Here is a 144,179-nt window from a genome sequence, read left to right on the forward strand (position 1 = left end):
AGTGGCGTGCGCGCGCGGATGCAGCGCGTACAATCTTGCAATCGACGAAAGACTATTGTCGCATTTAAGTGTTTTCTTTTGCTTTAATTCCCCGCCGTGGTACCTAAGTGGCTATGACGTTGCGCTGCGTAGAATAATGTTGCAGGTCCTTTTTCGACCTCAGCAGCCGCACTCCAATGGAAACGGAAGGCAAAAAGGCTCGTGTACTAACGACAATTAAATTAAGTATGGCGTTTTACGTGGCAAAACCAGGATCTGATTGTGAGGCCCGCCGTAGTGGGGGACTTCAGAAATTTGGACCACCTGGGGCTCTTTAACGTGCACCTAACTCTAAGTACACGGGTGTTTTCGCATTTCGCCGCCATTGAAATGCAGCCGCCGTGGCCGGGATTTGATCCAGGCCCCGATCCCGGCCAATGTTAAAGGGACGCTATATCTTCACGCTGAATTGGTTTACAGTGATACATCTTTCTTGAAAAACTTAATTTTGTTTATTTTTTCTGTATTCTCTTTACTATTAAAAGAGACAATGAAGATCGAGTCTTAATTTTACAAATTTCGCGTCGAAACTCGAGGGCCGGTAGGTGAATGCGACGTCATATAGATTACAAAGTATTTGATTCAATTTGGGCCCTTGTGGAGCATCAAGCGGTCTTGGAACTTTCCAACTACACTATTTCGCTCTTTGTAGTCCATATTGACCGATAAAAAGCTTACTAGGACCTAGCAGGTGTCATGAAAATCCGTGACGTCACAGAATTATGGTGTGGAGACTTCATTGTATTGTCACCACTTGTCTTTTGTTATTTTGTCTTTTCTGGCTTACCTTGCCCTCCATCACGGTAAGCGGGGCGTTTTGAGGGTTCTGAAGGCCTAGCCTGACTACAGCTGAAATACACAGCTGAAATATTATTTCACTCTTGTGTCCCTTGAAATGTAGCCAAGGTGGTCGAAAACATATCGGAGAGAGCATACAAATTTACAGAAATATTCAGTGGAAGAGTTGAGATTACCACCTTTCTATTTTCATTAGCTTTTCTCCTGCTGTACATAACTTTGGTCTCAATGCATATTGTCACTGCTTCCAGTTTTCATGCTTCACCTCAGTGAGGTGCCTTCTAGGAGAACAGTCAGTGCATGGAAGGCAAATGGGGTGGGCCCCATTTCGAATAACCTTCAAATGACCTAATTGAAAGAGAAAGCATCAACGGTTGCATAAATTGAATGACACAAGTTAACGACAACGGGGGCAGCGACCACAAATTTGTTAGCCATAAATATTTGCGCTCAGATGTGACAGCCAGCGTACATAGAAGCTGTCAAGTTCATTATCTTGTAACCAGGCACATTATGATGGACATATCAGCGCACTTGTGGCACGTAGCGGCTCTAGTTTCTAGGGCAAGGCTTGTCTACACAAACACCATACATAAATTGGGGGCACTGGTAAGTGTGAGGTGACGGCACTTTTCAAAATGGTTCACAGCTAATCACCATTGCTCTTTAGAAAGCTGACGCCAATGTCGACAAACGTACTGCGACGCAAACTCAACTGCATCAGTGCTTTTGGCGCGCAGGAGGTTTTTGAATTCGTACGCAGGAATGCCCTATAACTGACTTCCTGTCGGTTGTCACGGTGGCATGGAAACATCGTTACCCCTTAGCTTCTCAGTAAGACCCACTTGACTTTAACTTTTGAAATTATTCTGGGTCACGCAAAAAGAAAAAAAAGAGCCGGCAGATTTCTCGGCGTGTGGCAATCAATCTTATGCGAAACCGCGTGCGGGCAGCCTACCAAGGTAATGAAATGGCCATAAGAACACAAAGAGGTAGGCCGTTGTTTGATGACCTACATGACACATATATCATGATATTCATGCCTGATCAATCATGCCATCATGATGTTAGTCATACACTCTTGTCATACTATGCCAATTTTGGTACATACGAAGTTCACGAAACGACCATGATAGCACCAAGACATAGGTGGCTAGCCAGCTAGCTAGACAGACAGACAGACAGACAGACAGACAGACAGACAGACAGACAGACAGACAGACAGACAGACAGACAGACAGACAGACAGACAGACAGACAGACAGACAGACAGACAGACTTAGACCCATAGCTAGAGGGCTATGGGCTAAGGGCTTTTTTTGAAGTATACACAATTGTTGTAAATTGGATGACGTAGTCTTGCCCCATGCGAGAATGCAGTAGTTAAATTTGGGCAAAAATAACGCGTTGTATATCAGTAATTTATTATTGGGTGGTAGAAGAAAACGTAATCTTGCCGAAATGCCGACAGTCTTCGAAAGTTTGGTAGTAATGTGTTTAATATACGTGTCCCAGGTCGTATGCTTGTGGAAGAATTCACCAAGTGTTTTGAAAGAGTCAACAACCTCTAAAGGTTTTTGGTCAAGCATAAGATTTTCTGTGAGAACTACAGGCGGCTCTTAGAGAGTAAAAAGGATTGCTTTACTTTTCCTTGTATTGGTTTTTAATGAATTTGTTTTACTCCATGTCAGCAGGCCTTGGAGGAAATCATTTATGTTTAACTGAAGATTTTTGATGTTGGGACCTGCAAAATAGAAGAGTCATGTCATTTGCGCAGATTTTATAAGTTGGTGTTTGGCTAATGTTAGTGACATCATTAAGATATAAATTAAACAAGAGTGGTCCAAGAATGCTTTCTTATGGAACACCAGCATTTATCGATTTCAGAGGGGACAGGTTGTCATTGATAGAAACGCACTGTTTCCTGTATTTGAAACATGATGTTAAAAGTTTTAAAGGTGCTCCTCTTATCCCACAAAGTTCAAGGTTTACTAACAATGTGCCATGGTTCAAACTGTCGAATGCTTTTGAAAGATCTACACATATTCCAATAACAAACAGTTTTTCTTCAAACGCTTTTAGAATAGCTTCTTTTTGTGTTAACAGAGCATGCTCCATCGATTGACCTTTGCGAAAACCAAAATGCAACTCACTCATCAAATTGAATTTATCTACGAAAGAAGAAATCCTAGAATGTAACAGTTTCTCCAGACCTTTAGAGAACAGCGGTAGAAGAGTGATTCGTCGGTAATTGGCGAGGTCGTCTTTATCTCCTATTTTAATATTATAATAAAGCTTAAAAATCGAATTTTTTGTGGAAAAGTTCCTGTTGAGAGGGCTAGATTGTAGATATGAATGATTACCGGTGCATATAAATCGGCTACGTATTTTACAGGTTTTACTTTTAGATTATCTATGTCCAGAGCTGCGCTTTTTCTAAGTGAACAATTGCTCCGAAAGTTTGAGATTCGCTCGTCGGGTTTAGAAAAAGGCCATTAGCGTTTCTTTTTCGACCGTACTGGTTGCATCAAAATTATGGGAGCTTTTCTCTAGGTTTAGGAAAATGTAATTAAAAAGCTTGTGCCAGTTTAGCGCCTTGCACTGATTTATCATTTAATTTTCATTCAGTAATATTTTGATTTGCATTGGAATGCTTAAAAGATCATTAATTTTTTCCACGTGGCTTGACGATTATAACTGTTTTCTAGAGAAAAAAAATATTGTGCAGGTATTCACATTTCGCATACGCAGGAACGTACTGGTTGTACTTCTTTGTTTCAGAAATAGTTGACAGTCTTCAGGGCTGTGTGTGGTTAAACATTTGTTGAGAAGCTTATTCTTCTTCTTGATTAGTTTGAGGCAGTAATTAGTTATCAAAAGTTTACGCGATCGTGCTGTCTTCCTATAAGGATAAGCGGAAATGATTCAAAGTACGCTTTCTTCAACACGCACAGAAAATTATCATGGGCTTCATCGCATGTTTTCGAGCCAGACGACAACCCAGGCAATATTTATGAGCTTATTTCTTAAATTGTCGAGTGCATATTGAATAATGTTCTGCCGTTTCTGATCTACGCAAGAAAGTTTTTTTTAGCTTGGTAGGGGAGGGGGGGGGGGGTGTTAACAAACAAAAATATTGGCAAGTGATCGCTAACATGTGAAGCAAGAGCGCCACCCACAGTGCTACTAGGATCCAGGTCTGTTGAATAAATCAATCGAAGTACTACTATTAGCGGTAATATGGGTAGGACTATCAGCAATACTATTGAATCCATTCCAATCTAACACTGAGCAAAGCTATTGAGATAGGGACACATTCAGCATATGAATATTGCTGTCGCCACCTAAAACAAGCGTTAGCTTATCTTTTATTACATAATTAAGGAACGTTTCAAGATAATTAATGAATTTCGACAGGCTCCCGCTAGGAGGAAGGTGCATTGTAGCAATGGCATAATTTTCAAATTTGACCACGAGACTTTCGTCATCATTCGATACGAAAGAAAATTGATCAAGTACATTACATTCGGAGCTTTTTTTTTTACATGTATCAACAATTGACACGAATAAGCATGATTTTTATTAAAGAGGAAACATTACGCAGCATAAAAAGTGAACAGATGTTAGGAGTACGCTGTCAAAATACTCCTCACCATAATTTATTGCAACATATGAACACATGTCGAGCAGTTGTAAAATTATACGGGTAAGATTAGGCTTATATAATAGAACTGGTCAATTCATTTTTATTCTTACTTTTTTTTTACCTTCAGCGAAGCATGAGAGAACATAGTCATGCATGAGAACATGCCGAGAGCGTAGCCTCAACGGCCCACGTGACAACACACCCCCTGCGCGGACCCGCATGGAGCGACGGGTGCATCGAATTGCGCTCCACACGCCCCCCTCTTCTACGAACGGCGCAGATGCGAAGACTCCGCATCCATCGCTGTCTCAACGTTCCGACAGTGGGCGGAGAGCAACGGTGCGGACACGAAGGACGCCTGTGCCAGACGTCTCCTTGCACTGCACTGTGAAGTTTCCGTTCTTGGAACGTATTCTACCGGCCTTTTATTCGCAATAGCAATGAAGTTTTCATACGTGCAGATAATTCTGAGCTGCTTCGCTCTTGCGGCTACTGCCCAGATACAACTGTGCCCTCATCAAGGTAAGTAAGTTTGGCATCTCCTTGGAATTTGTTTACTTTGTATGACAAGACTTCGACGTTTTTTTATTAGCCGGCGTACAGCAAATTATTAAGTGGAAGCGCCTTCCTGTTTCATTTCATGCCTTGTTTTGTGCATTCGAAGCAATAATAAAGCCACTGGTGTTGAATTTTCCTTGTTTCTGTTGCAGCACGCCATGCCTAATGTCACTTTAGAGCTGCTTTCTATTTTACGTTTTCTTTTTTTGTATTTTCTTCATTTTACTCAGTGCGTGTAATAAGACTAGAGTACTTTTTTATCTAATATTGCCTTATCATCCATCCCTTTAATCGCAGAGCACGGCTTTAGGTTTTCTGTCAGCTTGAAAGGGTTCTCCAGAGTTTTATATCTAACGATCCCAATTGCAACGAGTAAGCCACAACTGATGGTCGTGGCCCTTGTGACGCTATAGGTGCACTTCATGTATTCTGTATGAATTAGGCATGTTTTGGGAATTCTGTATCGAGTAAAGCCATGTTGGTGAAAGTTTGCTATAGTATATTTTACCTCTAATGGTTGAACTGTCTCGGGCGTGCCTAAACCGCCGTGCATAAACAGGCGTATACAACTTGAACGATATGTCACGAAGATCATTTTGCTATTTAGGGAAATACCCGTGGGAACCCTGTCGGTTTTGGCTCGTAAGTTCATTGCTTTTGCTCTCAAACGCAACAAAGCTTGTCATTTTCAAACCCTTTCTATTCTACAATATACTTACTGGTCGCAAACACATGAAGCCCCGAGATAATGAAGCCAAGAAAAACATAACATAAATTATGTGTTGCTTGAATTAAGGAGTAGAAATGGTAAGGTAAAAGGAAAAAGAAAGTGGGCGGCTAGCACCGATGGGTATGGCTCCCGCCGCCGGCAAGTTATACTTTTGTTAACTTTAATTTAACGTTAGCTAAGTTTTCTACACTTCAAATGTAACTGCAAATAACTTCTCCTTTGCTTTCATTGGCTTCATAATGTGTTAGCTTCGCATGTATTTAACTAACAGAAATTGGACTGCTCGTTTCCTCTGCTTCTCATTGATTAAAAAAACTATCGCCGCCTTTGGCACAAAAGCATTATATGATTTATCTTGCCTATATAACCATCCTCCTGCTGGTCACCTTCCTATTAGCTTGTGAAGTGTGGTAAAAGCACACGGTATGCGTTCCTATTGCGTTCCCTATCTAAAGAGGGATTGTTAAGTATGAAAGTCTTGAGCCTCTCCTGCCCTCTTTCTTTTTGGCAGTTTGGTAACATTTTCTAAAACATCAAACTTGTAGCGTCGCGCTTACAGACAGATTTTCTGCTATTCTTCAGATTTTCGTACGCTGTGAAAGAAAATTATTATCGAAAGAATTTCTTGTGCAACAATATTGAATGAATACAACCACCTTCTTGCTGTCATCGTTATATGTATGCCTCAAGTATTATTTTGTTGTTTTCATTTTTGGCAGCGTAAAATACTGATATGCCAGAGTTTGTAGCTTTTATGCGGCGCTACTTGAGGTGCAGTGCGTGCTACAGTGATCAAGTATTACCACTCACCAAATCCCACAACATTTAACAGCTGTCACATGATCGATAAAGACGCTGCAAAAGGAAATTCTTACGACTAATCGTCCAATTTGAAGAGAAAAAGAATTCCTGTAAAAGAAAGATTAATAACAACTCGGTGCGATGGCACAGAATAAACAGTACAACAAATATGAAAAACAGCAGCACATCTGCGACTGTAGGTCAGCTGCTATTGCGTTCTGCTGATGACAACACGGTCGAAAGATTCAGTTCTCCGCAAATGCAAAAATGAAAATGCTCGTTGACTTAAATTTAGGTGCAGATTATAAACATATTCGAGTGGTCGAAAATAATACGGAACCATCCGCTGCTGCAACTTTCACAGCCCCACTGTTGCATTGGACACTAAACCCCAAGAAGCAACCATACGACAACATTACAAGTTGCACCTGTATGTCATGCTTTAGTGGAACGTCTCCCTTGTTTCTAATCGGCGCACAGTACCTTACTGTCCGAGGAATTCTTCTTTCAGTTATTTGTATTGCTAGTATATTATTTAATGTGATCCGCTTATATCGCAGTAACGTCTTTCTATTTTTTTTTTCTTTTTTGTAGCAAGCCTCTCAGAGGAACTTCGAAACTGTCACGGCAGAGAGCTCAGCAGCAACGACGCATTCAACAGGGTAAATATTCTATAATAAGTACCACTCCTTAGAAAAACCATCCGTAGTTTTTTTTCTTCCTTCTTATGTCAAAAAGTTGTTTGCATCGACGCTGGTTTCGAATATAACAGTATCGAGGTTTCCTAAAACCTCTGCTTCTTTCGAGGAATACTGATAGCGGAACACGTCCCATATCAGCGTTCTTTTACAAGGAAAGGCAGTAATTTCTATACGCACCACACCTTAACAGTGGCTAATGTACTTGAGCTTTGCGCGTGAGTTCCCGGGTTCGACTGCCAGCCACGGCAGCCGAGTTTAGAAGGGCTTGTAATAAAAAAGAACAATCGTGCACCGCACATTAGGTATACGCTTAAGTAACCAATCTTGCGAAAATAATCAGGAGCCAAATCGTAACTTTCGGGACGCTTAACCTCCATCAATAACCAGCAAATTCTACCTTCGTCGCGCTACTCGCATGGTGCGAGCCAGCTGTATGAATCCCATTAGTAGGCATTTCTGTCACCAGCATCTTTTCACTAGAATTAATAGACAAATCCAACCGGGCGCGAGATATTCCATTGCGCATCAAATTGTATCAGAGGGGATTCAAATGTAGCCGGGCAATTGGAAAGTAGACGCGCTAATTTTTCGCGAGAAGTTCCGATCGTGTCATGAAAACCTCATTTAATAATTAGGCCACCATTCCACGTAGAAATTTATGTTTTAGAAACTACCACTCTCCCCATAATTTCAGAGACAATCGCTGGCACCGCAAACTCACTTTGAATAGGGCGCTCTTTGCCCCTACCTGGCCCTTGCGCCATTAAACATCAAACATTCATTAACTTTGAATATGAGTAAACATCGTTCCTGCTGCTAACTGCGCTTGATGTGAGGACTCTGCAGAATGTTCTGACTTCATTGAATGCGAAGTCATATTTTTGACCTGTGTGCGTGTGTATGTGCCTGAATTTAAATCAAATGCGTTGCTAGTGTTACGAAAGAGCCACGTAGAAATATGTTTGGAGGCATGGCCATTCTTATTTTCTTTTCACGCAGCGCCACGATTAACAGGAGCACTGTTACAAGATTCGGGCTCTATCCAGCACAACGAGGTGGCTCTGCACATGCGCTGATATTTCCCTGCTTTTACTGTAGCGGTGCCCATTTTCCGCGGTGTTTTTTTCATGTCGTGTGCAACTTTTATTGGCTGTTGTACAATGCTGAACAGTAACTTTCAACCAGCGACCTTGCGGTGACTATCATGGCCACCTCGAATGCGGCGGTGACATAGTCACCTAGCCAGCTTGATATAATCACCTACACAATGTATATTTTTTCTAGCATTGTCCTGTATATCTCCTGAAAGATTTTTTCCCTCAAACCTTCTTTAACTGCCTTGTACCGCTACATCTTCATCTGCCACATGGCGTTCTACTAGGTGTAATCATATGCAAGTGCAATGCATGATCACTTGCAAAATCACCCAGAGGCTTTTGACGGCTGTTTTTCTAATATCGTGCGATGTTTACTTTATGCAGCTGTCGGAGTTCAGCAAGAGATACGAGGAGTATTGCGCTCACAAGATGGCGCCGGATACGTCGGCTGCTGAGCTGTTCGCGCAACGATGTGCGGACAAGAACTTTAACAGCTTGGTGAGCGCATGGGCTGCCTCTTACATATTACTTATTAGGCGAATTTTATTACAAAGTATTTGTTCAGTGTGAGCGTTTCTAAGCTAATGCTTTTTCTCGCAGTTTTACCGGTGCTGGGCGGACATGCTGAGTGCAGACTATACATTGGTAAGCGTCTCGCTTCAGACCCGTTCATGTAAGCCGTATGTGTACCGTGTACTACTTGGACTAATTTTCTTACACCTCTTTGATAATAGTTCCGACGAATAGTTTTACTGTAGCAAATATATATTTGTCATTCCACTGTCCTGTGCATTCGGATCACCAAGTGTCACTGACCAAAAGACGCTAAAACGTATTTCAGTGTTACTTGCTTTAAAAACCAAAAGCAAATTGTATAGCACGTATTTTTCGAAGCAGCTTTGCAATTGCCTCGGTGCAAGTAAATTGGATGTTGCGAGGTGCTCGCGCCAGGAAACGAGCCGCTTTCCCTGCAGCAGATTTTGTCACGCATTTATTCAATACACATGTAAACGTCAGAGTGCTTTCACGCCTTGTTTTGTATCAAAGTCAAGTGCCCACATAATGTTTCTTTCGTGAGTGCACCAGACACCCTTCCCCCTCCAGCACGTATTATTGTCTCTCCGTCATTCTACCTTTAATGCTGCACGGCGAATTTCCCGCTCTGCGTGAAACGCGAAGCTGCTCGTTTCCCTCGTGATCAGCGTTTATTATTGCGCTCCAAAGAAGAGTCTTGGAGTGAACGAGAACTCTACTAATAATCTGCTGCGCAAAGTTAGGAATAAAGCGACTATGCAACGAGGAGAATCCCAAAAGAAGGCAAGTAATTGACACTGCTCTTCATTTCACAGAATTCGGCGGGAATCGACAGCACTGACTTAGCTGCATTCAAGAAGTCATTAGTAAGTTTAAGCATTTTCTCCTATCTTGATATACGCGTAAGTGTTCCTATGGAGCATGAAACCAATATTCCTCTCCAGGAATATAATTGACCTTGTGTGCTAAGCATCTATTGTTTTGGATGCGGATGATACTAGCCTTTTTTTCAGGTCACTCGATATTGTGCAACTTACAAATATGGCAAATAAAACTTTAAACTTATTGCAAAAGTGGAGCAATCTAAACTCATTAGCAATTAATGCAAATAAAACTAAGGCTGTGTTGTTTACGCCACCACAAAAACAAGTAAACTGCAATACTGTTCTTTACCTCGGCACAGAAAGGATAGAAATAGTTGATACTGTCAAAACGTTAGGTGTAATTTTTCACAAACATTTAGTTTGGGATGCACACGTTGAGCGTATTATGTCCACTTTGGCGAGAGCATGTGGAATAATCTGTCGATTACGACACATACTGCCCTCTAAGGTAAAACTAATGTTATACAACAGTCTCTTTCTTTCACATGTTAGCTATTGCAATTTAGTGTGGGGTACGACATGGCAAGCAAACATACGAAGCTTAAAAACATTACAAAAGAAAACTGTCCGACATGTTGTTAACGCACCGTTTGATGCACATACATTCGAGATATTTCGTGCTCTTAATGTGCTCCCCATTGAATATTTCTATGATTATAACCTAGTCTTAAAAATTAAAAAATACTTTCGCTGTAACAACAACGTTTTCACAAACTTGTGCAACTTAGTCAAACCAAGGGAACCGTTATATGATTTCCGAAAACAGAGCCAGTGGGCGTTACCTTTCACAAGAACAAATTATGGTTTCAGGCGATTGCAGTACCAGGTGCCGAGAATATTAAATGTGATACAGGCTTCCCATACCGAACTAAATGCTATTACGAGAAAGGCACTGAAATTTAATTTAATTAATAATGGTCAAATTTTATAAATAACATTTGCCATTTTTCTTTATATATTTTTCTTTTTTTATTCATTTTATTTTTTAGCATGGTTCCACACCTCGCTTTTCCATCGTTCCGCATTTTTTTATTTTTTTATTTTTTTTTGTTCCGCTGAACATTGCCGTTACATTGAGTTGACTTTTTGGTATTTTAAAGCGTTTCTGTACAGGTGTTCCTTGTCATTTGTGCATGATTTTTTTTCCTCCACTTTTTTCTGTATACAGATGTATGCCTACATGTACAGACGCAAATATGTATAGATGCTGGGTTGGTGTAGATGCGCATGCGAATATATGTATACAGATGTCATAAATGTTCTGCTGGGAATATCATATCTGTATAATATGAAATTGTTTTTGCACATATGTAACTGATTTTCTTTGTGAATATTCTGCAACTGTTTGTCAAAGACAGGGGACAGGAACCTCGTCAAGCTGCGATTGTGCAGCTTTTTGTTCCTGCCCTTGCATTTTCTTTTTCTGTGCAAAGGAAAATGCGAAATAAAGTTTGAAAGTTTGAAAGAAGTGTTGTAGACTGCGTGCACTAACGTTTTGTAGAAAACTAGACACGTCAGAATAAAAACAGAACTAATGGGCAGTTCATTATTGCAATACATTTTGATGTTTATATGATTTTTCAGGATTGCCAATTTCACGTCTTGGGTATAGAGGCCTAGTCAGTACATCTCACCCACACCGAAAGAAGTGAAAAGGCCAGTCACCTGTTACAATTTGTCGATTTTCACGCCTTGTCGGCAGAACTTTCAATAAAGGTCCTGTTGTACGTGTTTGTCAAGTCTTCGCAGACTATAAGGTGCCTGTGAAGACGCCACAAAATAAGAAACTTGCTCTTCGGCAGCATCAAAAAGCTGTGCTCAAATCGTGCGTCCAGAGGAAGTTTTGACATTACACTTCATCGGAAGAGCATCTTTGCCGATTGAAGCAGGCGGAATTTACGTTCAAATATTGTGGAGAAACCGGAATAGGATAGAAAAACACGACACAAGTTTTAATTTCACGCTCTAATTCTGTCCTTACAGTGGCATGTGTAAAGTGGCACCCCGTCTCTCAAAACAAAATATTTTGAAATTAAAGTCATTAAAGAACTTGCCACTGCGAGGGCTAGAACACCAGCCGGCTCTAAACGAGTAGAGGTACATAGAAAATAAAATTATGTAGTGAAAAGGAGAAAACAGACTAAGAAGGCACAAGACTAGATTCTAAAAACAGAGCCCGAGTTTTTTTGTTTTCTTTTTTTAATTCTGGTAATGACTAGATGCTGCCCATTGTAAATCGAGCAGGGACGCCTTAACTGATCCGAGGCTTTGACGTGTTTACATAGCGATTTCTTGTACAGTTTCCGGTAACGCCTGACGACAGAATTCCCTAGACGTTATCTGGATAGGCATGTGCCTGTAGGGGAAGAGCCAATAGAAAGGAAACTTTTTCTGCGTTAAAACAGACAAACAAATTAGGTAACTTTGTTCTAGTAGATGATAAGCGTACAGCTCAGGCTAATCAGATCGTACTGAGATCGTTCGCTTGTGTAAACCTAATTGTACAGAGCTCATAGTACATTTCTATCAGCAATGCATTAAAGTTTTATAGATTCTGCACATTTGCAACACACAGCGATAACACGTGAGGATGACGGTCGAGCATTTAAATCCTTGAGCTAGCATCACGACAAACGTAGAATTTTACTGTTAACAGTCTTAGAAGAAGAAACCAGAAATAGAAGAAAGAGATGTGTGCAAGCTATTCCCTCCAGAAAACGTAATTACATGGAGAAAACAATCAGAGGAGAGAAACACAGAACCTGAAACGCAAAACAAAGTGATAACCCTACAGAGAACGCGATGCCTTGTTGTAACAAGGAAGTTAAGACAATTTTGTTCGCGAGCGGCACTTTTGACGTGTCATATCTTGAAGGACATGGATCATTCGTTTGTGTGTTTCTTGGGTCCAGTCAAGCTGCTTATGGCAGCTTTTAGCCCAGGCGGACGTTTCTAGTGTGTACTAGAAGAATTAATAAAGTTGAAGTTGAAGCTGAAGTGTCGTGTGGTGCTATAGAAACTCAGCTAAGGCCTCTTTGCCACTCTCGCCAATTTGCATGCGCCCTCACGCAAAGACAAACCATTCACAGGGAAGTGTTGGCCATTGCCGTAGCTCACCGTGGTGTATCTTGGCTCCGCTTCGAGTAGCGGCGAGAAAAACAAATATCGCCGCTACATTTACCTCGCGCGTTGGCTTCTTCGGTTGCACAAATGCCAATGAGTCATGCACCATTGATCACAGGCCCAACAAAAAAGAAGCAGCCGCCCCTACATCCTTCGTGCCTGGCGTGCTTCATTGTACTCGAATTACCGCTTAGCAGCTTCAAGTTGCGTTCTCGGTAAGAACGTGTGCTCGTAGCGCCGCGCCGCATGCAGCCTTTCCAGGCTACGTCCTAGGCACCAGTATTTCGGTACAGTATTGCGGAAGTTTGAACCACGAATGTCGACTATACAGTCAAGCTCATGCCTGTATACCTAATACACGAGCGTCTGCACGTTTCTTTATACTTGTGTTAGCCGCACCTGGGGTCTGTCTTGGAGCCTTTACTCCCTCTCATATACACTATTTCTTTAAATTGAACGAACGATGACAACGAGGTAAAGCATTAAATGGCAAAGGTAGTCGTCACGAGCTCATGCGCAAATATTTCGCGGCAGCCCAGAGAGCGTTGGCTGCGCTGAACGGAACTGTCTGAAAGAAGAGTCCGAGAAAATGGCGAAATAGCCTCCGGTCGGAAAAAACAGGCAAGCGCTTCCCTACGGCTCTCAGACGGAGACTGCTCAGAATTCAGAGAACGTTTCGTCAAATAGCAGTTTTATGCCATAGCTTCTGGCAAAGCGTCCGCACAAGTTGCGTGTGCATTCGGTAGAGTGCTGCCAACTAGCGTTCGAAACTACCGTCCGTGGCCTCTGCTCCTCCATCGAAGAGTGGCGTGTTGAAGCTGCGTCGCATTAGGCGTAGTCGACGACGGGTAGTCACCCCCCTGGGCGTCTTCGGCTGCGTCACGATCATAAAGCACGCTAGTCGTCCTGGTACCTTGAAGGCACAGCAGTCATTCATTTGCAGCTTCGACTGCCGTGAACATGTGCACTTTGCCAAGGGAGCAAGTGAAACTTGCCTGATTTCCTAGAGACATAGTCTTTTAATCAGCCGAAGGTGTTTTCCTCTCAAGAAGAGGCGTCCGAAATCCCTGAAGGTAAGTTCGCAGAGTATTTTCTTGTTCGCTTATGTTGTCAATTTATAGCGATCTATTTTCATTTATCACTGCCTCGATATAGGGCCTCTAATGTGCCTTATACAAACGCCGATCATATCGATATAAAAAAAAATTGAACTTGTTCGTTTCACGAGCATTGTTTGTAATACATCATGTGGGTCATACAAGCCAAATTATTTGTTTCAACTAAGCGCGAGAAGTCAAGCTTATGGTTTTAGACAGAGAGCAGAAGCTTCCAAATCTTGGGTAGAACAGTAACTCGTCACTGGCACTAGCCAGTACACAAGTCGTTCTGCCAGAAACATCATAAATACAAGTTTGAAGAAACAGCACCCATACGAATCTTAGTAAGGCCCATATATTCTCAAGCACCTGAAGTGTTCAAGCTATGCCAGCTGTATAGCTGGGCATGTGAGAAAATCCTTCGCTCTAGGTCATTGTTGCTGTTTGACTCGTGTGTGTTGTCAAAACACAGTCGGATTACCGTTACTTTGCGTAAGAGAGCGTCGTAATGCTGTGCCTAAGGCATTGTGAGGAGGCAATTAAGTGGTCTGTATATATATATATATATATATATATATATATATATATATATATATATATATATATATATATATATATATATATATATATATATATGTGTGTGTGTGTGTGTGTGTGTGTGTGTGTGTGTGTGTGTGTGTGTGTGTGTGTGTGTGTGTGTGTGTGTGTGTGTGTGCGTGTGTGTGTGTGTGTGTGTGTGTGTGTGTGTGTGACACAACTGACGGTGGTCTACCATTTGCATTTCACATCTTGATGCGAGACTTCCTAGCATTTCGGCGTAATGCCCCACGCATTTGTCTCGCATTTACCGTTAGACACAGTGAATTTCGTACAGCCCAATGTTTGCTTTTAAGTGCTGCCTTAGTAAGCAACAAATTCAACACTGTTAATGCCGACCACCCAGGATCGTCGAGGTAGCGTGGGTTTAGCACTCTGGAGCGTCACCAGCAGGGAGGGGACGAGGCAGAGATGTGACACGATTGACGTAGTGAGTAACAAGAACATTCAAAACATCGTTACAGAGCGGTCAGCTGTTCAAGTTTCATGAGGGAGAGTGACACAATTGCTCTAGCTTTTGATGAAGGCTGAAATAAAACCCTTGGACCTTACAAAAAGTAGTGCCACCAGTCTATAGCACCTCCTCCTTTGGTCCAAGTAAAAAAAAATATTAGAAAAAAAGCTTCAAGGCCTTTCCGCCTCGCGAAGGTGGTTGATCAGCTGAGCTGTAAGCATCGTAGTAAAAAATGTTCGCAATCACCAATAGGCCGTTTTGAAAGCACAACCGGTGATACACACGGCAACTGAAGCCAAACGTTTTGTCCACGAAGTCTCGGTGGAATGGCGCATTCGCACCAGTGCAAGTATCAGCGTTCCCAGCGAGGTACCAGCGTCGTTGCGCCGCATTAAGCGCTTCGCGATCTTGGGGGCTTTCCGCTCGAGCCCTCTGCTTACGGCAAGCGTCCTCGGCACCCTCCTCGCTTGTTGGTGCCGCCCACCGCTCTCGCTCACGCTCACGTCTGCGGTCCCGAAGTTGGGCCTCGTGAGCAGCTTGTTCTTCAGCAGTACGCGCTACATGCGGCCTCTCCGTACTAGCGCACGGAACATACTATCTGCCTATTCGGTTCCTTTTGCAGGCGCGGAAATGCAGCAGATGCCGGGTTAGCTACCACCTGTCACACCAAATGACCGATGCGCACTACGGCCATTAGCGCTAAGCTGGCTAAGCTAATTAGCTGGCTAAGTCAGGAGCTGGAGTAGCTGTCAAGATAGCATTACGTTCGCGCTTCATCTTATACGCTACCAATCACCATCACATCCTTCTCGAACCACAGTCTGTCGCACACTGCACAACTGATTTGCTATGCCTGTCGAGAGTGCGTCTGGAATTTCGCATATGCACCCTTGTGCTCGTCTAATTTAGCGGCGTGATACCTGCGTCACTTCGGCGTATTCTCCGTTTCGCGGCATTCGCCTTCCTGCCGAGCCCGCCGCTTACGGGCAGTCTCTGGTGCACAATCTTCGCTGCTACTCGATGCCCGTCTCATTGCCTTTCCTCTTGAAACGCCAGGTGTCAGCACATGCTTTAGTGGTTTGCTTTGCCTCCTCTTAGAGGGCGAGGGATATTTGAGGCACGGACATCGAAAAATTTATGCGAGGGTAGACACAGCTTCGCTGCAAAAATTTTGGAGGACGCTTAAGCTTCGCCTTTAAGACTGGAACGCGATAGCATTTAAAGATCTCTGATTGCTTTTCACTCTTCCCAGCAACTGCAGCTTATGTAACATTAATGCTTTCCTGGAAACGTTGGCGGCGAACGCTATGCACGGAGGCGAGCTTTGTGGTCCTTTTTTGTTTAATGGTGTTTCAATAAACCAAGCGGGCCACGCCGCTCCTACTAAGACACAGCTCAAACGGAAGCTAGAAAACGCTATCGCATAAAAATGGGTTTGTGTTTTAGATTTCGAGTAACAAAATTATGTTTTTTTTTTTTTAAATTCAAGTTACAATCCGATGCTATCACGTGTCTAGGCTGTCTGTAAGTTGAACTTTCTGCATCTCACTTTCATAAATTCAATTAATTAAATGCCTGGTTGAACATGATTTTCTCGGCCATAGAGACCACCGCCGGTGCCAACACCGGATGTTCTGCGACACAGGGTCCTTAACGCTGTCGAGTTAAAATGGGCGCGCCCGACGCGACGCGTTGCATTAGGCGGCTGTGCGACTTCGACATGCCAATCCGTTAGTTAATGTAGAATTACTCACTTTCGGTAGTTTCGCTTTCCATTTAGGTGAACAAGCAGAAAAGAGCCTGGTTGTCTTCTTTGATTCCATTCCGATCTTATCACTGGCCGCGTCGACAACGTGTTGGCCGAGTGACCAGCAACGGCACCCCTCTATCACTTCGGGACGTGGCAGGGCATGGGTGAATGAAGTGAAATTAAGCGTGCGCTCCATTTGGGAGAGGCAAACGATGCGCGCAAGGTGCGCATCGGTTCCAGCGCGCATCTGATAGGGGCACTTCTACCAAACTAGGAGGTGCGCTGAAGTTATCGTTCGATTGCGTAGCAGAGTCTTTCTGTACATCTAGACGATCCAGGGGATTTAGACTCAAGACCCCCAGAACGCCCACGCAGAGGAGAAGGAGGGAGTGAACGCTCTGCCGACTTGCGGCTGCTTCTCGTTGCATGGCAGTCAGTTCAATTAATTTTCCAACCGCCATTGGTGCAGAAGAGGGAGAGGCATTGACGCGCACACACGCACACACAGATACTACCAGCGCCTTTCGCGCCGAGGAGGAGAAGGAGCGAATGCGCACACGAAGCTTAACCACAAGACACCTATAAAACTGGCTTCACCAACCGTCTCGCGCGCTGAAAGGAGACTTCACTGGTGATCACACGCAGACATCAGGGTGCCGGGGACGCTGTGGGGAAGGAGAGAAGAATGCGCGCACAAAGTCTTTTTGCCGTCGTGGTTCCCTTGGTGTTTTTCAACGGTTACGGGCGACTCGGCGTATTTGAAATATCGAGGCATTCGCTGTACCTTTGGGTGCGTCATCACACAGACCAGTCGTCACAACAGATATTTTGGCAAGCAGCGCATCTACTATATAAGACAGAGCACTTTTGGCTTTCATTCGAAGAACCGCATCGAACCTCTTGATGTAACTATACAATAGTCCAATGTGGCTATCAATATCACAGGGTAAATTACAAGCTGTGGACTGAAACTTACCATGCACCTATTATTTTATGAGAGTTTGGGGTGTGTAACCTGCACAACAATTCTTTTCGACACTTTCGCATGCCTTGGGTATTGTGTTTTTTCTAAATGGAACTGCAATATTTAGAAATGTGTAATTATGTCACATTCTGACAGTATAAATGATGTACTCTTGCTCTTGTCTGTACCTGCCTTCACAGCGTACCTGTTTTTGAACATGGCCCTAAGAGTTGCGGTGTGTTTGGTCTTGGTAGTTCTTGTCACCAAGTGCGCACAGGGCGCTCCTCCAAGTAAGTGATGCATTTTCTTTTCAATCTCTTGAAGTTTATGTTATCACCAGCAGCTCCTCCTAAATGTTCTGAAATATTTCGGCTGGTGTTTATGTAAACAAGGACACAAGCGTCCACGAAGCTTATTTATCTGAAACTAACTTACTGCGCAGTACATCATACCAAATTACTATTTAATATCCTACTACAGGTCAATTAAAAGAACATGGCCTAAAACATATTGTTTCCCTTTAAGAACCTAACGCATCACCCGGAAGAATTTTATTGCTTTGAATTGGATTATATATGTTCAAGTTATATTTGTTTGCGTGCTAATTAGGTGTTTTCTTTAACAGTGGACAGTGATGCACGTAGCCAGCCTTCAAAGCACGTGCCACAGCCTAATACCTTTTCGGTGTTGCGTCCATCGCCATCTGCTGACAGTACGTGTTGTCCTGAAAAGATTATGTCCTAGCTTCCTTCTTTACGGCGTAATTTACTCGCCATAATAACTGCGCCCTTCATGCAGAGAAATGGGGCCGCGCTCAGCGTTTCGCAATTAACAATGATCTGGTACTTAAATGTTTCACTGAAGCAGTGCATAGTCTGCTGAATGTACCATCCCCATTGCAAAAACCAGTATATTCCAGTGTCTTCCAGTGTGAAACCAGCGCGTTCTTTTGGCACTGGATCGCACTGGGTACACTGGCGCTCGCTGGGATTTACTGGGAGACCAGTGAGAATGCTGGATAAGAACTGTGTCACACTGTAATAGACGCTGGTTCCACTGCCATGACGCTAGGGTGCACTGGTTTGTGCTGTACAGGCGCTGGTTCGCCGTGGAAACTGCGCTGGTTGTGTTTGTGCCGCACTTGTTCCAGTACGCAAGGACGAGCGCTGCTGAATAATAAGTGCTTTACACAATTTCATTGCTTGATACTAGTCTCTTGTCCTAAATAACTCTATATCTAGGGATCATAAAACTATGTGTCGTGTCGCAGCTTGAAATGAAGGTGCTGAGTTGCCTTGTTTATTCATGCACATTTGACACTGAAGGTCACTTTCGTTTTTTTGCATTTTTCCTTTTGACGGCGCGGATAGCTGAATTCTTGAAGGAAACCCCGCAAACGCAGAGGACGCCGCGTTGTTTAGTAGTTCGCACGTAACATATGACTGGGAGTTGTGGCCGTTGGCGCAGTGTTGGGGAGTGGACATGAAATCCTGAAGTCGTTCAGACGGGCTCGATCGGCCCCCGTGTTCGAAGCCTACCGCTGATTGATATTATCACACCGATAACAATTCTGAGGCGATTCGTGCGCTTCCACGTTCCCTATTGTACTAAAAAGAGTTCTGAGGCTCAAATAAACACATTTTTGATTTCGCCAGCTACCCGCGTCGAGATCGGTCCCCACCGAAGCTTAGGCCTAACGTATCCGTCGAGTCCGTCTGCACGCTATCGGCGCGTCTAGGTTCAGGAATCAAGAAGTCTAACAAGGATAAATCACTCTATGTTTCAGATTTCACATCGGTGTTCTTAAATAAACCATTGTGTAATCTCTACAGTGCCAGCACAAAAAACGATGAGCGCCGATGTGACGCGTCATAGACACAAGTATATGTGCGGTCGCCGAAGGCTCCCAGCACTAGCCTGCGCTTCTCTGACGAAGATATATGACTAGACAGACATGTCAAATGAAAGGCATCACTGAACCAAGAAAACGTAGCATATCCCTCGCGTAAAGAACCAGAAACGGCTATCGCAATCGGCAGTAACAGCCCATACAGCGTCCAGGGTCGCCGCTTCATTTAACGCTTTTTTCGAAGTTAAAATACCAATCGCAAGTGAAAAACGGTGTTGTGGCACTTCCGCGCAGTCTATTTAATATGGACAGCACATTTTTTTTTTTTTTTTTTTTTTGTGGCACAGCTGTGAGTTTTAGCTGCTGGGCGATAGCGCATCTCCCCTGTCAGTGCGAGACGTATCTTTGCAAAACTAAAACTGCTTCTCGATTTTGACATGGCAAATTATCCTTTCATGTTTCTCTGCTGGCGTGGCGTAGCGGTAAAGTACGGGGCTTGGGATCTGTAGGTCTGACGATCGAATCCTGGTCAGAGTATTTTTATTATTGTACTGAAACGCTCTCTGTTGCTTTCTGCTTCAAAAAAATAAGTACGGTGTCCAGGGACCGCGTATTGAACGCGCCAGAGTTGCTAGTGCAGCGAGCGCCCCAGCATCCGGCTCCCGGCACTGGGCCCATAATCCGGCGCTGCACTGGACACTGGATACTCGTCTTTGCAACAGGGATTATGCCGAATTTGACAGCTTTGACGTATATATATATATACACATAAAGTAAGGAAAGATATATTGCCAGGTTCAGAAGAGGGGGCAGAGGTGCCGAACTTGGCATCTGGCAATATGGAGCATGCAGCGAGCACTTCCTTCCATCCTTCCAACGCTTGACACACCTAACCCTTCCTACAGCTCTCCGAGTGCCTTCCCACTCCCGATAGAGTAGTCTGTGAGGGTAACCGGGACTGGCCTCTGTGGACAGGGAGGTTAACAAGAGGACATGTGCGGTTGTTTACCCTCTACGGAGGAAAGATGAAGGAGCATGAAATAATGAATAAAAGAAAGATAAGGAGTAAACAAGGTACCAAATAGCAGCAGAAAACTAGAGTCAAGGATAACCAGGGTGTGCATCGTGGCACATATATCAAAATGCGCCCAAATGACCGCGACTCGTAAGAAGCACCCGATAGCTCCCACAGAATAAACCAAGTTCAACTCAAAACTGTGACTGAATTCAAGTACCTAGGAATATACGTTACCTCAATTTTAAATTGCAATAGTCCAATTAACCACATTGTCTAGGTAGCTGCAAGAAAACTCTGGTGCGTGAAAGATGCCTGCAGCACTGCACATCTGAAACCAAGTTGGTTCCTTATACATCACTTTAAAGACCCTTACTGGAATATGCTGACGTCGTTTGGGACCCGTATAACAAATCAGACATTAACGTGCTCGAAAGTGTTCAGAGAAGAGCTATAAAATTCATCTTCAACGCGTACGGCGGGCATATATCGGTTAGCAATCTCATGAAAACAAACGGCGTTCCAACACTGGAGGCGCGACCAAAAATTCATCGGCTACAAATTCTTTACAATACAATCAACAATAACACTACATTAGACTTCAACACTTACATGCAGTTTAGCAGAGCCACGCCAACCAGATGGAAACATGATAAAACAAGTGTAATGCCTCAGACAAGGACTTATGCACATCGCTTTTCCTTATTTCCCCGTTCGACAGCAGGGAGGAACGCTTTGCCACCATAGATTGTGAACTTGCCATCAATCGATTCATTCCTTACTGTTTTGAAAGACTATGTGACATAGCGTGTGCTAATATTTCCTTAATTTTCGCGACCTTCAGAATAAATAATCCAGCTCATGTTCAATATGTGTTTGCAGTTGTGCTCAGTAATTGTGAGAACTTTTTTGCGCTTAACTTTGTTCGTGCATGAGTGTTTTTACTTACATTTTATAAATTATATCTGCTGTGCTCGTTGGTGAATTCTCAAGTGTTGCCTAACTTCTGTCAACGTTGTTTGTTCTGTGTCATGAACAGTATTCATTTCATAACTTTATGTTATTGCCAGTAGTGTCTGCTTGCTTTTGCTCTACTTTCCACTTGTATCCACTCCTGCCTTGGCCGCTAATGGGAAGGCAGCAGTATTCCATAAATAAAAAAAGAACAGATGCCAACTAAAAACATTAAAAGAAAAGAAACAAAGACTTTTCGGCTCCCATACGGGGGCCTTGTTCACATCCCCATACTGTGAAGCAGTTTAAACCAGATTGCGAACAAGGCCCCCGTATGGGAGCCGGAGCGTCTTGGTTTCTTTTGTTTTAATATATTTGGTCGGTGTCTGTTTTACCCTTGGCTATGAGCAATATCACCACAAGAGTTTCGTCGAACTCTTGATTTCAGTAGAAAATTGTGTGGGCACTGTCACCCCCTAAGTAACATATGTCATTCAGTCTATCAAACCGTCACAGTGTCACACACATCATAAGTGCCAGGTACAGACACACAGTGTCACAGAATGCACAGTGTTAAGTCACATTCACAGTTAAATGACCAGTTAAGTCGCAATCCGATTCACAAGCTGGGGTCCCCTTTGCCTGTGCCTTTTTAAGGAATAAGGCCTTTTATGCAACAAAACGTTAAACTGAGATGTGAGACGCCAAAACCCCCTGTGAATGAGACACCCCCATGTCAAACAGCGGCGTAGATGGAAAGGAAAATGTGTCTTGTCGTTTGTTGCGTTATCTTCGCGTTTCATGCGGGTGTGATAGTACCCGGTAAATGCGATATCAGCCCCCCTGACAACCATCGATTACGCAGAATCCTGTAATCCTGGCGAGCACGATGACTACGACGAGGAAAAAGAAGTAACTACGTGTCAGGGCTTCAGCCAAGAAAGCGACTGCAAGATGGTGCTGGAAGCCGATGGTTGTCGACGTTGCCACTGTCCACGCGCTTGCCCATCCATCTATTGTGGTCTACGTTGCCGGCGGGTGTTGAGGTCTGGGGCCTGCCCCTACTGCGACTGCCGGAGAGGCAAACAGGTCTACGTGCTCGGAAACAAGCCCTAGCGCGCCATCTCCTAAAGCAATGTCTGTTTGCTTTGAGATAACGTATCACGTTATCCTTGGGCATTGTATTACTCACTCCGTAGGCTTGAACCGCTCAAGTTGTCATTGTGAACATTTCTTGGATGCTGTTCTGTACACGGCGGGAATAACGTTCTTTTAGTTTTATGAGATACTGATTTAGTACTATTGAACTGAAATTCTCCTGAGAAGGTGAAAATGGGTAATAATAATAAAAAAACACTAGCTCACATTTCAGATGTTCATGTCGCAAACACGTTTTCTGGAAATTGGGCTGTAATTGTGCAATGTCTCAAAAACGCGCTGTATTTTTACGTATGCCAAAGTGAGCTGAAACAGCAAGGGCGATCAGACAAGTCGTGCGTGAATGCTGTGCAAGAATTCGTATACCTTGTGCACATCGAAATATCTGTCAGGAGAATTTTACAGCGACAACTAATAAAGTTTGTTTTCCGCTGTCTTCATGTCGTCTGTTGCAGCCATCGACCTGTTCACTCATAACAAAAGCTCACAAAGAAAAGAACACATCAATTATCTCAATCAGCGAGTCGACCTTAACCGAGCAGTGCGGATATGTTATCCATGCATTCATCCTTTATCATCCTCGAAGGCGCAAACACTTTCACCATAAAATCTATCGGGTGCCACACAGAACAAAAACGTTAATGAGGCGGACAACAGCGCTGCTGTAGCTAAATATATATTAATATAAAGACTGAAATAACTATATGAAAACAGCTCTCATACATTCTCAATACAATTACAAAGAAACACAGTCCCCTTCTCGCCTGAGTTCTGTTTGTGTCAGTTACAACGGTTACAACGTTGCGCTTGGAATCGAGAATTCTATGCCGGTCGTAGAGCCCAAATGGGCACAAAATGCAATAACGCTCTTGTGATATGAATTAGATGCATGTTCATAAGTGGTAGGTATCCCAAAATTATTAGGGAAACCCCAACCACGGCGTTCCTCATAATCAGATCATGGTTATGGCACGTAAAATACCGCTTTTTTTTCGTCTCACCGCCATGAACCTGCACCAACTAACTGACATACCAGTTCTTCGTTTCACTAAAAGCATGCCTCGTACCATCATGAAGGAATGCAGGACAGGCGGTCTAAATGTGACGGTCCCGTTGTTGCTTAGAGGCACACCCTTGCCTTTAAACACGTAAAGAAAACGAAAAAGTTAACTAAGAGCCATCATCGTGTGTAAGCAACTTATGAATAAAAAATTACGACCCGCCCTATGTGCAGCTATGTTGATAGCAGTGCGTAAATTTAAGTTATACTTAGAGATTAAGATTTCTACAGGCCTAGGGTCATTTTAAAATCTAATTACCGGCGTCATTTAAAATGTGCTCAAAGGACTTGCTGCTTTTATCACCTCAGGAGACTCAGTCCCTGGTCTCAAATTCAATGTAATCGCAAGCGTCATTGTAATGTCAATAAGTTTTCTGGAAGTACCTGTTCCAATACCTAATAGCACTGATTTAAAACAACCAGACACTGGAAGACACTGGAAACACGAATACAAAATAAAAGCCTTTTCCAGCTGACACACATTCATTTGCATTGGCGAACTCACCTGTTCGAGGGTATGTAAAAGGAACATGCCCGCAGGAAGCTCTTTCATAATCGTGCTGGCAATAACTGCCGTGTTTGGTGAAAAGGTGCCACTGAACGAAAGATTTCTTATAAACTGTTTATGACAGTTTATAATCAATCAGAAGGCTATCAAAGTATAAACCTTCAGCCTCCACGGCGAAACACACCAACATCATACGCGGCCGAACGACTACGACAGGTAAAAAAGAACAGGGCTGGACCTGTAATCAAGTAGTGCGTGTTAATGAGCACGCGTTTTTATTCGGCGAGTAGTTAATTTGCTTCGTATTAGTCAAACATAATTTAATAATATTCATTACATTGCGTGATTTAAATAAAAAGAATCGAGCGAAGCATTCTCGGAAAGTGGCGAGTCTTTGATCTATATCCAATGTGACGTATGTAGTAGAATCCAGAGCAAATGAAGGGTCCGCGTAATCTGTTCTCTGTCCACACGCCTGTCGTCCCGATGCAGGCGTCTTCTTGTACTGACCCTAGCCCCGACTGCGTGGACCTTGCTTCATGTAACCTGCGTGAGAACATGAGAACCATGAGAAGACATGAGAGCCAAAAAACATCCGAGACAAGCTTTCTTTTTTTTTTTGTCTGTGTTCAAGACCGAACTGCATAGGAAGTGTCATAGGTGGGAAAGGTAAATTACACAAGCTACCTTTCGTAGCTCGTCTAAGGAATTGTTCAAGCAATGTTGTATTGGGCGCCACAGTGCAGACTGCAGATGTCGAGCTAAACTCGGCATTTTATGATACGAGGCACAAAGTTTCTATCTTAGGCCATGGTATAGCAACTAATGGAGCTGTTGATGTCAATACCTTCTGAACCACAGTGTACCTGGTTGACGATATCGTCAGGTGTCAGACCAACGATCAGACAGAATTCGAGTGCACCCTACTCCTGCCCATTCCATCGTTTATTTATTATTTATTTATGTATCTCCAATACTCCCAAGGTTCAAAGGCGTTCCACAGTAGAGGGGTAAAAAAAAAGTGCGAATAGATTCAACTTATCAAAAATCGTGGTAAAGAACAATTATATTTTTCGTATTTCAATCAGAGATGAGAATGTCGGAAGTGGCAGTCTGACGTGGATCAAATTCATGGAGGAGAAGAAATAAAAAAGGCGTCTTTCAAAACGGGGTTATCATTCTTATCAAATTTTATCAACGGGACAAGGCGGAAACATGGCGCACTGCAAGATCGGACAGTTTCAAAGCGGTCTTTGTAGACCTTACAAAGGCATTACACCAATAAGAAGAAGGAATGAAACGAGTGACTAGACTTTGAATGCGTTACAACGTGTTTACAAAAGTAAGTTCCGAACGTCAGACACCGTTAGAACACATAAGGCTTGCGGCATACAGTGCCACCGAGGGCATCATCGCAAGCCAGGTTCTGGCATCTCTAATTAGCCGAGAGATGGCGGTTCGCTGGCAGAGGAAATGGCTTTATTAGAAGTGAAGGTAGTACGGTATAGAAGGACTACAAATGAGTAGGGGAGAATGCGGGTTCGAGCATGGCAGTGGGAGCACATGGGCCAGTGCCTGTTCTCGTTATAAGTGTGAACACGTTAGTGTCGTTGCTAGAGGCCCGTTGATGCGCGACTACTGCAGAATTCTTTGGAGTATTTTCAAATTCGCCGCTTTCGTAATAAAGTAGCGTGGAAACATCCTGCCAATAAAAACTCCAAGCACTCCTCACTGCGAGGTATCTGCATGCATTAATTTTATAGAAATGGGCATGCATAACATAATTACGAAAGCACAGGGCCGAACCGAAGTGGTTCCATATGTGCACTTCAATTTCTGTTCTGTTCATTTATATGCACATGTGCACTTCAGTTTCCCTTCTGTTCTGAAATATAGCGCACTTTGGCAAATGTGAATCAATTCTGTAGCGTTAGTGAGGCATTTGTTCATCGCATCAATGCTCAGCATACCTGGTCTGCTGGCCGCAAAACGCTGCTGGGTGCATTTATGAGCCCCGGAGCGACCCATTCTTGAAGAGTTTTCTTATACATTGATATACGGGCCAGGTATGCTGAGCATTGGTGCGATGAACAGAGGCCGTAGTAATGCTGAAAAATTGATTTATATTTGCGAAAACGCAGTATATTGCAGAATAGAAAGTGAAGAGTACATCTTCGGTTCAGCCTTGTGCTTTCGCAATTATGTTATGCATGCCCATTTCTAAAAAAAAAAAAAAAAAAAGCATTCACGCATGCAGACACTCACACAGCGAGAAGTCATTGGACTTTTCCGAACCTGATGTCCGGTATATCAGCCGCCCGATTTTTTAGCACGGCACCGAGAACATGTGTTGACTGCAATAACTTAATGATATTGTTAGCATGTAGTATGCTTGATTTTGGATTATTACCTTAGGACTTTAACTGTGCATAACTAAGACTGTCTTCATTTGCGACACACAGTCCTTGCTTTCTCCATTAGCACCAATGGGCCGTGACAAGGAAGAGGCCCAAAATTCTCTTTCTAAGCCGCGAACACTACACACCTCAGTTCTTTTTTTCCATGATTCTAAGGATCTGCTTTTCCAAAAAGGGTGGATATTACATGTATCGGCGTCAAACTCTGAGATATATTCCCCGCAGGTCATTGCTCTATACCGATGCAGGAGTTGCCGTTTTATGGTAACAAGAGATGACTGGGGTTTTGGTTTAAAACGAGGAAAAGAGAAGCAATGAGAGCACGTCGATTTCTTTTTTTTTTTTTTTGCGTACTTTACGGTCAGTGAAGGATGAGTGCGCCCTTGCGACCCTACATCTGTTCTTATAACAAAAAACCTGGCTGGGTCAAGTTCAGGCTTCAGCCCCCTTCCAACCACAAAATCTTTGGTTCATTCCTGCTTGCGACCGAGTTTCCTGCGGTGGTGACTAAAACAGCAGTGCGGATGAAAGAAGAGGGAGGGTTCGCATAGCATGTGGGGGAACCCTGTGCCAATTCCTTGTAGTCCTGACACCGCAATTGAAGAACAGGGCAGTCTGATTGATTTTCACGCACGGGTCGTATCTACCCTGTCCTTTTGTGCATTGATCGTTCTTGTTCTATGCTAGCATATAGGTACAAAGAAAAAAAAAACATCTTATTCTACTTGGAATACAAAATGCACCCACACCTAATTCCTGAACCGTCATATCGCCGTGTGGCATTGTGCCCTTCCTTGAGCCCTGCTAAACAACTTTGGAATTGTATAAAGCAACAGGCTGCAATTTGGCTAACAATGAGGACTACTTTGCTCCATCAATAACAAAAAAATTAAATGTTCTTTTTTTTCCGCACTCTTCCATTCTAGCTTTTACTTCCGGTAAATAAGCAGACACTAATGTGGGAAGTTGGGTTCAGCCAGATTGCTTTTTCAACTGTTTTGAAGTACCATATGCGCGTCTTACGGTAGTCGAGGACGTCCTTATTTCTAAGAGGTTTAATTTAAACATGCGTGGAAGATGAGCTCAGGTTGACAGCAGATTACCCGCTTTTACTTTTGAGTGCGTTCGCTTGCATCGCAGCATGCGTAGGCCGAAGCTTGTAGGGTACACACATAAAGCCCACTTTCCAACCCCTTAAGCTGCGCAGTCATTGTAAACTGCTACGTACGCCAGCACATTCACCCCATATGGGTCAGGTAGGTCGCTTTTTCTGGCACGGCAATTCTCCGCTTCTCGCCACTTGTCAAGGGGGACAATCGTCCACGCACTGCCGAGAAGGGTCTCTTGACTTTTGATGTTAAAAAGCCGTGTCGCACGCTTCTCGTTCGCTCAGCGCCACTGTTGGGGTGCTGGGAGGAACTGTTTTATATAAAGGCGCTCGGGTCTCCAATGGAACACGGAGGTTGCCTCGTCATTATGCAAGCCAAGTAGCGTGTGTGTACATGGAAGTGACCGATTAGAGGGTCACGCACTCCGTTACGCATGAGCTCGCACGTCGCGTCTGGCTTCCGGGCGTAATTTCGGGAAGTTGTCCGGCCAGGTGCTCCGGCCCATCAGCACGGGCATTTGCGAAACCTCGCCTTCGGCGTGGCCCTCATGCACCCTTCGCGTATACGCCTGCTTTCTATCACGACGCGGCTGCTTGTCGAGGATGCCACCAAGTGCGGACGTGGAAAGTGCGCCCTAGGAATGCTACTCTTGCTTCAGCCCTGCGGGTCACGCAATTTGATTTTTCTCGCTACCTGTATACTTCGGAGCTGCTATTAACGGTGACTGCCCGATCAGTAAACGGCCTTGAGGCGAATGTACAGGAAGTGCCTTGTTTTTTCGTCTTTGAGCTTTCTAGAAAAAAAAAATAATTGGGCAGCATCGCCCTGAGGGCTAGCATGTAAAGCAATAACAAGGCTTAGCGCTGAGCTGAAGCTTCCTAGACGGTCTTCTAAGAATGCGCGCGGAGGCATCTTCACGGGATGCACCACGAAAAGTAACCGATGATAGTGATCTAAAGAAAAAAAAGACGCTTCATTGTGCAACCCGTGATGGAGCACGGCGAAGCGTCGTCAGGGTAGAGGGAGTGGGAAGTGAAAGATGATAGAGAAAGAGGAAGGATGTAACTGCCGCTGCGCGATCCCCTACGATAGCTCAGTTGAGCTCTAGAGCTCGAAGTCGTGAATCGCGTTCCTGTTGCGGTGGCCACATTTCGATAGAGACTAAATGCAAAAAAAAAAAGAAAGAAACGCCGGTCTCTTGCTATTTAGTCGCACCATAAAGAACCCCGAGTGACCAAAAATGATTTCGCTGTGTGGTTGCACGGCATCGCACTTCATTGGTGCACAGGTGAGACAGAAAGTGACGTTGTCAGCGTTTTTTGCTCGAACTGCACTGTCTGCACCGATCTGACCACTGTAAGCACAAACTGGGTGGTATGCCCACAGCTTCACGGCAAATAGTAGACAGGTTTAGCGGAGCGCTTCCGGTCCGCTCCGCAGATACCGGGGTATCCTAACAAATTTGCACAGAGCTGCTGAGCGCGACATTAACGGGGTCGCTCAAACGTGTGCGGCACAACGCTCATACCGGCCGCGGAACGTACAGAACGCTGCCCACGTTGCGCTGCGTTATAGTGAAGCGTTATAGCTGCGTCTGCTTGGTTTATTAGTCTTTCTTTGTTTTTCAGAGTCCATCACTGGCGTCCCTGGGTGACACGTTTGATGAATGAGCAGAATCAAACGCAGTTCATGCAGCCACGGGTGCGCATAAAATGTGAGCGGAGCGGAGCGTAAGCGATGCTCTGCTAAAACTGTCCACTAAGTTCACACAACGCGCATACCAGCAGCTTAAGGCAGAAAGCGGCCCTGGCGGTACTGCAAAGGCGCTTCGTCATTTATGTATAGAAACTTGCATCTGGCCTGTGGCAGCAGTGTGTTCAAGAATTTGGAAAGCTTTCCGTCCAGCATTCTGACGGTCAAGATAGCCTAGAAAAAAAGACAAAGAAAGCAATATATATATATATATATATATATATATATATATTTATATATATAACAGCTTTATCGAAGAGTTTTTGCTAGGTTCGAAATGGCAACGGAGAGGCCGACAGGGTACTCCCGCAAAGCTGCCCTTTCCGTCAGAGGCAGGCCAGGCCTTGAATCGTAGCAGCGTCCTCCGCCAGCCTGACAGACCAGAGCTGGCCTTCTGGGCATTCGCTGAGCAGTATAGTCTCCCACTGCTCAGTTGTTTGTACTTTAGCAAAGTAGTTTGTCGTATTATTACTTACTGTAGGCACATATTCTCGATGTGTTCAGATATAAAGAACGCGCCCCATGCGTTGAGACCATGCATATACTTTTTTTTCTGCACAATAAGATTCAATTGTCGACCACTTCATCTCTACACCCAAACTGGCGCCAGCTCGAGGGTTATATAAATTTATAATTGCAATCGCAATGAAGTGTGTGCATATTGTGAACGTTCGTACATACATAGGTCATAATACATATTTCGAAAGATCCTCTACCGCAAAACGTACCGCATTTGCAGTAGGGACACTTTCCTCTCCTCTGCCTGACGAGACATCCGTACTCCTCCGGGCAGTTCCCGATCGGCGGACATGACAGGCTGCCCACCAACGCTGCATACAGTGACAACGAGCAGTAAAACAGGGCACGTGGAATGCGGCTCATTGATTAGGCAGCAGTAAAATGAATATAGCTAATGAGTTACGCATGTGAACCACAGCAACTCTCCCAAATTGAGAAACAACTTTCCCCATGACACCTTATAGTGGAGCTTGTAACGAGTGGTGCTCGCAGAAATTATAACTTAATAATCAGTAAGTTAAAGAAAAACCCTGCCTGATGTCTGTGAGTATAATACAGAGTGCATCCTTTAATTGGCACCTTCTTACGCTGCACACTTGATCACTGTGAATCAGTTTTCGTCTAGAAATGTCACCACTTCCGCAGACGTGAAAGGGTCAATATAGAGGTTACTTTATTAGGATGAGATGTGGTTATTCTAGTATAAAAATGATAAATTGACGCTCCGCTTAATCAGAACATGTTCGCTATACTGCACCTGTTGTTAAATAGCTACAGTGAGGTTCTTTCTCGACATGTTTAAACGCACAGTATGCTGCCCCAGTTAGTTTCACAGTGAATGTTGACATTCTTGTTCTACGACCAAAGTGATCTCTGCTTAAACAAGCAGTCTGAACACACATAAATTGTGTGCTTTCTTTGGATGGCACTTTATGCAGTAGTGGCGTCAAGTTAACATGCAAAAGCGCATTTTTTCATCTTCAGGTAAATTGACATGCATACCGACATTATAATAGATGACATATTTATCCCCTAGGAAAAGTCAATAGAACATTTAAACTGAATCTGCATGCGAAAATATGGCACTTTCAAATCAAGTGAAGGTAGCGTTTACTATCTCACCAGCTTCTTGTAAAAGTTTAGGGAGTGTAATTTATAAGAACATCTAGGTGGGATAGTCGGTAAGTATTCTCGCACAGATGTTTCGGCGAAAAAAAAAGGGAACAGCAAAACAAATCCAAACAAACAGGACTCGCGCTCGTCCTGTCAATATGCCCTTGTATGGTTCCTTCTTTTTTGTGCAGAAAAGGCATGTAAGCAAGTAGGAACTGTATAGCCGGCATCAGTATTGGGGGGCACCATTCGCACAAATGGGGGCACGTAGAACTCCTTCGTAATGCGTCGGCTGTCAAGCACTCGTCATCTAGCCATCGTTACTTCCAGATGCCGTCGAGTCACTTCTAAATGCTGTCAATGAAGAACATTCAATAGAGCGAAATTTTTCGCCAGTGTACAGCCTTTATTTAACGGCGGCTAGCAGTTAGGAAATTCGAAAATCTGTCGATAGAGTCTATTCGTTATTTACACTATCGGAGAAGTTGACGCGAAGAAAAAGATATTGAGGTGATACTGACCGAATGTCCAGTTAGCCTCACGCGTAGCCTTCCGAGCATAACGCCATAACGAGGCCAATCCCGCGTGTCTTTGATGTCCGGCTTGCAAATAGGTGGCGCTGTATACAGCATGTGTATCTAGCTGCGGGCTAACTGCGTAGTTATTCAATTTGCGTGGGATCCTGCAATAGTTGTCTAGGTGCTCTCCACGTGGCTTTGGTGCAATCAGAAAGATTTTGCTGATAAACAGTTATTTTTTTTACCAGTGTTATTTTAGATCACGTCAGGGGTTCCGAAGCGTAGAAGTATCCGGAGATCATATGCCCTATTCACAGTATTTATGAGCTCGGGGTGAGTAACTGGGTGCATTAAATGAAACAATCATTGGAGTGATTGGTAGTTTCTTTTTAATTCTTAAGACACTTTGATTCGTAGAGCAGCTGCAACCAGAGCGACAGACGCCTGGGTTGTACTACACCTAAGCATCACGTTATACAAACTATAACCCACGTGACCAAAATATGACGTCTACTCACCGCATTTGCAATAGGGACACTTCCCGGTCCTCTGCAGAACGTAGCAACCATGTTCGGTGGGGCAGCGTAACCGAGGACACTCGAGGAGTTCGTCTACAATTACTGCGGACAAAATTGGCAGCAGAATAGTGCACAACAAAGGTGGATTATTAGTTACACTTGTAGCACCTTCATTCAGACGTAGTTGTCGTACTTAGCATAAAATAGGTGAGCTTTTATACTTAAAAAAATACACTGTTTGGAGCTATTGTAGCACCATTAAAAAACACAAACTGCACCGGACCGGACATCACGCTCTACCAGCCCCCGGGCTGTCTGAAGTGCACGACCCTCTTTCGTTTCTATTTGTTTTAATTGCGATAGAATGTCATCGTCCACTACCAAGCAATTTTACCAAGAACGAGTTATTTGGAATGTTACTCGGGAATAGGTTTTAAGATCACACGGCTATGAAAGAACTGCACCTGGGGCACATCAACAGGCAGTGGGGAACTAGGTTTCTTTATCTGCTGTTTATATTCTCACTGAATAAATTAATTTTGATCCCTCTATTTCATTCAAAAACCGCCTCTTATAATTTCTGTAGATTGTAGCTTTTTCAAATACGCCAAATTGGGCGTTCTAGTGCTCGTCAATCTTAAGAAAACGTCCCAAGAAATGCAATAACACTGTCGCTGATACAGTTTTCAAATGCATGGAAGTTGCGGAAACAACTGCGGTGCTACTGCAGTGCAGCGTGAAATACTAATCCTGTGCTCCGCTCGAAAATAAGAACTGCGTCATATAATTACCTAAATCTTTTCCCGCATATACATTGCAATGAAGTTTAAAGCAAGCTATTCAAGCATAACGACATTTCTAAGCCTTAAAGAAAGCTTAATCTTCTTGGTGTGCGTACAGGTAAAATAAAATCGGTGGCCGCATTACTAAGTAATATGGTGCGAAAAGAGCTGAAATACAGAAAGCATACGTTGGTCTTAATAAAGGTTTGAATTTTGGAAGTTGGCCATCGCTATCGACTACTTTGGCGACTAAATTTGGCATTTCAGGCGCCAGGGGCGGCATTTTTCGAACTTTTTCTATCATTCCTTTTTACGACGTTTCACTAGTGACAGAAATATACGCAGGTACTCACAAGGCTTCCTATGTCGTACATCACTGTCCATCGTCGCGCTGTTGATGTCCGCACAGTCGCAGTGAGCACAACCTGTGTAACGTTCTCGTACAACACGGCATCCAAACTCCGTCGGGCACTCAAAGCTCGGACACATTATCTTGGGCTCTGCGAGGAAGGAGGGCGTAGCATTAAAGGATGACGGACACTCCCACCGTACACTATGTAAGTGTAAGCAGTTTGAGAACCTGAAATATGACACACCCATATATGCAGTCGTTGGCATGAAAGCGATGACACAGGCACAAAATAAACAAATTCATTTGTGTATAGAACCCCACTTGAATAATTTTTTTCTTCGTGGCGTCATATTTCATGGCGCATGCAAAAGTTATGCCAACTTTTGATATTTCGATAAATAGGAACCAAGAAAACGACGTCCGATTGGCTACCCGGCATGTGCGAAACAAGATGACGGATTGAAAGAAAAACAGGAACGGCAAAGCCAAAATGAAAAAAAAAAAACGTGGTGGACACAGCGATACTATAAGCGCCTTCTCAGGTATGTTATTTAATTAAGAAAATGGCCAGCGCCCTCGTAGTTTATTTTTAATATAATGATTCACGCCCAGCATCCATGATCTTCGCTTTTGTGGAGTGTAGAACGTCAATTGGTGAAGTGTGCTCAGAAGAGGATGACGTTTGGCGACGAAACGGGTAAAGTGGTATGGGAAGTGATTGTCCCCTCACAGTTGCCCCTGGGATCACACCCTGGGATTATGCACGCGTTTAGTTTAGTAACTATTCATGAAAAACAAGGAATCACCTAGATATCTCACCATCACAATATAATGCAAGTTCCCCATATTCCCATGCACATTGTTTTTCTTTTTCTACTACAGCGTGACACTAGAGTATAGAACGGCGACTATTTCTCGTCGCTTTCTTTAAGCTTTTATTTTCGTTAGCACTAACACGCTGGGAATAGTGGGTGAAAAGTTTGCAACGCGTATTTTTCCTACAGAAGAATCGAATATGGACACACAATCTTTCTAAATATGCCCTTTCGAGGGATATTATAAATCAAGCGTGGCACTTACCCTACCTACTTTTACTGGTTAACCAGCTGCTCAGTTAAGGGCCCACGCCCCACAGTAGAAATGGTGAACACGGACGATGCGCCACGCTTGCGCTATTACTTCACTTAGCTCATCGTTACAACCAACCCAAGTTGCATTGTCTGAGCTGCTAGCTCAAACTAGAGTATAATGGCCCGCTCAGTGGGCGCTGAGCTACACTGATCCTGCATAAATGGTGCTTCATTAAGTGTGAAAGATTCGCCGTTTTTATTTGCACGGAATGAACTCTGTCAAAGGTCTCAGTTATTATCTTCTTACTTTTAATATTTGCACCAATGGCGTGTCCATCTAGACATTCTATAAACGAACAAACACTGGTAAGGAAAGCCTGACAAAGAGCTCACCACTCAAGGTGAGCTCTTTGCCGGCGTACAATATCCGAAACCGGTGACCCGTGAAGAACAGTGCGTAGGTGTCCGCCTTCCCTTTTTCTTGCTTCGATCCAAAATCATTGACCATTGCCTGCAGTTCTGGCGACACACTTACACGGCATTGGAACACATGTTCTCGTGCCGCGGTCAGGTTGCCGCAAGTCTTTTGTGCTGGCCGAGGGCCTGTGACATGCAAGGAGAGAGTTGGCCTTGTTTCCTTGGCGTGGCGTGCCGGGGAAACGATGGCACACTTCTGTCAGCCGCAAAAGCTAAACTATTTGCACATTTTATGACATGCAGTAAGCTACTTTTATGGTAGACTCCTTGGGTATTCATTCTTGTACAATCCGCTATGCGCAGCGTGTCTGAACTATCTGTGCACCAAGATTTAAAAATATGCATATGCCACGTATCTGGACAGAAGCTAGCTACCGTTGATGACCGTCGCTTGGAGACACTCAGAATACGTTTTGCATTCCGTCTAATTTTTTACTAGCTTTAATTATTCAATTACTCAACTTCTGAAATATTATAATTAGATGAAAAGTGTCAATGAGAAAATTGGAGAGCAATATTAAAAAACCCCGATACTGCTTTCTGTTGCTCAGTGTGCACTACATGAAAGTGTTTTGCCGAGCCTGAAAAAATACCGGCAAATACACGAAAAAATGCCACGCGTTGGGGTCTTGAGGCACATTTCGTGTATTCGCGGGTTTCTACCCTCGACAAACATCATGCATCGCCTTGACCTTCGTGACACAAAAACTGAAATGCACAGTCGAGAAGGCCGTGTCTGTATCATGCACAGTTTCTGCTACCTTGCTAAATAAAAAAAAAAGCTCAGCGTCCTTTACAAAGCGTCAATTTTGTTGGATCTGCTTTCTGTTTCGATGGGTTTGAGGTAAAGAACGCAAGAAATGCAAAATGGAAAGTTTTATCAAAGTAGTCATCTCAACAATACCGCTTGTGCCTGCTCGTATATAAGATGAAGCAACGATGTTCGTAGCGGCCGATAAAACTGGCTCCAGCGTACTTGGTGTCACAACAGATGCGTGGACCGAGCGGGCAATATATCGTGTTGTTTCCTCACCGCCACAGAACCGGAAACAATGACACGAGGTACGCCTGGCAAGACCTGATCGCTAATGGTGACCGCTCGGCGGTTGCGTGGCTGTAGGTAGACTGGGGTCGGCGATCGCGCTAGCTCTGCTGCTGCCAGTGCGCGCAGAACCTTCGTTTTCGAAGACCTATTGTGTCCGCGGCGACCGCCAGTGTCTGAAGGTGACGTAAGGACACTGCGCAGTGACGGGGGGAAAAGCAGCGCTGTTACACATCTGCCTCTTGTCTTGCTGCGCTTTTTCTCACCTTCTACAATTGGCTCTTTTTTGTTGTTCAGCAATGAATCCGCGACCCAAAGAGGGAAAAGTTATCTCCTACGTTGTGAGTTCTGTGGCAAACAAACTTTACCATTCAAGTCCCAAAAATACCGCGGCCGAGTCATTAAAGCTTTTTCATTCCTGACTGTTCTTGGCAATCGGTCCATCGCCTTCGATGAGAATATGCCTATAGCGTCTAGATTCTCCGAAATGTACTCTTACAAAGGGGTCTCACGTAAGATAATATTGCGAAGATGTGCCCAGTAGACCAGTCTTTGCGTACGACCGATGCGTTCGAGATATTAACACCGCTTCATTCAGGTCCAGAACACCATTTGTAAGAGGGGGTTTCGACTTGTAATGGCTGCTCAATGTCAATCCCTAAAGGTCAGATGTGTAAAACGCCATGGGACAACAAAAAATACAAGGATTTTGTACCGAATAGCGTAAATATTGGTTCATTTTCAATTCGCGTTACCATTTGTAATTGCCTCACGTTAAGCCACGCCTTAGCTGTCGAGGAGATTGGCGAATGGGTGCAATGGACTATAATATATAAGATAAAGGTGGAATAATATTTCTTACATATTTCTCGCAAATTCCTTTTATATGGTAATGTATTTGCTTACGCCATTTTTGCCGTATAAATGCTAAACAAAGAAGAAAAAGAGAGATAATATGATGTGTCATCAGGACGCTATTTTTCTTAACAAAGTTTGCTCTATTTCGATTGCGTTAATTGGCGCGTCGTTTTTAGACATTGAAATATTGTAACCAATAATACTGTTCCGTTCCGCTTCCAGCCTGTAACCAATAATTTCGCGTGTCAAATGTAGCACCTTGCAGCAAGAAACCCGAACCATACCAGTGCCCATTTGGAGGAAATCACAGTGAGTACTCGCAAGCGTTGCTCATATCACTGACATCGGAGATTAATCATCACCGGCGCCGTCTTATGTTTATCGCGCTGATCATTATAGTTAACGACAAAGGACGAAAGGCTGCCTATCTGAAAATGCCCATACGTAGTGGCACTTTTATGATTATGACCCCCAAAGGGGCACCTCGACAATACTGTTGTCCTAATTAAAGCCGAAAACTTCATATTTGCCGCCAGTATGTTTCGAGTGCTATATTTTATCCCGGGGAACAAGAATTCTTAAAAAAAAGTACTCCCTTCCATCATATAACGCGGCATGTCGCTGAGAATGAGAAACCTATTTCGAGGTCTATTTAACGCGTCCTTAATTTAGACTTGAGATTATAATTGATGTTACAAGAAAAGTTAGGCGGGCAGACGCGCACACGTGAAGAGGGAAACGGACAACACAAACGCCTACTATAATCTGAATGGCCGCACAGTGGCGAAAGAAGAGGGACACAATAAACTTATCTATTCATGCTCAATGATGACATCACCACCCGCGAAACATATCTGCGCAAGCTCAAGAGAAGCAGCGCCAACAGTCAGTCAGGGACACGGGCGAAATAACTGTTTAGGCATGATATTACATCTTTACGTGAGCTGACTCAGGCTGGCCAGCGCACGCACTTCTGTTGTGATTGGTACACCAAGCCTCGACCACAAGACAAGCGTATTCGTTCCTAGGTTTGAACGGAACTAAAGAGTCATCAAATTTTGGAGCGTATTTACCATCGCCACAGCTCAACGGAAGACTAGATTGTGTTCCTCCTGCTAAAGGCCCTTTATGTTCGATTAATCTCTTACTGATGAAGCCGTCTGCTTGTCCTACAAAAATGTGAACGCAGCTAAAATGAACTCTATACACTACGTCCATACGACATCCTGCTAAATTCGTGTGTTTTAAGTAATACCTGCCAGGCTTTCTTTTACGGTTCCCATGTTCTTTGTTTCTCTAAACAGTGGCGCCTAACATTCCGGAACCACTAGGTAGCCGTAAACAACATGTCAACTTTATATCTACTCCCTACTTCCTAAAGTCGGTACAAGATTCAGTGGACGTAAAAGCTACTCACGACCCTCATGTTATTATTATTGCTTCCCCCCTTAAGGTGCTCCTGTCTGCACGCTTACCCTTTCCTAACGGGAATCCCTTCCAAGTAACTAAATTTTAAGTCGTTCTCAGGTAAGTTCTATGTCTTTCGAGCATTCGTTCGAGTGCTCTTTGATTGATTCCCCGGACAGAACGTAGATAGTCGGACTTAATGATATGATTTTAGCTTTCTCAAGCTCTCACCGCCATTCGCACGCCAAGGTACGTTGCACACTTTGAAATCATCCGCGGGCAACTCCACGGCCATCAAAATGCAAATCCGAGCGGAGGTCATGACATCTATGACCGCTAATTATACTGTCGAGAAGAGCTCTCACGAAGAGTACAATGGCCCCCAGGTTGGACAGCCCGTGGGCAGTACTTTAGGAGAGATTAATGTCCGGGTCCGGTATTAATTGCGGCCCTTGAACGCGGAAGTGCTCTACGGGTCTACGAGAAGGCTTCTGCTTGAAGATGGTCTGGGAAGAAAAAGAACACAAGAAGATATATAAAAACAAGCGACGCTACATCTGTCAAGCTGTGCAAAATTGGAAGTCTAGAATTAGTCCCCAATGCCCCCCCCCCCCCCCCCCCCCTTCCCCCCTACCAGACACGCGTTATTTCTTTTTTTCTTTTACCTCTACGATAAAACGCTCGATTCGTTGCTTCCGGTAAGACTACCTGCCATTACTGCTTGTTTTGTCCCTACATTATGAATGACTGATGCAATACGGAAGAGAAGAATTTGCCCAGAGCCATAATTTTCAATGTGCTTGACCCAAGATGCGGAAGTTATGCAACTTTCGACACTATACGCAATACTTGTAGGCAGCTTTTCTCTTAGTATGTGTTCCTTTGGGAGCAGAAAGCAAACCCGGGCCTCTCGTTTCATTGTCTAAATGAATAAATTACCTCGAGCACCCAATGAAAATACATGTACTCCCGTATCCAAAAAGGTGCTGAGATTACTGCAATATAGCTAAGAAAATAAAAAAGAAAGGACCTCTACGTTTGTTGAAACTTTATATTTCCGACATCGGTCAAGTACTCTTTAATACTTTATTGCTATTCTATCGAAAAATACCGTCATTCGCACTTTCAGAATTTATGCCGATGGCCAAGTGGGCGGGTATATGAAATTTCTTGGACCTGTACTGTAAACAGTTCATGTAAACCTTCCTTCCTCTTCGCTATCTGACCGTGCGAAGGAGTAAAACAGAATAATTTTCTTCTTATAAAGTATCACGGAACCAGCACAATTCAGGTTACTCTTCATCGGTTTCTGTCACCCTTAGCCATCAACCCCGAGCGTCCTCTTCCTTATTTCGGCATCTTGCTCCGCCCTCCTTTCGGCGTGATACCTACACAATTTCTCCATCTTTATGCGTATTAGCTTACTGTGAATCCAATACACCGTGTGCGAGCCTACTGTGCTGAAGGATTTTATTACTATGTGCGAATCCCAATCACACACACGAAACAAATTACAGCTGCTCGGGCCACCTGTGTTGTATTTGCGCAGATTTGGCAAAGGAAGTAGTGTGAAGGTTGATTTTCTTACTTGGGTGGTCAAAGCGGTTCAGTGAGAGAGCCGTACTGCTGGATAGGTACCACTGCGATATCTTTTGGCCCGAAGATCTAGGGTTGGACTAAGAGCCTAAACAATATGAGCCAAGCGCGAGTGCATTGTTGATCACGCCACAGTGAGTTTCTTTGAGAACGGCATAAAAACCATAAAATGAGGAGCGACGGAGTAGCGCAGTGTTCGAAAGTGAACTTTTAGAACATCAACAGATATAATGTCGGCTCATAGATAGCTCTAAATATGACACACCTAGGATATTCTAAAATGGAATAACGACTGATATTTAACAATTTATTTTAATTAGTTGATTTCATTTTCAGTAATTTGGCTTTTGGTTGTGTGCCCCTTTGGGCGTTTGTTCTGGGCCAATCCTCCTCAATAGGTACTTCTCGCTGTGACACAAGGGCTTTAGATTTATTAAATGTGCAAGGATGCTCAAGAGCAACACAAGAGTATTGTGTTGGATCATCTGCGGAGACACTACGTTCAAATTACTTTATCTGAATTCCGCAGAATAGCAAGAGCAAATGGGACCGATCGCCTTAATTTTCCACCTTATATAGACACATGAGGTGAACAGAAATGGCCGTGGCTTACTTGTGTGTGCCGTGACGTCGAAATAAAATAAAATCATTGGCATTTTTCCTATTTGAACTTACTGAAATATGTATATAGCGTGCGTGCGTGCGTGTTTGTGTTTTGTGTGAATCGATGTCGTGTGTCATCAACATTGTTCCTTCGGTGATCATCACACATCGTTTTTGTGGTCGTCGCAGTGCTGCGTAAGGTAAAAGCGGTGATCTCTGCTGTGCAGAAACATGAACACTGGATGATAATAGACGTCGCATCAGGTGAAAATAACACAATTATTCGCACCGGCATTAAATGAGCCGCATTTAACGAACCACAACATTACAGCTCAGCTTAACGTACCTTAAAGATAGGCCTGGGATTTTCACGGTTTTTACCGCCCTTATAATTCCGCTCAAGCAAATACTCATGATCTCTTTGTCTTCGTCAGACTAACAAGATCTGTTACTATAGAAACCGTAACCCCATAAACAAGTCACTAAATGTCAGAACATAAGGTGGACGTTCTGTGAACAATTGATAGCAGTACTCTAAAAGCAGAGCCTAATCTATTTAAAGTCATTAGAGTTATCGAATATATAAGCACGGGATGTATATTAAAAATAATCTTTCTTTGCCTCTTCCTTCTACTTTTCCGCTGCTCATGTTGCTGTCTTGTACACAGCGTCGGGAGGTGGTTCAGAACGCGTATTTACATGAAGAAGCATGCCAGAGAAGAAATGCAACACTATAAATTCATTTGGACCTTTCCATCCCGTCGCATGTGCACAATATTATGTGGCACTGACCAGGAGTTGCCACATTAGCCTCTTGACAGCTGTAATTATCCGCGGACCCCTCAAAATTATTGCAGAAACTGAAGCGCTTACCTTTCTACTAACGTGCAAGTCAACAGGGGAGACAGATAGAATGAGAGAGAGAGGGAGGAAGAGGTGGTAGAGAATGGATAAAGGTATTGGTAGAACCGACGCAGTCGCGTTACGAGTGAATAACAGCACTGCCACTCTCCGCTTGCTGTTCCCATACGGAGCAGGGGAGTGGATGGAGGTAGAGGGAAAACATGACATGAGAAGACAAGAAAACGCTTCTAGTATTGACACGACAGCGGTTGGAGGCAAAGTGGAGGTACGTTACGGTAGGTTTCTGCTATTTCTCAAAAATAATTACCATGCATCTTTGTCAAGCGTTCATTTGGTGCAAGGCGTGCCGAGGCAAAGCCGCACTAAAGCACCATAGGGTCTAGGTGTCCATATACAGAATCGGTCGCACGTCAAATCAACACTTCTGTGCCCACCGCGGTAGCTCTGCGGCTATAGCATTTGCTCGAGGTTGCGGATTCAATCCCCACGGTGGCTTCCGCATTTCAACGTGTGCGAAATACAATAACGCCCGTCCACTTAGGTTTAGCAGCCCGTTAAATACCACCAGGGTGCCAAAATTATTCCGGAGTCCGCCACAACGACGTGTCTCATAATGCGATTGTGATTTTGCCACGTAAAGACCCCTATTTAAATTTAACTTTACCACTTCTCACATGATCCGATGTGCCATGCGTGGTAATGACAATGCTCAAACCTCTCAGAGATTATGAACAATGGTGGCAACAATGCTTCAAGCAGACACGACTCTCTGCGTCTTCTGTGAACTATACGTAGACAAGCAGCGGTTGTGCGCGCAAGGTAACGTTTAAAATCAACTCACCACTATTGTATTGCACCATACGCTGAAGAAATTCAACATTGGCCGGCAACATCACCGCTGCTTGTCGCCATTCAAAACAAGCAGCACAGGGAGCTTCGCTTAAATCGATTCCCACCGTTCGTGAGACCTCCATAATTTTTTTTTTATTATTCCTTTCCCGGTCTTCCTTGTATGCCCATTCTGAGCCTACCAATGTGGAAGTATTTCTGGCAATTTCAGCTTGTAAAGGTCAGCTTTCACTTACTCAAATTTAGGCCCAGCTTGTCAAAGGTAGCTTTTCCCAATATGCCTCGTTCCACCTGTCAATAATTGTCGGCAAAACTTTATGAGAGAATAAGAAAGAATCGCTCTCCCTTCGGGTTTCCGTAAATATCAAGTGACACCTCACGTACTACAGAAAACTGAAGCATCTTTCTGCACACGCTTCACCCATACGAGTTCGTGTTCTTACCCACGATATTATTTACGAAGTATAATACGCGTCTTCCCCCATATGTGTCTTAACACCAAAAATATTAAAAACAAGGCTCAAAGGTTGCACTGCTGAGATTTAAGCTGGTCGATACGTGATTAAGAAGTTCATTTGGCGTAGCGCTGCCAAGTACACGGACGCAGATGGAGAACAAGGAAGACACGCAACGTCAACTTCCAAGAACGATTTGATTACCGGGAAAGAGTGCCACTTATTGTTTGCGTTGCCAGTTGTAGAGACTGTTAAGTTTGGCATATTTCAACAATTAGCGTTCATTTTGTTACCACTGCGAGTGGACACGTGTCCTTGACGTAATGTGCGGAATGCATAAATGTCCTTCGCTCCTAGTAACAAAATCCTTGTTGAAAATTATCGCTGCCTCTCTTTTGTTCGTCCTGTGCGTCCATGTACTAGTTCCACTACACCGAAAGGTCTAACGTTGCAGACTGCCAGCGCCCCGGTCGCCGGACAAGCATAGCCGGGAAACAAAGATAAGTTTCCTTCGGTTACGTCAGTGGTGCGGCCCATTCGAATGGCCGTTCGAATGAGTGCAAAACAAACGGTCTTCATTCCACTTTCCATGCTCATTTTTTTTTTTCTAACAGGAAGCGTGTCTTAGCAGCAAAAACAGATGCAATCGAGATTCGTCCGGGCGTATTCTCTGTCGTACGCTAATTTGTAAGCCGACAGGTTTACAAAACTTAAGCCGCACGGTGATACGAGATAGTGGCTCAAGGAGTAGCGCACGGACCTCTGCCGTTGAGACGTGATTCGGAGAACGTAATGTTGCCACCAGGAGGCGCGCTCACACGCCGTGGGATAGCAATGCCGGAAATTCCTCGGAAGAGGGACAAGACTATTGGGTTGGATCATGAGACACTACGTTCCACTTACTTTATCTGTATTCCGCAGACTGTAACAAGAACAACTGGGACCGATGGGCGTAATTTTCCACTTTTTATAGACACGTGAGGCCAACAGAGATGGCCGTGGCTACTTGTGTGGGCCGTAACGTCGAGATAAAACAAAATAATTGGCCTTTTTCCTACTTCAACTTACTAAAATATGCATATACCGTGCCTGCACGCGTGCGTGCGTGCGCGCGTGCATGCGTGTTTGTGTTTTGCTTGCGTGTAAAGCTCTTGAACTCAAGGCAGAAAACTTGACTTCCGGATGTTACATGTCTGTGTTATACCCCTGACACACGGGCACTCTAAAGTCCTTTAGGTAAAGGGACATCTACCGGAAAGGCGTTCAAGTGCAGTGACACACGACAAAGGAGTATCTCCTTTACGGCAAAGTTCTTTTTCGGGAAAGGAGATCGCGCGACTACTTTTCGAGCGGAAAAGGAGTTACTCTCGCACACAGCGTGCACAACTCGTCAATAGAAGGAAACCTGCCACACAACTACGGTGCCCATAGGTATTTTTTTTACCTTGAGAAAATGTTTTAATTGTTAGCGGTAATACAATTTGTCGAATAGTGAAGATTTCCTCTAGCTATACTCTCAAACGCTCGCATAACGTCGCTAGTGCCGCCATGTTGAATTCCGGCAGTGTGGTCGTCGTTTGCTGCACGCATGTGTTGTGTTCACGTCGCGAGATGGAGACTGCACAATCAGCGCCCGCAGGAAATACCCAGAAGAAACCACAGTTGTTGGAATAATATATTGAATAAAACGCGTTACGTCTGCGCGCACAAAGGAAGGGACGACAAAGACGTGAAAAAGGACGACAGAAACGCGGGCATCACCAGAATAAACAGCACGCACAGCAAAACACCGGCTGCACATAGTTGCTGGACCAAGGTAAATGGCTGCTAACAACGCAAAAACGCGAATAAAATAAACGACTATAAGCATTATTAGCCATCAACAATGAAAAAAATATATTTTTAGGTTCTACAGTAGCTAAGTGTAATTAAATACGCAGCTTTTTAAGAATGTTGTCTCTCTTGTGGCTTTAACAGCCAGCGCTATTTTTCTTGCGGCGTTCATCTGTGGAACTACCTAAAGAAGTTCAGTGCGGTGCCGTGTGTCATCGGCGCAACTCCTTTCTGCAAAGGGTCCTTCAGAGTAGCAAATAGGGTTTACTGGAAAGGACTTTAGCTTTGCCCGTGTGTCAGGGGTATTAGCTACATAAAGTACACTAGCGTTTCGGATGCTGCTAGCTGTTATACAAGTTTCTATTAATACCCATTTATAAAGCTCCTGTCGGAGGAAACAAAACATTCCAATAGGTTCAATGCGTTATATTGAATCACACCTAGTCGGTCATGCAGTCACGTTGTTCATATTGTATTACCCAGCTTCAAGTGTCGGACCTCCATTGTGGCTGAGCTCATTTCCCAAGCGAAACAGTTCAACAAAACACATTTGACAAGCTAAGACAGAGGTACTGTACTAACCAGTGCAACGCTCGCGCTGCAGAACCGCTAACGTGAGAAACATGTTGTGCTCGACTTCAAAACAGTGGATTACGACACCGCGCGACCCGGTGGCGGGCGAATGCGAACTTGCGCTCGGGATATTTAAATTGCAGGGACAATGCGGTACACGATTATGCTTCACACAAAACGCCCCCCCCCCCCGGCTTGGCGCGAACACGCAATTGCGACACTTTGGCGTGCGAATTCACGTGCTCAGTGATAACTGTGTCAAGCGTCAGAAAGGTCAAAACACTAGGAGTGGGTGTAGGCCGTGTGGTGAGAACCGCTAGTAAATCGTTAAGCAGCCGCATTTACGTAGCAGTACCGGATCATTATTTCATGTGCATGCGTTCTCCGGAAATTGTCAAGGTGGGAACTTTCCCTTGACAGGAAATGTTATCACCCAACCTAAGACAATCTAAGTGCTTTTCTGGTAATTGTTCGCAAGTGAATACGCTTTTTTTCGAAAGCGGTACTGAACAAGAGACCAGCGCCTTTTTGGGGCGGTCACTTTACCATCTAGTCTATCCAGGTGGTTATCAGATGGCAGCGCGTGACCAAAGAATTCACCGATTGCAAGTGAAGAACCACAACATAATCAGATTACTTCTACAGAAATCCATATCGTCAAAGCAGTTCGAGGAACTCACATTGGTTTCTTTAGTGTATGCAGGTCATTTCCTGGTATGCGTTCCTTTTAGAGACATTTGTTGTAGAGTCACTCGACTGTTATTTGCGCTGAATTACATCTAGTGGTGTAAGAGCCTATGGACTAAAGAAAAATGTTTACTCATCTGACGTGGAAAGGTTGGCATTTATTTATGGCATGCTTAAAGCATTTCTTGTTAGCTTCATAATGAAATAAACGTCTTGGTAATCAGTTTTGTTTACTATCACCTTTCATATACGTGAGCGATTTGTTTGGCGTTGAGAAAGGAGATTCGGTTTACTGGTTACCGCGTAAAGTGTAGCCACAAATAGACGTGTAGTTGGGGCCATCGAAGTAGACCTTCTGCATCTATTTGATCTCAAGAGGCATACGTCTTAACACAACGGGTCGCCCTGCGGCAGTTAAGACAGTTTTCCTCTGCGAACAGTACTGTTGGTGTAGAACAGGTTTCTCATCTGAAGATCATGTCCACGTTCTCACATGTTAATAAAAGTTGGAAGACGATTCAAGTTAAAAATGAAGTCGATAAAAGACAAACCTTTCCTGAACGAGTACATGGCTGAGATAAGGGCGCTATCGCTGAGGGGACTAGGAGAAGCGTCGAATTGCAAATTTTTTGACTGCACTGGCTTCAATATCGCCCCATAGTTTTAGACTGCACTATCTCCGGGATCGGCGTACATTGTTAGAGTGCACTATTTAAGAGATGAGATAGCATTTTGACATAAGGTGACGTGTTAATTATTGATGCTGTATTAGCTGGGCTTTACATGCCAAAATTGTGATACATTTATGAGGTATGCCGTTGCGGGGAAAAAGTGTCAGTGACGTAATGGTTAAAGTATCGGGCTTTTGTGCTAAAGGCTATCTTCGAATCCCGCCACTGGACCAATTTATTTATTTATTTATTTATTTGTTTACTTATTTATTTATTTATTTATTTATTTACTTATTCATTCATTTAGTCTTCACTGCTTTGGCATAAGGGTCAGAGTGACAGAGAGAAAAAAATCTAGGTTGGCATGGTAGGGTTAAAAATGTGGGGCTTTTAGTCCAGAGCTTTAATGGCGATGGCGATGTCGCTGGCCCACCAGACCAGCGCCTGCTTCCGTTTCCGTTTCTTAACCCAGCCTGCCATCTATTCAAGATTAGGATGGCGTTGGTGTAAGGTTCCTGTCCAGGCGGCGGGTGCTTGCGCTGCAGCGTTACGTGAAATAATGTCAGGGTGCTCCCCCACCGCCCGGACCACGGAGGGGAAGAGGACGTGGGGTGGAAGACATGTAAGATGGGCTTACCACTGAATGCGATAGCAACATACTTGAATACTACACAAATGTGTAAGGCTCATAGCTGTAGTGGCAGCATGAGTTCCAGTAAACATAAGCTTATAAGCAACCTCGCGTGGTGGGGCCTGTGTCGACACATGAACCGCGAGAGAGTAGGTGCGGCCTGTGCTGACACGTTGCAAGAGAGAACTCGATGACCACGATAAGAATCGGTTAGAGCTATAGGGTGTTGACGGCGTTGTTGCGTTGCCTCGGCATCACGTTCCCGTGCTGCGGCATGCTTCCGGCGGGCACGATGTGTGCCTCCGCTTCGCGCCTTCGAACTGCAGGGTTTTGTCAACGTTGTCGCTTAGCCTCGGCTTGCTGCTCACGCAGCGCCACGTCCGGGCGCTTCCGGCGTTGAGCTGCAACGTGCGTCTCACACGCAGTGGTAAATTTTTTTTAGGCATCTGGATCAGTGGAGTGGTCTTGGTGCATAAGCAGACCCTCATTACTTCAGTGCGATTAGCCCTTCGCCGGAGCTCCTCGGATGGCATTCTGACGACACGCGCGCGCTTGGTGGCGCGATGTGCGGGAGACGGTGCTTCGCTGCCGAAAGCCAGCAACGACAAGTACTGTTGCTGCAATGACTACCACGTGTGGTAACATGATGAATCAAGCCGGCAGGGTATGCGCGCTCCACACAGGCTATGTTAGGATTGATTTTTGCAAGCGCAGACGTCTGTAGACTGAGATCTTAGTACACATCTTCTTTTGTTTATCAATCTTTACTACGGGAACACGAACACGTCTAGACATCTCTGGCGATCTAGTGGTCAGTATGTGAGGCAAAAGGAAATCATACAGCTATAGTGAGTCATGTTCTTCGGAAAACGTATAATACTAAAGAAATCAGTGTATTTGTGTGTAGTGGTCAACGACAATGGAAAATCGCACGGAGTGCTCATAGAAAGCGCCAAAAGTCGTAGCGCACTGGCTTGCGCGCGGCAACTCGTTAACAATGATTCGCCTGCTGAGGCATGCGGCTGTGGCCTGACATGGTTAGAGCATCGGCCTGCTAGGCACCATCTGTTCCAATCCTGCCACTGGACGGCTTTGTTCATGCGTATTTCTGATTTAAACTTCATAATATACTCGTATATAAATATCTGGCAGATCACGATGCCCAGTGATCACTAGGACACATACTCAGCAGCTGATATCAGCCCACATTTATGAGGTGGCCATATCTGAAGGAGCGGCCCTCGAAAGAGGCTAGAAACATACCAGATGCGAAAAAGTGGCGGTAACTCGCTAAAAAGACCTTGTGTTTGATAAGTTCTCGTCATTCGCACTAGTTCGCTGTTTCTTTTCGCCGTCGAGGCCTGCATAAATATCTTAGGTTTCAAACAGCTTATACTCAAGATTTGTACGTCTTTGTACTTCATGGGCAGTTAGGCTCTCTAATGGGTGTTACAATTCTTGCCTTCAGAACGGCTTAACTACGTTTAAGTGGCGAAAACGGGGATTGTAACGTTGAATCAGACTGCGTAAAAGGCGTCTGAGGACAGGACAAGAAAAAAAAAAAAGTTTTTGCGAGGTCGTCCACGGGTCCGTTTTGTTCCCGTTCACGTTAAGATAGTCAGTACACATAGTATCTATGTGTCGCGCGGTTGCTTTAATTGGTTAATTCTGATTAGGACTACCCAAATTACTGTACCTGCATGTTTTCGAGCTGCTTCGCAAGCGTTTATATGAAGACAGGTTACGTTTGTTGAATTATTTCGCTTGGGAAATGAGCTCAGCCACAATGGAGGCCCGACACTTGAAGCTGGGTAATATAATATGAACAACGTGACTGCATGACCGACTAGGTGTGATTCAATATAACGCATTGAAACTATTGGAATGTTTTGTTTCCTCCGACAGGAGCTTTATAAATGGGTATTAATAGAAATTTGTATAACAGCTAGCAGCATCCGAAACGCTAGTGTACTTTATGTAGCTAACACAGACATGTAACATCCGGAAGTCAAGTTTTCTGCCTTGCGTTCAAGAGCTTTACACGCAAGCAAAACACAAACACGCATGCACGCACGCACGCGTGCAGGCACGGTATATGCATATTTTAGTAAGTTGAAGTAGGAAAAAGGCCAATTATTTTGTTAAAACGTGGATAACAGCATCAGGAAATGTAGAGTAGGTGGATAACTATGACAATGCGATTTCCGTGATTATTCTCGGGGCTGCATAAATGCGGAAATGCGGGAATCGCTATTATCCGTCGTGATAACTTCGTGATACTAGTAGCAGCTCCACCATGTCATCACTATCACAAGTGATGAGATTGTTTATTGTTGTTTCTTCACTGTTATGTGCATTTGTTCTAACATTGTCACAAGGATTAAAGCCCTCCCTTATTTAATGCCTCCGGGCCTTTAAGGTGAAAATAAGTGAAATTAATGAGATAGTGACAAGATAATGACTTCAAGGACGACGTGTCCCGACGCACGTGAGAAAACGAACATAAAAAGTAAAAGCGGGTAGCCGACTCGAAGACGAAACAAAGCAGCCACATATGCCTGCACGCCATTGCTCGTGCAATCTCGTACAGCAATGTTTGTTCTAAGCGCAGACCATTTCGAACGAGATGTTCTTCGCGCTGGCTAAAAAGAAAAAAAGAAAATCATTCGAGGCTCCCTGTAAGGCAGGCGCTGAAAGATTGAGCGTGGCTGGAGGCTTAGCGTAGCACCGTGGTCGCGCGAGCACTGAAGCGAGCGCGCACTCCAACGCACGCGTCGGGCGCCACCAGAGGGCATCGCCGCGGGTCATCGGCGCATATTCAGGTTTCGAGCGCATGCCGCCTCCGACGGAGCCGAAGCGCGCGTGCTGCCTGCTACGCCGAAGCCTCGAAGGCCGCGAGAGGACCGCGAGAGCCGGGGAGCGAGAGAAATCGGGGAAAGGGAAGCTGGGCGCGCGTCGCCCGATCAGTCATGCAGTGCTCGCCGGCCATACGTGAGTCGGCGTTTTGCGCGCCAACTCGCGCATGGCCGTAAAAGCGTCAACAAAAGCATGGCGCTTACGCGCCAAACTCAGTCACGCTCTGTTGGCGCGTAATCGCCGACAAAGCGACTGCGCGTCTTTGGCGGACCGTAGGGATGGGTTATATGAAAAGCATTTGGCGCTGCGAATAAATCTCCATAGATTGCTTTGTGACATTGACTCCACGCTCCCTGAGCCGGTCTTGTGTAATAAAAAAAAGAAAAGAAGGTTAGAGCGGCACCCGACGAAACGAACACGATGGTGCAAAGTGTGAAGTAAACATTTGTGGAAGAAGAACGTACATTCCCTCCGGCACGGCTCTATGCACATGAGCCAAAAATGAGTCGCTAAAATCAAAGTGAAAGTCAACAAACAACCATCAGATTTATTCACACAAAGCCTTAACACCATTTCACGTAAATAAAAGTAAATAAAAGAAATAAAAGTAAAAAAAGTAAATAAAAGAAATCGTTAATATTTTTCTCTGGTCGCGCAAAGTGTACACTCCTACAAAACAGATAAAATGGTAATTAGGTAAAATTATACGTACGGTAAATACTTATGCAGTAATTGATTAGCTGAACTGTCCACATCATACAGCTTATCAGAAACTCTAATGTGCACCTAGAATTGGCTGAGAGTTGCGGCTTCATAGCGTCGTGCTTTTTTTTTATTTATTCTGTACCGGCCTCGGCGCCGAAATCATAATTTCGAGATATCTGAGTGAGCGTGTCATTGGTAAGTTAAGTTTTGTTACCTAAAATATAACTACTGTTTTACCAAGATAACACAATTAATCCACACCAACTCTTCATCTTGAGGCTCAGGGAAGTAGCAATGATGCTCACCTGTTGCTCTGCTCAACAATATCAATAGGTCTCTAGAACTTCTTTATGTCGTCGCTTTCCTATGGCGAATCACACCCGTGCTTCCAAATATTAGGATGCACCTGTTTTTTACCGTGAGTCAGTATGTGCGGGCAATCAGTAGTGTGTAACCGTGCTGACCGCTTTAGTTATGTATTTGTTTTTACAGCGTAGAGCGGTTTTCATGAGGCCGCGTGGGATGGCGTTGTCGCTACCTAACGTAGATGCAACGCAGTCTGTGTATAAGCCCCGAATTCCTTTGGAAACGTAATGATGAATGATTGCACAATAAACGGTACCTTGCTTAAATCTCAATCGAAGCGACAACTTACACGGGCCGTTTATTTACTTTGTTGTTGCTCTCGTCAAGTGCACCGGTCACGCGTTAGAGCTCAGCAAGGAGTTTGCATGCGGTGGCGGCAGTGAAAGCTGTGTGTTGCTTTCCTGCACCGCCCTCTGCGTGGGAGATGTCACGAAGCCGGTCTTGACTATCCCAAAAGTAGTAGAACTGCTGTTGCGTACCAGCAAAGGCACTGCAAATTCTTCCGAAGAGCGTGAGGACTCGCATATGCTGCTTCGCTGTCTTTGGTGTGTCAGTTGTCAGAATGGCATACATCTGCGTTGGATTTTCTTCCCACTTCTTTTTAATAAGTATGCGCCTAACGGTCCATCTTCATACATTTCATTTGTTGCTTTTCTTTTTCGTTTTGTAGCTACTGAAAGGGTTATTGCGATATAGTTTTTATCCATTTTCATCGAAGTCAAACAAAAAAGTCGCATGAAACTAAGCTCTTTTACGATGTCATCTAAGAACATTTTTGGATACCTTGTGTTCGGCTGAGAAATGACAAAAGCATTTTGCAGGAAAAAAGTGAAAAGTACAATTACAACAATTGTTGTTCATTCACTAAGAACACTCCTCATCTATACGTAAAAACTTCACTTCTTGCAGTTTTCGGCTGAAATGCGACACCTTCGTTTAAGTTTTTCTTCCGACAGCTGAGCTCCGCCTCAAGGCGGATATTCAGCAAACGAGGGCGGATTCCGAATCGTATCGGAAACGAGATTCTACTCCCCAGCTAGTCGAACAACAGCAGCAGCAGGTGCCGCAAACTGCACCGACCCCGCAAGGGGAGCAGTTAGTTCGCTCGGTCATATGCAGGGCCCCTCCCCTGACGGAGGAGGGAACCTTGCGGAACCAGAGTCCAGTAGCATCCTGTTGGGAATTCAACAGTCGATTAGCTCATTGCAGCTAATGGTCCAGCAGCTAGCGGAAAGTATGGTAGCGCTCACGGCAAGGGGGACGCGTATCGAAGCACATGGCGCCTGCAGGTGCTAAACAAATGCAAAGAATCAATCATGGCGAACAACTCAACTAGAGAGCTGGTCGTGTGGCAGTGGAATTGCGCTAGCTTCAGAAAGCACAAGGCTCCGCTGCTACAGTTCGTTGCTTCACAGGCGGACAAACCGCACGTCATAATCTTACAAGAAACTTTGGGTAGCGAGGCGACCCTGCCCGCCTACCAGGTCGCCTCGTCGAAATTCGAACAGGCTAAGCGCGGAGTGGCGAACCTCGTAGCAAACAAATGCTCTTTCCAGGAAAGAGACTTGAAATTAAGCAACGCGAAAGCGGAGGTAGCAGCGATCGAAATCATACCGAACGGTTGGCTGAAAAACAGCTTATTCGTAGTGAACGTGTACAGCCCGCCCTATGACAACAGAGAGTTGTTCGCATCGATAATAACGAAGGCGACCTGAATGGCCAGGAGGGCCCCGCTAATAGTGGCGGGAGATTTTAACGCGCCCCACGAAGCCTGGGGTTACGCAAGGCCAATGCCTAAGGGAGAGCGGCTATTGGAGGCAGTCACTAAGTGCTCGCTAGGGCTGGTGACGGACCCCCGCTATCCGACTCGACTAGGCACGTCGGTGGCGCGGGACACGACGCCTGACCTGACCTTCGTCAACAACGTGCGAAGGGCCGAGTGGCGCAACCTGCGCGAGAACCTCGGCAGCGACCACTACATACTGGCGGTGACGATCTCCATCAGGACGGCACCCCCGAGAGAACTTAAGGTCACCGACTGGGACGCCTTCCACAAAATAAGGAAGGAATACACAAGCCAATGCGCGGACCTAGACAGCCTCTTTAGAAGGCTCAAAGACGACGTTAGCACCGCGACGAGGGTCATCCAAACCTAACTGAATGTGGGAAGGATGGACGCGAGATTGGCACACCTATTAGAGGGAAAGAATTCCATCACGGCCAGGTGGAAAATGCGAACACTAAATCGCAGACTGCGAAAGAAAGTAGTGGCACTAACCGGGAAACCGAAGCGCACTTTTTTTTTTTATTGCGATAAAGGCTTGCCCTTAAGGCATAATTCTTGGAGCGTATATGTGTATTATATGTGTGCTGTGAGGCCTGTGTTGTAAGCGCACTCGATCGAGCTTTGCAAGCAACAGTGGAACGAGGTGTGCGCGTCGGTAGACGGACAAATGAGAGCCCGAGGCAAATGGAACCTCCTAAAGAAACTGTTAGACCACAGTCAATCCAAAAGCAATCAGAGATTGGCAATCGACAGGATTTTGCACAAGCAAAAGGAGCAGGGCAAGATGGAGAGCGAGCTCCTAAAGGAGCTGGCGGAGACGTATCTGCCACTGGGCCCGTCAGGCGACGGCTACTATCCACAATACGCCGGCGCAGAGGTCGAAGAACTCGACGCGCCCTTCACGGAATCGGAAATTTTGGAAGCCTTGCAAGGCCTCAACGGACACTCGGCGCCGGGCCCGGACGGGATCTCGAACAAGCTGTTGAGAAACCTAAACGGAAAGTCGGTCAAGAAGCTCACCGAAGAAATCAACAGAGGGTGAGAAACGGACGAGTACCAAAGGTCTGGAGAGAGGCCTCGGTCATACTAATACCGAAACGCGGTAAACCACTTGCGGGGGAGAACATGCGGGCGATATCGCTAACCTTGTGCATGGGCAAGACGATGGAACATGCCATACATAACCGAGTATCGCGGTACATAGAGAGAGAGGGCCCGTTCCCACATAACACGGTGGGCTTCAGACCGGGTCTCTCCACACAGGACGTAATGTTACTAGTCAAGAAGCATATAATCGACGGCATGACCGGAGACTACAGGGGCATACTGGCCCTGGACCTAATGAAAGCGTTCGACACGATCAAGCACAGATTTCTAATGGAAACGATCTCGGTGATGGGGTTCGACCGGAAATTCCACTCTTACATAGGCTCGATCTTACACTCTTACACTCCTACACTCTTACATAGGCACGATCAAAATAGGACAGGCGACGTCCGATTGGTACACGCTGGGCGCGAGGGGCACCCCACAAGGGGCGGTTCTCTCCCCATTATTATCAATCTAGCAATGAAAGGGCTCTCGGACCGGCTGATGAGAGTGACCAACGTCAATCACGCCCTTTTTTTAAGTTTAAGGCAAAAGTTGTAATCGCAAAATTGCATTCCAGAAGTAGTGATTCGGGACGATCTTAACCCAAACGCGAGGAATCTTTCAGCATATTTAAGGGACAGGCATCTTGAACGTGGTGCTACACTTAAGATATCGTCTGAGCGCAATAGGGTTACTACATCTTAACTATAATATTGCAATTATTGCAAATAAGTAGTCCATTTTCTTTTTTACATTTAGGACAGGTATCATCAGCATTTTTCTTGCTGATCTTGTCAGCTAAGCCGCGCAGCTTATTTGCAAGAACGGCCGGGACCACCTGGTAATGGCAGCTCTGTTTTTTGTTCTTGATTTAAGTGCGCCGCACAATAACAAACACCTTGCACTCATTTGCAAAAGCGGCTCGCACGTTATTGAAATGCACGATGGTATACCGGCTAATCACGAAAATCGGCCTCGGACCTCGTCACTTCACGTCCCTCCGACCGTTCAACTCGTCGCGGTATGCGGTCGCGTCCGGATTAGAGATCGCCCCGTGCATAATACCGGCCGCGGGGATAATAACCCGAACGCACACGCGCGTTCGAAGCGAAACACTTTGGTGCGTTGCAATTAAGCGCGCTGCTTTCCTTTCGCGATAGCGCTGGTACGCGGCGAACGTCCGTCGCTACTCCTGTAATCACGTGACCTTGCGCCGGTTTTTCCACACACCGCATAGGCAAACACGCGAGCCCACCGGCATAAAACGATGTAGTACACGGCGAGGAGCAACAAGGCCGGAGCGGACTAACAGGCAGGCTGCAAAAGCACTGTAACTTCACTACACTGCACTAGTTGCGTGCAAGGCGTAGTGAGCGCTGACCGCAGCGTTGTTGTTATAGTATTGAAAGAGTAAATCAATGTTTCGTTCGTCCTAGGAACGACATTGCCTGTTTTTCTTGCCTGTCACCGGCGTACGTCGTTTATCTTTGAGGCTCTGCTAATGTCGCATTTAGTGCCCCTATATGCGCAATCAAGTATGCCTGTAAGATTCAATGAGCGAGCCGCGCACTAAATGGGGCCCCTTCGCTGCAGGCTGCACCGCGGATGCCGCGCTCTGTTTGCCCAGGAAATTTTGCACGCAACTAATAGGCCAAGTGCAACAACATTATTTAGTGTGTATTATCCCCGCGTAGCCGCGCAGATGCTGTAGCAGATGTAGGACATGTGTGCAAGTGCATTTAGAACGCCTATCCGCGGTTCCGTTTCTTCAGCCACAGTCGGTTGTCCACGCCCGTGCTAAAGCAGACCTTGAAGGGGGCGAAGCGCGAGTTGAAAATTACGTAAGAGGCGAACGTTAGTGCAGGTGTGCACGAAACGAATCAGACTGGCCACGCTGTACTTTGGCAGGTTTATTACGTATGAAGCTTACAAAGGCAGAACATGTATTTGACTGTACGTCACCCTTGCACATGCAATTCCTTTCAAAGGTGAAGTGCAGCTGAATGCAAAACCAATAAAAGTGTTTGCGTAAAAGAAGTAACAAAGATATGTTAGCTCTCACAATGAAAGTTATATTGAGACATTCCTGTCGTTTCTCGCGAATACTGCAATCGTTACTAATGAGAAAATAAACCGTGTTTATTTTGAGCGCGTGATTCTTACCAAAATAACTAAAGTGGCTTCTCGAGCGACAAATTTAGTCACCGGGCTTTGCTGCGCTGCGTGCTTTGCCTGCCTGGGGCTGTGTATATAGCCCCGCATATTCGGGAATAGTCTTTATCATCTTTTGGCTTTTCGAAGTGTGGAATGGTACACGGAAAATTCAAATACGCGCACTGAATTAATGCTGGACGAAACGCAACCGCGCCTAACATTTATCTTACAAAATCTCCATGTTTATAAAATTCTCTTAAGGAATGCGCATTGCACATGAGAACTTTAATATCAGACGGAATGCTGATTTGCTGTCTCAACAAGCATGCCGGCACAAACTTTCTCAAGAGAAAGAGAGGGGGGTATTCGTTATGATACAAAAGCTGAGAGGTCGGCCTGAATTGATGTTCTGACCTGCTACTCGGCGTCGAGGGTAGGGGAAAGGCATATGTATATTGGTGCATGATAACATAATTAAGCATGGCAGAACAAATTAAGGAAAGTACACATCATAAACCGTCACTGCTTCAAATTCCAAGACTACATTACTCGCCTAACATTGCGATAGTTGGCCCTCTACTGACAATTCCAGCAAAGAAAACCCTTTGTATCTTTCCAATAGCTCATTCCATGGCACTGAAGTCTCACGCCACCAGCGGCCTAATGGAGACGTGCTTTTTTTTTCTTTGTTTACTAAAGCTAGTTTTCTCCCTCGTAGAAACAGTCTGTGCTTATGGCTGAGCATACGGCTAAATAAAGGCTATAAATGCGCATTTGTAGTTATTTATTGAGGCCACAACTTAAACATCGAGGGGAAACTACGACCGCAGCAAAACAGAGCTGAAAAAGAAAATAGCGTTTCCAACGTAACAATTACCCAATTGATCCTCCCGTCTGCTATGCCTCCCCCGCTTCCCTTGGCCAAGTGATTGTTCCGAGCCAGCGAAAAAAAAAATCTACGTTGCTCGTGAGAGCCATACGCGTTTCACCACGAGATAGAACAACGGCATCCGGAGTCGACGTCGCGCCTCAACCGCAAAACTCTGCACTCAAATTGATAGAGCGGATTTGCATACCTACACGCGCCGAGCGAGCGAGTTTAAATGAGATGCGCAAAAGAGGCACACGCGCGGGCAAGTAGAAAGGTTAGTCGACCATGACGGCAGCGCGGACGAAGGGAGAACGAGAATTAACGAGACCAACGCTCGCGCTGCGTGACTAATAAAGTGAAAGTGGAGCGGCGGGAGCTGGCGCGGCGAGTCTCCGCAGGCGGAATGGAGGGGAAGTCATGGAAACACAAACCGCTCGAAGCGACGGCCGCACTGAACGGGAAAATAAAAATAAAAGTGGGTGGTCGGATTGATGCACCGGAACGATTACGAGAAGAAGAACTTCCATGTAGTATAGATACTGGGTTAAACACACGACCTTGTGGTTAAGGGTGTCGATCGCGGAGCGAGGGTGTTCTTGTAGCGATCAGTAATAACGTCGTTCGACAAACTGCGGGCGTTGGTTCCGTGGTCGCAGTAAAGGTGGTGCCGTTCACCGTGAGCAAATTAAAGAAATAATTACTACTGTACGACTTCGTTGGTACGGTACTGTGATTTGGAAGTAGTGCGACAAGGAGGCTTCTTTATATGGTGAGGATGCAGAAGCTGCAGCTAAACCAGTACAGTTATTAAAAAGTAGAAATGCAATAAGGTTCTGTCGGTACATGGGATAGTGAAAACGCATGTTAATAACAATATATAAATTTTAAGAATTCTTTTATGCAGCAAGTAGGCAAAAAGAAGATACTTGATTCCACAAGAAAAGCAGTGTATGACATGTAGATATCGTAATAGTAGGAGGAGCCATTATAAAATATTTAAATATCTATACTGATGTAATTCATCGAGAGCTTCATATTTTTACATCTTATTTAATCGTATTTGGCCAACAACTAATTGAAACAGATTAAAAAGTGCATATGTTTTTCTCACATACAAGCGCCGGTGCAGTAGGCAGGACTATACGCCACATCCAACTTATTGGACGTGACGTACAGTCGACGTACAGACCTTACCCATCCCTTCCTTGCTTCCTATTTCTCTCTCTCTCTCTTTCAGGCATTGTACCCCCAAAGTCTCTTCTACAGACGCCGTGATGGCAACTTGATCGATCAAGTACTTCGCGAGAGATTCGAGGAAAACCGGGCTGCTGAGCCTACGGCTTGCAACACCATCATGGCGCGAAGCCTCAAGAACAAGAACGACAAGGAAAGGAAACGTTCCAACAAACATTCGCTCACAGGCCGGCCAAAGATTGAGGGCAGCGGCTGAGAAAACAACAAAGGGCCCATCGTCTGCGCATTCTTTGTTTTTCCAGCTTCGACTGCGATCTTCCGCCTTCGTTTATCGAACTCTCGCCGAATGCTCGCGCAAGCCTTGCATAACTTCCTCGATTCTTTCTTTTAGTCACCTACATACAGGCGCCCGAATCCTCCTCAAGGTTTCTCGTTCCCTTTTACTCGCTGCCTTTCTGGTTATCGCTTCCGATCAGGGCGGTTTACACTGGCCGTTACGTCGCGTCACGCGCTGGCCATGTCAAGGATACATTCGCGCGGCACGCCTTTGCCACCGAGATTTGGCTCGTTAATCAATCGCGAAACCTTGAAAGCGCCGCTCGTTGGAAGCGTGCCTTCGGGCTGCATATTTCCAACAGGACGCTGCCGGACACTTGAGCGCTTGTCGTATGCGCTCATGCCACAATGGGTTATCGATGAGTGCACCTGCATGCAGGAAACGCATCAGGCGTATCGTATTTACTTTCTCGTATATTTTAAGTGCGGCTAGAAGCCGGACCGCCTCACCCAATAGCTATGTGTGGCTTGAATCACACTTGTCTAGCGTAGTAATTTAGACGACTTCGCTGCCGCAATTTGTAAATATATGCCCTGGCCGACACCACAGTTAGACCGCGTATGGTTATGTCCCAGTATAGCTTGATTCGCTGTAGGACAAACACATGTGGAACATATCCAATAACTGCAGCTAAGTAGCAGCTGCGGACGTTGGTGCCGTCCGAAAGCCGGCAACTTAAGACGAGAGGTTTGCAGTGTACGCCTTATATATGGCACAGCGAAATGCAATCTCGAGTAGCTGTTTCAGATGCTGTTAATGAAAGTGTGAACACTGGACAGCCATTTTTGTTCATATAGTTATCAAAATTTCGAGAATTGAATTTGGAATTTTGTGCCAACCTTATCACCTGGTGTATTCGTCACGAGTGACGAATACAAGTAAGTGTCGCTATTTTTGTTATTGGGTGCAGGTTAAAGATTCCCTGGTGGTCAAAATTGATCCGGAGTCCTTAACTACGCTGTGCCTCCTAATTAAATCATGGTTTTCGCATTAAACCCCCCAATTCAATTATATTTAGTCATTTTTCGTTGTATTTTTGAATTCTTGTTCATATCATATCGTAAACTTCATACCTTGGAGTGTTCATAGTGATATTTACTTTGTAGCAAAGGAATTACACTTCATGCAGACATGAACGGTTGTCTGCCTAATGTGTGCAAATGTTGTTGTAGGAGATGAAAAGTATAATTTGGATGTTAAAAGTGAGCTCTTCTCTGAAACTAAGACAATTTGAATGCAGTGATGGTTATGGAGACTGTGGTACTTCAGAAAGTAACATAGACATGTGGCAAGAAATAAAGCACAAAGGTGACCGAAATTTAAATACGTCTTTTTGTTCCTCAAAAATATTTCATATAGATTTCGCTATTCGTGAGAGGTAGGTTAACGCCGCAGTGATAGTAGAGTCACTATTTCACAACCTGACTTTGTTTACATTCACGAAAGGAATCATCACGAATTTGACAGAGATAAATGTCGCTAGTTACGCGTTATCGAAGTATTTTTTAAATATCACCGAAATGAAACGTTGAACACTCTGAGCTAGACAACGCGTCGAAGCCACGCAACCGCTAGGATTACCGTGTACCGATCGCTAGTCTCCACCCATATTTTCTTGGCCCGGAGAAGTCTACCCGAGACGTGGCCGATTAAAGTTCGTAAAGAGTGCACTGACTATTATACTTTCCTAATGTTTAGAACGATATGCGCATTAAACTTGAGATACACCATTAAGGGAGAAAACAGCAAGGTATGCGTGAATTTTTTTTAGGGGCTGCTTTGTGCGTTATTCTTCAAGCAAAGCACGAATACGACAAACTTACACGACTTTCGAGATCGCGACAGAACAAGGCTGGCGCAAAGACAATAGAAGCAAAATAAACGGATGTACCTGGGTTTTCCACACATCTGTCGGAAGAAAAGTGCATAAGACCAGGACAGGAGGAAATGCTCGGCCACGGCAGAAGAATGCGATTTCTCTTTTCTCAGTCATTGTCTCCGGGCCTACCTGTCGAAAGATTCAGTGGCGTTCTTTCTTCCGCTGCAGTTTGCCAGATCGGTACTTACGATACCCGTTGGGCAATCCCTTCTTTTCGTCTTGAAGCTGACCCACATAGTATTCACAAAACACAGTCGACAAGGATACATCCACACAAATGTTGGGCCATTTGGGAAAAAGAAGAAAAGAAGACTACACCCGTTTTCCTCCTGACAGGCATGCTTCCATGAGATTCAAATCGAAGGCCCTTGAGAACTTTGTGTGCGTTCCCTTTTGCTTAGGGACACGCTCACGTTCGTCTTTTTGTTACAGCTCTTTCTCCTTTCTGATTATAATTAAATTTTTAATATGTAGTTGGTGATGAAAGAAGGACAACCTCATATGCGCGAACGAACAAAACCAAAAGGATGAGAAGCAACAGTGGGAAAAAAAAGCATAGAATAGAAGAAAGGGAATACTTATAAATCCTTGTTGCAACGTGAGAATTCTGTTTTGACGGGCACAGTACATAGCTCGAACGTGGCAAACGGTGCTTACGACGTCAATAGCAACACACTGGTCAGCATAATAGGGCACGAAGGGTAATGAAGTCGGAGCGAAAAAAAACGTATTGCGTAGAGTCTATGATAGCACAAGGGAGGTATTCTGTAAGAGACCAACTAGTGGACATATCAATTTCGTCTGCTGCTGAAGTGCTGACTGGCCTGTGGCGCCTCGCTGCTGCCAACGCGCAGCCCAGCCCAGCCAATCAGAACTTCTACAGCAGACGAAATGGACATGCCCACTAGATGGACTCTTATAGAGTGCGTCGCCTCCCTGAACTTTCTTTCGCAGCAATCCCACACACGTTGTCACCGTCTCGCGTGGTAGTCCTTTTGTTTCCCCTTGGCTCAAGCATTACCCACCGCGCGGCGCTTCTGTCGCGTTACGCATCTGGGCACGAGGTGTAGCGGGTTCGCTCCCACTTCCAGCGGTCGCACTCGGATGGAAGCGCAGCACGAGGAATGTTCGCCTACCACACATAGGGTAAACAATAAAGAGCCCCAAGTGACTGAAAGTTAGCTCTTTGGAGTGCCTCATAAGAAATCGCGGTGTTGGCACGTAATTCACCAGGAACCTTTCTCTTTAATTTCACTATTTTGCACTTCCCGCGAAACGAGTGGAAAAAATTCCACTTCATTTCAAGAGCCAGGGGCCGAATCCGTATCAGAATTTTCCGGTCCGCGTACGTCAACATGGGGCCGCCTCTTCCACGCGTGCGTCCCACTTGCACGAAGACTCACGCTGCAGCCATTAGCCTCGCGGGTCGCCCACCTTGCATGCCGCTACTGTCCTCTGCCACGTCATGCCTGCGTGTGGGCCCTCGGCTTACGTGACACGACTATGCGAGCTGCCCCAATTGAAACCCCGGCGTTTCCAGCGCTACCAGCTTATTCTGCGGTGGTATATGTTTGCTTCCGGAACGCTATAGCTGACGAAACTTTTCGGCAGAGTTCGCACTTTGCCTTAAGAGACAATGTAATTGCCATGACGGAGCCCTCCACAATCGCATAGAAGGTCATTTATGAATGAGAGACGCTGAGTCTGATGAACGGAGCGTGGGGTACTGAGTCCGGAGGTGGAGGGTGGAGGGGGGACAGGTGTCTGTATTTCGTGTCGTTGTGCATTGCCGCATGTGCAATGATTGTGTAATGGATGGCACGACGCCATGATCGTGGCTTGTGCCGGCGAGAGAAGGGTGATGGTGCACGTATTGCGCAGAACGGACGACGCCATTTTATGATTTGATGCAATGCACGATGTTGCATTGCCTTTGCCATAGAATGATAAGCGCGAACAAGCGTAGGCACGAGGACAGACTGCGTCGCTCAGCGTCAGGATGTGTAGAGTGAGTTTACAAAAACACAAGAAGACAGCTGACATTGTACGCAGAAAGAAATAGCGCTTGATTGAAAAGACAGGGAAAGCTAAGGAAAGGAAAAGGAGCGCCAAACTTTAAATCCCAGGTGGCGAAATTTGACACCGAAAGAAAACACTACGACTATCTGAATGTTTCCTACTTTTTTAATGTTTATTCAGAAGATCGATGCTAAGAGGGGGACTTGTTGGTATAACACTTTGTAAGCTGTGCAGCAAACTGAAGTGGCAAAAGAGTAAAGATAAGAGCGCCGTGCTATGGTGATCCATATTGTTTTTCTTTCGCACGCTGCCCATCGACTGCTTTCTCGTTGCTTCCTAGGTTTAAGAGAGTATGCACGGCTGTTGCTAACGCATTGCGAAAGGTGAACGAGGTAATTTTACTGTGGCCGAAGCGACAGATTGTAGCCAAAGGAACACAAACATAAAAAAAAAAGTTACGCAAGTCAGATGCAGTGGCAATCAATACTTCCCTAATAATTTTACGAGTAATGGGTCATCTAGGCGCGGGAAGAGCTGCGCAAGGTGTTACTGATCGGGAGACGACATCGGCGAGCTGAAGGCACGACGACGACCACCGGACAGCACGACGATGACTTAGCAATGATGGCGGTGGAACGATGACGATGACACGCTGGTCATTGCGATAACGATGTCGTAATGGCGAACTTGTTGGAGCCTAGGTTCATCCCTGAAGGTAGTCGAGGCAGTGTCCCTGCGCAGGTTATACTCGTACACCGTGACTGGGTCAGACGCGCACTCAAGACAAAGCCACCGAGAAGGCTCACATAAAGGTAGTTTTTCACAGAACGTTCACGTAAAAATTGGCAAAGCGTCAGCTGTGCACCGCTGTACTTATGGATAGGCTGGGCTGAGAAGGCATCAAAGTCTGGCTCGTCTGTATACATCGGTCTGATAATCGGCATTTATTACCAATGCTATGTTTTGTTTCGGCAGCTCTCTTTGTTTCACAAGTAAAACCACACGAAACACTGACGCCAAAGAAGGGGCATGAATCAAATATTCTACTTCTAGCTCACAAAGTACTTTTTTTCCTACTCATGCGTCACTTGTTGTTCACGTGCTCTGTGAGTAAGCGGAATGCCATTTCATGCCAGAAACAAAAATATTTAAATCAATCCACGCAAAAAAAGGGTTCCAAAGTGACATATTCTCTCCATCATCAAATCCACTTCTCTCATAACAACCATTACGGTTTTGGTCTTGCTCTTGAGCTGTATAAAGATGTGAAAGAAAGGTTCGCATGGACTGAAGGTAATAAATAATTCGCCAGGCCTCTCGCGATTCTCTAATGATGCTCGTCAATGGCGACTCCCCTATCCCGATCCGCGATCACACAACTCGGTCGCTGCTGAAGAAGCATTCCATTAGGCCATTACAACAGACTGGGAGGCGCATGCATTGCGAGACGTGATAGAAGGTGGATTCTTCGATGTGCTGCTTCGTGGGTCATGAAGAGTAGTGCGCTGAAGGACGCGGAGAATATGACAAAAGGGGTAAAGAAGAAGAGACACACAAAAGTGCACGATACAGTAAATGTATTTAGGAAACGTTGCGCAGTCAGCAATAGGTTCCTTTTCTATACACCTGCACAATGCCGTGGCTCGGCACCGCATATTCTGCGAGAAAACGATTCCTTCTCCGATTGCACACATTACCCAACATTTGCGCTGGAGTCTGGCTGCCAAAGCGTGACGCAATGCACTGCAGTACCACGCCGGACTTACAAACCGGGCAGCATTCCGCTACGCCGGTACAGGGTTGCCTACGCACACATACGCTTTCGCAAATGTTTGCCGGCTGGTTGCAGTGCCGTATATCCCTTCCGACCGTCACCTCTGACCCATTGGCGCCAGCGAGGGCAAAACTTCCTCGTAATAGCTGCTCACCATACTCATCTAGTTGCTCGAAGTGAGACTCTCATTTCCTTTTCGAGTGCCCCCCCCCCCCCACCCCCCGGAGGACATTTCTCGGGCCTCGTGAATGTATTGGCGCCAAAACAGACGGAGGTATACGTCTAAGGAGAACGAGGTCGCACTGCTGGCATCGAATAATATGTAGCGATCATTACACCCAGCATCGTTTAGTTAGTCGCCACAACTCGTTCTTAATCATTGAGAGTGTGGCCCGTAGCATAAACACGGCTTTGCATTAGAATCGCTAATGATTGCGCATATCATGCTCACAATACTCTGCTGCACGAACACTGCTCATGAGCGATTCCTGGCTAGTGAGACTCGTTCTTGCGGTTGTCCTTGTTCTGTCCTCGAATATGTTATAGTTTCCATGTTTCTTTGTGTCGTGTTGTTCCCGTTGCCCTTCTGCGTGTTTGCGAACGTTGTGCTTGTAGTATGGAACTGAATATATACCTCATTTGAATGTCGTCACAGATTTAGGCGTTTTGGAATCTTATACCAAGAGTTCCCGAAAGGTTAGGAATAGTGTCATTATATTTCGTTTTGTGCTCGTTGCTTCTATTATTGTCTCCGTTTTGAGCCCCGATATTGTATGAGATATCAGAGCATATGAGTATCCAACACCTCTTACAGGTACTCAGATTCCATAAAATATAGTTTTTAGCCAAAACAAAAACAGTCAAGAAGCACCGTACAAAAGCGGCTCTCTTGTATGTTTAAGAGCAGTAATTCTTTCTAAAGGTACATAAGTGCTATTTCAGAGAAAGGTGAAAATTCTCTGTAATCGTGCGCATGTATCATTGAGCTACGTTTTGTGTAATGTTTAACGTAAGCAAATGTACTGTTAAAGTGATAATGCTTTTTAGGTGCATGAAAGCGTTCACAGTTTGTGCGCTCTAGCTGAATTAAAGAAAATATTACCGAGAATGTCAAGGTTGGAACCATCATCTCGGTAACACGTACACCCATTGTCAACAGCGTACATATACCGCGGCATCGGAGAAAACGGTCAATTTCTGAGTAGTTTGTCACCGTAAACAGTAAACCGGAATAAGGACATGTTCGCAAAAACCAGGACTACATGAAAGTACACATACCGGCCTACCTACTCAGACCACGGAAATATACAGCTTTGTTTTCTTTCAGTTGCCTTGGTCCGTAAGCTCTTTCTTTAGACTGTACTTTACGCCCATAAAGCTACCTGCCTTTTCTTTCACTTTGATTTGCAATGCGAAATGTTAAATGAACTATCCGAGTATCCTCATTGCTGTGTTGAACATTGTATGTACATGTCCTGCTCATGCGTGGATTTTTTTTTTAGAATTGAACTACAGACGTACCCTATTGTTTCTAAAATTTGAGTACTGAAGTGTCAACAACTATTTCAGGGGTTTCAGGTTTATTCGTAGCTTTGTTTTTATGATTTACGATATTTGCAGCACGTCAGGTTCAAGTATCCATTTCATGCATGTTTATACTATGCCTGCAGTGCATTTCGAAAAAAAAAATATTAAGAAACGCAAGCCCTGTTTCTTTCTCACAAGTACATAAATAAGCGTTATAACCTACCTCTTTTATTAAAGAATAATGACCTTGAAATCAATTCTTTTTCATTTTTATGTCGGTGCTCAGCCACAGCAAGACAAAACTGCGGGAATTCAGAAAAGAGCACTTGCTTTGAAGAAGTTTTTCGAGGACACCAACATTTTCGGGAACTACTAACTTTCGGTTGAATATAATAAGATAAATGAGTGATATGGGCGTTGTTCTATGTTCTATTGATCTATGTTGCGATCGTGATTTCTACGCTGTGTGTGCTTGTGTTCTGTGCTTGCAGTGTAATTACATGTGTTGTGCGCCTGGCTGTTCAAACAAAATATGTCTTTAATGTGCAAATGTGTACTGAACTCGTGCACAAAACTTTGCGATTCACGCACTGTTAGACCGTATAGTTTTTATTCGTCTGGGGTTCTAGAGAGCACCATATTTTGTGTCATTATTCTCCCTTTCTGCGCACATTTGTTTCCTTTGCGAAGTGGCAGGGAGTAGCCAGACCCACCATAATGGCGCCGAACTCTCCTGGTATTCATTTCAATAATAAAAAAAAAACCTTGATTTGTGAACACTGCAGGAAGTAAAATTGAACACGTCCTCCTACATTTAACGTTCGTGACCTCCTAAGACATGGAAACTAGCTTAAACTTGCGAGATTTATAACGTACGGAAGGATAAAGAAAGGACACCGCTCATTGGTACAATGCAGAGTTCACAGAAACGCGCAAAGAATCGAAGAAGGAGGTGCTAAATAAGCCTGAACGACATTGGCCTTTAGATATATATATATGAACGGCGGTGCTACTCGATTGGCGCACTTTGTAGTACTCTTTCATTAACTTTTCTGCTGTCGCGGCTAAAGGTAGTCTATTCTTAAAGCTGAGCATCAGCGATCTCTAAATGAATTGTGAACGTGGCTCCGAGACCATATCTCCACACACAATATCATATCAAGTGCAGATAGCTTGGAGCACAGCCTACCACTCCCTGTGACGGAAGAGAGGGGGGATCAAGGCCCTAACTTTCCTAATAAAAACTAGAACACCATTTTGCGAAAAGCATACCGCGAACAAGGGGCATCATTTTTGGAATATTCAGGCTGCCTGGCTGTTTATTATAGACTTTAAATAAATACTCCATACCTTAATATGCAAGTACGTCACGTTGTCACTTCGCCTGCTCTTGTCTTACGGTGTAAAGAAAGTCCTATTTCAAAGAAAAAGATGAATCGTGACAGCTGATAGCAGCAAGACTGTCGTTTCTAAACCAGTAGCAGTATTGTAAATACACCAAGGAAACCCACGATTACGAAACAGTAACAAATAAATTACTCTAGCTATTGCAAGAGACTATCATTCCGCTCCGCAGGGATTTTGACGTAAATGTTCTGCGGAAACCCGCAAGGTGGTGAGAAGTAATTAATAAATAGAAAATCAGACATCAACCCAGTCATACCAATTGCTACAAAGGAAACCTATGCGGGTTGCGCGAAAGGAAAGTCTCGCATTTGAAGAAAAATTCGTCCTGGTCCGGGACTCGAACACGGGAGCACCGGCTTTCCGGGGTAGCCGCACTACCATCTAAGCTAACCGGGCGGCTAGCAGATGGCAGGGCGAAGTCGAACTTATCGACAACTCGAAGCAAAATGAAGAGTTTTGACACAATAGTTCAGCGGAAACCCGCAAGGTGGAGAAAAATAATTAATAAATAATTGATCATTTTTTATTCATCTTGGACGCTTTTCTTTCGAGGAACCCGTTGCCTTTGCTTCGAGTTGTTGATAAGTTCGACTTCGCTCTGCCATCTGCTGGCCGCCTGGTTAGCTCAGATGGTAGTGCGGCTACCCTGGAAAGGCGGTGGTCCCGTGTTCGAGTCCCGGACCGGGACGAATTTTTCTTCAACCGCGAGGCTTTCCTTTCGAGCAACCCGTATGGGTTTCCTTTGTCGCAATTGCTACGATTTGGTGACTGTCTCCTTTTCACTTTATTATCTCCGCAGGGGTTACGAAAACTCCCGTTTTAGATAGCGTTAATTCTCTCCCTCTCTCGCTCTCTCTCTCTCTGGAAAGGCTGAGTCAAGAGCAGTTTTCTCCTACAACAACAGCACTGCATGCAACAGAAGAAGCGAAGGTGACAGGTCATAAGACTCACGCCTCTATATACAGCTCCACGCGTGACAAAAAGACGGAATATATCCTTCAAGAACGAACGCGGGCAGCATGTGGGCAGCTTGCGCACGCTTAGTGCACGACCGTCACGTTTTTTTCTTCTCCTCGCTGGGCACTTTCCTAGCGTCACGCACGCACTCGTCCGATCTCGTTGCCTCACATTCAGAGTGTAAAGAAAAAGAAAAACCGGGCCGCCGCACGGCTCATAAACTGTACTCACATCTTTGGCGCCACTGTGGAAGCTTCCAAAGCCCGCTTGACCTTTCGCTTGTTCCGGTGACGCCCGCAATGAGGTCAGGTATTCCCCGCCGACCTTCTTCGAATGCGGCGCATTCTTTGGGGGTAGGGGGGGGGGGGGTGGAATCGGGCACGATAGGCGGCCCTATTGAGCCACGAGTGCCATCGCTGCTGTGGAGTTCTTCGCAGAGAGGATTGAGCGATATTCGTTGCACTAATGAAATGCTATGCAACGCGCACGTATACCTATATAAAAGGCGTACACGCCTAACAACGTCGTACCGCAACGTTCTCAGTATGGACGAAGCCTACAATTTTTCAGAAAAGAGATGGACGAAAAAAAAATGACGTTTACCAGACACATGCGGTTTGCGACCTGACACAAAAGGAATATGGACGGAACGATAAGGAAAGGAAAACCGCTCATTAGGACAGTGCGGACTTCACAGAAACGCGCACAGCATCGAAGAAGGAGGCGCTAAATAAGCCTGCACGAAATTGTCCTATCTATAATCAGAGAGAATGCCAGCGAAATGTTGATTACAGGCCCCAATCTCATAATTTTTTTCAGCACATTGTAGAACAGGTGCATGGAAGCCTTTGTGTGCATTGTTTTGTTAAAACACACTATTAGGTGGAGCTGTCGAAAAAGGCGCAAGGAAACACATGCTATTCCCGTGCACCAAATTATTGTAGCGTTTTCTTTTCGCCAGTAGCCGCTTTCAACTTTGAAAGCAGCTTATTCGATTAATCTCGTTCAGTAGAGGCTGTTCGTTTCCGTGTTTCTTTCGTTCATGCTTCAGTTGTTCACAATTATGTTAACAATCTAGTTCTCAGTACCGCGCTTTCACTTGTATTCTTTCTTCTAGTTCTTCCTGTCTCAATTGCACTATCGACACAGTGACCTTAAACCAGATCTTTCAAGCTTTATTGAAGTAGAACTGCACTATCCGAGCACCGAAGGGAAGTTCCGAGGTGAACAATTCCAAAGCTCATAACTACCTTTGGAATCCTCGGAAGTTTGGCGTTTACTTCTACACATGGTTGAAAATAACGGAAAATTATCTTGTAATGTCATGCTGTTTCCAATGGAAGTGGAAAAAAAAAGATATCGAAATGTTCCTCCCCACCGGAAAAAGTAATGGCTATCCGTGCTCTTTAAGATGGACATGAAAATCAATTTGTTCGGAGCCAATGTACACGAGGTCAGTGTAGAGAATAAATGAGGTAGCCGGCAAAAGCCGCGGCAGCACAACGTGCAGCTGTCGGGAAGCGCACACCAGAAAACCCGCGGGGCTTCTTGTCCCAGGAACCTCGGTCAAGAGCGTCTCACTTTTTCCTCTCGACGGGACCTGCACACTTTTTTTTTTCTACAAGAATTCCAACTTTGCAGCGCCGCCTTTCCAGCCGCTAACGCTGTGAGCGGCAAGAAAATGGAAGCCCCAGTCGTCGGCCTTGCCTTGTCAGCACCTGAATAAAGCGATAGAGTGTCCTCGCTATTTCCGATAGAGTGTCCTGCCTGCGCGTTAATGTTTGTACAAAAACTTACTCTGCGATAAAAGCTTCGTGTTCTGTCTTCGGAAACGTCCTCGCACTTGCTGCTTGCTTTTTGTTCTGTGCGCTACAGTTTTTAATGAAGTGTGGTTCTCTGCCCTTTCTTGTGCTTGCTTTCTCTCTCTCTCTCACTCTTTCTCTCATTGCTTCACGTCGGGTACATCGAAAAAGTTTAGCCGTCATAAACGCTTGGTCTCTCTTGCAGGCGACCGCTCAATCTCTGATACTTAAATATCTGCTGTCCACATTCTGTGGCATAATTGTCGCTGTTCCTACATCTTTTCGCATATTCTAATGTTCAATTCATTTGTTTGCAGTTTCGCGGTGTAGTCGTCGTTGCGCCAGAAACACAGAGATCGAATGTAAGCGTCGTGTCTGAATCATCAGTTGCAGGTATACTTTTATATACAGATGAAATTATGAAATTGTACGGTGCCGCTTGCTGCCTTTCTGCATTGGTAGCCACGAGTAAATAGGCATTCATCATAGGGCAAACCTGCTTGCTTTCACTGACGGCTCGAGTAGTGAGGGTGGGTATGCCATGCCTTTGTCGTCCCCACGTCATGGTCACCCCATAGCTTCAGGCCTTCTGAATAATCATATGCGTAAATTGCTGAAGTGTATATATAGCATTTGAAATATTACACAATTATTGTAAAAACGCGGTAGCGTAGGCAATATTTGCAATGAGCTGAACAGAAACAAGTCTACTTCATGCGCAGAAACATTTAACAACAAGAAAGATAAAATGCTGACATCTATAAAAAAAAAAAAAAAAACATCTGTTACGAGCGAATTTAATGCGTGTGAGGCTTCTTAGGATAGTATCTTATGACCTTTGTCTGTCACTTATTTTGAATTTCCGTGATTTTTTCGCGCAAACAAGTCTTTATTTCCACTTCCTGAACGATATAAACAACTTTCGGCCTTGCTTCTGCAGCGGCCGTCACGTGAACGTGTCGTCTGTTTCCGGACAGTAAACACTTACTTTTCAAAATTATGACTGCGCCTTCACCTAATTTTTTAACAGGATCTTCTGCGCGACTTTAATTTACTATTTTTCTATTCATTCGTTTGTCTATTAGGGTAGAGAACGAAGTAAAATGGGGGAACCTCTCGTGCCGCTATATATAGGCTGGCTAGAAAAAGAAGAAATAAAATATACGGTTATACATCAGTATGGATTTACACTTCCGTGCTACCAATGGTACATTGTTATCAGGCATCTGTTCCCACATGAACCAAATGCACCATAAATGAGCAACATATGTGAGTTAACTACATCTACCTAAAGTGCAATCAAGCCTTGCATAGAAAGAAAGCTACGTTTTTCTAACGGATTGAAGGAGACCATTGAAATTCGATCAAGAAAAATAAACACACACAAAAAAGCGCAAGAGCGACAGGTTAACAACCACCCTAACAACAAATACGACTCTGTCGTGCGTAACCCATGACGAGAAAACAGTTTACTCGCAACTACATTGTAACATTTCGGGTATCCACCAATTGCATATTGCGCCTGAGTGTACTCGTTACCAACGCGGTCAAGAAAATTATACGTGACTAAGGCGTAATCCGAATGATAATTAAGACATTTACCTCACCCTGCGCCCACAGCTTTTTCCTGCTGGTATAAGCGCCGCTTTCCCACACGATTCTCTGACGGGGCATGTACGCTACGGTCGAGCACGTTGCCAGACAAAAAAAAAATGCGTGTTTCGTCACGCCCGGGAACCGCGACAACCTTACGCGCTTTGACGCGCTAACTACCCGTGCAGGTCGAGTGATAAGCGGTGCTATTCCCGATGTGCACGAGTGGAGGCGAATGGCCGCTGCGGACGTGGAGGCAGGCGTGCGCGTAGGGGCAGTCATTACTTTTCGGAACCGGACGTTTCCTCGTTTTTCTCGCTTCCGGAATAGACCGCTTCTGCTTTCCGCGGTAGGAAACGCGTGAACTCTGTGATCCGTGGCTACGACCCGGATGTGAACGACCATCTGCGTCACGGGCGCGCTAGCATTACGAGTTCATAGAAAGTGATGAGAGCCTTGAGCTGGCATTTATAGTGTCGTGAACTGGGACGGACATGACGTAGCAGGGCTCGTCCTGTCATTGAAAAGCGGGTGCAGTACCGTAGTCTCCTGCTAAAATTACGAAAGGGCAATCTGATGCTGTAGACGTTGAACAACAATGAAAATAATGGGTAGTAAATCATTTTTCTTTTCTTGTATGTGGAAGGACATGGTTAAGAAAATAAACTGCAGCTTCTTTCGGTTTCAAATCTGAGGAATGCTAGTTGCACAGCTTACATCATTCTGCGTAATAATTTTCACTGCATAAATAAGGGCATTGACAGTTCTTAGTGTCTGTGCCGATGGGCTTGGAAACCCGCCGTGGTAGCGTAGTGCCTTTGCCATTGCGCTATTACGCCCGAGGGCTCTGGATCAAATCCCGGCCAAGCGCGAAATTCAAGAATGCCCAAGTACCATGCATTGGGTGCACGTTAAAGAACTCCAGGTAGTCGAACTCAGTCGGGAGTCCCCCACTACGGCGTGCCTCACAATCTTGTCATGATTCTGCCACTTACAAATCCCAGAAATTAATTAATTTTATGATTGGATTGACTTTATTAGTGACACTCCACATGGGGGTGACTCTTAGATATGCTTATTTTCTTTTTTTAATGTTTGAGAGCCTATAAGATCATGCAATTGAGAAGGTATATAAGGCTAATTATTGGCAGACGGAGAATTGCCGATGACAACATCGGGATAGAACAAGGTTGCTCCAACCCAGAAGGAGGAGTTTTAGGCAAATGTATGTGTAACTCAACCTTCCCCTGGTTACTGAAGCACCCTACTATTTGCGCGCGTAGCCTAGTGTAACATCTTTATCTACTATTTAATTACGAATATTTATCTACAAAATTGGTCCTGGGCCCTAAAGAATAAGGCCGTTCAAAAACTGCCCTTCCAATTTTGCAGTCAGCCCTCCAGATTAGTCAAGAAATGTTTAGGCCACCCGCAATTCGCCTGTCTGTCACGTGACGTCAAAAAACGGTGATAGTTCCCAATCTAATGTGACGTGTACCCACTGATTATGCATGAATAGACCGAATAAAAGAAAAAAATAATTATTTTTGATTCGGCGGCTTTTCGCCATTAGCCCGCTGCTATTGGTCAAAAGTTTACGGGGTGCGCCCACTTCGCCTGTGTGTCACGCGATGTCACAAAACCACGAAAATTCAGCGCGTGAAAGTGCTGTGTGTGCGGTAAAGATGCATTAGTATGGCGAGGAAAAACTTAATTTCATTCTGAATAATCGGAAACTGCCCAGTTCCGAAAGGAATAGAATATGGATGCCCGTTGATCGCTCAGGTACTGGCCATTCGTACCTGTCCGAATGCGTGGATTTATTGGGGTAGAGTAAACATTTTGCGTGGCAGTATAACGTTACCGAGAACTTTAGGCAAGTATGTGACATCGCTCTGACAACTCTGTTGATGATCCGTTTTAGCGGCATTCTTAACGTTCCATTGCACGCCACCGCGATTTTCAACCAGCCACAGCCAACTAAGTAAGGGGAAGCGGACCAATCATATACACCGGCATCACCCTCCTCATCGGGTTATCTATTTTCACCTTGCTGCCTCGGCGACATCGTAACCCTCTGCACTTAATCAAGTCCCTCGCCTTTTTTCAGAAATCAGATAAGAAAAACTGCTCAGTGTAGGTAAATTTATTTGTTTTGAAAGCAAACATAAGTGAACTTCTATATGCGAGTTAAGCGTTTGATTGGACTGTTCAGACACTACTGCGGGTCACCGCCCGATGCTTGCATCAGCAGATACGTAAATTTGACGTCAGGAGATCGGAATAAAAATAGATTGGAGTATTTTTACGTTATAGGGCCCCTCCTTAATAAAGAATGTGACACATTCGATGCCCCGTTCACGGGACAATGAAGGTTGGGCTTCTTACAGACAGAGTTCTCTCACGGCACGTTGGAATCACAAAGAGGTAGACGCATCCGGGTATTCAATAGAACGTACGACCAATCAGATCGCATACAAGTAGTATTGGGCAGTTTCAAAGCGTTGGCTGTTTCTAATTTATTGAAGTGTAGTGCAACCACTTGCATGTCCTAAACATTTTGCTTTCCATGGAATAAGAGAGCCTAAACTTTCGGTTTCAGACTTTGCTTAGCACCTTTAGTTTACTCTTTCAACTTCAGGAATTACTGACATACTTGAACAACCATCACAAAAGGGACTGGGTGAAGGAAACGGCAAGGTCGAGACTAACTGGCTCGTGTGGCCAACTCTACCGTGAAACAGAAATAAAATCCAGGGCATGCCTTCAAGTTGGCACGCGACAGCGCACCTTCATGAACGATTTCAGGAAATCCGCGCATGTACTGTGCTTTCTGTCATCATTGCATTGACTGATCCGTTTTCTGTGACTTCTTGCTTAGAAAAGTCAGAATAAGGTTAACTTTCCTTTAATTTTGATCAGGGCGGCGGAAATTTGGGGTAGAAAATGTTTGTGTGCCTTTTATCTTTCACACATTCACCTAGACATTCCGTAATCAGCCTGTCAGATCTCAGGCTAGGCTACCCTTGCGTTGCGACCTAATTCCTAGAGCAGCACCCAACTCCACCAGTCTACTACTTTCCGCGTCACAAATGAGTGCCTGAAAACGTCACGCTCCTGCAGCAGTACACGGCATATACGACTTGGAGTTCTTGAGCCGTGATGCAAATAAGAACTACAATAAGAAATGTAGCGTTCCGAAAATTTCGGCTTTATGGAACTGTCCTCTGGGCAGCATAGCAGCGTTGAAAGTTGCATAACAAGACACGGCGGAGTGTCAGAAGAAGAGCGAACCCACGCGCGTGGTGTTGAACATTTGACGGCTTCCACAGCGACGTGTCTGCAGTTGAGTTTTCTCACTTACACTCTCATTCTTGCGCTATACTCAACAGCACTATCAGCATCTGCTAGCATTCGGGGAGAGTGGGTGCAGCACCCAGCGCAACTTCATGGACACAAGAAACCAGCAAGCAAAGATGAGGACTTCGCGCCACGTGTTCGCCATCACCGTTTAGCTCCGCATACCGCGCGGGACCCGTCTGCAAATGGGGCAACGGCCAAAAATATGGTCGGGCCGGCTCCACGGTTCGACGTCTACATCGCGTTCCTTAAGGTGCCAGCTGCGCTCGGACACCTGCGCAGAGTCTGCCTAAATGCGTCCTATCACCTTTCCTGCATGACCCGTCTCAGACCAGGCAGCCTCTCTTTCCCGTCATTATCGGCACGCTGTTCGTGAGAGGGTACTTGCGAGTGTATGCTTGCCACCTCCGCTATCTCCCGAAGCTTCTTCAAACGTGCCGAACCCATCACGCGCGGAAGTTACGTTCGCTGTATTCTCGTGTGCGGATCCCCGATTAAAGAAAGGCCTCGGGCAGAAAGAACTTGTTGACGCATCCACTTGCCTTGTCGGACATGCGTGCAAATGGTAATAACGTTTACACTGTCCTAAATTGTCCCTGTGGCCGCTCGACTTGGCACACTGCTTGAGTGAGTTTACAATGATGAGCACATTTTTTTAGCGTTTTTTTTCCTCTTCTAACAAACTGCCACCCTCAAGTAGAAAAATGAATGGCGGCTTTTAATTCAGAGGACTTCCTTGAGTAATTGAGAATGCGCTTGGGCTGAACGCGTGTGTATGTGTGCGTAGCTTAGTACAAGCTGATAGCTGCGTCCTGACGAAAAGAAAAGAAGGCTGTACAACAAAACGAGGTACTTGTAGGACGTTCATATTATGATTTAGAGCGCCCAATATTTTACCAGAAAGGCTAGCTTTCGTTCTCCTAGCGTTTGATACCACGTCACCAAATTTATATAATTGACCCAATTCAACAGCGAGCTTATATTTGACCAGTGCTGACCCTGTTTAGCGCCCGAGGGACACGTGTATGGTATACGGCAAAATAAAAAAAATAACGTAATTACATTAGTCCAACTTATAAATATTTTTGGTGCACAATATCGAATCAAATTCTGGACTATAAACCCAAATTTCGTACAACCGGCTGCGAGAGATGCAGCAGTAGGTGGTTCTGCATTAAGTTAAACCGCCTCCTCTTCTTTAAGGGCCACTGAACCTGTATAAAGAAGCAATTTTACCATTATGCCCAAACTGTAATGCAACTTAACAGGCAGGAAATCAAGACAGTGACCATGTGAGCAGCAACAGAACGCCATAGGCATTGGGTCACTGAGGAGGTTCGCTTCACGGTTTGTTTGCGGACATAGCAAGAAGTGGCCTCCGGTCAAAGCAAATAATTAGAGGTCCGCTGAACGTGTTAAATCAGTGTCTTCGACGCAAGAGTATACCAGCAGCGCCTTCCGAGGCCTGGCTCACTCCAATATAGTTCCACGCTAAATTATTTTGCAGAGCATGACACCTATTCTCTCACTTTCTACAAATTTTCCTCATTATGATCATCGAACTTCTTCATAAAGCCAAGATACCCTGGCAGCGATCACCAAGGCGGAGCCCGCGATACGTTGCGTCAAACGTACCGCATTGTACTGTGCGACACAAAAAGCTAAGTGCCTTTTAATTTCCGTGATACCGCTCTGCTTCGCACAGAATATCCGTGATTTCCATCTCGCTAAAGCAGTATGGGCCATATTTTGCATTTGTTAAAACAATTATGCGGTTTCACGTGCCAGAACCACTTTGTGATTATGAGGCACGCCGTAGCGGAGGACTCCGGAAATTCAGACCACCTGGGGTTCTTGAACGTGCACCCAAATCTAAGCACCACGGGTGTTACCTCATTTTGCCCCCATCGAAATGCGGCCACCGTGGCCGGGATTCGATCCCGCGACCTCGTGCTCAGCAGCTCAACACCCTAGCCACTGAGCAACTACGGCCGGTATTTTGAATTTGTGTACAATGTACTTACTGCATGTTATCTTATTTCTCGCAGGATGTAGATACCTTGCAAGCACATGCGTCGGCACTATGTCGAGTTATCGAGACCATTGTGTTTTTGAAGTCGGTTGCGCGCACATTGGGATTTATCATCATCATCATCATCATCATCATCAGCAGCAGCAGCAGCAGCAGCAGCAGCAGCAGCAGCAGCAGCAGCAGCAGCAGCAGCATCATCATCAGCCTGGTTATGCCCACTGCAGGGCAAAGGCCTCTCCCATACTTCTCCAACTACCCCGGTCATGTACTAATTGTGGCCATGTTGTCCCTATCCGTATATAGGTAACCGTATATATATATATATATATATATATATATATATATACATATATATACATATACGGTTACCTATTTAAGAGACAGAGCTAACGTAAGAATGAAGACCAGTCACTACACATCTGTGTTGCTGCGAGACAGACGGCTACTACATCGCCAATCCAAAACTGGTTTGTCCCGAACGACCGTTTGTCTGCTTCACACTCTCGCGGAGAGCGCATTTTTTCGAGAGGATATGTCGCTCAAACACTGAAAAAAAAAAAAGAAGACAGGCCATCGCTCTTGTTTGTTGTCAGTGAGCAGGAGTTTCACTCGAGTGAATGTAGAATGCGTGTCATTTTTCACCGTAAAAACACAAGCGAGAGGGTCTCCGAATTTAGGTTCTTTCAGCACGTTACTTTTGACCTCATATCCTACGAACCATGTCGGCACGCCCGGTCGAAGATTAGGGTGAAGGGAGGTTCGTGGGAGATGGCTTCATCCCACACCCTCTACTATATAAACTGATGGAGAATTAGTTTGATAATGAGAATTTTACGACTTACTACGGAACTCCAGTATCTCGAGGCAACAATTTCTGCGATTAGAATGGTCTTTTTCCCCTCCGTATATAGTAATCGTGGACTACCGCTAAACAAAACTTTATTTTCGTATGAAAGCTTGTCTTCAAATCTCTGAAAAAAAAAAAAAAAGAAAGACGGTAGACTGACGTCTGACGCACACGTAGCGGAATGAGGCTCGTTTCAATATAAAGCAATGTATCTTTGGACAAGTTGATTTTCGTACACGCTCAAAGTGTTGCGTCTAAATGGTGCCCTCCAAGAAAGGAAATCCTGGTGGGAGTAAAGTAATCTACCTGCAAAAACACAGCAAAATGAAGAAGTTGACAGGCTTGCTATACCCACATTTGCTGTTGGCCGCCATGCAACGAGCGGCTCTGGCGCCTGACGATCAAGGAGACTTCATATGCACTGCACGTCTCATTCGCTCCACAGTGACGACGCTTTTGAAAGCGCATAATAGACCGGTTTTGCCAAGTGCAGGGCGCAAGCGCGACGGTGCGGTCGTCCCAGCATTGACCCTAGTCCTGGCTGGTTTTTCGCGGTATTTGAGCTCAAGGCGACGTTGAGGGTAATGGCTAATTACTGCGTCATTGCGCATTTTCCCCGTGAATCTCGCGGTAAGGGAGGGGGGGGGGGGGGGAGGGAGGGCAGATGCCTCTGCTGAATTCCTGACCAGTTGTAACTTTTTATCCTCACATCGCTGCATTTTGATATCGAAGGTTTAGCATGTTTCTCTTGGTGCAACCGCAATGCACTTTCTGCCGCGGCTGGTATTCAACTCTCGACGAACTGCTGTTATTAGGAGCATTCCTTGCGGCAGTGTAGTGAAACTGGTCTTGAAAGCGGTCTATTAGTATAGCACGTTATTCATAGTCCTGTCACTCGGAGACATCGCACGTTTAATATCTATCTTGTTATAATTGTGGCCTTTCTCTTTAATACATAACATTTAGGTGTCGTTGGCGCCTTGAGGTGGTGGCAGCTGCTCTTTTTCATATATCACAGATATGTCCGAAAAATGAAGTAGCAGGCATGCGCGGAACAATTAACACAGAGGTAAAACGAATGAAAAAGTCAGAGAGTGACTCGACGTAAATGCAGTAATAACAGCTTATCACTAAAACCACATGTTGGAACATAATGTCATTTCGCCGAAACGCATAAAAGAGAAGTAAAAAAATCTGGTCACATATTATTCTCGCTTGTAATTTATTGGGGTTAGTTTTTGATGTATCGAGTAAAGTTTTGAACAAGAGGAAGCATGAGGGTGAGATAAAAAAAAACAGAAAAAGTGTCAGAAAAAAAAAGGAAGCATTCCTTATTGATTGCTTTGGCTGTTAACTCATTTACTGCGGCAGTAGCTTTCTACCACAGTAAACACGACCATCTTATTTAAATTTCCTACTACTTCCTCAAGTAATTGGATTCATTCACTGCTAGGAACTGGACCGAAAGACACGGGTTATAACGCGCTTTATAGGAGGAAGGGGTGAGGTTATATAAAAGGACATATTAATAAAAAAAGGAAATATATCATATAATATTTATAACACTAACATAACTATGAGATATTACAGAAAGAATAGTTTTGATAGTATGAATTCTTCACTTGTTCTTTGTAATGTACGCGTCTTCGTTTCTGTGGAAATAGTATTACATGATGTGTAATTCTAATTATACACATGGACATATTTTACCCCTCTCAAGAGAGAGAGAGAGACAAAGGAGAGGAAAGACAGGGAGGTTAGCCAGTGTAAGTCCCGGCTGGCTACCCTGTGCTGGGGAAAGGGGTAAAGGGAATAAAAGGAGAAAGAAGAAGAGGAAAAAAAAATGGAAAAACAAAGAAAATTGACACAGTAACGCGAAACTACGCGCTACAACGTTCAGAGGCGGTCACACAATTGGCATGTCCTTAAAAACTTCAACAAAGCCCTTAAGGCCTTGAGTGCCGAAGCCCGTCTGGACCAGTGTCCTAGAGCTTTTTCCTCTGTAAAGGGGCGATTGTCCAGTTTTGCGAGAGCGGTCACGAGCACTTTTCTTCGCACTGCGTAACGGGGACAGTCACAAAGGAGGTGTTCAATCGTCTCCTCGCAGCCGCAGGTGTCACAAGTAGGGCTGTCGGCCATTCCAATGCGGAATGAATAGGAGTTTGTGAATGCCACGCCGAGCCACAGGCGGCACAGAAGTGTTGCTTCCGCTCGTGGCAACCCTGGTGGTAGGCGGAGTTGCAGACGTGGATCCAATTTGTGGAGACGTGCATTAGTGAATGCACTGGTGTTCCACAGATTCTGTGTAAGCTCGCGGGCGAGGGAGCGAAGACTTGTGGCTGCATCTGTTCTTGACAGCGGTATGGGTGTAATCTGGGCACCATCATGAGCCGACCGGGCAGCGTCATCCGCACTGTCATTTCCTGAAATTCCACAGTGACCCGGTATCCACTGGTAGATGATGTTGTGTCCCTTGTTGATTGCGTGATGGTGGAGTAGTCGGATGTCTGCGACTAGTTGCTCATTTGGTCCATGGTTGAAAGGGGACATCAGACACTGAAGAGCTGCCTTTGAGTCACATAAGATGGACCATGAATGTGATGATTTGTGAACAATAAACTCCAGAGCAGCACGGATAGCTGCGAGTTCTGCAGCCGTCGATGATGTGATGTGAGATGTCTTGAACTTGAGGGTAACGCACTCTGCGGGAATCACCACGGCTCCAGCTGAACTATTAGAGGATACAGAACCGTCTGTGTAAACGTGGATGCGTCCTCTGTGCTGTTCATGTAGCATTGAAAGCACGGTTTGTTTGAGGGCGAAAGTTGACATCTCCGTTTTCCTTTTAATACCGGGAATAACAAGAAGAGCCTGGAGTGGATGGAGGCACCACAGCGGTTGAGATGGTCGTGCTGCAGGCGTGAAGTTCAACGGTAAAGTTCCATGGTTGGCGGCAATAATCTTGCTAAACGCTGAACGAGGTCGAGCGGCAGGAAGGGAGGCGAGATGATGCGATGGAAGTCGGGCGAAGTGCCTGATATGCATCCTTAAGGTGTCGACTTGAAGATACGTGTTGATGGGGTGGTCATGCGCGATGGCTATTGTTGCTGCCGTGGACGCACATCTGGGAAGACCAAGGCAAATTCGCAGAGCTTGAGCTTGTACAGATTGGAGGGCACGGAGGTTGGTCTTGCCGGTCCCACATAGTACAGGTAAGCTATAGCGCAGGAGACCAAGGAACAGTGCGTTATAGAGTTGGAGCATCGCACTCACAGACGCACCCCATGACTTTCCCGCAAGAAATCTGAGCAAGTGGGTTATCATGACTAATTTCCTTTTTAGGTAGGAGACATGAGTACTCCAGGAAAGGTCTCGATCGATTATCACTCCTAGAAAGCGGTGCGTCTTCTCGTAGGCAATTGGCTGTCCATTAATTCTGATAACGTACGGTTTCATTGCTTTACGCGTGAAAGCGACTATAGAGCACTTCTCGCAGGACAGCTCCAGACCTCGTGCTCGAAGATAACCTGATGTTACTGTGGCCGCTTTTTGAAGTCTGGCGCGCACCTGAGGACGCGTCGCTCCTGATGACCAAATGCATATATCGTCTGCATAGATCGACACATGGACGGATTCCGGAAGGGTGTGAACCAGGTCGATGAGCACCAGGTTAAATAGAGTGGGGCTCAAGACTCCGCCTTGTGGTACGCCTCGGTAGGTGTTGCGTTGTGATGACGCACCGTCCTCTGTTTGCACAAAGAATGACCTGTCCTTCAAGAAGCTGGATATCCACCGAAATACAAGGCCGCCGAGGCCGACATCACCCAAGGCGTCCAGGATGGCTTGATGGGTTACGTTGTCATATGCGCCTTTAACATCCAGGAACATCGCCGCTGACAGTCTCCTGAGGCTTTTTTCGTGCTGAACAGACGAGACAAGATCTATGACGTTGTCTATAGAAGAGCGTCCGCGTCGAAAGCCTGCCATAGCGTCAGGATATAACTTGTAATGTTCTAGATACCACTCTAGACGCGTCAGCACCATCCTCTCCATCACCTTTCCTAGACAACTGGCCAGAGCAATGGGACGATAAGACGCCACGTCTAGGGGTGATTTACCTGGCTTGAGCAAAGGCACAAGGCGGCTAGACTTCCATGCAGCTGGAACTTCTCCTTCACACCATGAATTATTGTACACGTCTAGAAGTGCATGCCGGGCTGTGTGACCGAGGTTTCCAAGAGCTGCGTATGTCACCCCGTCAGGCCCAGGCGACGAGGAACGTCTGCACGCTGCCAACGCCGCCTGCAACTCCTCGATGGAAAACAAATTGTCCATACGAGAATCTCGCGAGATTGGAACATCACGGGGATCACGTGCAGCGAACGATGGCGGTAGACCAGCAACCTTGAAACAAAAGTCCTCCGCTACGTCGATCTCTCTGCGACCTTGATAGAGAGCCAGGCATTTGAAGGGGTGGCGTTGTTGCGGTGATGTTCGAAGACCACGCACTGTTCTCCAAATATGTGAGAGGGGTTTATGCGGATCAAGGGTATCACAGAAGGTTTTCCATCTTAGAGACTGCAGGGAGTTGATCCGACGCTGGATCTTCTTCTGTATGCGTCTCGCCTCCCTTAGGTCGTAGATGGACTTGGTGCGCCTGTACCTTCTTTCCGCGCGACGGCGGATTGCTCGAAGCCGCTCCAATTCTGCTTCGAATTCAGAAAATTTAGGAACAGGCCTAAAAGATCTTGTGGCTTCTTGAGCAGCGGCGTTAATTAGCTTCTCGATGTTGCCAGGCAGACAATCCTGGATCTCTTGGCTATTCTTCTCCATGAGCAACGTGTATTTAGGCCAGTCGATGTGATGAAGAACCGTAGTAGAGTGTGACTTGCGTATGCCGTCGATTTTAACATATGTTGGAACGTGGTCACTACCATGCGTTTCGTTGTCCGTGAACCATTTCACACTGGCACTGAGGCATCTTGAAACAAAAGTCAAGTCCAGGCAGCTGCTGTATGTCAATCCCCGCAGAAAGGTGGGACTGCCATCATTTAGGCAGCAGAGCTCATGATCCGACGCGAAGGATAGTACACGTCTTCCTCGACAGTCCATCTTTAAGCTTCCCCATAGCGGATGATGCGCATTGAAGTCGCCGGTAATAACCCATGGTCCAGGTGTCGCTGTTAAAATTGTACTTAGCCTTGCGCTGTCAAATCGACTCGAAGGTGAAATGTAGGCACCTATGAGCGTGAGTGCGACGTTCTTGCATTTTACAGTCAAACACACATACTGATTGTCGTCATCAGGTGCCACTGGGTGTAAAACATATGTGAAATCGCATCTGATATAAACGATGACTTTGCTGCGGTCGGTACAGGTGGCAGACATCAAAGCTTCATATCCTGATAGGCGGATGGCGCTCTCAACGTTTGGTTCACAAAGGACGATTATTGGAAATTTGTTCTTAAAAACAAACGGACGAAAGTCCGAAATGCGCGATTTAATGCCTCTGACATTCCAATGGAAGATAGACGCTTCCTTGACTTCTCTAAGGAACGAATGTAGGGGAGCAGCCATGGTGCTTCTCAAGACCGGACAGTACCGGATACAGGGCATCCAGTATTTGAAGTGCGCCTCGAGCCGCCGGAGTGTGTATGGCGGCCAGTAGTGCTCGTAGCGTGTTCATAAGGGCCCTTATCATGGTGACAACTTGTTTGTCGTTGTCTTGGTTGCTGCCAGAAGGTGAAGCGTGATTCGGCGAGCGTGCTACATCTTGTCGCTACGCTGGTGGATGTAGCTGTGGCAATGGCGGCCACTCCTCGCTTGAGGCAATGATATTGGAGACTTTCTGCTGAGGAATCTCATTGCTGCTATTGCTAGTTGTATGCGTAAGTTTCTGGACTGTCAGTGGACGCGGTGCATCCTTAGCAATAGCAGTGGGTTTCCTAGATCTTTGACGACGTGAGCGTCGACGTCGCACCTTAGCGGCAGCCTCCCTGTGCGACGAACCATCCCTGACCATTTGCCTCAAGACTTTCGCCTCATTTTTCACATGTGGGCAATTCTTCGAAGTTGCATCGTGAGAGCCCTGACAATTGGCGCACTTTTGGTTTTCTGCACGACAGGCGTCGGAGCTGTGCGACCCAGAGCACCGTGAGCACACGGCAGCGTTTGTGCAAACCGCACTAACGTGCCCTATCCTTTGACATTTCCTGCACTGAAGCGGCTTTGGCACAAAAGGCCGTACAACGTGTCGGAAGTGACCGACCTTGACGTGGGACGGTAGGCTGTCTCCTTTGAAAGTTAACTTGACACACTGCGAGTTTCCCAGGCGACGGGCTTGCAATATGGCAATTCCCTCTGTCGCCGGCTTGATGAGTATATGCAGGTCAGCATCGCTTATGGAATTATCTACGTCATACACAACGCCGGCCGTAGAGTCGTGATGGTCTTGTTTATAGCAGCGTACGTTGATGCTATCCAGCACCTTAACGTTGCTCAGAATGTCTAGCGCGCTGCGGTTTGTGACATCTATAGCGAGGATGTTCTTACGGGCGTTGATCCTTATATCTTTGATCTGACCCGGAACAAGTGCCTCGAGCGATACAGATGTGGCTTGGCGGTTGATCCGGTTTAGATTGTCGCTAGCAGCCACAGGCACATATAAAATGGTGAGGTCTGATGGCTTTCGCGTCGGGATCACAGTTGCCTTACTTGAGGAAGGAGACGTCCTGACGAGTCTTCTCTTTGCTTTGTGCTTCGCTACGGGCACGAAGTCGCTGTCATCCGAGGTTTCATCACTGGTTCCTGAGTAGATCACAGTGTCCTCGCTGTAGGTGTCACTCGGGCGACTAGACCGCTTTCTCGGTGCGGTCGCTGTTGACGTACAAGGACCAGGAACCTCTCCAGGCGACTCCACGTCCATCGCCGTAGTTAAGGGAGTGGCGTCTCCCACAAAGTAGCTTCAAATTCTCAGAGACAAAAAGGCAGCGTTCCACACAGGACACTTCCTTACCCCTCTCAAGACTCCATCTGTGTATGGGAGCTATATTGATTTAAGATTCATAGACCTTTTCTTTGCCGCAGTATGTCGAAAAACGTAAACCTTTTCTTAAGGCTGTTCCAAATTTGACTACTTAAATATGTTTGATCCAGATAACCTTCGTACGTTAGGTTTATTTCCATTTGTTTTGTCTAAAACAGGCACGTTTTTTTTAATTTTCACTGTTCAGTAGGACAACGTCTAATTCTACCTGCCCAACGTGAATGCAGCATGTCATTTGAGAAGACCTTGAAACTGGGTTTCTGACACAATTCTAAATCCAGATGATTTTTTTGTAAATCAGTGTTGCTCTAATAAAGGCTGTATTCTTTTTTAAGCCTGATGACTTGTGTTGAAAGTGCTGCATGGATATTAATCCACTTTGAGGCATAAATTCTTCCTGCAACTTATATCACGAGCGAAATGACGCAGTGCCACATACGAGGTTTGAGCAACTTCATTTTCTCTGTACATTTGCAATATTGCTATGTAGGACACTTAGGGGCTGTAAATATTGTCAGCTGTACTGTGTAAACAATCTGGTGTTGCCGCTGCGTCGGCGCTGTTGGCAATAACGTCGACGACGATTCAATTTTTCACTCTCCATAACGTAACGTGTTATTTTTTCTTGAGTTTCCCGTTATTATTGTGCAACTACCCATTAAATTCTGTTTTATTATAGTCAAATATTGTCCGCTCGCTCTGTAATTCTATTGGATATATTTTACTTTGTGAAAATTTCTTGTTCACTGACCTCTCGCGTTCAAAAGCATTCAATTTGTCTCTTGCACAGTTTTTAACACCACATGACTGCATGTTAGCGCATTTCTTACACTGCATTTTTTGTATATGTATTCACATATGCATTCTAATTATTGTATAATCTTTGAGTGTACTCTCCCCCTTTACACAATGCCTCTAGGGCATGTAAGGTATCTTCAAATAAATAAATAGCGTATCCTCTATTGTGGTTATATGCCATGTTTGAGGGTTATCAGCATCATCGTTGCCATGTGCACCTCCTATGTTCCGCCGGCCTGATAACGGAAAATTGAACGCAAGCACAAAGCCTTAACCTCAAGAGCACTTTTGATGTGATGCACAGAATGTATATTCTCTTCCACTACAGCACGCCTCGTTCTGGCCTCGGAAATACTTGCACAGCCGCCGCTACTCTCAGAGTCTGTGTGGAGAACAACGCCTTGCAATAATTCCCCACCACTGTTGTTGCGATTATCTTTCCTTTTTTTTCGAAAATCTGCTGCTTGCGTTCGTATTGTGTAGGCAGCACCAGAAACACCACAGGACTGGATGTCTTTATTGGAGGGCTTGCACGTGCTTGCCCAATTTTTGAATATCTTTTCACTCACCTTAAATTTGTGTAGTGCTTCGCTTTTCTGAAAGTTGTGCTCCGATGAGACAAAAAAAAAAGCCAAAATTTGTGCGGTAGATGAGTGTTTAGCGCGTTCGGCTCCCAAATGCACATGGCTTCACTGGCATGGCGTTTCAATCCCAGTGGAGGGGGGCAGTGGAGAGCATTACGCTGTGGTAATGGCGATGCTGGAGATGACGATCTGGCTTGACAACAACAGAAATTTATGATTCTGGCTAGTCTAAGACGACGGAAGTCGCGGTCAGCGTAACGGAATGAACGGACGGATCTGATGGACAGACAAGCAAACTGAACCCAACTTTGAGCACTTGACTACTGTAGCCGTAAAAACTTCGAGAGAGGTGGTCAGTGTGGCTCGGCGTTGTTAACGGCGCTCTGCTATAAAAGCGCGTTATACGGAAATACAAAAAAAAAAAAAAAGCTACGCGCTCCTGCATTGCTTTGCTTCTGGAATGCGCGAAACTTATAAACAAAGAGTCCCACCGACACCGAGAGGATATCCGCCTTGATTGCAGCGGCCAGTGGGGGCTGACTGCCCGTCTGTCACGGATGTCCATCAGCGGCTGGCATGTGTACTGGATCTCCGACAATCGGCTATGAGACGCGCATTATAGCGGTACTTAGGCTATTTCAACAAGGTAACTTTATCCTTTGGGGAACGAACAACAACTCAACACTGTGGCAGTGTCTGTGTCCCACTTGGCAACACACGTTTTTTATTCTGTCTTTTTCATTCTACTCTCACTTTGCGTACCCTGAGGAAAATTGTTGAGACAGAAACCTTTGCGTTGATTGCAAGCACACGTAGTATCAGAACAAATACAATGATCAAATTGTTGCTGTAAGGCACCTCCCAGAATAGTGCATTTGCTGGAACAAGCACAAATTTTATGCTTGGCCGTGCACATAGCTTTGTGACGTACGACGAACTGGCGTCAAAGATGAAAAAGCAGGCGCGTGATTGCCCGTTTTCACAGGCACTGCGGAAATGACGTAATCGTATTTCGGTGATTACGCCGAGGTGCTGACTTGCTCCCTAAGAATAGTACATGTTTGGTTAAAGAGTGGTGTTTTTGTGGAAGCATTCTGGCGGCAATTCGGGTCTGTACAATTGTGTGGCATTAGGGAAAAAATTAAAATGCGTGAAACAACTTAGTAAGCGTGAAATGAATTGGAACTTTAGCGGGAGTTAAGAATCAACCTGCCCTTATCCTCATCGACCAACCACTTCCCCGACCATGAAAAAAAATCTTTAGAGAAATAAAAATTATCGTGAACACTCAAATTTCGCAACCGTCATTGTACATTACCTAGGTAAGTATACTACAAAAGCAGTACTAACGTGCGGTAGTCGTAATTCCTTTCGTACAAGGTTGCTCACGAAAGAGTCAGTGACCCTGCCGCACCTCCACCAACGTGTTCAGGTAACGTCGTTGTGATTGTTCGAGAGCTAATAAGAGCAAAAATTCAGTTTGATCCCGCTTCTAAATCATTCCGTATGAATGAAGTAACAATTCATTAAAAAACGAAAAAAAAATATTGTCACACAAGGAGGACGCACCACTATAACTATGATGCGTGACACACGGAAAGTGGTCCCATGGTCAATCATATTTGTTAATTTGTGGTCCTCTATATCAAGGATATATATTTTAAAAGACCTACCTCTATACGAACCTCTAAAAAATCATATACGTCGGAAAGAAATAGGCAGAGACTCGCTACTTACCTTCCAGCATGAGGAGGAGCCACAATCCCATTCGTGCACGTAGTAACGTATAAACCATGCCTTCGTATTTTCCACTCAAGATGCGAGTACAAAGAGAAAACAGGAAAAAATAACGGTCACTAAAACTCCGCCGTCGGTGTCGAGAATTCGCAGGACCACGCCGCCGGTGATGCACTTCTGGACGACTTCGCTCGATGTCGTCATGACCGCGGACGCAGACCGTCCGCGGGGCGAGCAGAGCTCCTTTTCCGTCGCACCAGCTGCATCTCTCACCCGCGTTTTATTCTCAACCACCCACAATTGCGCTCCGCGGCGACCGAGACGCCTTAATGGCGCGATATCAACGCGATATTCTTAGTGACGAAAAGCCTCGCAGTAGTCCGAGCGACCGTCGGTACGACGGCGATGTGCACTTCTCCGCGGGACACCGGTCGTGCACCGCGTACAGTTGCCGGCTTCTGCTCCTTTTTTTCTCTCTCTCTCTCTCTCTCCCTCTCGCGCTCGCCACAGCGCTGCCGGTACTGAGAGGGGCGACGGTGTTGACCCGTCATTGGCCGCCGTCGCCGTAGCCGGCGGTGAAAGTCGCCCGAGGGGAGGGAAAGCGGAGCGGCGCTCGTTTCCCTCTCGCCTCCATTTTGGGTTTCCATCCGGACCACGCACGTGGGAGCGAGCAGTGCGAACACTGCTCGCGGAGGGAGTCTCGGAAGAAGCAGACTCGCGCTCCGCTCTCAACCTTTTCTCCTCTTGGGTCTGTGCAGTAAATGAACGTGCCCCAAGCGCGTTTCTGATGGTCCAAAATAAAGTCCTGCACTACAATGGCGCATGTGAATGGTAATACCTGTCGTGCAATGTTATCTTTGTTACTCGTCGTTCGCTGTGTGTTCGTCGAATCTTGTGCTTCTTGAACTCACCATTTCTTTTAGGAAAAGACAAAAACAAATACTTGCGTAACCTCTTCACTGGCCCACATAAAGAACAACGTTAGCTGATAGTGGTTCTCATGGCTCAAATCGATCTGCAATTATAATATTTTGGTCCTATCTGAACCATAGCGGAGACCCCTTGCCCCCTGTGCACAAAGAAGTTCATATAAAGTGTTACAATGTTTGAGAATTCACCAGCTGCCGACCCCACGCGCTCTTTTATCTATCACTTTAACACTGATCTTGGATTACTGTGAGAAAGTTTCACCTTAGAAGCTGTCTTTTTGTTCCCGTGGAAAATCTTAGCAAGGTCGTTCGTCAATTAACCACCGGTGACGTCGCGGGCAGGACGTGATTGAATCCGCGCTGCTGTGCTTCCTAGGTTCCTTCTATGTTGAGCACCTAATTGCGTACTTCTTGATCTAGAGATTGCGCCTTACTATCTGCAAACCGGCTACTTAATTCCCCTTCCCGTGAGAATTTCTCGAAAGTTGCTGCTGCAAAAGTGGAGGAGCAGTCAGAGGAGCACTAACAGGCGTTGCAAAGTCAAAATGCATTCTCACAAGAGCACTATCAAGCGACCCTGGACCCATTTAGAGTAGTAAATTATTGAATAAATAATTCATTTTCCAACATTTTGACTGAAAGTAGGATTGTTAGTGAGGAAAAATAAAAGTGCAGCTACCTTTTCTCCAAACTACACATCGAAAACTATGTCGCGATAGCTTGACCTAGGCGTGACGTCATATAACTTAAGGTATCCTGTCGTATGTGTCCGATTTCACGCCCAGAGAATGTTTTCGCGAATTGCCAGTTTCTGTCCTGCGTTCCCTTAAAAAATTTAGTCGTTCTTTATCGACGAACAAATACCTTCACTCAAGTTGGTGATGTCAAGATGCGTCAAGTGCTGGTAGTCTGGCGCTGGAACATTTACGCGGCGTGGCAAGGTTTATTCTCGCCTCTTCCCTGGCGTAGTAAGCCTTCTCTCATGGTAACAGCATCTGCTTTGGCTTCTTTTCCGGCGAGGGATTTACTATTCTAGCTTAACATTGTCATCCTTGTTTAGAGTCGTACTAACAATGAAGGTTCAAGGAAAGGATAAAGTCCATCGTATGTTTAGGGGTAGTACGCGCCAAAAGCAGGATACGATCACGAGGCTGGCAGTAGTAGGGTACTCAGGGTTAATTTGGACCACCTGGTGTACTTTAACCTGCACCTAAACTTCAGTACACGAGCATTTCTGAATGTCGTCTCCATCGAAATGCGTCACCGAAGCCGGGATGAAGCCGGCTACCTCGAACTGAGTAGAGCGAAGTCATAGGTATATATCTGGCGAGGCGGTTGCAAGCAAATAATCGGACAGCGATATTACGCGGAGTGTTAATGCAGTTGTATAAGTGAGACACACGACGTACTAACTTCGTGGCTGAAAGAGTGATGCCGAAGTCAGCAGCAACTTTAACTTATGTTGCCAGAGAAAAGCATGCGAAAATTTCAGTCGCCTCTACAGGATTACTTTTTTTTAAAAGCAGGGCGCTTCATGAAACATTGACGAGCACTCAATCCAACAAACACAAGCACTGCATTGAACGCCTCTCAACTAGGCTGCCGCCCACCAATACCTGCTGAACAACAATAGGAGAAATATATATATATATATATATATATACATACTTCTATAAATAGTAAGTATGTTTCCTATGCCTCCCTCGTTGTTGCTTTTCCATAAGTGCTTTCTGGGAGGAAGCGACATATGAAATTCAGATATCTAACGGTTGGTTTCTACGCGTGCTCCATTCCAGGTTGAGAAACTAGCTTACTGCACGCGCCAGTGCTATCGCCGTCCAAAAAAAAATAAAAAATGTTGAGACATTAGCAATATCTTCTTTTTGCTTTTTTGCCGTGCATGTCTATTGTCTCCGCAAAGCGCGCCCCCAATTTTCTTCTCTGCTCTTCTTTCATCTGCATGGCGACGTTTCGCCGAGCCGTGCCTTCTTTGTTTACATATTTGTTTACTTCTGTTATTTCTCTTTGTTGATGCATGACTCAGGTCAAAGGCGAGGCTGCCCGCCGTTACTCATGCATACATACCTCGCCCAAGTTGCGAACGCAAGATTGTGACAGTGTTGCCAGCGCTTCACATAGCCCCCCGATAGAAACAACTGCTGCCTTGTTTTGTACGAGAGTTTACACTTCTGTGTTCTGCCCTTGAGCACTAATGCATCTCATTCTCTCTTGCCGGGGATCAAGGATTTTGATGAACTAATTTGTAATGGTGTGCATTTCTTTCTATGCTATCTACGTTATTTCCTGGTCTTTCTGGCTATCTCTCACTCTCTCTGTCCTTGTGTGCGCGGTTGCGTGCGTGTGTGGTGGCGTATGTCCTTAAAAAAGCATTTCGCCTTCCTTTTCGCCGTAATTTCGCGAACGAGCGAGCAGTACCTCAGTCAGAGGACACTTCAACATGTTAACGAAAACACGTAAGGTATACTCTTAAATGACCTCTCCCATGGCCAAATCAATTCCTTATTTATTCATTTGTACATATGGGGAGAGATCGACGTACTCATGTAGTGGCTAGCCAATTAATAAAAAAACCACTGACCGATACGGGAAAGGCAATCCCCGCTTCACAGCGACGGAAACATGAAAGGTGTTTTATGCTGATTGTCGCTTAGCGGGTTCCTTACGTGCAACCTCTGTATCAAATATTTACGCATACAGAAATAAATCAAAAGGGGTGTATATCTCCAGTTACATTCCTTTCTGTCTTCGTCCATTTTGATTACGTCACCTTTATTTCCCGACATTGCTTATTCGCTGACGTTTGTCTTTCATGAATTGGGCAGCTGCAGCCCTCCAGTGGCCTATTTTTCCTGGATGTCACCATTTCTCATGCAACAATATGTATCAGAAAGGCAGCGCAGAATGAAAACGAAGAAGAGAAACGCTGATTTTAAACTACATTGTCAGTGAGCATGCTCATTGGCTTGTTGATACATGTCGTGCCAACAAGTCCGACGTGCAACCTTAGTCAACACCTGAGGCCTTCAACACGTCAGTGAGCAGCCTCCACTTTTCCGCTCATTTTCTTTCGAATGAACGCGTACGAATTCGTCCAACACATAGTTTTGCCATGCTTCTAGTACCATCTTTAATGGCAAAGTATGCAAGCTCGCGCTGGTCTGCAGCGTCGTCGGCCGAGTCCGGTTTTCGAGACAGTCCGCCGCTGAGCGCGGCGCGCAAACGCGTCTAAAAATTACTCGCGCGTTTGCGGAAGAACGCCGCCGCCAACTCCGAACTGGTGCGCCACGAACCGAGACGAGAGAGTTACACACAACAGTATGGACTGCCGCGGCAGAAGAAAGTGCCAGAGCAGGCAGGCCTCGGCGCTATAAAGCGGCGTAACGCAAGCCCGAAGCGCCTGACAGAACACGATGCATCCCCCCGCCGCGCGGCATGCGAAGCTTCGACGATAGTTCCTACGGAGCGCATCGCGCGTCCACTTTCAACGCCCAGCGCGACGAACACCGGCTGCGTTGAGGCGCGCACTCAATCGCTCGCCGTTCGCTTTCCGGTAGCCCGCCTGCTCGTGCGAAACCATATATATAGTCGTCCTTCCTGCTGTGTTGTGGCTTTTACCTTTCTTTATTGTTGCGCGTTCGTATATCGCATTGCTCATCGTATATCCAGTACTCGTGGCGACCACTGTGTACCCTTAGCATCCTTCGTGAAACGGGAGTAAATGCATCGCGTCGGATGCAGCGCTAAGAAACGCATCCAAATCGACACCCGCCATTAACTTATCGTTTCGAACACCTTGAAAGTGTGATGACTTGCGCTCGCTGTTAATTAGAAGCGAGTGCCCAAACCGCACCTGCGGCTTCACCAAATGCATTTTACTTCAACAAAGCAACGAATACGAAGAGTGAGCTGTACAATACTTTTTTGGATATTTGTTTGCTCATTCACTTGCTTGCGTTTGCATGGCTCTACGTGTTCACTTGGACGTATAAACCACCCCATGGCACTGATCAGATTGCTTGTGCGTGATAACTGAGCACGGAATAGAATAAATTATTTTCGTCCGTGAACGTCGCCACGTACCCTAACGCAGTTACCTGCATCTGGAACTTGGCGGTTAATTTTCCCTCACCGCTTCTCACAAATTTGCTTACTGTGAAAGTACTATTGCTACTACCTGACACAGTGTTGTCTTAGAACTTACTGTGCGAAAAAAAAAATTCCACCAACTCTCTGACCGCCAATGTGAGACCAACAAGCAACTCCCGAAAAATTCGGCGTAAATTACGGATCGGAATTTTTACTGCGCAACATGACGCTGACTTCTCCAACACACCAGAAACCCATACAACTAGTATCAAATCAGCTTTTTTTTTTCTTATGCCCAAAATACGGTCGAAAATACGGTAGTTCTCCACACGCAGCGTCTAGGCGCGTCCTGCTGTCTTTTGAGACTCGTAGCTAGCGAGAAGTTGCCGCGACTGCTACGTCAACCACACGCGCGGTGCCTTTTGTGACAGGTGCTCGACGTGGCCCAATATTTGGGCGTGCGCCTGCACTGGTTGCGCCGCGGTTGCTTGTTTGAATGACGTGTCGGCAGGCACCCTTTGCAGTTGCAGTGGTGCCGGCTCTGACGGCGTAATCGTTGGGACACACTAGGGCCCGATGCTTTTCGCCTGGATGTGTAGCGATTGTTAGAAGGCGCCCAATTTTGTCACGGGCTCCGTGAAAGCCGATAGTTACGAGTCTGGACGAGATCAGAGTGCTTGCGCTGTTTATAGGTCTTCGACGTTTTTGTTCGAATTTTGCGCTATGCAACTCGAGGCTGCCCATGAGCGAGATTTAGCGCTTGATGCAAACGACGTTGTGGCACCACTGACATGACACAGTAATTCTCGAGACATTGAACTCATTGGTGGCTTTGCTACAAGGATGAAACATTTATTTATTTGTTCTTTTTTCTTCTGCGTGATAGAACGCTAAAGGTAAAGGTTTAAAGGTTTAAAGGTTTTATTGAAACATATTTGGATACAGGAAAGTATACGGCAAATATTACTACAGAAGGAGGTCCCAGAGCTTAAACTGCCAAAGGGAACCTCCTGTGCTAAGTACAAGAAATAACCAAATACAGAGAGGCAGTGTTGCAGATCAGTGAAACAGTATTAGCAAAGATAAATTAAACATCATGAATACATTTTTCATTAAGACATCATTATACAGAGGAATATACATAAAACCAATCAAGTGCAATCATGTAAAGTGTAAAAAGCAAAACACGGTTCGTTGTCAGTAAAGGTCATTTATTACTAACAGGCAGTTGACCACAAGTGAATTTTCAATGGTTTATCAAACGAGTGTTCTGAATGGACACACTTTATGTTCATGGACAATGAATTCCAAAACATTATTCTCGAAAAAAGCGCTGTCTGCTTGCCGTAATTTGTGCTTACTGAGGGTAATAACAAATTATGTTGTTCCGATAATCTCGTATTGTGACGGTTGAGTAGTTGGGGGCAAAAATATTATTAATGACACTACTTTGGTTTAGGATGCAATAAATTAAAAGACCAAGTTTAAGCTGCAAAGAGTAAGTTAGCGGAAGGATTTTTAGTTTGTGGTAAAGTGGAAGGGCAGAAGCCAGGTGATGACTAAATGTAATCAGGCGTACTGCTTGGTTTTTTAAGTGATGAAGGCATGACATGTGTGTTTCATTCGTGTTTTCCCATGAACTGAGGCAATATATCAGGTTACTTATCATGAATGCGTAATACAGTGACCGTAATATGTGTTGCTGAAAGTAATATCGAGATTTGAATAATTCACGTAAACCAAAACAAATTTTTTTTAACAAGGGATATGGTATGCTTGTTAAATTTCAGATGCGAGTCAAGAACGACGCCTAGAAATGTGGTCGTATCAGATGGAAAAATTATATGGTTATCTAGATTAAGATTGGAACTAAAGAGGTTTGCTTATGATGGAGTAAGAAAAATCATGAAGCATGTCTTTGTGGCATTTATTTGCAGCGCATTCAAAAGACACCAAGACGTGATTTGTTTAAGGTCTTTGTTTAGTCGCGTTGTTAAGTTATTAAGGTCTATCTCCAGCAAATATAGTTTTATCATCACCGTAACATATGTATTCCTAATTGTTAAGGCAATTAGGCAAGTCATTAATATACAAAAGAAAATGAAGAAGGCCTAAAATGGATCCTTGCGGAGCACCGTGATTAGTAGTTCTTGATTGCGATATGGCATCTGCGAATTGGACAACCTGGGTACGGTCAATCAAGTAGATAACTCTGTAAAAGGGTTAGAGCAGGTCTAGTGATACCCAATGATTCTTAGAAAAAAGTATGGTGTGGTTAATTGTATCAAATGCCTTAGTATAATCAATAAATAACACCGCGTCCCAGCACCCGTGGTCAATGAAGTTTTTATTGTGGTAAATGAATTCTATTAGAGCAAGTTCCGTAGAAGAATTAGGGCGGAAAGCGAATTGATGCGGTGTGAAAAGGTTAAATTTTTCAAGGTGCTCCATGAGGCGGTCAGCAAAAAGTTTCTCGATTAGTTTACGAAAGAATGGTAGGATCGTTATTGAGCGATATTTACCTAATACGCTCGGATCTCCTTTTTGAAATGTAGCGTGTAGGCGATTGCAACAGTGGTTCCATTCCATCGCCGAGAAAGTAGTTTGCGTATTCTGCGCAATAACTGTTCGTGATATCTGTAATGTCTATGTTTATGTCACCAACGATAATGAAATCTTTATTTTCACGGTTCAGACATCGTGAAGGCAAGGTAGTGTTCAAAGCGCACGTGACATTTGATCATCATTCCTTTCGTCGTCATTGTTGCTTTCTATTATACCTTTGAATTCCTTGGTGTTCACTCTCGACTAGACGTGGCTGTGACGTTTGTGCATTTCTTTAAAGTGAACTTGCTGTGCAGCTTAATCCGCTTGTCCAAAAACGAACGGCATCGTATCGCATTACCCTGATATACAGCACGATGCCCAGTATAACAAGAGAAACACCCCAATGTTGGACCCCATGCAAAGACATTTGCACGCTGAGAACTTTGTCGCAAAGTTAAGAAGCTAGGAAATGCCTAATAAAAATTTATTTCCAGTACATTCCTTACTGACCCATTCTATGCCTGAGACAAAACAATCCCGCCAACGCACTTGTGCTTAATTTTTATCTAATCAGAGGCAGCTGCCCAAAAGCGCCGTGCAAACAGCTGACAGAGAGAACGAAGCGGTGTGCGGCTGCGATATGGACATCCTTCATACAGTATCATATATGTCATGCAGAATGAAAATGGCTTTTAGTGAACACGAAAACACATTATGCTGAAACTCCACTGGACTTGTCTAAGTATGCGTAAGCATTGTGCCACTTGCCCATCTCCACGTAGCCAGGTGTCATGATCAATCTTATCACACTTTATCCACCCAGTATATACCCTTATCAACCATTACTGGTAGTTATCAACCTTATCGGAATAGAAACGACCCGTGTCAACCCTTATCAGTTCTTATCAACCTAATCGCACTCGATCCGACCCTTCCCAGTTGAAAAAGACAACAGGAATTCTTGTCGCAACTCCAGAAATTTCTGTCGCGACTACAGAAATTTCTGTTGTACAACAGAAGTTCCTGATGTTTCTGTAGTTGCGACAGACATTCCTGACGTTACGACAGAAATTCGGATGTCGCAACAGAAACATTCTGTCGCGAAGACCAAGAGTTCTGAAGTCGCAACAGAAACGTTCTATCGCGTCAAGAAGAGTTCTGAAGTCGTTACAACAGCTTTCTATCGTGACAGGGATTCTGACATGACGACAGAAGTTCTGTCGTCGCAATAGAAAGATTCTGTCGCGAAGACGAAGAGTTCTGAAGTCGCAACAGAAACTTTCGGTCCCGACAACAAGAGATCTGTAGTCAGAACAGCTTTCTATTGTGACAGCGATTCTGACGTTACGACAGAAATTCTGTCGTCGCAAGAGAAAGATTCTGTCGCGACGACGAAGAGTTCTGAAGTCGCAACAAAAACGTTCTGTCGTGACAAGAATTCTGTTGTCAGAACAGCTTTCTGTCGTGACAGCGACTGACTTTACGACAGCAATCCTGACGTCGCAACCGAAAGACTCGGTCGCGACGGCCGAGAGTTCTGTAGTCACAACAGAAACGTTCTGTCGCGGCCACAAGAGTGTATGAAGTCGCAACAACAGCTTTTTATCGCAACAGCGATTCTGACGTCGCAACAGGAACTCTCTGTCGGGACTACATAGAAATGTGCTACTTTTTGTCGCAGCGACATAAGTTCTAACGCCTCGACAGAAGCGCGTTCCGTGGCGACGCTTTCAAATTGTATGTCAGTTTCGCATTGGTGGTGTACACTGTACTTTTTTCTTGCACGGTATTCAATCGTGCTTCTCTGAAGCTGGCAATGATGATAGCGCCGACACCGGTATTGAAGTCGACGTGGCGCATTGTTATAATTGTGCCTTACGACGAGGCACTAGCAACGCCATACTGGCCTCTTCAAAATCATACCATCTGCGGGAATGGCTGCGTATCCGTTTTACTTTATTTGGTAAGATGTGGCACACAGGCCTGTGAACTTAAATGTGCCATTACACTGACACATTAATTAATTTCCCAGAAATATTGCATAAGCTTTTGCGAAGCGAAAAGGAAGTCTTAGGTTGTTCCTCAAAGTTGCGTGAAAAGCTGTTTCGCTCTGGTCTCATTATTCTGGTATAGCGCTACGGTGAGAAACCAGTATGCTGTCAGAAAGAACACTCATCCACGAATGTTTATGTAGCTATTTTGCATTGAACACACGAATTATGTGCGCGCTCAAAAGTGTAAAGACCGAGAGACAACTGTCGAAATTAGCAGTAACAGCCCCAACAGTCACCGTTGTCTATTTCTGAATGTCTTATTTAATATGGACATCGTACATCAATATTGATGTTCTAGCACTCCACGATGTACCTGTCGATGGTAACAACACTTTTGCTCTTCTAGAGATGCGGCAGGGGACGCGGTGGAGTGATAGCGGATCTTGGCTCTTAAAATGCAAATGTAAACATCAGCGCATCGTACTATTGACATGGCCAAAATGTACACTCGAAATACATGTGAGGAGTGGTGTAGTTTTTTCCTTTTTCTGTATTGTTTGTGTATGTCAAAGCCGGCAATAAAGAAAAAAAAAGAGGAGTGGTGTAGTGGTAAGATGCCGGGCTCGGAATCGTGAGGTCGCAAGTTCGAGACCTCGACGGAGACGTTTTTTTTTTTACTTTTCTTTTTTTCTTTATTGTACTAACAAATTTACATAGCCTTAAGGAGGTCTCTGTCAATTTTTAATTAAATATTTATGAAAAACTACAGAACTTTCTACTACAGGACGTCACACTACAGACAACAGAACTACAGACAATAGAACTACAGACAATAGAACTACAGGCAACAGAACTACAGGCAACAGAACTACAGGCAACAGAACTACAGGCAACAGAACTACAGGCAACAGAACTACAGAAACAACGTCCCAAAATACGACAGACTGAAATTTCCTGTTGTGTTTTTCAACTTGGTTGTCAATCCTTATCTGTCTTTTCCAAACTTATGGAACCTAATCCAACCCTTATCAACCCTTACCTAACCGTGTTAAACTTTTTGGAAGGGATCCGACCATTATAGGCCTTTATCGGCCTTCAGCACCTAATCCGTCCGCGTCGTATTAACAATTTTGATGAAACCAATATACCCCTAATCACTCCTTATCATCCTTATCAACTCACTGACTGCTTTTCTGACTGTGTTGTGCGATACGAAGTGCGTGAACCCTCAGAGATCGGTGGCATTTCGGTCACGGAAGCAATGCCCCTACTAAAGGTGCATCCCGCGACCACCACAAGGGAACAGTGAGGCCGCGGGTTCGGCATTAAATTTTCTCAAAATCAAACTTTTGCTAATGTCTACAATGCTGCAAGTGGGTTCTATATGATGTCTTAGAGATGGCTTTTATTCAAATATCACCGAATCTTTAAACTAAGCCTTCATAGCAACTGTTCTCCTGTGACATCGGTTTTATACTGCAGGTACGACACATTCATATGGCTCTGGTTCTGCAAGCATGGGTGTTGAGCCCGCATTCCATGTCGGGCTTTCGTGTAGGTCGGACGCGTGATGGCTGACTCCGTGCGAGGTGCTATAGCGCCTGCTGCTGGCTGCGGGGACAGTCTTTCTTTTGCGCCCTCGAACGATAGGATTTTGATACCGATACTGCGTTTGCGCCAGAGCAAGCAGCAATGCGTTTTTTAAGGTGAAAGCCTTATATGGCCAATGAAGCAAAAATGACAAGTCATTCCTATCTGTGAAAGCGCATTACCAGCGAAGCTGTTAAGCATAAGACACAGAACACATAAGGCACAGAATTTTCAACAAACGTACCAACTCATATGCCGTGTTTTTGTATACATTCGCGTGGACGCCGGGACCGCCGCCCCGAGGAACCAGAGGAAACTAGACACGAGTGACGTTTCGACGGGGCTGCCACCATGCGAGAGCGGAAGGAAAGTAGATACGTAAGAGCTTGGAGCGCTGCAACGAGAGGGCGGTGCGAACGTAGACACGGCCGACGTGGGCCAAAGTGTAGCATCTGTTCTCATCCGCTCAAAGTTTCATAAGGGTTCTATTTGCACCCAAAATATTAAACTTAATTTTTGCAAGTTAGCGAAGTGCTTGAAGCCTGCTTCCCCTCCGCCGCGGGTCGGCCCGGTTTTACACTATCGTCGGGGTCGGCCTACGATTTTTTGTCTAGAGACGTCGACCCGCTGTGAACTATAGGCAGGTTGCGAACGTAGTTCCCGCGCCTACTAGGACGCCCCTCGCGGCGGCGAGCGCGCAACTGGCAGGATACGACGGGCCCGCTTGCGGTCGGAAAGCCTGTCTCTGCACTCTTTCGCGCGTAGCTGTTGCCTTTTCTGAGCAACGTTGAAGTGCAACCCGAGCTGTTGCGTAGTGGGCTGCAACAGCACGTACACCAACTCACTAAGAACAAAGTTTTACAAGTTTCCGAGCCGACCGTATGAAGTAGAACGGCGTCAATGCTGGCTCGCGCTTGTCCGACGGCAAACTTTTATGTTCCGGCGTTATGCCAAATGCGTTAACGCTGAATTCGTTGCTTTTAGAGCAACGATCGCAGCAACGGGACACCTGTAGTGCGTACTAAGATATGCAGCCATCAAAGTACTTTGTTTCCACACTCTATCGAAGTAAAGCTGTGGAACTCTTTCCCAATCCTCTCCCATTCAAACAGCGCCAGGGCTTGCTGAGAGCTACGAGGAGGGGTTGCAGCTGGCTCAGCTGGCATACACTCTTCTGCGCCCAGCATATCAACTAGAGGGCAGTTGAGATCACAAAAATATTTGACGATGTGGTTTATTGGAACCTCCTTTGCACGCACTGAAAAATCGCAACATAAAAAGAGTCCGACTTCCAGTAACTTGGCCGAAAATATTTTCCTAGCGTAGCCTAACAAAACTGGTTAGCTCCTCACTTTTTTGTGTTTGGGGAGAGCAACGTTAGAATACCTCGGCTAGGTCTTACGAGACGTTGTTACTCCCCACGTTCTTGGTTGAGATGTTTTGGAGTCTCATTTGCCGTCCTGTATGCACATGCAACTACCGCGGCGTGCTTGCTCTTCCCTACGATGTCAGCACGGCAATCGCAGCTCCCCGCTACGATTTGTTTGCTGTCGCCGATCTGCAAGAATCAATGTCACCTATAATTTCATGTGTCCACAACGTATATAACGACGTAACTTACGCTGAGCTTCACGCATCTCGCTGATGCGGTGATTTAAATTTCGTTTGCGGAATACACCTAGCAGTCACTTCCGATCCGTGCGAGTTCAGCACGTCCCTCACGTCGTACACGTGCCCCGCTTCAAATTCACGACTTCCTTTCTCCAAATTCTTTCCACGAAAAAAGCTGGCAAGATCTTGTGATCCCCGAAACCCGGCTAGAATTAATATCGGAACGCTGTTTCGCGCGATCACTGCCGTTTGACAGGGCGCCAAACACGCAGCGCAAGCTGCTGACGCCGTGAGTAATCCTACCAAATTTGAGCAACTATTCGTTAGATGGCGCTAGGGGTCCGAAAGACAGGGCGCCGCCTAGCATTTGCAACGTGCCCATAGCCATATACAGCTTCGCTGTAAATGTGCGGCGTCCGGCTTTGTTATTCGATGGTACCAAAAGCCCAGTGACCAAGCTATTACATCACGTTTCCGCCGCTGGAGCTGCTGCGTGGTTAAAGAGGGAAAGAACCGCGACTTCAGACAGGACGTGACGAAGGAGTGGACAGGACGAGCTCCTTCGTCACGTCCCGTCTGAAATTGCGGTTCTTATCCTCTTTAAACATGTGGGACCAACTGGACCAAAGTTCTCCCCTCTTGGACCTGCTGCGGCTCGGACTGCGAAATTCCCCGGTGAACGGCCACGGCGCTGGCCGGACGGCTTGGCCCACACAGAAAAAAACCCACCTGGCCTACTTTTAAAATTCGGTTAAGGTAGAGCAAAGTGCAATAAGGTGCAATAAAATGGATTAACGTGGATAAAAGTGGATTAAGCCAGATGAATTGGATTAAGCTTGGCGCAAATTAGAGCAATGTGGATTAAGGTGGAGCATTAATTGAAGGTGATAACTTAGGCAAGTGTCCATGCTTTAGCGTTGAAATCACGTAAGGATAATCTAAGGCCGCGCATGATTGTTTTGTGTACTTACTAAGCGTCGCGAGTCTACCAGGTGATTTTCTACTCCACTACACGTTTAATACGCCACCGTTTGTGTTTTATGAGGGGTCAGAAGATCCGCATGGTGTCGGGCGACGAGTATTGGGGCGCGCCAGTGGGGCGCGGTGCGGATGCGGAGAATGGATTCGGAGAATGCGGCGTTGTGCACACTGAGCTGGCATTCCGCCGACGGTCATAATAGCCCCACCTAGAGAAACCATGACTCGGAGTGCTGTAAGCGGCGTTGTGACGCCGGCTCCCGAGTTCCTCGATTGCTGGAGACGCCTCCGAGGTTTAGAGTGGCCTAGCAATATTGACCACGTACTGCAAGTACAGCGCGGGAGTCTACTCCCCTACGCGTCCTGGCGGTAACCGTCGGGCTTTGTTGTTGAGTGCTGAGAAAAGCCCGCGTGGTGTCGAATTACGACTTTCAGTGGCGGCCGTACAGATGCAGTACGCACGCGAAGAGCGTATACGGAGAACGTTGTCCGGCAGATACTATGTTCACATGTCGTGAAAATTGGAGAGGGGAACGGAGTAGTAGGAAGGGAGGAAAACCGTTTTATTTTCCAGCATGTTTCCTTTTAAGAGTAAGCCCCTTTCTTTGGTTTGCGGCTTAACAAACATTTAGCTCTCATTGGCAGTTGTACCTGTGGGACTGGCTAACGGCCTTACTGCCGTTTTCCTTTGTCTGTTTGAGTTGTAATAATCGAGACAGTATGCTGTTCCTCAGACGGGGCCGAAATCAGGATTGCTAATAAATCGGTGAGGCTCCATACCAAGTACGTTAAAACAATTCTGACCTCTAACAGAAATTGAGACAGTCGAAGAGTGAGACCTTATTTATCAATTGTTCAAGTTGCAACGCATTTGTTTTATCTGTCATGTATATAGAAAAGTTTTTCCTATCAATATTTCTTGTCCATCTGATCTACATCGCTTCCCCTCTGCATTCGATCAGCAACTGCCGAAACTTCACGTTCCACTGAAGTAGTAAGAAGGAGAACAGACGAACAGAACTTTGCTAATGCTTAAGTGGTTCAACTTGTGATCTGTGAACGGTAATCTAACAAGATGACCGTAACGGCTGGAAGATTTTCGACAGCCATTGGAAGAAGCAGGCAAGAACATTACGGGTACAGAAGCCTTCAAGATGAACCACCTCTGGCTGGTCAAGTTGGGCAGCAAGGCCGACATGGATGCAGGAGCTTTGGTGAATGTCTAGACTTCAATTCTACGGTGGCCTCCGCGCTGTCATTGGCCCCAGCAAAGAAGACGTCGCCGTGAAATTGCATTGGGTCGACATTGCTGTCCGAAGTGAGAGCTTTCGGCACAAGTTGAGCGATTTTCCTGACGAGCGTGAAGTTTTGAACGACAATCATCCGTCGCTGATTTTGGACATGCGGCAGCCATGAGGAGGGAGGTGCGAATCAGACTTAAGGAAGGAGCTTGACGACCTGCCGCATCTTTGGAAGTTTGGAAGTGGCACCGTTCTTCTTGTGACCCTACTTCAGTCGACGCTATCGAAACTGCGCGCCTTCCATTGATTGTTGCCAAACTAAGTTATTGCTATAGGACACTTGACGCCCACTCAGCCCATCAGCATAGCCGTTGCTGTCGCCGTACCGTCACGTGCGCAGCGGCTCGAGCCTGGTGAGCGAATTGCTGGAGCTCACGTGACCTGCTGCGGGTGCAATACCAAGCATACCAGTGTGACAGCGAATGAGAGCAGCCGAGGTGACAAAGCTGATCCCTTAGTGAGTGCTGTCCTTTGGCACTCCCCATTTCGAAGGTAATGTTAGTTTGGGCGATAACGTCGTCTCTTGAGTTTCGGAAACAGGTCACATTGAAATAGAGCGGCAGCAGGGACCCCTTGCTTTAGGCCCAGGGAGTGCTCCTTCAGAAACCGGTGCCCTTCATCACCCGAGCGTTGTTCCTGTCTCCAGCTTCTGCGAATTGGATTTCGAGCAGCCTGGCCTACGTGTTCTCACCTATAGTTGGCACTCGTCATTGCGGGAGCCAAGGACATATTGTGCTGAATGAGCAGACCTTAGAAAAGAAGCCAGCAGATGAAGAGTGACCACAGGGCCCGGCAAACGCGAATGGGACAAATGAATTAATAATTTGTTCACACGCCATACTGGTGTTACCATGCCCAAGAAAACAAGGCACCACTGCTCTGGGTGGTCGTTGATGATTTTCCTAAATGGCGTTGAACCAAATATTTTCACATATATTGTATCTTGGCCACCCTTATACATTACCTGACAGTTTACTCACATTACGCATGAAATTCCCCTCTGGAAATGGCATCGTGTCGGCCTATAGCACTTGCCAGCTGCGTCGGGAAGCTCATGGAACGTATAATCATCATGCGTCTCAAATGGTACCTTGAACACCAGAAAGTTTACACTGACACTATGGCGGGGTTTCGACAGTGCCATCGATCTAGTGTCATCTGTAGAACAGCGAAAATCTTGGAAGCGATTATCAGCAGCAGTCATCAGCAGTCTTTCTTATATTAGCAGTCTTTCTTGACGGGAAAGTCGATTACGACGACGTTTCTCATCAAACCATTCTAGACGCACTTTTGGTAATTGAGCTAGGAGGGCGAGTACACCGGCGGATCAGAAATTGCTTGACACTAAGGTCCTTGTCTGTATGTACGGAAGATGGTCCCACTACCGACCACTACACATGCCGAGGCATTCTCCAAGGTGGTGTTCTAAGCCCTATTCTTTTCAACCTCGCGCTTCTTGGGCTAGCCAAATCCCTATCGCAAACAGTGAGTGTCTCAATCTACGCCGACGACATCTGCATCCGGACTTCAGCAGTCACTCGCGTGCACGTTAGCACAAGGCTACAGAAAGCAGCAACGCAGGCATATGACTATCTTCACACACATGGCCTTACCATCTCAACAGAAAAAATGCGCGTTAGTCGCTTTTACGCGAAAAGCAATGTCTCGTTATCCAGTATGCATCAATGACCAGCCTATCTCCTACAAGGAAATCATGGATTTTTATGTGTCATTGTTGACCGGGACCTCTCTTGGAGCCCCCATGTTGCCCACTTGAAGAAGAAGCTCATATCTATTCTTCGGGTCTTCAAGTTCGTCGCCGGAAAAACATGGGGATCGTCAGTGGGCTCCATGCTACAGTTATGCCGAGCACTTTTTATCGGTTTCTTAAGCTATAGCTCTCCCGTGCTTGCTTAAACATGCAAGTAAACTCTTCTAGAACTTCATAGCGTGCAAGCACTGTCACTACGCATTTGCTTAGACCTTCCGCAGAGCGCCTCAGCAGCAGGAGCCGTTATAATGATTGAAGACCCTCCGATCACGACTAAGAATAACACCGACACCGTTAGGGCCCATATTCATCATGTTTCACAGATGCAATCACGCTCTCTTGTCTGCCTGCCAGAACGACGACCACAGGCGTCATTGTCCAACGTGGTCAGCATCCATCGTGCCTGCCTACCATAGGGCTTCACACCCTCAGTACGTTCAACCTCAGCTTTGTGGTGTTTAGAACAACCTCAAGTGCGTCTTACCGTTGCAGGGATAAGAAAGAAGGTGGACCTGTCAACCTTGGCCTCGAAGCAAACAGCTCTCGATTGTTTGCACACTTCCTACTTTGGCCGAGTCCACAAATATATGGATGGCTCTTCCTCTCAGAGCAGCTCTACCGGCGCAGTGTTTATACCATCCCCATCAATAAGCATCCGATACAAGGTTTCCCACGTGACAACATCTACCTGTCTGGAGCTTGTTGCCCTCCGAGGTGCCATTGATTATATTTGCGACCAACCGGCTAATCGGTGGTCAATATTCTGCGACTCGAAGGCGGCCTTATAATGTATTCTGTCAGCGCTTCTTCGCGGGTTTTGGGAACAGCTCGTATCGGAGATACGAGAAATGCACCATCATATGAAAGCGAAAAGACACGACGTTGTTTCAGTGGATGCAGGGCCCTTGCGGTATCTCCGGCAACGACCTCGCTGACGAAGCTGCTAGGAAAGCACACGAAGAAGCAACCCTTGTTTCTGTACCTTTATCGCGGACGGAAGCAGCCCAACACATAAGCAAGCTAGCGCACCTAATGACATTGGAGAAGTGCACACACCTGAATCCACCCAACATCTATTGCATTCCGTCAACGCATCTGTGCAACTGCAGCTGTTACCTGGGCTTCCGAGAAATGACGAAATGATGCTGTGCCGCTTACTCTTGGGCGTCGCATTCGCCAGCGCATATACGTGTTTGATCGGTATGGCTGATAGCGCCGAGTGCAATGCCTGCGGTGTCGAGGAGACTACAGAACATATACTGTGCAACTACGCATCTTTTGAAAATGAAAGACACGACATCTGCACAACTCTAAATCAGTTAGATGCAAAACCGTTCACTTTAAAAAAGATCTTGGGATCATGGCCACGCATATCGCAGCTACAAAATGCCACAAATGCGCTGCTACGACACTTTAAAGCTACCGGATTGAGTCGCCATCTGCGGTCCGGACTGGGTGACCAATCGATACCCCCAGTGGTATTTCTCTTCTTCTTTTACACTTTACCTCCCCTTTTCTCTTTCCCCAGTGTAGGGCAGGTAACCGCGTTCAGTCCTGGTTAACATACCTGCCTTTCATTTATCATTTGCTCTCAATCTCTCTCTCTCTACTCACATTAAAAGCCGGAAGAGGATTCAAGGTCTTTTTGACGTCGATCAAATACAATCCCTTCCTGAGCGAGTTGCGAGTGACAATGACGTGCAGTCATTGCGCACGCCATTTTATAGCGGCACCCCAGGGGTGACGGATGACCTATGCTGTCAGCTACAAGTGGAAGGGCTTCATGAAGAATGAGGCCACCTACTTCTCCAACTCTACAACCCTGACAAAAGACACCAATTTGTATCACCTGCTGCATACTTGCCCAAGTACAGGATATATCTCGAAGCACTTGCTCAGACGATCTGTCCTACGCAATGACCGGCATGTTGACTACAGCAAGTAGAGTCAAGAAGGCTCTAATTGCCGAGCCTTGCTGGACTTCTGCACGATACATGGTTGTATTCGTATCAATAACATTTTTCTTCTAATTTTTTATGTCACTGAGCAGCTGTCTGCGCAATAAACAAAAAAGAAAGGAGCGTCGAGCAGTGTAATATTTTTACAGCACTATTTTCTGGATCAGCCCACATTTTTAGGCTGCACATGCCTACCGCTACTACCCACATTTTTAGAGGGCACATACCCACGGGATAGGTTTAGACTGCCCCACCTTCGGTGACGACCTATATTTTTAGAATATATTATCTCTACAATCGACCCACGAGATGCTAGCTACACACATTCCCAATACAGAAATTGGTGGCAGGCTAATCAGTTAAGAAAGAAAATGTATTCATGAGAATGACGGTTGGACTTCTAAATGCTCAACCCCTGGCGTTCGCACCGTGACCCAACCGATCTAGGTTCGGCAGGAGGTTCTCACATCACAGTGTGCGCTGCACTTAACGTGGTCTCGCAATTCTCACATCTTTGTGATGCCGGCGCGCCCAAGCCTAAATAAAAAAGCAGATGTCTAAAGAAAGTTGCTGTGTAGAGTTATGGGTGTCATCGCGTTGGAAGGACAGCAATTCATCATATTCCACAAGTAGCATGTGACGCCAACGTAGAGCGCCATGGATGAGGAATTTGCGCATTGGGAAAATTGTTCAAAAATTCATTGGGAAAATTTGTTCAAAACATTTCAATTGGGACGACTTCGTTATTCCCGGCGAGTAGAATATTGCTTTCCTTTTATATACTTTAAGCATGTTGCTCCAGTTTCAAATCAAGGAGTGTAGTTTTGTTTAGGCCGGTACTTTCATAAATTAGTCATACACGTTTAAGCTTCATTTTGCTTTCTTTAGTTTTCTGCCCCAGAAGTAGCGTTACTAATGCCTTAATCTGCACCAATATTCAAGCTAATATACTTTTGTATGCCTGCACTGTTGGTAGGAACGATAATAGCTCGGAGGGTATGAAGTTGATCATGACACTTGTTATCCCACGAGGCGATATGTCGCTTTGATAGCATGCTTCAGCGGTGCATGCAAATGTGATGCTTTCTCATTCAGTGCAGTGAGTTGTCAGTTTATAGGTTAAGAAGAAGTGTAAAAGCTACTGCAAGTAGCGCCTGTTCAATATTTGGAGCAGGCGGTTGGGCCACGGCTCCGCGAGTTTTCTTTTCCATACAGTGCGCACAACAAATTTCATTACAACTCGTTCGATTGGCTTCCAAGATATGAATTTACACTAGTACATGAGACATTGCTCAAAAGAACACCCTCGCTAAATTTGAGAAGCCTATTGGAAGATACGCAACTTGGTCCGATTAGTTGTTATTTAATTATCACGCTTCAGCAGGGTGTGAGAATCCCTACTGGTGGCGGGTCTCTGCTGTGTTGCCAAGCCTAGACCCTATACCTCGAACACTGCGTACCTATAGCACGAACAAGAGCCAGTTACAAGAGGCACACTACCTCATTACACGGATCAGCAAGCTATAGAGAGAAAGGTGTACCTCAACTCACGAAGGGAACTCTCATTTGTTTAGTTTTTTTTCTGAACACATGCTGACCAGGTAATGTTGCAGTTTTTCGCCACGTTCTATCAGTGTACGATATCCGTGCTTACCTTCTGATAGCATCACTGACGTTCCTGCCTATTTATTGTTGAATGCTATGTTATTTATTGTAACACCATTCACAGTGTGGAGTTGCCTGTGTGTGATGTATTGTACCTGTAGCAGTGGAAGAACACCGCAAGCAAGTACTTGCATCTTTCGGACGCCCACTACGCACAGTCCTTGACTTATTTACCCTACGGCTCAAATGGAAGCCTCTTTATGTTTAAAAAAAGACTGATACGTCTCGCTAGGCTGGCCAGACGTTGGCACGCACCACCTAACGGTACTCGCGGTTTGGTCGATAAAATGCTTGAGTCCGATGAAAATAAGGTCATCGGCCGCAGGGGCTTTCGTCTTCGACTAAAGAACTTGATTCACAAACGTCCCAAATGAGTAACTTGTGCACTGTACCAAGCGAAAGAGCCACCTTGAGCCTAGATGTCGCGGCTATCGTCGTTTATTTGCACAGGGCTGCCATCACAAGTAAATGATTCTGGAGTTCCCAATTGAGTACGGACGGTAACCTGTATCAATCCGCGTGGTGGATTAATGTTAACAGTTAACGCGCTCATTTGAGTACGCATATATACATTATAAAGTGTAACGCATGTAGTCAGTAATGTAACAAAAGGTGCTGAACATGCAAGTATCTGTATAGTCAGTCTAAGCAAAGAGAAGCTAAAGAATGTTTTAAAGTAGCCTGTCGCACGTAGAAGCTGTTCAAACTTACCGACCACCGAAGACGCTTAGATAACTTGTTTAAGAAACTACTGTTTATTATGGTATAACAATGTTTTCATTAGTTGAGTTAAGCTACTTAACTTTGAAATGCTGCGGTGAGTGTGGTGTGAAAGCGGTGAAGCAATGATATTGTCAAGTTATCTTAATATAACATAAATGAGGAAAATGACACTAGATTTAATACATCGGCCGAAACCTTGCATAACTAATGCATGCGCTATTTCTGCTTTTATGAAAAGCCTTCGGGTGACTTGGGAGTAGGAAAGTAAATGCCTAAAATAATTTAAATAAGTACGTTCACGGTTCGCTTAGCCTTTTCCTAGGGCGTGAGAGATGCTGCTTGCGAGAACGATGAATCAGGCACATCACGGCGTTCACTGAACTGATAGCGTTATTTTTTAAATCTTGTGTTAGTGTTATATGGGAGCCGTGATCTTCAACAACGTGCTATTATTACCGGACATAGCTCTTCGATACTGAGACGTGCCCATTTCGTTTAAAATGTTCGAAATGAGGTTTTGCGTTCCCGTTACACTGTTGTAGCTCCAATTCCACAGAAAAATTGCAATTTGGACTGTACGTTGTTCAAGGCAACACTTCGCGCGGTTAATTCCCGCGTTTAAAAAATAGATTCAAAGTTGCCGTCATTTATGGAGTTGGAAACTGCTGCCACGACGGTGTAAGCGCAGACATGGGTCACCGCCTGTCGGCAGCTGCAGAACGTAACTGTTCGTAGAGGGTTGCTGTGTGTTGCCCGCTCCTCTGGAACAGGCGGAAAACTTCCCGTCGTCGTGATGTCCTTTTACGTGACCACTTTCGCTGTCCAAACGCCACATTATATTTACCTCCTGGCCAACGAGACTGAAACTGTCACGTAGAAAGCTATTATTATGAATTATTTAGGGCCATTCAAGGCTGGCCAGCGTCAAGGAACCACAGTTAACGAAAGAATTCACAAGATATGAAAAGAAACATTAAAACACGAACCTCTGATGCAGCGTTTGGGTAGTACGGAGTGAAAACAGTATAGTTGGAACACTGACTACAGCATCACTATCCGAACGGATACCACAGATGCCAAAATATAGATATACGAAAGCAAATACACGGCTGCAAGACGGCATGCCCTCTGGCGTCCTTTGCTGCAGTGTTCCAAGCGAACATCGGTAGCCGCCCCGTCAATTCGCTTTCAGAACCATAACGCCTGCCTTCAAGGAAGAACGTGTCTGTTGAAGAGCCATTTTGCTGCCTATCCGTTTGCACAGTAGCTTAATTGAAACAGGTAATTAAGCAGCACGTAAACCTTCGGCAGTGGAGCATTAAACGGATGCTCTTGAACACGTTTCAATCTAGACTCTAAAGCAGTTATTACATGCTTGTTTGTTCATGCTGTTCATGCAAACAAGCATGTTACATGCTTGTTTGTTCTACAGCGAAGAATTGGCTAGCGTGAATTTATTGCTTCAATAAAGTATACACCGTTCTTGGAAACTCAGCTTTCAGTGTATCTTCTAAGTAAGGCAACAACAGGCCGCCTGCTGTTACGAAGCTCAACAAAGAGTGCCTGTGTTAGATTACAGTCGATGCTACTTGCACAGAGCGAAAGAAAGAAAGCATTACGGGGGTAGTGGGACGAAGGCTTAGGTAGTTTTAGGAGGAGGAGGAGCAACTTTATTATTGCAGAAATCGTTGCGCGGTTTATTCCTGGGTGGTTCCCTCTGACAGGGCTCCACTGGCAATCGCGGCTCGCCGGGCCTGGTCGAGGGTCACCAGTTGGCTTCCCAGGTCTAGTTCGGGGAGTCTCGCCTCCCAAGACTACGTAGTGCGTGTGTGTGCTGTGACTCGTGGCGAAATTGCGTCGCCCGGACGGTGGGTGCATTTGTGTGTTATGTGCGTGAGTGTCGCTGTGTGGTTTCTGCACCAGGGACATATCAGGGACGTATATCTGTTGTGTAGAAGAGACAAGTCTGGGTATGTGTTCGTTTGCAGGCGTCGCCAGTCCCATGCCTGGAGTTTATTGAGAGATTTGTGCGGGAGAGTGTATAGTGTTCTTTCGAGACGTTGGTCCTTCAGTATTTGATGACTTGTGATTAATAACTCGTGGGCCACTCGTCGGTCTGTCGGGGGCTGAAGAACGGTGTGGTCTGCCGCTCGGCTAGTGAGACCTTGAGCTCCGCAGTCCGCCTCTTCGTAGCCCTACAGGCCTTCGTGCCCGGGGCACCAGACAATACCGTGGGTCTATTCTAGTGAGCGACCCAGGATTTGAATGGCTTGTATAGGGAGTGTTCCATTCACGTAGAAACGACACGCCGCTTGTGAGTCCGTGAGGACGCGGGCGGACCTTCGCTTGCTCTCCGCGTCGCGAAGTGCGAGAGCGATCGCTGCTGCTTCTGCTGCTGCGTTGCATGTGGCGCAGATGGAGGCAAAGGCTACCAGGTTCGCCTGATTGATGACGGCGATTGTGTATTTGGGCCCACGATGGGGCGACGAGGAATACGGGCTAGCGTAAGTGTAGTATGTATCTGGGTCCCTGAAACAGCGTTTGTGCAACATGCGGGCACGCGCTGCTCTCCTCTCTTGATTGTGGGTGGGGTGCATGTTCTAGGGGATAGGGTCTACTACAATGTTCTCTCTAATGTGGTTAGGCAGGAGTTGTGTTTCTTCTTCGGAGTACTGGGGTGTCAGCGGGTACCCTAGCCGTTGAAGAAGGTGTATTCCCTGTTGTCTCTTGTTGAGACGCTCCCTCTGCACTATGAGCGTGGTACTTGCTAGCTCCTCAAACGTGTTGTATACCCCTAGCGCTAGTAATTTCTTTGTGCTTGTGCTTGACGATAGCTGTAAGGCCATCTTGTATGCCATTCTTCTAAGAGTGTCCATGCGCTCAGTCTCGCTTGGGCGCTTGACTTGATACGGGAGTGCGTACGTGACACGGCTGATGACCAGGGCTTGTACCAGTCTTAAGGTCTCGTCCTCTGTGTAACCATCTTTGCTGCGCGCTATTCTGGTTATGAGGGATGCGATGCTTCTTATAACGTGATTTAATATTTCTGAGGCCACCTTTATGCCGTTGTTCTCCAGGACGTGCATACCTAGTGAGTGTGTTGTCGGGACCCGCTTTATAGGTTGCCCGGCAATCTCGAGATGTATTGGCGGGGCTCGATGTTTCTTAGTTTGCTTGGGCCGGACTTGAAGGCACTCCGACTTGTGTAGGGCACATCTCATTCCTGCTGTGGTTATGTATGACTGGATGTGTCCGATAGCTGTGAGTAATGTGTTTTCTCTGTCGCCGTATGAACCCTTGGCTGCCCATAGGGTGATATCGTCGGAATAGAAGGCACATCCTGGTTTTGGGATGTTTTCCAGTTGTAATGCAAGTTTTCTAAGTCCGATGTTTAGAGAAACTCATGTTTGCGCGGGTTTCGGCCGGTGGCGCCACAGGAGCCTTCACCGAGAGCTGTGAGTGCGCCAAGTGCTTAAGGCTGCACATACAACTGCCCATTATGGGTAACTTGCGGGTGCCCATTGCTTTGGGCTTCACAAATCGGTAAACGCGTTTGTGTTGCCTTCCCCGTCCTTGTGTTTGACATTGCGTTTGCGCACTGTCATTGACTACTGTAAAACGGCTTGTCACGAATAAATATCATAAATGTATTCCTGTTTAATTATCCTTGCGTATAATATGTAAATACTTAAATTTTCCCGCAAGAAATAATAATTGCGCTCGCAAGGAACATGTGCGTTGGATATATCACACATTACAGTAACAAAAAAAAAGAATACGCACTTGCGATTGTGTTTGTGAGCGGTGAAGCGAGTGACGAGAACTGGCAAGCCTTCGGTAAGTTGTCCTTTTCAGTTTATTATGCTTATCAATTTGTCTCTAAGGTCTCATAACGCTGCTAAGGTTTTTTACCTAAAAAGTGCAGGTGCGTGAAAAGTAAGACTGAGACGGTGTTCGTGCGAATTTCCTCGCTGAGCACACTTTTGATTTCAAAGGTGAAACGAATCTATCGCTTCCGATACTTCAGTCGCTTCGCTTACTGTACCCGCTCACTTGTACACCCAGACGCTTGTTTCGGACATACGTGCGATAAATCATAGCATTTACACTAACTATACAATGACATACATAGGATATCTTTATGCACATCTACTGCAAAAATACGGATAACGCTGTGATGTTATAGTTTTTTTCAGCGGATGTCCCAGCTAGCATGATCGTTTGGGAGCCTTTACTGCGTCCTGTCGGCATCTCATGCATGTGTATAAGAGACCGTGGGGTCATGCTGGGTACATTGTGCAGACATACGAAGGCCTTCCTCGCAGCGTTTGCTATAATGAATATTACATTTATCAACGCGTCATCCAGGGAGGGTTGTAACATGATCATTCTTAAAAAGATTTAGTATAGCCGAAACAAAAGAAAATAATGTGCGGTTTGCAGAGGCTACTTGCCCCTCGTGCACAGAGGCTATGTTAATCAGCTCAACTATAGCGGTCTCAGGCCACCTTCCTCAAATACCTTGTCCTATATCAGAGACGAGGAGTTGATCATCACCAAATACATGTGATTAGTACTATTGTACTGAATTGTATGGCAGCGACATATACAAAGAAATCTGAATTGTCAATTTATAACTAGCCCGTGCGTTTCGTTACAATACGTGTTTTTTTTATTTCCTTACGTGTTGGCGGTGGAGCAGTTCGTCATCACTATTTATTTATTTATTTATTATATCCTCAAAGACGAATGCATAGTTCAGGGGAGTGGGTTTCAAACGAACGGTAAGTTATATAAAGTTGTACAAGGAACAGCAACGACAAACAAAAACCGCGCGATACAAGCAACGCAACTCGCTATATGGCAGAATTAGAATGTAAACATATGGAATAAAAATTGTCTCAACAAAGCACGATCAGAACAAGAAACGAGATCGTCGGGAAGGTGGTTCCAGTCACGTGTGGTGTCCGGGATAAGAGTATATAAATGTGTTTGTGAGAGAGCATGTGCACCCGACTTTACTGATGTAGCAATATTAGTAAAGGAAAGCGACGGGACCGTTGAATAATAAGCATTGGATAAGAACCTAATGAAAAAAAAAACGTGTTTTTTCAATGCAAAAATGTTGAAAACATTTTATCAAGAAGCCCTGATAGCATGTTCATAGGCCTGTGACCTCTTATCTAAGAATAAACATTAAAACAACGGGTGAAACGGGTAACAATGTAAATATTTTACATCGTAAATGATAACCATGATCTTCATCATCATCAGTGGGGCCTTGATGTAAACCGCCGAATGTTCTGGATAAGGCAGTGGAGCTACTGACATGGCTTGCATGTCTTACTATTGAAAGTGTTCTCGCTGGGTGCTGGCTGTCGGCGTAGGTCATGAGCACGATTTTCCCAATGACAGGTTTCCACAATTACAGCCTAACTTTTACATTTTAAAGTCGCCAGAACATAAGGAGCTCCGTCGTAGTTCAGCAAGATGTGTATCACCCGGTGATTAACAGGTCTGGGAACGTCACCCAATCCAAATGCGCGACCTTGTGCAGGCTCACATATTTCCGCAGCTTTTCCAGACAGCGACCTCGTCGTGTGCCGTTCACGCGAGGGCTGTCTCATGGGGTACGTGGAGGCTTTGCAAAAATTGTAGATCCCACTTCTAGGGGCACAGGCGGGTTTCTCCCGTAGCACGCGTACTTCCGGCCCATTATTTATATTGCTTTTGACAATTCATTTCGCTTCGCCATACAGCTCGTAGACCGCATCAATTGTTGGAAAAGGCTTGTCAGCGTGGCGTAGGCGCCGTTCCCACACAAGGCGCCACGTCCACTGGCACACAAAACAAGCACTTTGGGGCATTCTTCAATGCACTGTGCTCTCCCTTGCAACGCTGGTTAAAATAATCGTTGTTTCGCCGGCCTTCATGCAACAAATGAATAGTGCACGTAAGAAAGAAAAGGGAGACGTACACTCAAGCTTCACGCAGCATGCGATAAAGTCGATGTTGCCGAGCGTGGCACACGCAAGAGCCAGGAGAAAGGCGTGGCAGCTCGCGATTTCCCAAATGTTGGTTTCCTTACGCGGCTCCTGCTGGCCGGATGGCCCAGTCCCCCATTGTCGCCCTACTCCAATCGCGGCCACCTGGTGGCGGTGAAATGAAGCCTGAAGCAAACCTTAGCCACTTTAGTAACAGATGGCGCTCGTTTACTTGAGCCTTCATAGGCGCATTTAGGCGCTCGCGCACCTGCTTGCGTTCGCGCGCGCGCGCGCGCGCGTGTGTGTGTGTGTGTGCGTGCGTGTGTGTGTGTCTGTGTGTGTGTGTGTCTGTGCGTGTGTGTGTGTGTGTGTGTGTCTGTGTGTGTGTGTGTGTGTGTGTGTGTGTGTGTGCGCGCGTGTGTGTGTGTGTCTGTGTGTGTGTGTGTGTGTGCGTGCGTGCGTGCGTGCGTGTGTGTGTGTGCGTGCGTGCGTGCGTGCGTGGTGTGTGTGTGTGTGTGTGTGTGTGTGTGTGTGTGTGTGTGTGTGTGTGTGTGTGTGTGTGGATGCTCGCAGTTTGCTGCCGTTCTTTTATTTCTTTGTTATTTATGAATATACATTTGGCTCGATCTTGGCAACAGTATTGCGAGAACGTTCTTTCTTTTGCGATTGTTGAAGCGGGAATTTTGCAAAGTTTAAGTGCTGTCCCCTTAAGTACAAACTGAAATAGTTTAATAGAATACTTCAACATTGTATAAGGAGGTGGAAAAATAATGGTTCGTGGTGTCTAACGAACCTTGCTTTGTCTTGTTCAATACCACTATTGAAGGGTCCTCAGTGCGAATCAGCAGCAAAAGCAGACGACGAATTGATAAGCCATCCATTTAAGGCTCCCGTAAGCGCGTCCTCTTACACTCACCAAATAGTTTTTCTACGAAATACGCTGAATTAACTGTACATATAGAGCATACTAGAGCATGCTAGTTTTTTGCATCATATTTTGCCTATTTCTAACGTTATTTAATATCAGATTGAGCCATTCTGAATGTGATAGCTTTGTACGCCATAAGAATTGCATATTTTCATGGCTCTTACAGTTGTCACTTTATCACTTAGCCATTCCTATACGGCTTTACTCGGCTTACTGCGCAGACGATGCGGCCAACGATATTACAGCACAACGAAACGGGCTCTCGAAGTGTTTCAATTTCTTTTCTAGCAAAAGAAGAAAAACAGGAATGCTCAGAATGGAACATAGGAGTCGTATCGTAGTCGTATGAAATGCAGTACCGTGCTAGTTATTGCCTTTATTCTGAGTGCACCTTAGGAACCGCGCGAAGGACCGACATAGGCTGAAAAAGCCCCCCAAAACCAGTGTCTCCCCCGCATCGTAGTTGCGGATCAGCGTATATTTTTATAGCCTGGCTTGCACGCATTGACTTTGATGATAAATATCGTGAAGCTATTCGCTGACAAGCGCTGCTTACTGAAAATTTCTTGGTTGGTTGAAACTCTATTTATTAAAATTATTTATAGAATATTGTTTTTCATCTAATAAATTATTTCTACGGATGCACAATTTTTATTACTTTTAAGATATTTTTGGCTGACTACAGTAAGGAATAAGGAGCATGCAAACGACAAAAGATTTTCCGCTCAGTTATATTCAAGCATTTCCTCATCGGCTAGTGCATCAATTGTAAATGACCATACCTCGAAATCTCCTGTGGTTTATTAATGATAAATGGATATCGGTCATTTCGATATTCTTTCGGATAGAGTGTTTGATGTTAGGCCTACTCACTTGCATTTCCTAAAACGTTCCGTATCGTTAGCGTTCCGAAAACATGCACAAATTCTGCCTCAACAAGCGTCTGAACAAGGACATGACTAATAAAAAATAATTTATTAACTTATAGTTCGGATCGTAGCGTTGACTTTTCTGTGTCTTTCGGTACATCGTTCGTTGAAGCATCATCTTTAAAGCCAGCCTTGAGGAGGGATTCGATAACAGTTGAGATAGCCGGCTCCAAACCATCTGCAACACCGCCCTCCTTCCCTTTCCTGTCGGGATTAAAGATGGTATTCAGTACCTGAGAAAACATTTTCTCAAGACCTTTCCCACTTTGCTGGTTTCCCAAAAGCGAGCCCAACAGAGACAGGACACTTGTCTGCGACCCGCTACCCTGAGTCCCAAGGAGAGACGGTAGCCCTTGAAGTATCAAGGGCGCAAGCTTAGACAGATCAATAGCCCCTGCACTTCCGGAAGATGAACCTTTGCCGTTCAACACGTTCAGTCCATCGAGCACTGTCTTGAGTCCTGCCATTGGATCGGCTTCAGCTGACTTCTTCGATGAACCATCGGCATTCCCCAGGTTCGAAAGTAGCGAGCTCAGGAGAGCGGCCGTGACGTCCGGTTGAGGAGTGCCTGCACTCTCTTTGGCATCAGGCTTTCCCGTGGCACCACTCTCTTCCCCTGGCACTGCACTGTCACTTTTCTGCAGAACTGCGGCTGCCAGAATGTCTTCTAAAGGTGAGCGCGCAGGTGAGGCTGCTTGCTTTGAGGCGTAGTTCTGGTAAAGTTCGAAGGCCTTGCTCAGCACAGCCATCCAGTCAATTTCACCTCCTTTTGAACAGTATTCTGCAAGAAAAGTAATATAATGAAGTTCCAGAATATATACGTCAATTCTAAGTAAAAATTGAGGACCATGCAGGTTGTGCCCAGAAATTTCGGGAAAAATAGAGTGAAAGTAAATACCGTCGTTTACCATGGCCGTGGATAAATATCAGTCAATATTGCGAGAAAGTTTCCTGCTTTGAAGGTATAAATAAGCACGTGTTTTAAAAACAAAATATGTTTTTCTCTAGTTAGTGGTCACAATTGAAATGCACCAAAATATAATAAGCGCTTGACTATTCCTTTCATTAGATATGATTATGGCATCAGATATGTATTGTGCTCTTAGCAGGGACTGTTAGTACACATGAAATAAAACGTGTTTCTTTAAAGGAGCGAAAAACATTTGATGGCTTGGGGAACGTGACTGGAACTTGGCGAATCCACTTTTTCCTCCTCCCACAGTAATTACAGACTGGATGTGTGTTTGCAAACGACGAATACCGACTGCTTATCATGCATGCACCTCTATACAAAACTATAATGATCCTTCAATGAAAAAAAGAATAGACAACGTAATAAATTTTTTTTTTGAATTCCACAGCTATAAATGAAATCACGTTTCCAGGCATTTTAGATACATCTTTTCTTCTGCCAGTTTTAGACAGCTACGATTGGTGACGTGCAGCGTCAATAGTATTTAGGATGCAATGCCGAACATCGACTTCCTTTGAGCACACGGGGGTACACTTGTATTTTTGACACCCCACACATCCGTAAGACCTGTCAGACAGTCCCATAGGGATTTGTTTAGGTGCATGCGTTTCATATAAACTGTCAAAATTAGAATCAACGAATATGTACACCTTTCAAAAACTAACAGTAATATTACCAATGCCGTTAAATAGTTAGATTTGGTTCATTATTCGTGAGTGAATCAACTTTTTGTCAAAGAAATGAAACAATGGATGAATTCTTCAAGTGGTTTGCAAACATTTTTAGACATGTAGGCATGTAGGAAGTTCAAATCTGAAGTATAAAGCGGGCGGCCTCAGGCAAGGCAACTGAAACAGAAACGTTTCTTTATATGCGTCCGAACATTTTGAGCCCGATCGATGCAATCTGTAAAGATAGAAGCCTACACTGTCTTGGTGCTGAGTTTAACTAGACCAATGTGTTCAAGGCGCTAGTACTGGTTACTTAATTCTCTTTGTGTAGCTTGCGATGCACAAATGACATTCGTCAGTTCTCTTTATGGACTAAGCTTCTTGCGTCTTGTTGTTTACTTCATAAATGCCCGTGGGTGCACAAGTTCTAAATCAAGAATTCAATCCACCAATGTACATGCGTACGTGCAGATTTATATGTAGAGCGCTAATAATGACAAACGAAGAAAAGTGCATGGAAGTGAATGCTTACCTGGTAAATCCTTTTGCGAAGAGCCTTGTGACGACGCCTCGATGGCGCCGAGGATGGCAAGTGCAAGAACAGCTGACGACACCAGCTTCGCGTGGAAAGCCATGATGTTTCCTGAAACGAAAATAGCAACATTCGTTAAGCAGCTGTGACGCTTCAAACAAAACTTCTGAAGCCCTCGGAAGTTATCAAAGGTATCTGCCTAATTCAAGCTTTCTAATTCCGGACATGCAGGCGGCAATAATGCGGCAAAGGCAAATGTGTTTAAAACTTCATGAGCGACACATTAGGCAGAAATGCGACGTCGCACTGAGGTATTATGGCGGCTTCAAGGGCACCCCTTTTTCAAGTGGACTCAAGACTGGCCGTGTTCCGGAGCCAAGTTGCCGTCTGCAGGCCGTCTGCGGCGCGTATGACGGCCATGCGAGAAGAGCAGACGAGGGTGTTCCGGGCCAAGTGCTGTGTGTGCCGCTGAGGCGATGCAGCTCGGCAAACACAGAGAGCGCCCCCTCCCCAAGCCCCCGCACGCGACGAGCAGAGTACGTGGAACGGCCACTACGTCTCGCTCTATAAAAAATGACATAACGATGAGAGGGCTAAGGGGGGAGAAGGTTAAGAAGGCAGATGAGGTAGGAGAGCCCGTGTTGGGATGAGAGTAACATTTCAAAGCAACGGGGTGGGGCGCCGTTATGGCGTTCTTGAATGCTGCCCTGTTTCCTCTGGAGCTGTTTCCATTGTGTCTCTTGGTGGCCTGAATAATACGTCGCGTGTTTGTTTCCAAATGAAGATACGAAAGGTTTGAGTTTATGCAAGTACATGTAGGTGACGGCAGGCGACGAACTGTACATATTATTTTTGTGTTAAGGCGCATTTGTATTGGAATATTGTGAATAATGAACATGCATTTATTCCATGATATCAGCGAGTGTCGGCTGGGCAGTGAGCTTCGGTGCTTTGCGAAAATTTAGAGGGGAACCGATTGGTCTAGTTGGTTATCCATTGTGAATATAGTATAATAAGTTGTTTATATTCACTTTGCATATTCGCCTTACACATTTCGTAATGGTCACGTACATTTCCATAGCTAACCAGCCATTTCACTATTGAGTCGTTCAGAGCAGAGCGTGTGTAAATATTGAATATAAATTACCATTCTTGCTCAGTAAACGGCATAAGTTACAGATTATGCGAAGAAAACTGCCGATGGTTCGTTGTGGGTGAAAATTTCAGAGCCTCGCCATTTGAGTAAACATTTATTGATCACAGTCTTTAAACACTGCACATCTAGACGAGGGCTGGTTTGTCAACGAAAAAGCTCTGAAGGAGCTCCGTCTTGCTTGTTGAAAACCCTGCACATTGTGACGATGATGGTGTAGACGTAATAAAAATTGTCGATGGGTCCTACATTTATACTCATCCCTAATGACTGAAAATCATCAGGCATGCTTCTATCTGTATCTTTCTGTGTCGGTGACAAGTCCTGAGAAGGCGTACCAACTACTGAGTTTAGCAAAGCGTTTAACCGTGGGATGCAAAAATTTCGCTTGATATCACGTAAGAACTGATATCAAGAGATTAATTGTACGCATAATTGAAATGAAATCAGGCGTCGCAGTACTCAAAGTACGAAAAAGTTGATCCCCGGCCTTGCAGAGAAATACTTGCACTGAGTCATGCGAAGGGTCAGTAAAAAAAAAAAAAAAAAGCGATAGCGCTAGAACAGGGAGCACCAAAAATAATTCTGTGTGTATGTCACCAGTTCAAGCAACAAAAGCTCGAGATCCCTCGAAGCCCTGTCGTAATTTAGATTTCATAAGAAAATGAGCATTCGGTTCTGAACCTACTTCCACTTCATGTTCCATACATAGATGTGCTTTCAGCCATTGACGTTACACGGCTACCGGGCACCCAGTGCAACAATTTGACGTGTAACCACCCGCTTCCCCTATTTCTCTTGGCAGTCTATTCTATTTCTTAACTTACATTTTGTCTAGATAGTGGGAAACATTTTAAAAGGCTTACGTTCCAATTTTCGCTTGTCTTGCGGCATGTATTTACGTAAACAAAAAGAAAATATCAGCATGGTGGCACTTTGATATGCCACAATTTGTAAGCATTCTTGAAATTGTGCCGCTAAACACTGCAAACCCAGAGCCCACTGTTGGCAGCTAAAATACAAATTAATTGTGTTCTTATCTTGTTGGTTGTCGCATCCTCACTCGCTAATGAAAACTTTCACGGGTCCCAGTCATACTTCAGGAGCAGCGGCAATATCACGTATGTGGAAAACTATTACGAAAGCGAATTTGCTTTGCGAATGCGTTGGCCGTCTGGGCGATTCGTGGCGCCTGTGAGTCCGCCCAAGACGGCTTTCTATGACGTAGCTACGCACGCTGGAACATCGAATGAAGGCTGCTTACTCGTAGGGGTTCCATCCGGGCTGGTTCACCTCACCCCACACCTTCCCTCGTCCGCACTATTGACCAGATTGCTTTCACCGCAGTATACCCTCGCATAACAGTTCGTAAATAAGCAGTCATGAGGCTGGTGCATTTACGCCGAAGTATTATCCCTGCGCCGAAATTACGTTTGCAGAATTTGGAGTATCACTGCAGCTAAGTCACGCAGGCTGGAAAATATACGGGCGCCATCGTGTATCGCATAAGAGAAGAAAAAAATAACGTCGCTTTCTTTTACCGGAAGGCTAGGTTGGCGAGACGGGTTCAGGCAACAAAACTCTATACCAAGATTAGTACTAAGAGCAGCTGTATTTACAGAAATAACGGGGACAAAAGGTCATGTAAAATATTTGTTTTTTTCCTTCATTTCACACGCATATATGCGCACACGCATGAATATATACTCACAAGAAACCACATATATACACAGTACATCTACGCTTCACAAGCAATTTCTGAGAAGCGAGCTGAACCCGCTAACTTGTAAACTTTGCCACTGGCTAGAAATCGATAATTTTGCGGTACTTTCACTGTACTTTCAGTGGCCAAGTATGCCAGATTTGTGACTGCGTGAATCATATATTCAGTGCGTGGTAACGTAATAAACTTCGGACCAAACCCACCCGCCATGGTGGCGTAGAGCATTGGCGTTGCACTGATAAGAATGAGGGCGCGGGATCCCATCTCGGCAGCGGAAGCAGCATTTAGAAGGGGTAAAAACGCAGAAACGCCCTATTACTGTGCATTGCGTGCACGTTGATGAACCCCTGGTGGTCATAGTTATTCGGTTGTCTCGCACTGCGACGCGCCTTATAATCACGTTGTGGTTGTGGCACGCAAAAACCTGGAATTTACCTTTTCTGGAGCCAAATCTCCAGTATGGGCGCAAATACTTTTCACAACCGATGAGAAATCAAATCAAACACAGACACTTCAGCGATTTCATCCACGCGGTGTCGAAATGACGTCTCAGAAGCCCAAATATTGAGAAATACACTGAGGCGTCGTTGCTGCTATAAAGGATATATTACCTTGTCCCTCAATTGTTGCCTCTTTTTTTGATGAAAAAGACTTCTGGCTCCTCCGTTATGCAAGTCAGCAGGCTTGAAAATTCCCTGTGCTCTGAAATAATTCACACCGGCAATGCAACTTTCCAAAAAAACATACTTCTGTGGAATTCAAACAGCGCCGTTTTAGGCCGCTATTGTGTCGCTTGCTGCCGTCTCCGATATATGCGTGAAGATGCCATTGCTCGCCTATTGTGCTGAAGTCCAGTGGTTTTGGCACTCAACCTGCAACTACGCATTGCTATGGGTCGATGAGTTGCAATCCAATTGCTGCTGCTGGGCAGCGTTCTGATTTCTTTGGATAAATGACGAGAATGACGAAGAGGAGGTATCTCGACAGCGATGACACAATACCGGCACCGACTTGATGGCGATGGCCATTGGATAGGATGAGTGGGCGCAGCAGTGCTAGTGACGTATATTTAACTGTTGTCGCGGTTAAATTTGTATATAGTGAGAACCAGCAAGACGTACACCGCGCAAGCAAACAATAAAAGTATTGTTGCTTTGCATGCTACGTTCACTTGTCAAAAAAGATATGGAGCACCTGTGCCGAAGGTTTCTGCTGGTCCATTGTTAACTTGACCAGAACGCTGCTTTCTTCGCATTTACACGTGCGCCAAATAGACAATGGCAGTCGCAGAAGTAACCTACGGAACAGGATATCAAACACCTGGCCAGTGTGTTGAGTTGAGAACACAAAGCACGAAACATTGTATTCGGTGAAATATTCTGCGAAGAGTTCAATACTATTGCGACGATCAGAAAAGTGCAAAGGGGAACGCAGTTAGCACAAACAGGTAGTTTACTGTGCTGCAGGACGAAATAAAGTAACAAAATTTGCTTCTACACTGCAATAAAACGTAGCGCATGAAATAGGATGACTGAACGGCCATGTTGGTAATGTTGCGTTTTTGGTTAGCAGCACGACAATCTACACAGGAAGTAAGAGAACTGATAGGACAGCGCTCTTTCCTGTCCCTTCTCTTACTCGTCGTGTAGATCGAGTCGCTGCTAACTAAAGCTGCGACATTAAATAGCCTTTAAATATTGTTCCCGCCAGATCACATGAAAAAAAATTGTTCTTACTGCTTTTGTGCCCCTGATGCAGACTAAACACAAAAAATTACACATCCACAATACATTTTCAGCATTCTTGCAGTGGTTGCTCATCATTGTTTTAGCTGTTGGTTATGAACCAAGAATTGTTTAGAGGCTGTCGTAGTAGGAAAAAAACAAAAAGAAAGGAAACAGACATTGGGGGATTCAGAGTACATGCTATTGGGAATTTAAGAGGATGACTTGGAAACTTATACGCGGAATAAGATCCTTGGAGCTTCACAGTTCGATCGTCCTGGAGGTAAAACCTACCTACTCATACTTGCACTAAAACTAAATGGAATCTCGGCTCTTGACAACATCTCGAATAGTTAAAGCACATATTTGGAGCAGATGGTAAATAGATCATAATGCAAGCTGCAGCTTCCTTGAAGCCATGAGTACCAGCGTCATTAGAGGTCAGTAATATAGCAAACGTAGTGCCTAATTTCAGCTTACCATTTTATGCTTGCTTCGTACATGCCGAATAGCAATTAAATTACAATTAAATGCCTGTCAACTCATATAGAATTTCCCGTTACTGTTGATTAACATAAGCTTCCTATCTTGAAAAGCGGTGCTTCTCAAGAAGTATTCCAGAACTGTGGCTCCAGCGAAATCGTCGAGAGATTTCAAATGCTTGTATCCAGTGTGTGGAAACTATGCATTGAAAGATTAAATGCAATCGGGGTGAAATGCCACACGTAACTAAATATTTTACGCCTACGAAGAGGGTTTTCGTATGCGAAGTAGCAGCATCTCAATAAACGGATCGGTGGGCTTGGTGCCTATAATAATGCAGCTTGTCAGCTGGATGTCGTCGTCCTCTTCTTTATTCATCCACTGTGCCCCAGTTCTCGCTGGGGCATAAACCCAAAACGCACTAAGTTTGTAATGTACAATGTACTTGCCATCCACTAGCTACCTTGAGAAACTATGTACTTCAGTATATAGGGCCAGTAGCGAATCCATAACAGCTTAAAATATGTTTCTATTCACGATATGAAGTCAGAAAAGGCATTCCGTGGCTATCTCCGTAGACATAACTTGTCTCGCCATTTAGAGCAGCAGTTAAAGTCGTTATGATGCCCTTTTGCCAGGAAATTTTTATCACGTTATGTACACTGTTCCTGCCCTGCCCCCTCCCCCCCCCCCCCCCCCCCCCCCGCTACCAGGAGCCGTAATACATCCCACACCTCTCCTTACTAACGTGCGGGCAAAAAGGAACAAGTCAGAAATAAACCCGTTCGTAAAAACGATAAATAAAGAGGAGCAGGTTTAGAGAGACTAGACACAACAAGACTGTGCTAACGCAAATAGTCACATCCGTTGCACAGTATCTGACCTAGCCTTTTTGTGAATATTTGTTTGGCAGGAAGGCACCCTTATTGCCTGAGCTGTTCAAAAAGGAGTCTCGTTACGTTCACGCGGGCCGCTATAGGATTTCTCTTTGTGAACGCTGCCGCTGCACAAAACACTATTCTGACACAAAGATAAATACAAAACTCAACGCGAGGTTACTGCGTTTGCCCATCTTCTTGTAAGCAAATGCTGACGACTACAAAGTTATGTCATAAAGTTCGAGCCAGTAGACGTTGCTATGGCAACTGAATTACTACTTACACATATAAGTCGTCGAACATGATGATGAAGTATTTTGTCATAGTAGTGGTTTATGTGTCACTAGAAGATAAAGAAGTCAAATCAAAAATAAAGAAAATCTACGCTCGGGAACGTGCCTCCATAGCTTGATTAACAGGGAGGTCGAGAGCTGGGCCACTTGATAGATGATTGAAGGAAGCAACTAGTAAAAACCTGTGTGTTCTTGTTTGTGTATGTTCTGTTTTTTTCTCAGATCTTTACCTTCGATCAATGTTCAACACAGTTACTTTGCAAACATCATAAGCATTTAGGTAGGTCACTTCTCCATTAAGTGACAAGACACCCGATCTCGCGGTAGAACGAGAGTAAGAAAGACAGATTAGTTTGGCTACACTACAGGGCAACGGTTTCACTGGGCAACCCACCCAAGAGGTCACTAAAGTGACCAAGAAGAGGTTTGCGTGAATGATTACAGGTCCAAAGCCACTATATCTCCTTCCCTTGAAGGAGCAATGGATGGATCAAGTTTCGCTGAAACATCTTGTTTTTTTTTAATGAAGAAGATTTTCCAGCGGTCTTACGTAGGCACAATATTTTCGAGCAGATTGTAAAACTGCGCGAAAACAGAAATAGTGACTGAGGTATTCTGAAAAAGGAAGTTGGTTGATTGTCAGTTTTCTTTTGTATCTCGAATTAGGAGGAGGAGGAATGCCAAAGTCAATCAACGCAACACAACGTAAAAAATAAGTTCCGAAATGCATAGGTACTCTAAATTCCGATTGTTTTCTGTGTGGGTGAACACTGACGATGTTGTTTCACTTTAAGTGATGATGCGTTGCAAAGTTGAACTGTACGGTTTTCCGAAAGTGTTGCGAAGACACACCGAGGCCGAAGTTGCAGCAAAGCGAAACACGTTAAGTGTAGAAGTGGGATATAGAGACACCACCTTTATAGGTCAGGGACGAGTGTTTACAGGTAATCTTTTCAATGGAATTGAACTGACCCGTGAAACTGTCATAGCATTCTATCCTCTGAATACCTCAAACACAAGTGATTTTACCATGGCATTTGGATGTGGGACTAAAGAAATAAATTTTGTTTTCTGACACTACTACTGACAAAAGAGATAGATCGACCGTGGATATGAATAAACAGCGGTTTTCAAAAATAATTTAACAAAACAATAAATTAAGGGGTTTTACGTGTGAAAACCACTTTCTGATTATGACGCACGCCGTAGTGGAGGGCTCCGGAAATTTCGACCATCTAGGGATTCTGAGCGACCAGTTGCTCAGCAGCCCAACACCATAGCCACTGAGCAACCACGGCGGGTTAAAAAAATACTAATGCTTAAAACCTTGAAACTATAGGGAGATAGATTTGCCTTCACTGGCCATATAATTCAAGCAGAAGTTAACAACGCGGAGTACTGTTAAAAAAATGTAAAAGAAAAAAGAGGAAGGAAGCACTTGCACAGATTCGGTAACGTGTAGTTTTGGACAAGTTGATTTGGAATTATTCGAACCAGCGTGTGATGGAACGCGAGTACAAAATACAGAATAGAGAAACACGCCTTGCGCGCTTTCTGCTTCTGCCACGCGCTGGCCGTAATAATTGTACAGGATCAAAATTACGCTCGAGCGTAGTACTCAAATCTACGCAAACAAATTGGCGATGATTATTAGTATGCTGAATTTTTTACTACTTCTGTGTCACATTACATTTAATATGAAAGTTAAGTAAGGTGAGACAGAATCTTATTTTCAGTTTTTACGATTGTCCTCATTGGTTAAAAATGCTTTTTCTGGTAAACTACCCAGAAAAACTCATATGAAAAATTTCACATTTTTTTTGTATAATAGCATCAAAGGCGCATCTGTGTTGTTTTCTATGTACCCACCCAAAAATATCACATAAGAACCAAGCAGGCAAGTTCAGCCTGTTGCGATATGCACATATCACCTATGGCTTATATGTAAATTTATCCAGAGTTTATGGTCGCCATTTCGCCCGCGACTGCCAGCACTTCAATATTGTGAACTCGTATATCTATCGCGAGTCAAAGAAAATTTTTGAACTGAAGTTATTACACGATGCCCCAAAAGAAAAAAAAAAATGTAACCGCACTTACCTCCGTGAACTACTGAGCGGCCGCTCAACCTCTCAAGTCTACGAGCCCGGTCAGCCGTTTCTCCCTGGCTGGCTTATTAATGTAAACACCTATCGCACGACACGTCAGCGTGCTAGCCAAAGGGGACGGCCTCGCGTAGGAAGCTGCGCCGTTGCGCCTCACGACGCAAGGCCACGCTCTCGCGGCGAGCGTCCAGCGACGTCGAAGCCCGTATGCTTTCCGGCGGCGTCGGGCAATCGAGGCAGGCCGCGCGCGGCGCTGTTTTGTTGGTCGCTGTGGCCGTGACGAGAGCCGGGGAGGAGGCGCGGGACCGGGACGCCGTTCGCTACGTCACGGGCTGCGTAGAAAGGAGGACACGCGCGCGAGAAGGGCGACGCGAGACATCGTTTACGGTTTGCGCGCCGACACCGTGGCGGTATCGCGTCGTGGGCCACGCGAGCGGGCGGCCAAGAGGCGCGCTGCTCTTAATCGCGCAACACCAGCCGCGGTGGCGTCCGCTCGACACCGAATGCCCTGCCGGCCGACGTCCGCTATGAAGCGTGCGTCTATATATAGCCATCTTTCTTGCGGGTTCTTCGAGAGGGTTTCAAGATATTTTTACTCTTTTCAACGCGTGCCCATGAGTTTCCTCTCAGCTGCTTGAGTTTCCCTTCAAGAGCGAAAACCTGCAAACTAAATAATGTCGTCCTGTGGTCGCTATCATAGCGTCAGCAGAGGAGTGCACTGAGACATATAGTATCGTTATTTGGCTGTTTCTTGCGGGCTGGTTGCAGAAAGAGGATGGTTAGGGTGCGTTGAGAAGCGTGTCTCTATAGGTTTAAAAACGGTGAGAGCCTCTCAAAATTTCCAGTGATTGATAGAAAAGAGACACGTCCGCAACCCACACGTATAAATGCAGGAATACGGGCGAGCATCCGACTTTTGTAACATATTGCGACATGCAGCCACCGGTATTTCACATGTCCTACGTAGCAGGCGTTATTCGTCGTTTGTTCACAAAATGTAATAGCTAGGTCTATTAGTGCGAAATTTGACGATAATAAATTTTGCGTACTCCTTGCTTTACGTGAATGTGGACTTGTACGGTCTTACGTTTTCGCCATTTGACTATAACGATTGACCGATATAGCTTGGACATTTTTACTCTCTTAATCCCAATGTATCGCGCCCTGTAGCTTGCTTAAAATGCGCTATGCTTCGTTGATGTGTGCCACTAGATAACTAATATACTTCAGTTGATAAAACGTCAGTACATTTTACCTCAGAAGTGGAAGTGTTTTTGCGCATGGTCTAGTGGGCAGCATGTATGCTATTGCAGGAGGGATCTCGCTGTTGAATTTTCGTTTCTTCTACATATTACATGAGGCGGCCACTGCAACATAGCCGAGAGTCGCCTGCTCTTTTTCATAACACTAAAATAGTGGTGTACTGGTTTATAGTTGGAACACTGCCGGAAAAGTTCAAGCTCCACGTTAAACCTTGGGGTAGCTGTGAATTCTTCGCCCTTTGAGCGAAACTGCCAAAGTTATTGTTGCGTCACATCCTCAGTTTTGAAGGCTTCGAAATTTAATAAATATGAGGGTCGACTTTCAGAGGCTCCTTTGTCGGAACTTAAGTAGTGATATTATTCGTTATTTTTTTCTCTGAGCATCTGTGCCACTAATATCTGTGTATCCACAGCTCAAAGACAGTAAGGCGGCCGTCTACCCTCGATTCCACCTCGCCAGATATGCGGCATCTGATGCAAGCTTCGTAGTGGCTCCAGGTAGCTACACACTGTTTGAGAAAAAAGAAGTGTCTATTAGGCATTTCTTGAAGCACCAAAGTCAATCAGCGTTGACAAGCGATTTTCACTAGAGGAGTGATGCATTGTTAATGAAACTATTTATATTTCTTGGTATTTTGACCAACCAGAAGACAATGCATTGTGTCTCATATAATGCTACACTGAGATAAGCGATTCAGCTCTACGTAATATACCAACGGCAATGCATTGTCAGTTTGGATAAATTGATTTTAAATAGTTGGTATATACTATTGAAGCAATCAAGGTAGAACTGCAGGGTTGATAATTGCAGAATTTTAAGCAACCTTTAGAAATTCGGAAAATATCGTTATTATAGTTTATCCTATGGAAAAAAAAAGCCGCCATAACTGTAGGGCGCACAAAGGAGTCTAGATTTTCATTTCAATAAAGACGAAATGTAGAAGGAATGGTAAACTCATACACGAATTGACGTTTAAAAATATACACTTAGCTATATTTACTTAATCATGTACGCACAGCGACTTTCCTCTGCCCACACATGCTGGCCAAGAGACAACGTATGCGGGCCTGAAGAGCAACTGGTACTTAAAAGACAGTGAAATTGCATTAGTGATTTCCCCTACCCTAAATACGTCCCTGTTAAGCCAATCAAGTGGCTATGAAAAGAGTGAGCCTTGCGGAACGGCAAGTTGAAAATTGCAAGATACACTGCAATTAAAATGGCTGCTGCTGGACGTTCCACGTGACATGGGCTTGCCAGATCTGCGCAGACACAGTGCATTTATGTTTAATGAAGCTCTTCAAAAAATGCCGTGTTGAAAACTGTCGTCTTCTAAACACCATTCTGAAACAAGCGTGCTTTCGTTGAAGACCACCAGGTTGCGAGATTATCATCGCTACGACGACCCCTGTCACAGCGACAATTAAGTGGGGAAGCCGACTAACTAACTAGGCACACGAACGGTGTCACCAGCTGGTAAGTCGCTTACACCCTGCCCTGCCATACACATTCCTGCCATAGCCGCAACGGAAGCAAAAAGCGAAGTAAGTCACTCAGAGACCGCCGTAGCAGGCATACCTTGATATCAATTTTCTACGCGGTTTTCCAGCATTATACGCAATGCAACAAGCAGAACAAGCGGCACCCCAATTCTTACGCTTTAAAAAAACAAAAAAAAACAAAATTGATGTTTCACATATATTGCGAAACACTTATTCGACAGCTGACGCAGCCATACTGCAATAAGGCTCGCTCTGTTTAGTATGGTGTTGGTTGAAGTAACCAATCGCATGTGTGTGCTTGCGTGAAAAAAGCTTTCTTCATTCGCGCATATATTCTAAAGCGCCCTCATTTGCGGGCGTAGTTCCCAGTAATTTAGAAACGGCGAGAGACCGCGCCTTTCTTGTTTCGCATATCCTGCGTTCGAATTCCTTCATCTGCGTGCTGGTATTCAGGCCAGCAACAAAGCGTGACTTCACCCAATCCAACCCGTTCGGGTTAATTATTATTTATACTGTGAGCGCAACACATGCCTGACTTTCAACTTCATCATCTCCACATACGATCGTCCATTTTACATTTTCTTGCACATTATAAGACTATTATCATTTGTAACATCAGGAGTGGCACACTATGATGGGTAAGTAGGGCTTCCCCAGTTTCATGCACTTTAGATTCAAGAAAACAATCGCAGTCGAGCGCGGAACAATGACCTGTTGAGAAGAAAATTTCATTCACTCTGAATGGGACGTTTTTTGCTGATGAAGTGGCAATACAATATATCTCGCTGCTAGCTTCAAAGTTAAAACCTCCAGATGAAACCTCCGATTAATATTCTCAGCGAAGGGAGTTCGAATTCACTCGTGGCCCGGATAATTTCTTATTCATTTGTTTAGAACTTTTCGCAAATGAGCAGGGGCCAATGAGCCGGTCACCAGTGCCAGTGGCGGATGTAAAAATGATCTAGGGAGATAGCCCATGACAGGTCGGTCTGTAAAAAAGAATATGGGAGAACTTCCATCATTAAATATAAAAACATTCCTTAGGCACTATACTTTCAAATTTTTAATGCCGTAGATTCTCACGTGAATATTTCTTCAAGTGACTTGTGCAACTGCATGTTCTCTAGCAGCTGATATAGCTATTAAGCCATTGTCAGCCTGGTTGGCCTCTCATCTAAACTGATGACAAAAAATAAGAAATAAAGTTTAAGAAAATGTTCTTCACTTTATTCGCACAGTCACGAATTATAGCGGCTGCCGATGAATGCGTCAAGCCTCTGTAAACTTGTTTATGAAGCCTTAGTTGGATAATGCATTTAGCATAATATAGTGAACCTTGAATAACAGGGAGTAATCTAAAGTTAATTCGTGTGCCCTATACATATCCGCATTACTGATTGCATTCATAAACTTGGCGATAAGGAGGGCTTGTGCACATGAGTCACGGCATAAGTATATCTGCTGTTTACAATTGTCCTGGCACGACACACAGGTGGAAGCTTTCAACGAATTTCGAGTGGAGTACTGACGCAGAATCTTAAAATAGTACTTCCCTCGTGGCTTCTGTATCTGAGTGGACACCGCGCATGGGTAACACCATATCAGCTATGCTCCTACGAGCATCCTGCTATTGCTGTTCTTGAAGGAGGCTTCATGAAGGTTGTTTATCGTTTGCTACGCCAGGAAATGACAAATAGCGCTAATTTAACATGCGCTATGAAGTCGGACAAGTACGCGCTTGCTTACGAGAAAATATTGTTTGAAATATTACGCGCATTCATAAAGATTGTTGCAAAGCATGTCGTAGTTGCGGCACTCTACGTTAGCTTAGTCATGTTTGCGACCACTGTGGCACTTGGAGTTGCTTCGCAGAAAGTTAGTTCAATTGACGATGTGCTTCAAGCGACGATGTGCGCGCATGTGGTTTTTAGCGTTGAAGAAATTTACTATATGGCATAACATTTACCCGCGGACATGCTTCAACCGAATTCACTCTATGCAACCGTCAAGTGTACTGAAATATATCGACGCTGAGCTGTGATAACTGCACTTTTATATGCTCATTGTTATGTAAACGCAAACACAAGTTGAAAAAAGAAGAAGCGTGCTCGCGGCACCTATCTCGCAACTATCGTCGACATATTAGTGTGGTCAGCATTGAAGCAATGTAGTGAGTGACACAACATACAAACACAGCCAAATCGTGTCATGCATGAGGCGGGCATACAGTGAAGCTACAATCTCGCGCTGCCCTCGGAACTAAGGCGCTCAAATTTTGCCAAATTGCCGGGATGCGCATACGGTTTAACATGCCGTGCATGTTTCAAGCCTGGAAATTTAATCTGAGTGTCCCGTTAGAAATTCTTCAACATGGGGAAAAACGAAACACACACACACACACACACACACACACACACACACACACACATACATATATATATATATATATATATATATATATATATATATATATATATATATATATATATAAGCTACAGGAAAACAAAAAAGCAAAGTGTACTCTTGAGACTCCTTTCTATTCAGGAAAGTAAATTCGATTGCCGCGAAACTTGAAATCTGCGACCAACTTATCATTCTCCAGTAAGCCATTTTCAACGAGCATGGTAAAAAAAGACGTGAAGCAGTAAAAAAAAAGATCAGTTGCAAAGGGCAGGAAAAAAACAAGCGAATGACCGCCAATCTTTCTGCCTTCAACGAATTTGTCGTGCGGCAAACAAACTAAACTTTAAAAAGAAAGAAAAAAGTATACGACGCTCCATCAATACAATGAAATTATTTAACAATGCTTATCCAATTTCCTCTCCGACTGCGCATGCGCGGACTCATAGCCCCGCTCATTTGGAAATACACAATCTCTATGAAGAAGGGACTGGAGCGACACACACTTCGACGGTTGTTGCAACTGTTGTATCCGGCACACTGAGGCGACCCATCGGTGGTCGTTAAAGGCTTCCGAATCGCAACGGATGCGGCGGAGGAAAAACACTTTATCGACGTTGCAGCGATCGCAACTCCGTGTCCGCTACAGGCGTTCAGAAGCATTAGAGACATATGTTTGTCGGTGGCTACACTGAACGCTCACAGACGCTATGAAAAAAAAAACTGCTAAAATCTGACGACTGCTTCTTTCCGTTGACATATACATAATTTTTCAAAACTGAAATGGTTTGTGCATCAAGCGATTCAACGCGTGAATAGGCGTAATCTTGTGCACTCGTAATGCATTCACACTGAAAGTCAACTGAGCGATGAAATAGCTCAAACTTAGCGCATCTCATCTTGGGTAGTCATCATTATATCATTTCACGCGTGCACTGTCAAGTCACACATCTGCGTATTGAGTGAACCAAAGGCAGATGAGTCGAGTTGGCGTGCGCTACGAGACTATATGAAATACTATACAAGCGATATCTACAGTTTTGGCTACTTCATGAACGCACAAAGTTTTTCGAATGAGAAGGTATGAACGCGACGTGCATTAATTGGTGAGCCTTCTAATCCCTTTACAATTGCAGAACGAGTGAATCCTTCAGGAATGATAGTTCAGGCGTACGAACCGAATGCACAAATTACCTTGCACAAAAGATGTCACTGTTTGCAGCGGGCTATCCTATGAAATACGGTAAGATTTTACGAATGAGAAACACTGGGTTCAAAGAACAGTTCTAGTATCTAAGGTTCTTTGTGAATGCGGCGCTGTTTGTTGTAGAAATAAATGCTTTTTGGACAAAGACACGCACACACAAATAAGAAATAAAGAAAAGAGCATCACGCGACATTTGAAGTTGTTACGAGGGTGGCAAATTAGGTTACGCAACGTGAAAAAATGTAGCTTATAATGTAGCTTATTTTTACATTGGAGCTGGTACGTAGCTAGGCATTTCTACAGCCAACTGTAGTGCGCCGCGAAACAGGCTGCAACACATGCCTTATTTACATAATTATTGCACACTGATAAATGTGAGCCTGCACATTGACGGATGCTGCGTAAACGACGATTCATCTTTTTACAAACAAATATAGGATAAGCTAAAATGCTGCTATAGGTTAAATAATAGCAATGAACGCTACTTCACAATTGAGACAAGTGCCTCCTCAAAGAGGCATTCTGTAGTATCCAGAGGAATATATGCGGACATTTGCACTGAATTATCACTGGCCTAAGGCGATAGTTGCACATCCTACCAATTGTCGCACATTGGTCATAAATTTGCCAGATGGCTTGCCAAGATAAAAAATTCCTTGATGATAGGCTCCGACCACTTCGGATAGATTTTTGCCGGTCTAACAAAGTTGATATATATATATATATATATTCCGTGACTTATGCAATAACTGCGATTGGTTGGCAGTCTAGAACTCTAACATCGCTATCAGCAAATTCCCTCGTTTACTGCTTTCTAAGGAGAATAACACATACCCTCCTAAAACATTATGCTTGCTGTTTCCTTCAAGCCGAGTAATTTGAAGCTGCTGCCGATGACTTCGTGATGAGATAAAAGGGCAGATTGTGTGTAATTGAACGGCAGATACAACTTCGTGTTGCTGCTTCAATCTTTTGTGTAGGCCTACGCCCGGACTCACAGGGAATTTTATCAGAGCGTTACTCTTACTAAAAATATCTGGTATTGTGCCTTAGGTTCAATTGAGCCATTCACGGCCATCCGTGTGAAATGATCCAAAGGAAGTATCTTGTAGCGCTTTCTGTTGTGATAACGCAGCACTGACAGTAAAGTGTCCGTGAAACAGACAAACAGATGTCATTGAAAAGGGCTCTGAAATTTACTCTATTTATCTTCGTACTTAGTGCAAAATTTCAGTTCAGCTGGGCGTAATCCATGAGTAATGCACTTACACCAAAACAAGATGATTTCATCCCATTGTCTTTTGTATACGACGTCCACAACATGTATAATGTTTTGTTATTCGTAGTGCGCTATTCGAATGTTCTGTTTTTCCAACTTGGGGCCCCATAACGTAAAACTTTTTCAATATCTTTTTATTCCAAACTCCTGACGTCAAATTTGCGTAACCACCGGCGTAAGCATCGGGCGTTGACCCGCAGCGTTGTCAGAACCGACCTATCAAAGGCTCTCCTCGTTTATCGGCGGTCAGTTTTGTTTGCGTTTAGAACGAATAACATTGCCTACAGTGAGCGGCTTGTCTTATTTAATTGGCTGACAAAGGGCGAGGAGGACGCTAACGTGGAGAGGGATACGATGGGGCCGAGCCAGTGCACTGAAAGTGATAACTGGATTAAGAGGGTGGTGCCGACGTCTGCGATTGGTCCGCTTTCCCGTACTTGACTTAAGGTGGCTGGTCGAAAATCGTGGCCGTATGCAACGGTAGGCTCTAAATGCCGCTAAAACGGGTCTTGAACAAAGGATAGGTGGAAAAGCGCGCTCGTATAAACGCGCCGAAATCATCTAAAGAGGCATCGTGAAGTGGCGATTGATTTCATGCAGCACAATTTCCATCAAAGTTTGAAAAGTTGCCGGGTCACCTGCCGCCCCGAAGCCCATCCTGCCGAACTGAACCGCACTCTGAAGGCAGATGAAGGCCGCGTTCCTAATATCACCATCGCAAACGGGAACTTGGAAAAACGATTGGGAGAAATGGAAGCTTGAGAGCCACTGAGCTCAGCCAAGGTGCACTATCTATAGCAATCAGTCCGTTCGAGGCACCAGATAGGCAGACACCTTGATACGTTCATTCAACGTCGGTAGTCTACAGCAGGGCGGCGGCCTCAAGACAACTTCGCGACGAGCGCTGGGGAACTAGTCCAAAGGCTGCCGCTTCGCCTTATAAGACCCTGCTGTAGGAGGTCATGTACTCAGCCCACAGTGATTTGCTCCATAGATTTCACTGGATGGAACTTGTATCTCACAGGTGCGCTATCCCCTCAGTCTATACAGTGCGGAGCGTAGTTGGCAGACCCGTCAATCACAGTGAACAGTGGAATAAAGACGGCAAGCACTTCCTTCATGCTTCACGGGTAAGCGGTTTACCCCTTCTTTGTGGATTTTTATCACCTAATACTAAATGTAAATAACGAATAGTTTCACCTAACTGCTGGCAACAACACCGAATTGTTTTTTGGTGCAAGTACAGTCACATAAAAATGTCTTTCTAACCTTCAGAGCTTTCTACAGTATGTATGAAACGGAGTATAGGTCGTTTAACCGAAACTCAGTAGAAACTACCACACACTATATTGGATTGAATGTAAGCTAAGAGTGATGTATTGTATTTTTACGTGCTAAAAACTGCCAGATTATCTGCTTTCACTAGGATTTATGCTGCTCATGGTTGTACTGTTTTAAGCCGGATGGAGCACTGTGACTTTGGTTCATAGCTAATACATAAATCAGTTAGTGTGCAAGATATCAAATGGCTATGCGCGTGCAAGCCCCTGCATGCTAAGATATTCTAAATACTCGCTATTGGGCCACCGCACCAATATGTTACCCTTTAACGTTTAAGCACAGTAGTCTACTCTTTTCTGGAGTTAAAGCAAGGCGAAAGTGTAAACGCTATACAAGCAAATAAGTAGTCCTCGAACTGAAAGCATATTAGTAAAGCAGAGAGGCACTCTAAACTTTCTCACTTCCGCATCCCTGATTTTGTGCTTTCACTATCATGCTTTGCAATCTAAACCACACGTAGACCTTGCTCTTGCGTACTAGGTGGCGAAAGGATTTTTCTTTTTTGGAGTCAAGCGAACGCAAGCTTTAAAAATGGTGCATCTAACAATCGTGACCTTATCTGAGGAGAACTGCAGCTGCAACTTTAAGAAATATAACTTGTAGTGCAGAAGAACCGCGTCCATTAAGTTGTCGTATGTTTCGTACTGTTTGGTGGTTGATTGAATGAGCGTGGTTGCGCAGTTTCCAGCGTATACTCTTCGGACGCCTCAGCAGCGTTCACGAAGCGATACTGGCACTTCCGTTAGTCGTTTGCAGGGATACATGAAACACGTGAAATGAAGAGTATTATTTACATCCTACTAAACATATTTAACGATCATCATCAGCAGCAGCAGCATCATATTTTATGTCCACTGCAGGACGAAGGCCTCTCTCTGCGATCTCCAATTACCCCTGCCATGCGCCAATGCATTGCAACTAGAGCACGCGACTTCGTAATTTCATCACCCCACCTAGTCTTCTGCCGCCCTCGCCTGCGCTTACCTTCTCTTGGCAGCCATTCTGTGACCCTAATGGTCCGCCGGTCATGTAACTTGCGCATTACATTACCTGCCAGGCACCATTTTTTCTGTTAATGTAAATTACAATATAGGCTTTCCCAATTTGCTCTCGATCCACCACCGCTGTCTTCCAGTCTCTTCAGTTTACGCCTAACACTCTTCGTCCCATCTGACCTTGCATGGTCCTTAACTTGTTATCAACCTCCTTTGTCAGTCTCCAAGTTTGTGCCCCATGTGTCAGCGCCGGTAGAATGCAATGATGTGCACTTTCCTTTTAGTGATAATGAGAAGCAGCATAAGTTTGAGGTGGGCGAGTTGGTTTAACATAATCGAAGAAAAAAGACGCTACAAGGACGCGGACTTAAAGAAGAACACGTTACATAAGGTTAGCGCCTGTCCATCGTATATGTTTGGCTTTTAGTCCGCGTCATGGTAGCACTGCTTTTTCTCCAAGTAATGATAATGGCAATGTTCCAGGCAGGAGCTGACAATACTTGTCGTAAGCGCTCTAACCAATTTTTATTCTTCTGTGAATTTCCTTCTCATGATGAGGCTTCCATGTGAGTAATTGACTTAGGTAAACGTACTCCTTCGCAGACTTTAGAGGCTGGCTTGCGATCCTGGAGTCTTCTTCCCTTGCCCAGTCTTCCATGAATATCTTTATATTCTGCATAGTAATCTTCAACCCGACTCTTAAACTGTCTCTGTTAAAGTCCTAAATAATTTGTGGTAACTCGTCTCCAGGGTTGCTGAACAGGACAATGTCATCTGCAAACCGAAGGTTGTGGATATATTCGCCGTTGATTCTTACTCCTGAACCTTCCCCGTTTAATAGTTTGAATACTCCTTCCAAGCCCGGAAGGAGTAGCATTGTATAGATTGTGTCTCCTTCTCTGATCCCTTTCTTCATAGGTATTTTCCTACTTTTCTTGTGTACAATTAAGGTAGCTGCGGAATCTCCGTAGATATTTTTAAAGATATTTACGTAAGCGACGTGTAGTCCTTGATTATTTATTGCCTCTTGACTGCTGGTATCTCTACAGAATCAAGTACATATGAGTAATCTATGAAACCCTTATAAAGAGACTGATTGTTCCCTGTGGAGATTTCAATTACCCGATTAATGAGGAGGATGTGATGCATTATGGAGTATCCCTTCCTGAAGGTAGCCTGTTCCCTTGGTTGTCTAAAGTCCAGTGTTGCCCTTATTCTATTGGAAATTATCTTGGTGAGTATTTTATATTATACTGATAGTAAGCCAGTGAGCCTATATTTTTTCAATTCTTTAACGTCTCCCCATTTGTGGGTTAGTATAATGTTTGCATTCTTCCAGTTCTCTGGGACCCTTGAAGTCGATAGACAGGTCGTATACAGAGCCGCCATTTTTCAATCACTATGTCTCCTCCATCTTTAATTAAAGCGACTGGTATTCATCTTTCGCTGCCGCTTTCCACCATTTCATGTCTTGCAAGGCCCTTGAAACCTCATCGATAGTTATAGAAGGAGCCTCCGAAATCTGGAGGTATCGTGGCTCCTCTGGGTTCAGTGGAGGTCAGTATAGAATTCTTCGCTGCTTTTACTATAGCTTCGAGATACCTGATGATATTACGCTGCTTATCTTTCAGTGTATACATCTTGGTTTGTCCAATGCCAAGTTTTCTTCTGACTGATTTCATGCCGCGTCCATATTTTTTACGGCTTCCTCAGTATTTCTCACGTTATAATTTCGAATATGTCTCATTTTCTCCTTGTTGATAAGTTTTGACAGTTCCGCGAATCCTATATTATCACTTGAGTTGGAGACTGTCATTCTTTGTCATTTCTTTATTAGGTCCTTTGTTACTTGGAATAGCTTGCCTGCTGGTTGCCTTGGTGCGTTACCCCCAACTTCAGCTGGTGCCTCTGAAGCTAGCCTAGTTACGGTTTCATTCATTACTTCTATATCATCTTGATCTCTAAGTTCTAAGGCTGCACATTTGTTTGCAAGTACCAGCCTGAACTTATCGGCTATTACCCTTACTGCATCTAGGTTGTCATGTTCTTCTTGATCACTTTTACTATTTCTTTCTTCAAATTGAGATCAAACCTAGCCCTCACTAACCTATAATCACTGCAGTTTACCCTACCTATCACTTCTACATCCTGAAGTATGCTGATATGAGCAGAAAGTATGAAATCAATTTCATATCTTGTTTCGCCATTAGGGCTTTTCCAGTTGCACTTTCTGTTGCTATGCTTCCTAATGAAGGCGTTCATTATTCGCAGCCTATTTCGTTCCGCGAATTCTACCAGAACCTCTCCTCTAGGGTTCCTAGAGTCGACACCATACTTCCAACCTGCTTATTCAACAGCCTGCTTCCCCCCCCCCCCTTTTGCATTGAAGTCTGCCATTATTACGTCAGAGTTTCCACTTTCTCATCGCTAATTCAACAACTTCATAAAACTGATCTATTCTATCATCATCATGAGTGGAGTCTGGAGCCTAGGTCTTCACTACTTTTATTCTGTACCTCTTATTAGGCTTGATTAGGACTACTGCTACGCTCTCAATAATGCTGTAGAATTCGCCAACATTGCCTGCTATGTCCTTGTGGATTAGGAGTCCTAGCAGTAATTGCTTCTTATCTGCGAGACCTCTATAGCAGAGGACATGACCGTTAGTCAGCACTGTATAAGCTTCATCAGTTCTTTAGACCTCTCTAAAGCCAATATTATCCCAAACAATGCCTGATAGTTCCTCCAAAAGCGTCTCATTCAAAAGCTAAGCTAGCCTCACTCAACTGAGTTCGAATGTTAAAGGTTGCCAGGGTCAGTTTGCATAATGATATAGTTACAACACTTAAAGCAAGGTGGAAGAAAATAGTACGAGCGTGTGCCTGAAGATGAAGACCACAACACTAGGCAATTGCCTGACTTGCGTGTGTTTTGTACGTAGCCTGTAAATAAACGCCCTTTATATTTAATAATTGTGTTACAGTTTGGTGGATGTGCGGGATACATGTAATGCAAGACAATCACCATGCCGACTGAAGAAGAGGCTGCAACAAGGACGACTACGATGGTGACCACGATACCAACCATCTTGGCTCAGCGTCGCGAACCTGGCGCGTTTATGGGCACCAACAATCTTGACGTCGAAGACTGGCTCCGGATGTACTAGCGTGTCAGCGAAAATAACAGGTCGGATCAGACTGTTATGTTAGCCCACGTGATCTACTTAGAATAGCAGCTTGGGCTTGTTGGTTTTCCATCCTGCTAGTAACAGCGCAAAATGTAGACAAGGGACGAGACAAGAAGACACCACAAGCGCTGTTATTCCAAAAGAAACACGGCTTCTTATAAACAGCGCTTGTGGTGTCTTCTTGTCTCGTCCCTTGTCTACATTTTGCGCTGTTACTAGCAGGGTGATCTACTTGGAATACACTGCAAAGATCGGGTTTCAGACACACCAAGAGGAGCTTGAAAGTGGGAAGCAATACAATAAAAGGCTGTGCGAACATTTCAGGGGGACAGTTTGACGACCTCAAACCGCGAGGGAGGAACTTGGGACTCTCGACCAGACGTCAGCCGAGTCATACGTGACGTATATTCAGGACGCTCTTGACCTCCGGCACAATGTGAGTGAGCGAATGCCAGAACAATAAAGTGTAAACCATTTCCTGAAGGGCATAGCCTGAACGACAATATTGGATATCCTTGTGGTACAATATATCGGCTGTTTAGTGACAAGAAAATTGCTGAAATAGGTGGACAGCCAAAACAATCTCGTAATTTCGGGCACGCTCATCAAAAACTCGAGAGAGTACAGCCTATCAACGCAAAGGGAAGACCACACTGCGGAAGTTTTCGTTTTGCCGATTGTATTTCAAGGAAGCTCTACAAAACGAGGACATGTTTGGAAATCCCAGCTTTCGTTTTCCCTCTGTGCGAAGACGCTCTGATTGCTAAAAGATTGTATATGCAGTTTGTTGAGTTAGACATATTACAACAAATATTGCCCTTACAGAAAAAGGCAAATTCTTTTTGCTTCCTGGTCAACAAGGAGGAAACATGAAAAGACTCAACATTGCCCAATGCGTAGGCAAAGAGAAGGTCTTCGTGGGTGCGCTGATTAAAAGAAGTAGCTCTGCTCTATTATTGGCTGGAGGCGGAAACGTCTCTTGTTCGGACGTTATATATCGCTTCGATTCTTCATCTTCCTGCGAGCTGTTTTTTAAGGTGAATAGTCATGTAGGCCATTTGGTACTCTATTTTGTTTCAAGTGTGACTGAAAAATATACATTGAAGAAAAGAGGCGAACACACTTTGTGTGTTCGTTCTGTGTATTTTGTCTTCTACCAGTTTTCCCGCAAACCTACAAATTTGCCTTCTTTGTATGAATAGCAAGTTGAATGGTTTCATTGAACAGACAATACATGTGACTTCATGGAATTAGACCCGGACGACGAAATCTCGAAGAAGCTGAAGAAAGCTTCCGGACAACTTCAAATCCAAGAGACAGGACTTTCACCCTTTCCTACTTGGAATTAAACTTGGTGGAATCAGGGTCGATAGCCTCAACATAGTGCTTCAGTAAGGCTCACCGATTCGTTGTTGCGTCGATGGCAGTCGCATGGTGCAAGCCGACTTCTACAGGGAGGCCGAAACCTTCTTCTGGGCGCCTTCGCAGGCGCACTCAGGCAACCAACGCCGTAGCTTCCATTGGCTGGAGCAATAGTGCAAGCTTGAGACAGGCACGCAGAAGGCGAGACAGCACAAGCTTGTGTCCCCTTGCCTCCTGTGTCCTTGTCTCAAGCTGATGCGATTGCTGCGACCTGATGTACCATGTCCAAGCTGCTCTTGCAAAAGTTATCTCCCGGTCCACCGCCCAATTTCGTATCGTCCAGTCGACTGGAGAAGGGGTCAAGCTTGTATTGAAGCGTGTCCTTCCTGTGTCAAAGCAGGACACGTTTGTTGTCGCCGAAGTTGCTGGACCTGGTTGGCGCTCAGCGAGTGAAATTCTGAGCGCACTAACAGTAACTATTGTAGTCGAACTTTCGAACGCGAAGTTTTATCTTAGTATTGTGAGAGCCTGTCATATGGTTTCTAAGGCATTTGAGATGTAGGGAACTGTAGCAAACTCACAAAATCTATTTGTAGGTCTGCCTGCGTTTCACGCCCCCTTTACCGTGCTATAAACAACTAAATAAAATGCGTAACATTTGTGGAATGGGCTGTCTTTTTTCTTGTGTTACATCGTAACAGGCTCCTGTGATTACATACCACGATATCATGTCCGAGAAGTAATGAACGCTTTTGAAAATATACTTTTGAAGTCGCATTACTTAATCTAGCTGACTTTAAAAGCTTATGCACACAGAAACAACACTGAGTACTACTTTGTAGCTCCCCCCCCCCCCCAAAAAATGGATGTGAGTAATCTCGAAAACTGTCAATGCTACAGCACAAGGTTTGAACAATAAAAATCTACTGACTATCTCCTTATTGTACTAATTGAGCGAACGGAGAATTTATATAAAATTTCTAGCCATTGAAGAGCAACGCTACGCCGTCAGTGCCGCAGACTGGCTCACATGCTGTAAAACTAATCAAAACATTTTGGTGCTTCACCGATTTGGCAAACATCAGGCAATGTTAGCACAGCTCAAGAGAGCGTGTGCGCTCGCGTCAATGTAGATAGCATTACGACATCTAGATGTCAATGAAATTGTTTGTTTAGAACGTACAATAATTTGACCAACCAAGACGAGGTAATAACACCCTCGACCGGCTTCTGTCGTAAAAATCCCATAAAACTAGGGCCGTTGCAGGTACTTATGGATTCAATGATAACAAAAGGCTAAACTTATCACTACTACGCAGTCACTTTCCAGAGCCCTTACATGGAAGCGCATCTTTAATAGAAAGCCGACTGCACAGTCATTAATACAGTTCTTGAGATCTTCAGCAATTCATGCTACACTTTCCTCCCGTACTGCCTGAGAAAATTCAATCATGTTCAAAGAAAAATTGCGGATGGTAGAGTAGCCTTATACTGTATACCAGTATAGCCATTCCGAGTTGACAAATCAAAACAAACGTTTCTTTAAATTATGGGGTTTTACGTGCCAAAACCCCTTTCTGATTATGAGGCACGCCGTAGTGGATGACTCCGGAAATTTCGACCACCTGGGGTTCTTTAACGTGCACCTAAATCTAAGCACACTGGTGTTTTCGCATTTCGCCCCCATCGAAATGCGGCCGCCGTGGCCGGGATTCGATCCCGCGGCCTCGTGCTCAGCAGCCTAACACCATAGCCACTGAGCAACCACGGCGGGTAAACGTTTCTATGCACAGTAGAAAATAAATAAAAAGTGCTTGTTCACAAACAGCAGAACGAAGAAACAAGCTTGCACCATGGTTAACACAAAATCTTGCTGAACACAAAATAACGATCATGTCCATTAAGCAATGGAAATTTTCGGAAAAGACCTAGAGCACCTTATGACTAACAGTCCAAGAAAAGTTTGGCGTACTATCTCTCCGGCTTACACTTCGACCGATGTAGCCCTAAACGACGAAATAAAAAGTTCCACTGAAGATTAAAAATGTACCGACGTCTTCAACAAGTTCTCCCCATTCGTATTACAAAAGAAAAGCGCCCAAATATTCCTAGTGTTGCGGACGTAAACTATAGATTCGTGAGTCCCGTCGAATTCACTCTGGAAGTCATCGCATCGGTAAAAAAGAACCTTGATGTACCAGCAAGACCTAGTATTGATGATGTAAATACAAAAACCTTCCAATCAGGAGCAGTTGCTAATAGTTTAAACCTCAACCATATCTTTCAGCATTCATTATCTACTGACACACTGCCGTACGATACAAAATTGCCAAGGCCATCCCTATCTTCAAATCCGGA

The 144,179-nt window shown here is 45.0% G+C and overlaps 3 protein-coding genes and 1 non-coding gene across 6 annotated transcripts; 2 read left to right on the forward strand and 2 right to left on the reverse strand.

The window, feature by feature from the left end:
- The first annotated feature begins 4,732 nt into the window (after positions 1-4,732).
- On the forward strand, positions 4,733-11,515 carry LOC126534939 (uncharacterized). Its single transcript, XM_050182138.3, has 6 exons — positions 4,733-5,005; positions 7,167-7,234; positions 8,755-8,868; positions 8,971-9,015; positions 9,720-9,770; positions 11,373-11,515. Exons 1-6 carry the CDS (start codon positions 4,924-4,926, stop codon positions 11,406-11,408), a joined length of 396 nt encoding a protein of 131 aa, XP_050038095.2. The 5' UTR covers positions 4,733-4,923; the 3' UTR covers positions 11,409-11,515.
- A 13,046-nt stretch (positions 11,516-24,561) lies between these two features.
- On the reverse strand, positions 24,562-88,168 carry LOC129385724 (uncharacterized). Its single transcript, XM_055072731.2, has 5 exons — positions 87,736-88,168; positions 33,399-33,545; positions 32,264-32,365; positions 30,324-30,425; positions 24,562-24,863 (listed from the first exon to the last, which is right to left on the reverse strand). Exons 1-5 carry the CDS (start codon positions 87,791-87,793, stop codon positions 24,829-24,831), a joined length of 444 nt encoding a protein of 147 aa, XP_054928706.1. The 5' UTR covers positions 87,794-88,168; the 3' UTR covers positions 24,562-24,828.
- An 11,156-nt stretch (positions 88,169-99,324) lies between these two features.
- Positions 99,325-99,507, forward strand: LOC126535021 (U2 spliceosomal RNA). The gene has a single exon (XR_007600458.1). It is a non-coding gene; the product is annotated as a U2 spliceosomal RNA (small nuclear RNA).
- A 17,270-nt stretch (positions 99,508-116,777) lies between these two features.
- On the reverse strand, positions 116,778-127,511 carry LOC126534168 (uncharacterized). Of its 3 annotated transcripts, XM_055072729.2 has the most exons (4): positions 127,281-127,511; positions 122,414-122,504; positions 118,927-119,037; positions 116,778-117,531 (listed from the first exon to the last, which is right to left on the reverse strand). In XM_055072729.2, the coding sequence occupies exons 3-4, from the start codon at positions 119,027-119,029 to the stop codon at positions 116,804-116,806; spliced, it is 831 nt and encodes a 276-aa protein (XP_054928704.2). In that variant the 5' UTR covers positions 119,030-119,037; positions 122,414-122,504; positions 127,281-127,511; the 3' UTR covers positions 116,778-116,803. The 3 variants fall into 3 exon arrangements, with proteins under 3 accessions (XP_054928704.2, XP_050037373.2, XP_054928705.2); XM_050181416.3 differs by lacking the exon at positions 122,414-122,504; XM_055072730.2 differs by lacking the exons at positions 122,414-122,504; positions 127,281-127,511 and adding an exon at positions 119,234-119,420.
- Between the last annotated feature and the right edge of the window lie 16,668 nt (positions 127,512-144,179).

This window comes from Dermacentor andersoni, chromosome 7 (assembly GCF_023375885.2).
Source record: "Dermacentor andersoni chromosome 7, qqDerAnde1_hic_scaffold, whole genome shotgun sequence".
In the NCBI taxonomy this organism is placed as follows: Eukaryota; Metazoa; Arthropoda; class Arachnida; order Ixodida; family Ixodidae; genus Dermacentor; species Dermacentor andersoni.

What these genes read in the sequence shown, in the direction of transcription:
- LOC126534939 (XM_050182138.3), top strand. Translation starts at nt 4,924, where the DNA reads ATGAAGTTTTCATACGTGCAGATAATTCTGAGCTGCTTCGCTCTTGCG. An exon ending in ACAACTGTGCCCTCATCAAG is followed by an intron (nt 5,006 to 7,166) that starts GTAAGTAAGTTT and finishes TCTTTTTTGTAG; the next exon opens with CAAGCCTCTCAGAGGAACTT. An exon ending in ACAAGAACTTTAACAGCTTG is followed by an intron (nt 8,869 to 8,970) that starts GTGAGCGCATGG and finishes TTTTTCTCGCAG; the next exon opens with TTTTACCGGTGCTGGGCGGA.
- LOC129385724 (XM_055072731.2), bottom strand. Translation starts at nt 87,793, where the DNA reads ATGGTTTATACGTTACTACGTGCACGAATGGGATTGTGGCTCCTCCTC. An exon ending in GCTCCTCCTCATGCTGGAAG is followed by an intron (nt 33,546 to 87,735) that starts GTAAGTAGCGAG and finishes CCTTCCTCGCAG; the next exon opens with AGCCCAAGATAATGTGTCCG. An exon ending in GTGTCCCTATTGCAAATGCG is followed by an intron (nt 30,426 to 32,263) that starts GTGAGTAGACGT and finishes CACTGTATGCAG; the next exon opens with CGTTGGTGGGCAGCCTGTCA.
- LOC126534168 (XM_050181416.3), bottom strand. Translation starts at nt 119,029, where the DNA reads ATGGCTTTCCACGCGAAGCTGGTGTCGTCAGCTGTTCTTGCACTTGCC. An exon ending in TTCGCAAAAGGATTTACCAG is followed by an intron (nt 117,532 to 118,926) that starts GTAAGCATTCAC and finishes CTTTTCTTGCAG; the next exon opens with AATACTGTTCAAAAGGAGGT.